General features: G+C 41.0%; 8 protein-coding genes across 20 annotated transcripts; 6 read left to right on the forward strand and 2 right to left on the reverse strand.

Moving 5' to 3' along the window:
- Positions 1–287: 287 nt before the first annotated feature.
- On the forward strand, positions 288–9,264 carry LOC122861455 (thrombospondin-1-like). The gene is made up of 22 exons (XM_044165892.1): positions 288–494; positions 598–681; positions 1,022–1,581; positions 1,706–1,784; positions 1,945–2,034; positions 2,142–2,251; positions 2,589–2,708; positions 3,149–3,245; positions 3,366–3,539; positions 3,634–3,810; positions 3,904–4,077; positions 4,168–4,448; positions 4,532–4,750; positions 4,856–4,963; positions 5,369–5,528; positions 5,640–5,758; positions 6,195–6,429; positions 6,602–6,829; positions 6,921–7,192; positions 7,285–7,382; positions 7,486–7,625; positions 7,722–9,264. The coding sequence occupies exons 2-22, from the start codon at positions 618–620 to the stop codon at positions 7,727–7,729; spliced, it is 3,513 nt and encodes a 1,170-aa protein (XP_044021827.1). The 5' UTR covers positions 288–494; positions 598–617; the 3' UTR covers positions 7,730–9,264.
- Positions 9,265–11,475: 2,211 nt separating this feature from the next.
- fsip1 (fibrous sheath interacting protein 1) lies at positions 11,476–41,642 on the reverse strand. Of its 6 annotated transcripts, none has more exons than XM_044165896.1 (10): positions 41,328–41,642; positions 41,170–41,227; positions 40,896–41,041; positions 40,691–40,772; positions 40,514–40,603; positions 39,591–39,730; positions 39,253–39,372; positions 36,201–36,362; positions 21,486–21,638; positions 11,476–12,097 (listed from the first exon to the last, which is right to left on the reverse strand). In XM_044165896.1, exons 1-10 carry the CDS (start codon positions 41,490–41,492, stop codon positions 11,996–11,998), a joined length of 1,218 nt encoding a protein of 405 aa, XP_044021831.1. In that variant the 5' UTR covers positions 41,493–41,642; the 3' UTR covers positions 11,476–11,995. The 6 variants fall into 6 exon arrangements, with proteins under 6 accessions (XP_044021831.1, XP_044021830.1, XP_044021829.1 ...); XM_044165895.1 differs by having other exon boundaries at positions 40,691–40,769; positions 40,896–41,065; XM_044165894.1 differs by having other exon boundaries at positions 40,896–41,065.
- Positions 41,643–41,719: 77 nt separating this feature from the next.
- Positions 41,720–49,894, forward strand: LOC122861456 (sushi domain-containing protein 4-like). Its single transcript, XM_044165893.1, has 11 exons — positions 41,720–41,920; positions 42,572–42,713; positions 44,200–44,391; positions 44,668–44,859; positions 45,265–45,456; positions 46,033–46,227; positions 46,534–46,725; positions 47,472–47,666; positions 47,781–47,913; positions 48,085–48,476; positions 48,558–49,894. Exons 2-11 carry the CDS (start codon positions 42,596–42,598, stop codon positions 48,581–48,583), a joined length of 1,827 nt encoding a protein of 608 aa, XP_044021828.1. The 5' UTR covers positions 41,720–41,920; positions 42,572–42,595; the 3' UTR covers positions 48,584–49,894.
- LOC122861459 (sodium/bile acid cotransporter-like) lies at positions 48,952–57,035 on the reverse strand. The gene is made up of 6 exons (XM_044165900.1): positions 56,800–57,035; positions 53,054–53,490; positions 52,665–52,869; positions 51,955–52,133; positions 50,590–50,789; positions 48,952–50,445 (listed from the first exon to the last, which is right to left on the reverse strand). The coding sequence occupies exons 2-6, from the start codon at positions 53,440–53,442 to the stop codon at positions 50,390–50,392; spliced, it is 1,029 nt and encodes a 342-aa protein (XP_044021835.1). The 5' UTR covers positions 53,443–53,490; positions 56,800–57,035; the 3' UTR covers positions 48,952–50,389.
- A 2,055-nt stretch (positions 57,036–59,090) lies between these two features.
- LOC122861882 (protein max-like) lies at positions 59,091–63,460 on the forward strand. Of its 4 annotated transcripts, none has more exons than XM_044166899.1 (4): positions 59,091–59,296; positions 60,647–60,754; positions 61,867–62,005; positions 62,137–63,460. In XM_044166899.1, the coding sequence occupies exons 1-4, from the start codon at positions 59,261–59,263 to the stop codon at positions 62,331–62,333; spliced, it is 480 nt and encodes a 159-aa protein (XP_044022834.1). In that variant the 5' UTR covers positions 59,091–59,260; the 3' UTR covers positions 62,334–63,460. The 4 variants fall into 4 exon arrangements, with proteins under 4 accessions (XP_044022834.1, XP_044022836.1, XP_044022835.1 ...); XM_044166901.1 differs by having other exon boundaries at positions 59,093–59,296; positions 61,882–62,005; XM_044166900.1 differs by having other exon boundaries at positions 59,103–59,296; positions 62,149–63,460.
- A 378-nt stretch (positions 63,461–63,838) lies between these two features.
- On the forward strand, positions 63,839–69,374 carry LOC122861881 (ras-related protein Rab-15-like). 2 transcript variants are annotated; one of them, XM_044166898.1, is made up of 8 exons: positions 63,839–64,650; positions 64,745–64,839; positions 66,964–67,024; positions 67,130–67,190; positions 67,291–67,368; positions 67,558–67,647; positions 68,138–68,203; positions 68,336–69,374. In XM_044166898.1, the coding sequence occupies exons 2-8, from the start codon at positions 64,752–64,754 to the stop codon at positions 68,492–68,494; spliced, it is 603 nt and encodes a 200-aa protein (XP_044022833.1). In that variant the 5' UTR covers positions 63,839–64,650; positions 64,745–64,751; the 3' UTR covers positions 68,495–69,374. The 2 variants fall into 2 exon arrangements, with proteins under 2 accessions (XP_044022833.1, XP_044022832.1); XM_044166897.1 differs by lacking the exon at positions 63,839–64,650 and having other exon boundaries at positions 64,657–64,839.
- A 384-nt stretch (positions 69,375–69,758) lies between these two features.
- On the forward strand, positions 69,759–71,499 carry gpx2 (glutathione peroxidase 2). The gene is made up of 2 exons (XM_044166452.1): positions 69,759–70,156; positions 70,748–71,499. The coding sequence occupies exons 1-2, from the start codon at positions 69,935–69,937 to the stop codon at positions 71,099–71,101; spliced, it is 576 nt and encodes a 191-aa protein (XP_044022387.1). The 5' UTR covers positions 69,759–69,934; the 3' UTR covers positions 71,102–71,499.
- Positions 71,500–73,141: 1,642 nt separating this feature from the next.
- On the forward strand, positions 73,142–108,726 carry LOC122861685 (signal-induced proliferation-associated 1-like protein 1). 4 transcript variants are annotated; one of them, XM_044166449.1, is made up of 23 exons: positions 73,142–73,301; positions 78,341–78,452; positions 88,843–90,561; positions 90,690–90,820; positions 92,011–92,199; positions 92,374–92,548; positions 93,460–93,563; positions 93,912–94,069; positions 97,557–98,136; positions 99,285–99,559; positions 99,678–99,935; positions 100,046–100,189; positions 100,285–100,442; positions 100,562–100,644; positions 100,937–101,355; positions 102,283–102,507; positions 103,097–103,259; positions 104,117–104,318; positions 104,628–104,777; positions 104,951–105,068; positions 105,396–105,474; positions 105,856–105,968; positions 108,618–108,726. In XM_044166449.1, exons 3-23 carry the CDS (start codon positions 89,070–89,072, stop codon positions 108,709–108,711), a joined length of 5,310 nt encoding a protein of 1,769 aa, XP_044022384.1. In that variant the 5' UTR covers positions 73,142–73,301; positions 78,341–78,452; positions 88,843–89,069; the 3' UTR covers positions 108,712–108,726. The 4 variants fall into 4 exon arrangements, with proteins under 4 accessions (XP_044022384.1, XP_044022382.1, XP_044022386.1 ...); XM_044166447.1 differs by lacking the exon at positions 78,341–78,452; XM_044166451.1 differs by lacking the exons at positions 78,341–78,452; positions 108,618–108,726 and adding an exon at positions 107,642–107,856.
- Positions 108,727–109,074: the final 348 nt, after the last annotated feature.

Below are 109,074 nucleotides of genomic sequence, written 5' to 3' on the forward strand. Positions count from 1 at the left end.
AAATCTATATATTCTTTAGAAAATGACAGTTTAATAAAATTAAGATTGTTTGACGAATAATTAAACTTTAAGTTGACCGGAAACGACCAAGTCTTGGCTCGGGTGCGTGTATGAAATATTTGTCCGGTGACAGAAATTCGGCTCAGGAATGCATTTTTTGCATGTGTGTGCGTCTCGGATATTACTCTGACTGGCTGTGAGGTAAGAAAGCAAGTCCGTCCCTCTCTCCTGCAGCCACCCCATTGGTCCAGACGAGACCTCAGGAATGTCCTTAAACGTTTAAATAGCACTTGTATCGGCAGGATAAATCAGTAGAATAAGTCTAAGCATCGGAATAAATCCCGGACAGGAGCTCATAGAGACTTTGCAGCTATCTACCCAAAACGAATGAGCTTCTACAAGAGCTAAAGGAAGAGAAACGGGATAAATAATCGGAGAAGCAAGGACTTTCTTCTTTTTTAAATCTATTTTTAGAGGGCATTTTCATTTTAAAGGTTTGTAGACTGTTTTTTTTATTATTTACCACTATTTATAAATGACTAAATGTAGCCTGGCTGTGTCCCGTAACGGCGTGTTTTTCATTCTTGGTTGCAATAGGGATCACTTGAGATTTCGAGATGATGCTGTGTGGCATTTTTTTGCTGTTTATGCTTTGGAGTTGTGAAGGCGCAATATTGGCAGGTAAGAATGGAAAATGTCTGTTAATAGTCTTTTTTTTACCTGTAAAAACGTTATTAGTCGTTCCATATTTAGAGTAGGACCTTTGACTGTAAATGTGGCACTCAAGTTATAGTGAGCTCATTGTGTATCCCTATAATATTTTAATAATATTATATAAAGACAGTTATATTCTTATAATGTTTTATGTTTGTATTTAAACTCTTACAGGCTTTTTGCGTAGTCCTAGTAAATATATTATATCTTATTACTTTTAGGGTTTCTTTGTTTTTATGCATTTTCATGCACACTGTCATTATGAGAGAAAAAAACTGAACAATGCTTTTCTTTTCTTTGACCGCAGAGAGTCGGGAAGATAACAGTGTGTATGACTTATTTGATCTCGCCCGGGTAAACAAGAGACACCACGGAGTGAGTTTGGTCAAAGGCGCAGATCCCTACAGCCCTGCATACAAGGTCCTGAATGCAGACCTGATCCCCCCAGTCCCCGACAGCTCCCTCAGGGACCTCCTCGACTCCATCCAGGCTGAAAGGGGCTTCCTCCTCCTGGTCAACCTGAAGCAGTTCAAGAAAACCAGGGGCAGCCTTTTGACCATTGAGAAGAATGACGGCTCTGGACCCGTTTTCGAGATCATTTCCAATGGGAAGGCAAACACTCTGGATGTGGTCTACTCCACCATGAACCAGCAGCAGGTCGTGAGCATCGAGGATGTAGATTTGGCCACTGGACACTGGAAGAACATCACGCTGTTCGTTCAGGATGACCGAGTGCAGCTTTACGTCGGCTGTGAGGAGATCAGTGCGTCAGAGATGGATTTTCCAATCCATAAAGTGCTGTCCCAGGAGGTGGCAGACATTGCCAGACTCAGGATTGGAAAGGGAGCTGTGAGGGACAGATTCATGGTAAGCTCTACAGTGTTTTAGCTCAGATGGAAACCCAATTACTGTCTAATGTTGAAAAATAATATTTAGTGCATTATATTTTGTGAAAATGATGGTTTAATAGATTTAATGTATTGTCCCTCAGGGAGTGCTTCAAAATGTGCGCTTTGTTTTTGGGACCACTCTTGATGCCATAATGAGAAATAAGGGATGCCAGAGTGGAGGTAAGTCTGAAAAATAGATCAAATATGTCAGTTTCCCTTAACTGAGTGGACCTCATACATCTGCAAAATATGGAAGTGTGTATAAGGATATAAATGAACTACCACTTTGTGCTCCAGTGAACTAAATGAATTTGTCTTCTCTCCTCTTTTCCCCTTGCAGCTACCTTAACCGATGTCATGACCTTGGACAACCCAGTCAATGGCTCCAGCCCTGCCATTAGGACTGATTACACCGGCCACAAAACCAAAGGTGAGACCTCTCTTCTCCAAAGAGACAAGTTTGTGTCTCTGTTCTACTAGTCAGTCAACTTTTAGAGAGGTGAAGTAATTAATTGGGCTCTTCTCTCCCATAATCAGATCTGCAGTCTGTCTGCGGCTTCTCTTGTGAGGACATCGCCAGCATGTTTAAGGAGCTCAAGGGACTCGGTGTGGTTGTTAAAAAGTTGTCGAATGAGCTCCACAAAGTGGTAAGCTCCAAGGGCCATAAGGGTCTGCTCTTTGTCATCAATCTCACTCTCACTCTTTTCCTCTCCTCTCCGTCTTTCCCTCTGCTTTCAGTTAACGCATTCCCAGTACGTAGCCACTTGTCGCTGTAATGGCAGTCACTGGCCAAGTCCTTAATGAGACCCATGTGAATACACAAATATGTTTGGCTGTCGGTTGCATTTGCACTGCTTCGCTAGAGTCAAGCAATGTTTGAATCACGGTGTCTGTCAGTGATTCATTTGTAGTGGAACTTTGGCAAAGTAAAAGTTTTCCATCCATCCTGAGCAACCCCCTTCTCTCTCTCTCTTTTCCCCCCAGTATGAGGAAACCATACAAATTAAAATGAACTTCCCCAAAGGAAAGTGCTTCCACAACGGTATTGCGTACAAGGACAAAGACGAGTGGACCGTGGATGGCTGCACCGAGTGCACCTGCCAGGTAAGTGTCATCACACTTGCTGGAATGCAACCTTTAAACAAGCCAGGAATCAGCTGAGGAAAGACAGCGCTATATCCTGTATCCCTGCTGTAATGAAGTGATAATAGTGTTTATGTTAGCGCCTCCCTTTATAATCACATTGCTTCTGTCTGAAAGCCTTCAACACTTCCTCTCAACTATCAACAAAACAGCATGGGGCCTTTTCCCCTTCCAGCAACATCTAGTGAAAGTTGTTCATATATTGTGTAATTAGTTAGGCATTAGTGGAAGAGTGTTAGTAAGGATTATGTTTTCTATCAACACAGCAGGAGTGTCATGTCCCTGATAAAGATAACTCCATTGTGAAATAGAGCAATTAGGCTTGGAACAGTACCAGTAACCAGTCAACCAGTCAGCTCATTCATTATTCTTGTACTAATTTAAACTGTTCCTCTATCCAGAACTCTGCTACTATGTGTCGCAAAATCTCCTGCCCTCTGATCCCATGTACAAATGCCACTGTGCTCGATGGAGAGTGCTGCCCTCGCTGTGGAACACGTAAGCTTCTTTTTAAATCTGCTGCACATTTCATAATTTTTCATTTGATTTTCTTTATTTCTTTCTTGATATCTTTTCCTCAAGGTAACGATCCCCATACTTTATGTCTTCCCCCTACAGCGAGCGACTATGCAGAGGACGGTTGGTCCCCCTGGTCCGAATGGACCCATTGTTCGGTGACATGCGGTCGGGGCATCCAGCAGCGCGGACGCTCCTGTGACCGCATCAACAACAACTGTGAGGGCACCTCTGTCCAGACCCGTGACTGCTATCCCCAGGAATGTGACAAACGCTGTAAGTCGCTTAGCATTCTTAACATAGCCATTGTGATGATAAATATTCTCAGTATGAGAGCATGATGAATTAATTGTGTATGTGTTGCTCACAGTCAAACAGGATGGTGGTTGGAGCCACTGGTCTCCCTGGTCTTCGTGCTCTGTGACCTGTGGTGAGGGGGTCATCACGCGGATACGCCTCTGCAACTCCCCCACACCCCAGATGGGTGGAAGGGACTGCCAGGGAGAAGGACGTCAAACCGAAATCTGCCAAAAGTCACCCTGTCCTAGTGAGTTGAATTTCAGTAGCAAGTATATACAGTATGTCGGAGTGTATGAATTCAGTGGAACATATTGAATGTTGTTTTTATGATACTTTTTAGTCAATGGAGGTTGGGGACCTTGGTCACCATGGGACACCTGCACTGTTACCTGTGGTGGAGGAATCCAGACCCGCAAACGTCTCTGCTCTGACCCTGTCCCCAAATATGGAGGAAAGGATTGCGTTGGTGATGCTACTATGTCTCAAGTGTGCAATAAACAGGACTGCCCTATTGGTAAGCATTTAAGATTTAACAGAATTTTAGAACTAAGTCATTATTCACAACAGATTACTCTTTTAAAGTAACAATTCTTTTTCTCTACAGATGGTTGTCTCTCTAACCCATGCTTTGCCGGCACAAAGTGCGCCAGCTTCCCTGATGGCTCTTTCAAGTGTGGCAAGTGTCCAATTGGCTACACAGGGAATGGCATCACCTGCAAAGACGTTGATGAGTGTAAAGAGGTCCCTGATGCTTGCCATTCACATAACGGTGTCCATCGCTGTGAGAACACTGAGCCTGGTTACAACTGTCTTCCCTGCCCCACACGTTTCTCTGGTCCTCAGCCCTTTGGAAGAGGAGTGGAACAGGCAACTGCTAAAAAACAGGTTTGAGTTATTACTTACTCGCTGTGATTGTGGCTAGTAAGCTAGCTGCTTGCATTTTTTTAATTCTCTGTAATTTTCTTTAGGTTTGCAAACCCCGTAACCCTTGCCAGGATGGTAGCCACGACTGTCATAAAAATGCAAACTGCATCTACTTGGGCGTCTTCTCTGAGTCCATGTTCCGCTGTGAGTGCAAGCCAGGGTATGCCGGGAATGGCCGTATTTGCGGAGAGGACAGTGACCTGGACGGATGGCCCAACACTGACCTGCTGTGTGTGGAGAATGCCACCTACCACTGCAAGAAGGTAGCCAGACCCCACATGAACAGAAATACAAAAGGCCATTATTACCCATCTGCACTCTATTATTGTGATGATTGCCTCCATAACCACTCCTTTGTTCCTTTATAGGATAACTGTCCCAACCTTCCCAACTCTGGCCAGGAGGATCATGATAAAGATGGCCTGGGTGATGAATGTGACCATGATGATGACAATGATGGGATCCCCGATGATAGGGTGAGTCATCACAGCAGTTTTTTTTAGCCCCAAACTGTTCTTTCCTCAGAGACCAGACATAGCAATCAGCAGTAGCCATCCTTCCTTTGGGCAACAGGAATGTAAAAGTCAAAGTGGAAAGCAAGTAGCATAGGAATAGTGTAATATAATTTCAGCATAAAGCCAGAACTGAGGACGAGGTGGCTTGTTGCCCATAATTCTTAGTGTGGATTTGGAAAGTTGGGCAAAAAAAAATGCTGTGGTAAAAATTACCAGCTCGCTTGCAGTGGAATGTCACATTCCAGCAAAAGTTAGAGGAGGAAAAAAAGCCTTGAAAAGCAAAGTTTTGTTCCTATAAATATAATTTCTTTGAGTAATGACCCATTTTAGTAATTTAATTGTGCTTTTATTTCTCTATAAATTTAGGACAACTGCCCAAGAGTGTACAACCCTGCCCAGTATGATGCAGACAGAGATGACATTGGCGACCGCTGTGATAACTGTGTGTTCGAGGCTAACACTGACCAAACCGACACTGACAACAATGGAGAGGGTGATGCCTGTGCTGTTGACATTGATGGTGATGGTAAGAGGATCTCTCCAAATTCCATTCAAGTTATCTTTAATGCCTTTCCTTAGCCTTAAAAAGCATTTTCACAGTTCTGAAGGCTAAGATAAGTATGTTTCCACTCAACAGGCATTCTGAATGAGAACGACAATTGCCCATATGTTTACAATGTGGACCAGAGAGACACTGACAGGGACGGGGTGGGAGACCATTGTGACAACTGCCCTCTGGAGCACAACCCTGATCAGGTAATGTCAGAACTTTCCATTACAAGCCATTCTCTGTAACATCGCTTGACCTGTCATGTAACTATGTAGAAGTTCCCTGTGGACACAGTATCAAGGCCACAAATTGCACCTGCTTTAATGAAAGACAGGAATGTGACAGCTTTGAAGAAAAAGAGTGCAATGCTCCCTCTTCTCCTCTCTATTCATCCATCTTTGGAACAAATAAAAATGGGTAATTTTGCTGAGGTGCAAGGACACTGAACACTTGTCTGAAGGGACATTGCTTGCATACCTGAAAACAAGGGGCTACATTTAAATCATGTCCCGAGTAACACCTCTCATAGTGAGGCTGGTGAAAAACAGTGAAGGGAGTTATTTGAAGTGAGGACAAGAGTCTTATAGTGTGAAAGTTGGCCTTTGGGAATTCTCATCATAAAGGAATTCTGTTCTCCTACAGATCGACTCTGACTCAGATCTCATAGGAGACAAGTGTGACAACAACCAGGACATTGATGAGGACGGTCACCAGAACAACTTGGACAACTGCCCCTACATACCCAACGCCAACCAGGCAGACCACGACAAGGATGGCAAGGGTGATGCCTGTGACCATGATGATGATAACGACGGAATTCCTGATGACAAAGACAACTGTAGGCTGGCCTTTAACCCTGATCAGGTGGATTCTGACGGTGAGTAAGTCTCTCAACCATGTGTCATATGCAGTCTTTTGAAACATTGGTGCCATTTACCAGACAAATACAGAGAGTGCCTCAGTTAATTGGATATCCTCCAGGTTTAGTTTTGTAGCTCTTTGTCCATAGTTTCCATCTTTGTGATTTCCATGTACATTTTTCCTCTCAGGTGATGGCCGTGGTGATGTGTGCAAAGACGATTTTGACCAAGACAATGTTCTGGACATCTATGATGTGTGCCCAGAGAACTTTGCCATCAGTGAAACAGACTTCCGCAGATTCCAAATGGTTCCTCTGGACCCCAAGGGCACCTCCCAGATTGACCCCAACTGGGTGGTCCGGCATCAGGGCAAGGAGTTGGTGCAGACTGTCAACTGCGATCCAGGCATTGCTGTTGGTACGTAATATACAGAGAGACATCTCATTGCAAGTTCATGGACACAAAGTGGTAGCGAAGTGATTCTAAACCATCTCTTATCTTAATTCAGGTTACGATGAGTTCAGCGCAGTGGACTTCAGTGGAACATTCTTCATCAACACAGACAGAGATGATGACTACGCTGGGTTTGTGTTTGGCTACCAGTCCAGCTCACGCTTCTACACAGTGATGTGGAAACAGATCACACAGACATACTGGTCCCACACACCCACAAGAGCTCAAGGCTACTCTGGCCTGTCAATCAAAGTAGTCAACTCCACCACCGGGCCTGGTGAGCATCTGAGGAACGCCCTGTGGCACACTGGAGACACCGCAGGACAGGTGAGAGTAGATTCATTGACTCAGGGTTTGAGACATAATTTAACACGGTTGACGCTTTTCTCATTTCAACCACTGCAATTCATCCTTTCCAGGTGCGCACTCTGTGGCATGACCCCAAGAACATTGGCTGGAAGGACTTCACTGCCTACAGATGGCATCTGACCCACAGACCCAAGACTGGACTTATTAGGTGAGTTCAAAACCTCAGAAGCATGCCCTTTCATTCAGTTACAGATCTGCATGATTTACTTTAAAATGGCAATGAGCTCATGTGATTACATTTTCTTTTTTAGAGTGGTCATGTATGAAGGCAAAAGAATCATGGCCGATTCTGGAAACATCTACGACAAAACGTATGCTGGTGGGCGACTAGGCTTGTACGTTTTCTCTCAGGAGATGGTTTACTTCTCTGACCTCAAATACGAATGCAGAGGTAAGCACATAAGTGATGGTTTGATATTTTAAAAATAATGGTTTCATCACCTTAGACTTTATTTGTAACGTGTTTTCTTTCTTCACTTTCTTTCAGATACATAATTTTGGACCACAATACCTACTAGACAGAATCAGTCTGTCAGTATGAATATATAATACAAGACCTGGATCAATATCTCTTTAACTTTTTCTTTTGAGAAATGCACATTGGAGGAATGACGAGCAAGTGAGCTAATGTGAGGTAAACTGACCTCAGGACTTTAAGCCAAATGAAAGTTCAATGATGATTCTGCACCACTGCACAAAACTCAAATTGTGAGCGCAGCTCTGCTCAGAAGAAATTGGCCCTCTCACTTTGTTGCTCTGATCTGCATGGGGGGGCGGGGGGGCATTTTATTGCTTTGCACACCTGAACTGTTGTCGTTATTCCTCTGTGGATGACGGACCATGTTTTCAATTTAAAAATATATATATTTTTGAGCATTAACATACATCTGCTGTGGACTCAAAGATATTTGTTTCAGTATGGAGAAAGCAGTGGGAGAACTTTCTTAGGCAGGGGTAAATATACCCCTTGAAGGAACTGTTGAGGGACCATGGGCAGTATGGACTGACTGTTACTATCAAAGAGAGTGAATGTTGTTTGTGTGTTTGTGCATGTGTGCCACCCAACTAGCATAGTTAGGAAGACAACCGCATCAATTTTTTATTTTTATTTCTTTAAATGACCCCTCACCCCATTTTCATGCAAGACCAAGGTCTTGTATTCAGCCGAGGCTTACGGCTGGCCCAAAACATTCGTCTTCTCAGGAAAGAGCAGTAGAAGAAACGAAGAGAGCGCAAAATTCAGGACAGCACAGGGCCTCAAAGCAGGCACACTGAACACTGCTTTGGAACAGTAATTATTAGCAAATATTATGTTATCTATATTTTTTTACAGTGAGGGCCAGTCTATTTCCTGTCATGAGTAAACCATTGTTAGTATGGCTGTTTGTATTTACTTATTCATCATAGAGGCTTTAATTCTCGCTCATCTCTGCATCTTGCCATCTTATAATGTTGTCAGCAACCTATTCCAATTAACTGAAATCAATATCAATAATATAATGGCAAGATATAGCATTGCATTTGACCAAAACAGTAAAAAAGTAAAAGATGGGCATCACTTACAGTATGTCTAAATATTCTGCTTCTGCACAGTGTGCATGACTGGTGTGCCTGAGCTTGTGTGTACATTTCTGACAAGGGAAAATCAAAGGAAACCCTTTATGTACAAATATTACCTCATTAATTATTTTTGTATTGAGGCCAGCGATACACAAGAATCACTTGTCTTAGCAACAGAGTATAAATTGGTTGGCTTCTTTTTTTTTAGCAAGACTTCAGTATCATTTATATGCTGTATATAAGATATTTTTGTAGCGAAAGAAGCCCAATCAGGAACGTAAAGGATTTAAGGAATGTTGTCTTGACTATGTTGTGCTATATGTATTTCTTGTGCATTTTGATAAATTATTATGTTTGTTTTATGTTGAGGTTATTTCATTTGTGTAGATATATGCTATTTAAATAATTTATCTAGAAGCGTAGCCTCATATGGAAGCGTTTCTGTCTGTATAAACTTATTTGCACACTGACATGAGGATGTCTTTGTTTGGATTTTATGTCTTTTTAATTATTAGTGAAGCTTTTCTATAAACTTTGTACTATAGTTTCTACCCAAAGTGCTGTTTATACTCCTACCTGGTATTTTGTAATGTCAAGTGAACAATAAACACGTCAGGAAAAAAAGTATCTTGGTCAGTTGGTGTCTTTTTGGGCAAACAAAATGGTACGTTGAATAGCTCAAGACCTGAACTTTTTTCTTTCAGTGATTTTTGGACTCTGTGTCTCCTTTGATTGAGGTCTTTTCCCTAGAAAAGCAAAGGGAGCCAAGCCATGCTGTGTCAAGCAACTGGAATCCATTAGTTGAGTCTAGTAAAGCCTTGGAGAAAGGGAGTATCCTTGAGAGTCAACAGCAGAAAAACTCAACATGAAGTATAACTCACTTAAACAGCACATCCATACAGATCTGATTACACATTATCTCCTTGCACCTTCAAACGACAACACTCCATGTGAGAGGTAGACATAAGGAATTTTGCACTCTAGAGTGATAAATTCACTTTCTTTGGGGAAGTGAACTTAACTTATGACTGTGGTCCACTCTTGCCAGTAAGAATGTGCACTGAAATTTCATAGTTAAAAAAAAAGTCTCAATAAAACTTGTCAAAGTAGTTGAGGTATCCATAGACTAGGTCTGCAGCTCGCTGACTGCTATGCTGTAAGACCCTGCACCCGTATATCATCAGCAAACACAATTCAGACTGCTAATAATTCAGATCTTTCACAAAGCCAGAAAGAGCTGTAATCTAAGGCACCAGTGAGGGTCGTGCCAGAAAACCCAGACTCAGTATGCTGCAGGTCTCTTTACATTAGAAATGACCTCATTCTTACCACACTGAGCTCACTGTGTTTCCATTACCCCTAATGAGCGGTATATCCTACCTACTTAAAATATATAGTGTCAATTACATAGTTGGAATTTCTCAAATGGACAAAAATGCTGCATATGTATCTATGAAATTATTACAAATGTATGGAATTAGTAAAATTAGTCTAATCAAGCACGGTCAGTCTGAAAAGTGTCTGCGTGAGCTGTTCTGGACCTGTGCTGAGCTGTTCACATTCCCTACAGATAGTGCTGTAGGTTTCACTGATAGCAGGGCTCTCGTTGGGGGTTGACCTTGGAGGCTCACCTGGCCAACGTGTTTTCAGTCGGGAGGAATGTGAGATAATTCCTGCCATTTAGACAGGGTCAGAATGTGTGGGTGAGGTGAAGAGTGAGACGAACAGGCCTGTAGGTGGCCAAAGCAAGAGCGAGGAAAGGCGGGACCTTAAGACTGAGGTCAGCCAGGTGCAGACTAGCTACTCACACTGTGCAAGCAGAAGCAATAGGAACCTTGTCAACAGCTCTACAAATCTCCCAAACAAACCAGAAGGCATAATTCTCAAAGCTGACCATCTTTTGTCAGTGGAATCCCGTTTTTTAAAATGAAAATAAGCTGGAAAGAGGTCATACAGGGTCCAATTTCAGAAGATCGTACTAAAGCCTGGATCCCACCAGGCACAGCTGCGTCGCGTTCCGGCTGTGACCCGGCCGCCGGAGCTGATCGCGGCCATTCTAGACCAGGCTCGTGAGCCACCAGACGCGGTTCTCCGCTCTGCTCCGCGGTGAATACGCTGCGAGTCTATTTTTGACGGAAGTCAGACACAGAAACGGCATAGAGAATCCGGTCAATTTTCTAAATAAAACACCCGGCGCTCACTCCCGGTCGTATATCAACAAAAATACTAAACTAAAACAGACACACATTTAACCATTTAACTATGCAACCTACTTACCCATGATAGAAGCACAAAAGTCTAGGAAAAAGGACCAAATCAACAAGTCAGTAACGTCAGGCAGGCAAACCGCTCTGCTTCTGAAACGCTCCCGGTGGGGTATGAAGCCGCTTGGAGGACGGAACAAAACCGGCTCGCAGACGCGAATCTGACCCACTCTGAAGCAGATCACCTATCGCCACCAGGAAAGAAAGGATTGCTGGGAGCTGAACTGGATCTGGCTATCACTCCTGTGGAGCACACATCATCCCTCTGTCCTCATTAACAGCCACTTTGGATACATGACCACACATTACTAACAGAGACATACTATATTTCATGGGAGAGGGCTTAAGGATAATACAGTATAGTGTGCTATCAGCTGAGTGTTTATGTGTGCAGTAGAACATTCTGCGGCCACCATACCCGGTTATTAGATTTAATGACAGCAATTTTCTGTTCTCATTTATGATACTTAGGTTAATACAAAGGGTGGCCCTGCTGCTCCGTTTCCTTATGCAGAACCATAAAAACAAAAACAATGGGAGGCAATCCAGCTACATGTTGAACACATGGAGACAAATTAGGATAAAAATAATAGTTCTCATCCTCAGTTTGCCATTTAACCAAAAGTAAACAATTTTTACAATACTGACACACTGTAATACACACATAATCAGTTTATGTTACTGTATATAAGACAGGTTAGTTATGTCTACATAAATCTAAAAGCCTTACAGTGAATTTTGTCACTCAGGAGTTGTGAGATCAAAATGTCTTTTGTGATAATGAAATATTCTGGTAATTAAATATGTTTAGATCCAGTAATTTTTCTCTTACAACCCCTAGTAGTGTGATAGTGATATCTAAGCAATGATGCATCTTTTGATAGGCGACAGCAGGGCTTCAGATGGATCGGGCCCATCTGAGTCTTTTTTCAGGGTCTCATGTGTCATTCGTCTCAAGATCCTGGATCCAGCTCTCTGTCAGCTCACATTCATCCAGCAGACTAAGTAACTGCTCCTCAGTAAGGTCTGGTGACTCATTCTGCAGGAAGACACAGACATAATGTATGTATGATTTTCGAAAATATATCTATGATTTCAGACTGTAGGGTTAAATGCATATAAAAACAAAGTCAAGAATATGTGCAGATGTGCATGCATGCGTGCACATAGAAACCCACCCTTTTACAACCAATCAGACCTGTACAGTAGACCTTAGGCAGTATCGAGGTCACGTGTATCTTCCTAACATCCTCCCTAAATTTGTTCCCATTATGAACATCCTTTACTGGACTTAAAACTCGGTTCTTGACAAATCCAGACAATGTGTTGTACTAATGCATGACCTATGATAACAGTGGCAGTTCATAATAATATACTTCACTGCTGCGGTCGTCCCCTGTGCCTATTTGGAAGCTGTCCAGGAAAAAAACACTTCTAGTTGGATAAAGCTGTTGTTTTTCTACTGATAAGTCAGACTCCTCACAGGCAGCCTTCCGGGAGTGCATGTGCATTCAAGGAGAAAAGCCAACCTTCTTAAACTAGGTTATGAGGAAAAGGTTTCAATAAATGCCAATATCTATTCATGGGAGTGGTGTGTGTTATCTGGCTACTGCAACTGTAATTTCTGATTTCAAATTATTTGGCTATGTAAACTTTTAATTCCTTTTTCACAACATTAAGGTAAGACATGACTAATTTACTGTACCTATATACGAGTGCTCATGGACAGTCTCTTGGTGTGAGAATGTTGTACTTTGTTTAGTCAGCTGCAACTCAACAGTCAATTTGTTCCAATAATATCAACTCATTACCTTTCATGACATGAGCATTATGCCAAAAATGTGGCCAGGAAAGCCAGACCTTAAATCTCTGGGTTGAATAGTAATCATTGTCATCATTCGCTCAGCATGTGCACTCATGTTTCTAGGTGTCATCCCACACTGAACAGAATATCCCTGGCCTTAAAGAATAAAGAAGGGATGTCCTGATCCAGCATTGACGTCGTATCACCTTATAAAGTTAATATGGCCAAAGTGTTAGCAAACAATTTTTATTTACGCATCCAGCAGACATGGAGCAACATTATCATTCATTTGAAGTCGTGTTTAAGTCCACCTCACGAATGTAAGTCCAATATTCACTCTTGTTTTAGCTCTGTTTTGGTCTTCACTAACTCCTGAGGGAAATATCTGGTTATTTAGCTACTAAATTCTCCACTATGTTCACTAACTAACAGCTAACTTTGTGGGTTGGCTGTTTGGGGCTGGGCAGTAGAGGAGTGTTTATCAGAGCCTTTTTGCTGAAAACAGCTACCTGCTGTGGCTGTGCTGTGCTAAGATAAGCTAACTGGCTTAGTTTAACATAAAGACAGGAAGCAGGGGGAAACAGCTAGCTAGCTTTATCTTGTTTTTAAAACAGACAAGATATGAAGTGTGATATGCTAATTAGTGAGCTTTAGAGGTGCTGTTTTTTTCATTACCTTTGAACAGAGCCAGGTTAGCTGGCTAAACTAAGCTAACTCGCTACTGTAGCTTCATATTTAGCATACAGACATGACAGTGGTACTGACCTAATTATTGGTAAGAAAGCGAACAAGCGTATTTCCCCAAATGTCGTATTATTTAATTTAAAAGTATTAATTTGTGCAATTTTGAGATCTGCAGATGCAAAATTCAATCCGGTATCAAATTAAATAATTTTTATTTTCCTATATATTACAACAGCCAAATGCAAACATATTAATAACCTGTATTAAAATTTGGGTGTATTAAAATACAGCTTGCACCACAGTGTGATCCCTCTCAGGCCTGAGACAGAGAGAATATTATGCCCATGCAGTTGTTTTCACCTCCTCCCCACATCCTGCTGAGTCACTCGAGACAAAATCACATTCCTGTGTCTCATTTATCCCCACTAGCTGAAGCTAATACTCTTCATCGATCATCTGTATTCCTCCTCTGACCAGACCACCCTCTGAAACTCTCCAGCCCCTCACCAGGACCCAGTTGCTGATGTACATCTCTCCCAAACAATCCTGTTCATGTTCAAAGTCCTCTCGATGTAATGACACCCCTTAGGTCATGGCGGGTAGGGCCATGTTACTCAATTACCAAGACGCTGCATATCATCTCTTACCAATGGACAGGAGACCACAGGCATCATGGACACATTCCAGTCTCCACGCCCCCTTCAGCACAGCATGTTTTTGTCCTTTGACATGCATGTAGCAAGACATGGCCCTTTGCCTGTGGACCTGACCTTCACCTCAAAATGGGAGAGAAATAAAGCCCATGTGTATGGTGTGTGTTTATTTTTGCATGTAATCGTATGGATAAACTAGTGACACACTTGGTAGGGATTATGGATACACTTATTTCCCTTCCATGTTTATTCTACAGTATGTTTTAATAGGTATACTTGACACCCCACTCACAGAAGAAGAAAAAAACATTTGCTTAGAATGGCAACTATAACATAAATTTGCACAAACATAAGTGAGCCATTACTGCAACTTGAGATGTATGGCACAAAAAAATCACTGGTCAATTACAGGCATGTCAGTGTTGAGTGTTTGTGAATGGGGCAATAAAAAAAGTGCCCCACTGGCTGGAGTACTAATAGCCAGAAATGCCTTTAACCAGTACCAGCCGGTTGGATGGGAACTACAAGTTAGACTTTCCTAAAGAGAGGAGAGAAAAGGAGATGGAAGAAAGAAAGAGGGTTTTTTACTGCTGTGGCAAAATGTTGTGACTCCGTAAAAGTGGTTGACCTCAGGTGCCCTTAATAGTAGGGAGGCCAAGGGTGTCTGTGGGTGACTGATATGTGTTTTCCTGTCTGACTGTCTGCCTACTCTCTACAGAGCCAGTTAAACAAAAGTGTTACAGCCACTTCAGCTCTTCACAGTCCAGGGCTTCAGCTTCGCAGCAGACACAACACTCATTTCAGTGAGCAGCAGATTAAAGAGCTGTGAATACAGGAAAGCTGCCCAAAGAGAAAACATAATGTGTTTGATTGAGGTGGTTCCAGAGAATATCCTTCTTCCATCGGGTTATCACTGAGACAGGGACAACAATGTCGAGCCTGGTTGGAAGTTTGTAAACACAGCATTACTATCAGACTGAATAGAGCAGGAGAAGATAAAACCATGAGTGGTTTTTGTGCAAGTATTCATTGAACATACTGCAAGAGAAGATGTAAATACATAAATTAGGAGTTTTGTAATGACCATTTCTCGGTCAAAGGAAGTGTGCAGCTGTACGGGCTGCTACACTAGAGGCAGGTTTTTGAGTTATTCCCAGACATACATCCTCTGGCATAAACGTGAAATTCAAGCTGGAGGTGGAGAATCTATAGACTCACTTAACACTGACAATTCCTATTGGGGAAAATCAGGGGCCTTTGACAGCTTCATGGAAAGACAGCAGACTATCACCAAAGTTATACTAACACTTACTTACTGAACACTGCTAAGGACAATGGAAGAATGAAATTAACAGAAAAACAAACATTCATAAATATCATTCAAACAATCATTCAAAAATATTCATTAGGATGACATGCTTTGCAAACACCGTGTTCCGTTGTATAATTTTTAGTTAAAGTGCATCCAAACACTGCTGCATATTCAAAGATTCTCCCTCACTGACTGCCTGCTTCCCTGCTGCTCAGAGAGTTGCTGTTAACATTTAGATTAATTTGTATCGAAACAACAACCCATCAACGAGGAAATGGCTTTGATGTGGCTGCTCATGGACCCAACACGTTATTAGATAATTATCTATTATTCCATGAATGGGCGATCCCACAAATGATAAGAACAGCTTTTTCCCCAGGCACATCGGTTCCCTTTCATTCTTACCAAAGTTCATGACTGACTCATAACTAAAGTCAGTGAGTCTTGGAAAACACAACGTTAGAGTCAAATAAATCCTCAAGCCCGATATGTCTGGTGGTTATTGTCAGAAAGCCGGCATTACTGCTCCAGACATCTCATACTGCTCCCTGTGCTCTTGCTCTCCCACCTGCTATCCAGACCCAGTGGGCTTATTGTATCTGTCTCAGTCTGGCCTGTAGCCACAAAAAGCCATGTGCAGAGAAAGCAAGTGTAAAGGAAAACCTCACTGTCCTGTCTAGCAACTCTTTACAGTGCATTCACTGTCATTTGTCACTTCACTCCTCTTCCTTCTCCCAACAAACAATGGCAAGGTGGGTGAACCCCCTTTTACCTTTGGTAAAAGATCAAGGTTCTCGGTCACTGTCCTGTATCAGTTTCCCACCTGGAGATAAATCTGTCAAAGCCAGAACTGTTCAGCCCTCCAGTTATCTGCCCTGCAATGGACCACCACCTCTGTACAGCTGTTGGCTCATGTACATACAGGGTGCAGAACCGTGGGCTGCTCAGCTTTCAAGGTCACTGACTTCACTCACATACCTCAGCTTTATCAGCCACAGACCCAGGGGCCAGTTCTCCACTAATATAGGGAGGCGTTCTATTCATTACATTCTATGTGCTCCCATTCAAATGTTGAGACCAACTCACGAGGCAAGGACACCGATGACATCATGTTGTGAATGCATCGAGGTTAGAAGAAAAAAACAAGTTTGTCAAACGTCAGACAATGTGGATAATATAGATAATAGTTTGCCAGAGGGATTTATTTTCTGAGGTATCTCATTAAAGTCAATCTATAGTGATTTCTGTCTGAATCCCAATATCCTCATTTTACCCCATCATTTTACACATGGCACCTTGCACATGTGCTGTATGAATGAAAATATTGTGCACTTGGACACACCCCGAGTGTCTTTGTGCATGTGAATTACACCTTGCTCTGGTTGTTGTGACTGAGCCATTAAATGAAGCCCGACAAGAAATAAAGTTGTTTTTTAGGTTATTTACAGCTTTAGCTCAGGTTATATAACATGACCGAAAGGTACTGTCTAGCTTGCTAACTTAAAGTGCAAAGAGAGTGTTTTACAACTACCAATGCACATATCACAAATGCCATCTTTATAACAAAAACCATCTACTGCATGGCCATGAGTGGCCGCACCACTTATTCTCATTGACACAGGAAAAGCAGACACTATTGTGGAGAACCTTTTTTTTGTTAAAATGCCTCTATTTTAGGAGACTGTGAAGTGGCAAACAAGAGCAGACAGCTTGATAAGCCAAAGGCTAACAGCCAGTAGCCATGGATGGAATGAAGTAGAGGGTGACAGAAGCCCTTTTCTCCATGGCTCCTCTTTTCTGGCAAACCAGACTGTGGAAAAGGAGCTGTGAAACTGCAGAGTTGGCACAACAATGAGGCTGAACAAAGCCTGCACAGTAAACCTAACAGATTCAAGCCAACCTAACAGATTGACGAGTGAGTACCCTCTTTGCGTTGAAAGGACTGTAGGTGTGTGTTCACTTAATACCCTGCTCTGTTCCTCTTACTCAGTTATATTTACAGGTTTTATTCTGATATTTTTTATGATTCCAGTTATAGTTACTTTTTGTGGTTTTAATATAACTTTTATCATCCAACCACACATTAAAGGTTCTCACATTGCAATGAGATTTTTGAATAAATCAGTTTAAGAATTAAAAACTAAACATATTCTAGTCCCCATGTGCTTACAGCTAATGTAAAGACATGAAGCTGGGGAGAATTAAATAGTGATGCTGTAACAAGTCCACCAGAGATGAAAAACTGCTGTTTTCAGACCAAATGTGGACATAAAGTGATGTGATCTCTGTGTGTGTATTAAAATCAGATCAAATAGTTTTGTCTGTTGTGACTGGTCCAAAACACATGGGAGTGGTGTTTGTCTGGCATGAAAATGAAAGCTTAATTGTACTTCTGTTGCTGGTTTTGCACATTTCCACTACCTTATATAATATATGTATATAAGTAACTGTATATATTGCTTTTATTTTATTTTATGCTAATTTTAAATATATGTATTTATGTTCTGTGTGTGTAGCATGAAGGAGAACTACAACTTTAATTTCATTGTGCAGCCCTGTGTTGTAGAATGACAAATAAATGTACCTTGAACCTTAACTGTCAGCCTGATTAGACCAAGATTGCCCTGCTGGAACCACCCTGCCTTATTGTAAATGATGGGATTGTCCTTCCTTTTGCACTTGATCTAGGAATGCAGCCAAAGGAAGTTGCAGGAAAACTAGCACTGGATCAGCTGTTGAGTATCACAGATTTAGCTTCAGTTGATAATAACCCAGCTGAACTCGTGTTATCTCTTCTTTCTGGAAATGTTTTTTCCCCCTACTGTAGATGTATGTTTCATTAACAGAGAACAATGACAGTCATACCAGCAATTTCTTCTTTGTAGACAAAAGGCAAATAATATTAACAGCGAAAAAAAGAAACTGGAAAATCAGAGGTGAGAGGAGGGATTCTTTGGCAAAGACATACATTTTACTGGAATGGGGAATGAGAGAAAGGAGAAGCAGAGATGAAGCACAAAATTACAGGTCTTAGATCTGAATCCAACACAAAACAGCTTTTGTTTGAATAAATCAAATCAGCAAAAAGGTAAATCAGGTAGATCTCTATACAAACACTTGAATTCTATTACACACTGGAATCAATCAAACTGAAGTAGAGCAAAGAATCTGTAGTCACTTCTACAATGTGTGAGACTAACCTTTTGATCATTTTCCACCTTTAAAATAGGTGCTACAGTCCAGCAGCAGGCCAGGCTAAACATCGAGTGGCACACATCCCATTTGGAGGGAAAACATCTAATATCCAATCCATCCTGGAAGTTTCTTTTTAGAGATATTGCTCTTCTGTAAAACATTGTATTTGAAATATATTTCTAAAACAAATTCATGAACTCTTACATTGGCTTACTTCTCTGGAATTCAGGATTCATTTTCTTACTCTTGTCATCGCTGACTATGAGTAGACACTACTTCTTTAAAAGGTTTGACAGACAAAGAAACAAATAATTTTATCTGGACCTCAGTATCACAGCTTATATAGTGACATTGGACTAGATTTTCAAAATCATTCCAAGTGAATGATATCACTTCATATACGGCAGTATTAGTGGTTTACTGTTAATGAACTGGAGCTATGCTAAAGGGGGAAAATGGGGTACTAAAGTTAAAAAATTATTGAAAATACTACAAATACTAGTACTTAGAGGAATAGTTTGATATTTTGGGAAATACACTTATTCGTTTTCTTGCTGAGTGTTAAATGAGAAGATTGATTCCACTTTCTAGATTGTGTGTTAAGTGTGGAGCAGGAGCCAAGAGGCCATTAGCCTAGCTTAGCTTAAAGACTGACAGCAGGGAGAAACAGCTAGCCTGCAGCTCTCTCCAAAGGTTCAACAATAAACCTACCAGTACCTCTAAAGCTCACTTAAACACAATGTATCTTGTATAATCCATATACAAATAAAAATATACAGGGAGTTACATGCTATAAATATTTCGAACAACAGCCGGGCGCATTTCTTTGCCGAAGTTTTGTTGTCACCGTTAGCTTGCCGACATTCAGCAGAGATGATGCACAGAAGTGCTATGCAGATGGATAAATGGTTGTTCTCTGAAGAATAGTTTCAGCACGTAACTCTCCCTAAAACCACATATTGTAATTTTTTACATTCCTGTGTGTGTACAGATTGAACAAATAAGATACAATGTGTTCATTAGGCAGAGGTGTTGGCAGGCAAATTTTTGAACTTTGGAGAGAGCCAGGCCAGCCGTTCTCTCCTTGCTTCCACTCTTAATGCTAAACTAAGCTAACCACCTCTTGGCTCTCACTTCATCAATCTTCTCATCTAACTCGAAAGAAAAAAGATAAGTACTTAATACTTTAATAGTACTAGTATTGCTAGCATTGGGAGGAATACTTTCTTTATCTAAAATGATGTTGGCCTTTCCTGAATTGCTCTGATTGTCACTTAATTACTCAATTCAATACAACAAAAAAATCATTCTATTTACAAACTGATCTTTTCTTAGTTAACATGCTCTTATACTAAAACTATGCACAAAGCCTGCAGAGTTGGTACACACTTCAGGTGCAAAAAGACTGTGAGAAGACATTTGAGTTACGAATGTTATACAAATCAACTTTATGAGCATACTGGAGCTGTGTGAAACTGTTTAAGAATGCCCTCCCAGACAAATTCCGTACAAATAAATAAACCATAAAACAAGCCTGGTGGCACTAAGAATATACACAGTGAGTGTGCTATTTACATTGCAGTCGCTCACTGCGTTCAATCATTTAGTGACAGTATATAAAATGCAGTGACACACAGCTAAATGTAAAGAGCGTCTAGCTGCACCAGTAGTTAAGAGACTGGTGGTTTTGATGTTTTGTGATCATAATGAAAGAACTGTTTCTTCAAACACGGCTTGGCTTAATTAGCACAAAAATGTCAAATTGTGTCTCCTTAATTAGGCCAAGAATAGGTTTGGGTTGCATGGCATGGTGCCTTGTTTGATGTAAGGGTGTGGCAGCAACTTAATGTTTTTATTACCTCACTGTTTGTGATCAAGAGGGGTATCTTTTATGTTTAAATTAGGCATGTATACCTCACGTTGTGGTTCATCAGTGTGACAGCCGATGTGTTGATAAAGTTTAGGATAACACATTTGAATTTGTATTCCATCGACAGCAGTGCTGTGAAGAATCAAACAGGTAGTTTCTTGCACATGACCAGGAGCAGCAACCATTTGAACAATGACAAAGTCAAACAACTACATTTAACTCAAATGTTTTCCTTTCACACAAAATTTAAAGTCATAAATGTCGGTGCAGAAATCAGCGCTATCCACCTTTGTTCTTGGAACATTCTTGTGTTGGGCCTTTAGCTACAGGGTTTGGGGAAAGAATGACAGTTCTGTGGTTGTAACTCTACAGAGTCTCCTAAAACAAGACAGAGTTCAATGGTTTCTAGGGAACACTGTGGAGTGTTGACATCGAATCTCAGCGAGGAACGCTAGAAAGCAATGAAACACCGTGGAGGACAAAAGGCTATCAGTGGAGTAAACGACCATCCTCGCCCTCAGAACAAACCCGTGTGCAAAGCAAAGCAGAGAAAGATATTTAACTCCTCACTGAAAACAAATGCAAATCAAAACATACATTTTACACAAAACTGTAAACTGTAAAGTGAGTGTTAGTGATACAAAGAGAGAGAAGGAAAATGGAGAAAAGGAGGAAAAAATATGGGCCTGCAGAGACACGAATATTGCATGTGATTTCATCGTCCCCTTGTGAGAATGACTGAGAATGAGCTGTGTGCTTGTAATAATTTGTCACACACGTGTCTATGGATAGAAGCACTGAAGGGTGTTATAATGCACAACACAGACAGTGTGTGGATGTAAGGACTTATGTGAATTTGAGCGTGTGTTTTGCTGTGTGTGTGAAAGAATATAGCTACTTTGAACTCACAGTCATCTCATGGCTCTGGCCCAGGATCTCCAGCTGCTGTTGGATCTCTTGGAGCCGCCCCTCCTGCCCTCTCCTCTCCTTTATATCCTGCAGGACCTTCTCTCCTGGCTGCGGGTCCCCATTGCACTTCCAGCCAACCTCTGAGCCATGGCCCTGATACACAACAGACATGACTGGTTCTCACGGGGAGCAAACAACTCCTCTCACATGTGGATGTGCTTGGGTACTCTCCTAGAGCTGCACTCACAGTTTTTGGCTGTCACTCGGAAACATTTAAATAGGGATCAAAACCAAATAACAGTTCATCACAATTAATTTGAGTGAACGTTTTCCATGCCTCTAACACTCTTGAGTTACAGTATGCTTATATCTGTTAAAATGTCATCATGGTATGTCCTAAAGATGTAGAGATGAACACCAATGGTTCTTTCCTGCTTTTTATAGAAAACTCAGAGCAAAATCAGGTACTCATTATAAGACCCGAGAAAGCCCAATACCTCAGCTACAGTCCACATGGGATCCAACATAAATCACACATTTATGGCATCCATGTGCACTGGGTTGACAACCTCAAGCTGCATCCAAAGCAAACTTTGAAAATGGGTCAGGAGGAAATGGGAGCGTCATGCCTGCAGGACCATCCACAGAGAGCTGATAAGTGAGAGGCTTGTCTTTCTGACCACAGGATGTATCTTTTTCATTCGGGATCAGTCACAGAGAGAGAATGATTCGAAGTAAAGTCATCAGATTCAAATGACACATTTAGATAGTCAGGTATTTAAACAGGTCATAAGTGTCACATACTGCGCTGATACTGAAATGCTATGCTAAGATGAAGGACTAGCTTCTGCAAATGTAGTATGATCACCAGTAAGTGCTGAAAAGCTAGCGTAGTTGTGGCAAATCTTAAAGGATATAGGTCAAATTGTTAAAGGTCCAGTGTGTAGGATTTAGTGGCATTTAGTGGTAAAATTGCAGTTTGCAACCATATGAATACTGCTCGCATCACCCTCCCCTTCCAAGTGTGTAGGAGAAACTATGGTGGTGAAAAACACAAAAGGCCCTATCTAGAGCCAGTGTTTGGTCTGTCTGTTCTGGGCTACTGTAGAAACATGGCAGTGCAACATGGTGGCCTCCTCCATGCAATATGGTGGCCTCCTCCATTCTAAGGTAATGAAAACACAACGATTCTTATTTTCAGGTGATTATACACTAAGTAAAACATACTTTAAATTTTATATTCCATTTCTGCCAATAGCTCCTCCTAAATGTTACACACTGGACCTTTAATATCCTTCCCCACCCCACCCACAATTTATTTCTTTATAAGTAAGGATGGAAAAAACATAGCAAAATGAACAATACTGTAGAGACTGACCAGTGAATGACCTGTGGTACGGTCATATCAGCGTGACCTTTTTAGTGCTCATGCTAAAAATACACAGCTACTCTATAAAAGCAGCAACAAGGTCGAAAAAATTGTTGGGTCTGAGAGGATGCTGCCAACCACAGGGCTGTTTTGGAGTGTCAGTCCAGCGCCATGTGGTTGAAATCTCCATCTCTCTTGGTTAGTCTGGATGCCAGGCAGGCGTATGTATGATCTAATAATGTTGAAATTGATGGATATTTCATAAAATGTCGACATCTCAGTAGGGACTTGCATACAGCGAAATGGTAGGTTACTGGAGACGGCTGGATCCAGCAAATTGTGAGCTTAAACTCTGAGTTACTAAATCTATTATGACACATTTATGATAGGATCTTAGTTAAACCCAGGGTAGGAGGGGATTTCAGTTAAGTTGAGCCAGTATGTTGAGAAGAAAAATAAATGCTTCTGCCCTTGTTAATAAGCAAAACAGACATGCCTACTCGACTAATATCACCTATTGCATTTAGACAGATTTTAGGCAACTGAATTATGAGTGCGGCTTAACTTTAAAATTTAAATCTTGGCAAAAACAAGAATCTCCTAAGAAGTGTGTGTGGCCTCACCTACCAGTGCCCTCTGTCTCCCTATAGGGAAATAATGACAGCTTCTATCTGAAGCCTCTTTTAAGTGGTCGTTACTAGAGCCCTTCAGTTAAGACTCCCTCATCCAGACTACAAAAGCCAGGACCATGATGGGATCAGACTGCTGTCATGCACCAGAGTGAGAAACACAGCATTCCAACCAGGAAAAATAAAAATTAAAGTCTAGCTTTACCACCATCCTCACACCACTAAATGCATGTTTCTAAAAAAGCCCAAATCTCTGGGAGAAACAGTTTATTTAATTTGGAAATGACAGCTGCCCTACTTTTCAAGAACTATAGACTGACCAAAGTTTGAATGAATTTGGCATGTATGTCACTTATTTTCTTACTAAACCAATTCTCTGCAGCTAAATTAACACCCTATGAACTCTGGTGAGTGTAAGGGGAAAGTCCACACTCTCTTTGTATAAACTGTACTGATTTGACCCTAATTACAGCAAAGATAGGTGGTCCACAAATTACACATCTTCTTTCCTGGCTTTCACCTCCTCGTCACTGTATCTCTGTCTTGTATTAGCTTAGTTACAACAAAGGAAAAAAAGCAAAGCTCGGAGGTTTACATAGTTTGTTACATACGCTACTAATATTAAGTCAAGTGACACCTAGGTCTCACTCACACCCCTCTTAAAGTCCCAATATTCCCATTACTGAAACCAGTAATGAGATCTGTTCTTAATGCAGATTGTTTATGGTTTGTGTAGACATGGTGTTACACTACAAGTGAGAATTAAGTCTCAATGGAAAGCTCTTCAGTATGTTAATTATAATATTCAGATTCAACAAACTAAATCAGTAAGATTATATTTTTTATTCCAATTGATGGAAACAAGACCTGCAAGCCTCTCTGTGAAGCTGTATTTACACCCAGCGGTGCTTTCAGCTAACTGCTAACATCAGCATGCTAACATGCTCACAATGACAATGCTAACATGCTGATGTTTAGCAGGTATAATGTTCACCATATTCTAGTTTAGCCTGTTAGCATGCTAACATTTGCACTAAAACCGAATCAGGTTTATTACCAAGTAGGTTTTCACAAATAAGTAATTTGCTTTGGTATTTTGATGCATAACAATAAACACAGTAAGACAAAATCAAATTTTTTTAAAAAAATAAGTACTACAAAAGTCAAGAAATATAAATCTAAAATCGAAAAATTTACAATAAAAATATGAAAAAAGTATGTACAATATATCAGTTTTTAAAATGAAAGAGCTGTACAGTTTGTGCAGGAATGTGCAAAATATTGACCAAGATGTGGAGACTGTATGTAACATGTAGTGTCTATGGGAGAGGATAAGAGTCCGTGCCCATTGTTGATGAGGCCAGCTGCGGGACGGGAAGAAACTGTTCTTGTGGCGTGAGGTTTTGATCCTGATGGACCGAAGCCTCCTGCCAGAGAGGAGTGTCTCAGGGTCCTGAAGGGATGGTAGCTGATGTTCAGCTCCCACTTGAGGTCCTGGGTGATGATGGTTCCCAGGAAGCAGAAGGACTCCACAGTGTCGACTGGGGAGTGACACAGGGTGATGGGGGAGGTGGGGCTGGGTTCTTCCTGAAATCCACAACCATCTCCACTGTTTTAGGAGCGTTGAGCTCCAAGTTTTTCTGACTGCACCAGGTCACCAGGTGGTCAATCTCCCATCTGTAGGCGGACTCATCAACACCAGAGATGAGCCCAGTGAGGGTGGTGTCATCTGCAAACTTCAGGAGCTTGACAGACTGATGACTGGAAATGCAGCTGTTGGTGTACAGGGAGAAGAGTAGAGGGGAAAGGACAGGGGAACCTGTGCTGATGGTCTGGGAGTCTGGGATGTGTTTCCCCAGCGTTGCGTGCTGCCTCCTGTCAGACAGGAAGTCTGTGATCCACCTGCAGGGCACACTCAGCTGGGAGAGCTTGTCCTGCAGCACAGCCGGGATGATGGTATTAATGACGGAGTTAAAATCCACAAACAGAATCCTGGCACAGGTTCCTGAGGAATCCAGGTGCTGAAGGATGAAGTGGAGGGCCATGTTTACTGCATCGTCTACAGACCTGTTGGCTCTGTAGGCAAACTGCAGGGGGTCAGGGTGACTGGTCTGTAGTCATTAAGTCCTGTGGTCCTTGTTTTGTTGGGGACGGGGATGATGGTGGAGATCATGAAGCAGGCTGGTACGTGGCATGTCTCCAGTGAGGTGTAAAAGATATCTGTGAACGCCGGAGACAGCTGATCGGCACAGTGCTTCAGGGTGGAGGGAGAGACAGTACAGGAAGTACAACTGAGGGAATGTCATCAGTTTTGCAGGTATTTGGTCATAAACCAAAGTATATTTTGACCTTGATGATGGCAGCAGATGAAAAGTTGCAGGATCACAAAAGTGACTACGATTCATCCTGAGAGGGATATGAATTGGTGCCAATCCATCCAGTAGATGTGGAGATATTTTGAAGGATAAGTGACTTTGACCTGCTAGTGGCGGAATAGGAAAAGTTAGGAGATCACCAAATCACCAAAGATCACCAAAAATTATTAGGATTTATTCTCTGGGCATCATGGATGTCTGTACAAAATTTCATGGGAAGCCATCTACTGCAGTAGTTTGGACCAAAGGGGTGGACCAACAGACTGACCAACATGGCCATCCCTACAGCATGGCTAAAAGAATCACACCAAAAGTAAACTGTATTATATCATTGTCACGCAAGGTTCATCTGCACACATAATAATGTTTGAATGCTTGAAATTAACTACCAAGACAAAACAGATAGGATATTGTTGACGAGTGACAATTTTTAAAGCTGTGTGAGATCAGAGTGATAACCTGACACAGGGTTCATATTCTGTTTCATAAAAGACTCAGTAGCCTATAATTTATTATTTATAGTTTAGATCCATTTCCAAGGCACTGGCAAGGATAAACAGTAGATTAGTCTATTGTGCGAGTCAAATTGTTGTAATGATTCACTTCTTGGAGACTAAGGGAATAATGTTTCTTGACCTTGACAGACTCCAGTGATTGTTCTAATACATTCCCATATTTGTGCTTCTTCAAAGGGAATGTGTGATAGCTTTAACTCAATATGAGGTTAGACTGAGTGACTTCCAAACAGAGCAGGGGAGAGAGACCTGGGTTCAGCTTATCTGAATATCAACAAAAAGCTGGTAATTGGCTCTCCTCGGAGTAGCCACTTGACATGCTGCTGAAGATCTCCAATAATCACATCACCTGTCTGGGTCACAAGACTGCTGGGAGGCCACAAAGATCTAGACTTTGTTTTCTTTAAGTATGAAAAACACGTCAAACATAATTATCAAATGAATGCCTTGGAATTTGATGTTGCGTTAGTGTCACGCGTTGATATAAAGTGCAGCATTGTAAATACAGAGGATTACGCTGATGGCCAAGTACAGCTTGACTACAGAATAAATGTTAATCAAAACAGAGAAAAAGCTCATTCGTGCATGATATGACAATTCCTGAGAAGCTGTCCTTGTTTTACCTTATGGTTCAGATTTTGCTTTCTCACAATACGAAGACAAATTATTTGCCAATTGCCATGAGCAAAACCATCATTAGTAGTTTATTTGTATGACATTCATATAACTTTAGTCAAGCATGCATTTCACATTCATTAAGTGGTTATTGATATCCTGTGATCAATTTTATGATTTCAAATAGAAGCAATACATTCCATCCTGAGGTTGTCATGGCGTTTGAGTGTGAAACAGCTGCAGAGGTTGATGGATGATCCGCTGTTGTCCAAAGTGACGAAATAGGAAAAATTGAGAGGATTATTTTATGTTGATAATTCAAAACAAATCTTGGATGCCTAACACTCAGCAATACTGAGTGTGTTATATCTTGACGTTCCCATTAAAAGGAACATATAATTCTATCATGCCAATCATATTAGTTTGTTAGACAGTGGAGGGAGCCATTGAGATTGGTAGCCTGGAGCTTCTTCTCTGCTCCAATATTGGTTACATCTGTGGTGCGATTTGCCAAATATAACAGCTGGATCCTCTCATACAGGCACATTCTCAGATACATCTCCTAAACAACAAGAAAACAAGACAAATGACTAGGTCACCCTTATGTATAAGTGTTCTCTTGTATCCTGCTGCAATAATTGTATCTTATACATGGCAAGGGGGTGTGCCAGTCCATTGTTTGCTTCAGGTTACTTCTTAGATTAGGTGTTTAGGAAGACTGCCTGAAACCAGACCAAGAACTGCTGAGACAGCTTGACGATCTTGTTCACACACTGAAGACAAGCTAAACAGGGACAACATACTCTGGGACAGCTAATCCAAGTAAGTGTCAACAGTAAAATCAAACATGCTACTGCATACTCCAAATAAACTAATTCGTACACCGTGTTGTCTTTTCAACCAAGTTCTTCATACATTTTTCGACCTAGCTAAAATCAAAAGTAGATGGAGAAGCTACATGTCATAAGAAAGACTTCTGGGCATTTTTTGCAAACATGATGCAAAGAGTTACACAAATCAAACAAAGGAAAGAAATACTCAATGGGTTTGTCTTTAAAAACACTTATGTGAGGTGGACGCTAGCCAACATTTCAAACAGCAGTTTGTTTTATTATGCAGTAGCCACAAAACGGCTCATTGGCCTGGATCCGGGGGCCTTTGTTATATTAAAAAAAATGTCTGTTGGTCACATTAAGCCTTTAAAAAAAAGGCTACACAAATAATGAAAACAGCATGTTTTTCTTATACACTGAGTTACCATTTTATGTGATAATCTAATGCAATCCAATACAATAGCCCTGTCATAATTCTATACTACTAAAGTAATTATTCAAATCTATAATAAACTGTAGTCATTTTGTAGTTAGTGGCAGTGTAGTCGTGTATTGGAGTACATTACTTTAAAAATCCACTCCATTTACATCAGAGAACAGAATGCAAGAACTTTTCAATATAATGCAATACAGTACAATATAGGTCTATTAAAAAAATGCCATAAATGTGACACTGTGGCAACAAAAACTGAACATTCACAACCATTGTTGTGGATTTAATTAGATTATAAAGATGTATCTGATTATTAGTAACTCAGTGTGACTCCTTATAATACATTAATAGTCTACTTGAAAGAAGAAGAAATTGATTCCTATTGACTGGAAAATATACTCCCCAGCGTTTGCGGACAATACGTCTTGTTAACGACCTTTGGCTATACATTGCAAAGAGACAGTGCTGTTATGATGAAAGGGGCCAGCCATGCTGACTCACCCAGAGATGGCTGGTGTTGTTCAGAACAGCACGCTCCTCTCTTTCTCTTTCTATGTCTCTCTGCAAATCTGAAGTATAGTAGGAGCTCTGGCTGTGCCACGTGGACCCAGGCTACCTGCCAAGGCCTGTCCACATGCCTTGCCACGAGCACTCCCTGTGAGAACTCGGGAGTAAGCATTTCGGAAGCTATGGCTGAGAGTCTCTTCACTCCTCTCTTTTTCTCATATTTCTTTCTGTCTCTTAGATTGACATTTTGCCCAGCTATGACCTGCAGTCATACTGACACTTATGTAAGCAAGGTAATGCAAACAAATATTTTTGATCCTGCACCACTCGTCTTGCACAAAGGCATAGTCTAACTCTTAACATTGTAATTCCTCCCCCTCCCTCCTCTGCAAACTTAGACCACAAATCGATCTAAGAGACAATGTGAGGGTTTTTATATCACCATCTTGAAAATGTCCCAGATATGAAATTTCCAAGTTGTCCCCTTCCAGAGGTCATGTTTTTACATCAGTATTTTGGATCTGTGGTAGATGACTTGGTGATTGCTGAACATTCCTGAAGTATTAGAAGATTCACTATTGGGTCATCTGGGCTTTATACTTGCTTTTTTTTTTCCAGAACTGAGGGTGGTCTGGAGCAATCACTGTTGCATAGATCAAAACCACAATCTACAATCAAAAAAGCATGTTGAATGTGATACTGGGTTAAAATATCCACGTCACCTGTGTGTTCTCAGAATCTTAACATAATGCAACGAGCAATCAAAGGTCAAAACATTTTTGATCTGCTTGAAGTTTTCCCTGTTTGGGTTGTGGAAGAAAATCTTGCATTTGTGATCCCTCCAAACCATTGTAAATATTTCACAGTCTATGGCTTTTACTGTGGTTAAGAGAGACTCATACGTTCATCTCCACCCAGCATCACTTCACTAATATAAGGTAATTTTAGTGTTTGCCAAGTAATGACACAGACAAAATAAATTTGAACAAAGAGACAGACCATGTTAAATATTTATTAAAAGAATCTGGAGGGAAAAAAAGCTCAAGCATCTTTTTGCACTTCTTGTCCCCCAGTGATACATGCTGTGTACTGTCAGGCACAATATCTGACCTAGATTCCAGCTGCTAAAAGTCTTGTTCAATAAGGTGGTACTTTTTCAATGATGAGAGATGAAATACAGGACTGTGAGCATTGTCAGTGCGATGTTTAAAAGAATGACTTGCCAGCTAACAGTTAGCCTGTTTGTGTGTGAAACACACAGTCAGGCTAGCTGTTGTTTTTTACACTTCAGTTTTTGTACAAATTAAACAAATGAGATACAACGTGGTAATGAGCTTAAAAGTGTAGTCAAACAGAAGGTGTAGCAAATTTTTGCCTTGCCACTTCACACAAATTTGACTGCTGGACCGTTTGTGCAGTCCTTGTTGATTCACCAATGAATACTGGCCAGACGTTAGCTGTAAGCTAGCTAAAAACGGACGCACCAACTGTGTCTGTGTTAGTCTGCCTGCCTGCCTGTGTTCAGGTCTGCCTCTGACTCATCATTTCAAAGTTAGAGGTGCTTTTAGGCAGATTTTGTAACCTTCGGACAAAGCCAGGCTAGCTGTTCCCCCCTATTTATAGTCTTTGTGCTAAACATAAGAGTGGTATTGATCGTCTCTCTCGTCAAGAAAACAAATAAGCGCATTTCCCAAAATTATTCCTTTAAAATATGTTGAGCTCTGCCATGCACTAAAATACCAGGAATAGTGGGTTTTGATAATGTTCTAAAATGTTTTAATGTTATCTAATTTGGATCAAAGAGACAGGAGATCAGTGAATATTTTAAGCATTGTTTATTGTTAGTAGATGATTTTGTGACTAATCCACTGTGGAGTGTCATAATGAGTGGAACAGTTAAAAGTTAGATCTCGACCATGGAAGGGAAAAAATCTCTCTAAACCACTTAACATAACTGCTGCTGTGGATAACACCAGTGGGAGAGGCGTTTATAAGAAGACAATAATCTGGGTCTCATAGGAATTTTAGGGTGGGAAGGGTGTGGAGTCTATTCTTTTTAGCCAAGTTAACCTTGTGAAAAACACCAAGCATGCCACATGTCAAACCTGACATCTCAGTTCTCACCATGCAGCTGTAAAGAGATACTCCTGCAGAATATGTAAGCCACAAAGGCCGCAAAGATGATATTAGGCTTTTTGTATTAGCATACACATTTTCATGCTAATACACTTTAAAAAAACACCTCCATTCACTGCTAAGTTGGTTACCAGTGTGTTAAGGGCTGACTGCAGGACTCAAACCCAAACTTCAGCCAGGGGTAAGGAACAAAACATAGTCACATCCTTTTCTGTTGTGAATTAGCATATTTTCAATATTTCAGTAGGGACATGAACATCGTATTCCAGAGAAGACAGTTTCTTCTTTAGCGCAGAGGATAAGATGTCTTTTGTCTTCCTGCTGTCATCACTATTAAAGAGAAATATATTGTTCTGTTAAAAATTACACTGCCGTTTTTTTGTTTTTTTTTATTTCTAGTTCTGGTTTTATTTTGACGCCAAGGCACATGTATATTACATGTATACTGTCTGTACCACATTTCTGAACATTATGACTATGATAAGGTCAGCTGGTATCCTGACTTTCTATCATGAATTCTAATGCAGCTGTTAGGGTTGAGCAAAAAGGACCCAAATGCAGAATTCCAGGCAGGCAGGTTTCAGAAAGAAAAGCGAGCTTTAATAAGAAAAGCTGATTTCCACAAAACAGGCAGGCAACAAAAACAGAGGGAGCAGGCTAAAGCAGAATCAAAAAACAAAGGAGACATACAAAAACTAAACTAAACTCAAACTGGAATGGCATGAGAGACACAGGAATACTGAGCAAACACAGAACTGGGGAACAGACGCAGACAACCTGACAGCTGGCACAAGCAAGACACATGGACTAAATACACAGGTGAGGGAAAGATAACTAGACACAGGTGAAACTAATCAGGGCAGGGCAAACAATCAAAACTGGTGGGAAAAGACACAAAGGCAGGAAGTAAAGTGCAAAACACAAGAGGAGAGGTGAGTATTACAAAATAAAACAGGAAATGACTAAACTCAAGACCCAAAATCATGACAGCCACTCACACTTGATGATATAAAATTATATAAGAACTAACCTACACTTTAGATGAATATAACATGACATAAGCTTTTCCACAGCTGTTTATTTATATGACCGGACCAAATAAGATGAATTTGCAAACTATCTGCTGACCACATTGTGTTGGTCAAAAGGGCGTTTTCTGCCCAAAACTCTGCTCTCTCACTTAACATTTGCTGTTGTTAATATCACGGGTGCTCATCAGCAACCACACAGTGGGACTAAGTGACCTCATAGTCTGACATCAAAATATAGCTGACCGACACACAACAAAGACACAGCTGGAGTTACTATGCAAACACAGCTGATGCCCTGCTGATTAGGAGAGGGATCGGATATAATCAAATACAGTGGGACAGTGACTGAAAACCATATTGTATAATACTATTCATTCATTTTCATTGTAACCACACCTAAAAAAAAACACATTTAAGAGAATAGCATATGTAATTCTGGTCTGTGAAACACACACAAACACTTACACGCCCATGTCACCAAACACCCAACACCAGCTTATTCTCATGACAGATTCCTCCTCTTCTGGCTTCAAACTGTGGGTGGTGCAGGCATTACCACACAGTGGTACAGTAGGAGGGGTGTACTGTACATTATTCCTACGTACCAACAGATGTTTTTAATGACAGAAAGACTATTTCAGCTGAAGCCTGAGAAAAGGGGAGAAAATGAAGAATGCAAAAGGAGCAATGCTGTCATAAGCACAATATTAACAACGTCCAAGCAAAACACTGTTCAAATAGTGTTTTTGATTCTATTCAATCCCAATCATTAAAGTAGGGTTTGTAGCTACCTGACCCTTTTCCTATCATCAAAAATCATCAAAAAGGAGCCAGAGGCAAAGAAAACAAGGCCTTTTCTAATCAACCCTTTCACCATGACTCACCGTGTGGCCATATGATGAGTGATACCGTGCTTCCACAAATACTGATCATGTGGTTTATGGCATTACGACATGGATTATCATTCAGTCAGTGCAGTATAATGTGTACCTGCTGCTGCATTGCCTTATAGACATGGAAAGAGAAAAAACTTTAAACATAAATAGCTGGTCCCAGGGCACTGATATGTGCTTTATCGCTGAACATGCAAGTCTGACACCTAGAATCCACAGATGACCACCTCCGTCCAAGACATTTTCACATGTACAAAAAAATGTACTGTAAGGAGTAGTAGTAGATTGGCTGCAATAAGTGGGCTATAGGTCCTCCGTGCCAGTATACAGTAGTCTTTATTGTATATGTAGTAAGTCTTTCTGCATGTGTTAATATCTCCAAATGAAAGGGAAAGCCTTGTTCCTTTTCTGGAGCTGGCACTGCTCTACCTCCCCCAGCTCTGTAATTAGGTTCTGATGGGGGGCTGACTCTCCTCTGTGGCAGTATCCCGGCTGGTGCCAGGCCTCACAGACTGTATCCACCCTCACGGGCTCAAGCGAAGGACCCGCTTAGCCAGAGAAGCTACTCCTAAGGTGACTGAACAAGAATGCAAGAGCTGCTTTTTCCTCAGAATATCAATCACAACTTACTGGGAAAGTATGCCGCCAATTTCTGAGGATTCCGATTCAAGCCCTGACCGATCCTTTATGAGCGAGTGTACACTGGGGAGAGGTGAATAACTCCCTCTTCCTTGTAAAATGTGACAGATGATCAATTTGACATAGCCAGAAAACAAGACACAACAGCAAACCTGGAAATCTAGGCCGTGATTTAATATCTTGGGGAAAAAGAGTTTCAGTGGTGTTGAAACAGAGATATGATGATCTTGTTTGTGTACATTAGAGACTGCCCTGGAATTAGCAGACAAACAAGCAGGTTCCTGCATTGCCGTCCAAATGGTTTCAGTTAAGAACTCGGACTGATGCAAGCTATTGCAGAGAAGAAAGCTAACCGCTAAACAAAAGCATATTTATTTTTATGACCACCTTTAAGATTTACGGGCACTGATGTGGACTGAATAACTGGCTCTAAAAGAGATTTATTATCAGTGCAGTCTATCTTTAATATATGCCACAACAGTGAGGGTAAGGAAACAGCTACTTTTCAAGCCATACAGGTGTGGTGTTCACCAACCTTTCACTTCTTATATAATAAACTGCATGAAAACACTAAAATATAGTGAATTTAATTTTTTTTGTCATGTTAGCAGTCTGAAGGTGAATCATCTGCAAGCAGATACACAGATACAAATAATTTGTGTCATTGTTTAATTCATATTTTATATCATTTGAAAAGGAATGCCTGCATTAGCTATTTCAGCACTAATGGAGATCAGATGATGGAGGGATGATGGAGAATTTTACTTTCCCAAATACTATTTTAACCAGGCAAGATGATTAAACGGTGGGAAGAGAGGGGAAGTAGGCTACATAAAGTAACACATCCAGCTGCCCAGTAATATCACAGTTTTCGTAATATTGGCTGAAAAACCACTCCACATCAAGTGGGAAGAGCACAAGGGAGGATGGTCTTATTTTGAAAAATAGTCAAACAGTCACAATTATTGAGGAATGACTGTGACTCACAGTCAGGAACCTGAGTTTCAAACACAATGACTGAGTGTTATACTCATTCACCCTAAACACCAGTTCAGCCATTACCACTGTTTTAAATACTAGTTCATGAAATATGGGAGTTTCAAGTCATGTCTTCATCTAAACACTCCCCAAGATAACCTATTGATCATGTACGCTGGTTGGGCTCAATCAATTCTCAGTGAAATTGATTGAAATTAAATTGTGTAGTGATCGAGTGCAGCACATCATGCCGCTAGAGCTGCAATTATTTACTAATTCGAGTAATCTACCAAATATTTTTTTGATTAACTGATCAATCATTTTGTCTATGAAATGTCAGAAAACAGTGAAAGATGTCCATCACGATTTCTCAGAACCCAAAGTGTCCGACCAACAGTCCAGAACCAAAAGATACTCAGTTTACTATCATAATAAACCAGCAACACATTTGAGAAGTTAGAACCAGTAAGTGTTTGCCATTTTGGTTTAAAAAATGACTTAAAGACTAATCAATCACCAAAATAGCTGCCAATTAATTTTCTGATTAATCGAATAATCGTTTCAGTTCTACACGTTGCACACATTTTACATATTATTGATCATATACTTATTTCAAAGCTACATCCCACTCAAGACAGTTGGAAAATTGAGAATCCTTATTATCTAAGCAGACACTTAAAGAGCACAACATAAATGACCTCAGTGCCTCAACTTCAAATGTTAAGCTTCGTTTTACTGCCATTTGCTCATAACATCAGATGAATGACTGAGTAAATTTACAGTGGAAATGTGAAATAATTAGCCCAGCAACATAAATATTCTGAACATTATGACAAAGATCATATGCTATTCCAGCACTGGGATTCAAGTACTGCAGTTTTTCCTTGTCTACATCCAGTAGTGATAGTAGAAAATGGCACCCTAGGTTCGCAAAACTGCGTTGTAAAGTTTTTACGACTTAAAAAACATCACTTTCAACTGACAGGCTACGCAAAATGATGAGCATGCCATCTGGCCTTTAAATTGTAGTGAGATAAGGTCCTGAGATAACTCACTGAGCTCACGTCTAGGAGCGGGCCCACACCCAGGACCAGGAAATTTTTTTACAGTTAAAAAAATATCTGTTAAGTTGGTTCTCCGCTGTCTGATGTGGTAGTGATGTACAGATCATACTCTAAACCCGGACGATGTACAGTGTTTAAAGGGTGAGCGCTATGAGTTGGTGCAAAGTTAATTCAAAATGTATTAAATATATGCATGCTCAGGAGATGGACAGAATCAGCAGTCTAAATGGACAAAAAATAATTTGCATAAACCAACCAATGAATCAACTGAACATGTTACACTAAAATATTATAAATGCTTAAATGTATCAAATTTAACATTGCTGAAGTGGAAATAACATAATCTTTATTTAAAGTTTAATAGCAGCAAATAATGCACAACAGGCTTTATAGTAAGGCCTTCATATGGAAATGTGGAAAAGTGGATGGAAAAGTGAGGCAACTCTCAGTTCCAAATTACACCAGCAGCTTACACAATACTATTTTTACCCACTTACGAATAGGGGTGTGACTCCCTGAGGGTCAATAACAAAAGATTTTACAAGATGTTGCCATTGATGCCCTACTGAGCTGACCTTGTAATAAGACTTAATGACCTCATCTCAGAGCAGTCCTGGATGGTGTCTGCAGGAGTTAATGGCATTCTATTTAAACCCATTGCTGTTATAATGTAGACATTAGTGCTGTTGGAAACATACCTGGGACATGCTAAGGTTTTTGTATGAGCTTTGCACTGAGAGAAATTCTTCGACAGGAAGGAGAAGGCGAATTTTGGAGTCGATGTCAATCAGCTGCTCCAGGTCAGAGGGCTCTGGGGTGTAACCCTGGTCTGTCAGGACTGACACAGCCCACATGTCCTCCTGGAAGAGAATCAGTGCTGAAATAAGTCAAGGCCCACAGGGTATAAGCCTACTTCATTTTGTGGCAACCTAAATAGGGGACTGATAAACATTATCTATCTATTGCTAATTTAGCAACTTTGTAACAGTGATGTCTGAAACAAGGAAGAGGTACAAGTCTGACTCTAGCACTTGGTATTCACTTCTGGATGGTGAACAGGGTGCTGATCACTTTTCTCCACGCTGCGAGCCAACTATATAGTCAAATGCCAACATTTTGACAATTGCCTCTTCCTCACAGTGACTGTCTATCCCAATGAGACTTCCCTTATATCCTACGGGAAACAGTGGGTGGGTGGTGAGCTCATCACAGCCCAGTGGTGAGATAAGATCTTGCAGTAAGGCTTTCATGCCAAAGAAGATCACAACTCTGCAAAGAACACAGCTGTGACCTCTGAACGCTGTGAAGGGGGAGCAGAAGAAAACTGGCAGAAAACAACAGCAAGCATTGGGGTCTATCAACTAGATAGAGCACCACACAAAGCCAAAATTTAACAAATGACATTCACAAAGTCTTATGACATTGATTTGTGTTTTGTATTTGTAGATCTATTCTGATCGAGCTAATGTTTTAACCTTTGCAGTGGTTTATTTGGATGTGACAGAATACCTCAATCCCAGACTTCAGACAGGCCTGGATTTGTCCTTTGTGTCCACATGCACATCTTTTGACCATTGCATGAAAATATGAGTTGTTAAACAGACATAACATGAAACTATCATGGACAGAATGACAGAATCCCACCATCACTTACAATGGGATACAGGAACTCATAGACAAGATGTAAGCTGTAGAGCAAAGTTATACTTTTATCCTTGACTCAGCACTACTCTCGTTTGTACAGTAAATATGAAGCTACAGCCAGCAGCTGGTTAGCTTAGCTTAGCATATAAACTAGAAACAGGGTGGAACAGTTTGTTTTTACACTTGTTTTTTGTACAGATTAAATAAATGGGACATAACGTGGTAATTAGCAAGCTTTAGAGGTGCTATCTTAGAAGGATTTTGTTACCTTTGGACAGAGCCAGGCTAGCTGTTTTCTTCTGTTTCCAGTCTTTATGCTAAGCTACAGTAAGCTAATTGTCTCCTGGCTCTAGTTTCATATTTTGCGTGAGAAATGGTATTGATCTTTTCATCTAACTCTCAAGTCTTTATGCTAAGCTAAGTTAACTGGCTGTTGGCTGCAGCTTTACAGGCCTTTGAATGCCCTTAATGGTTTTATGCATCACTTTTAGTCCTCTATATTTTAAAAATTTACCAATTTATTTTGTGTATGTGATAGGGTTTTTATGCTACCATGTTATGTGATTTTATTCTTTCTATATTAAATTATTGTACAGCACTTTGGTCAACTCTGGTTGTTTTTAAATGTGCTTTATAAATAAACTTGATTTGATTTGATTTGATCCATGTAATGTCAGTAAAAGAGATTACATCCACTACTGCAGCACCAAAATGTTCTATGATTACTGACTGCTACTGATTTACTGCCTCAGGTTACCAGAACTACACAAAACTGTGAAGCCTGTTAGGACAAGAGTCAGTAATATCAAAAAAGGTGTGTGAGGCAAACAGTGAGCAGCAGCTTGAGGTTGATGTGTCCCGCGATTTTACCGAGAACTGGGTGAAGTCCTCAGAACTAAAGACGCATCACTGCCAAAATCCTGGTGACATAAATAATGTGCTTGCCTTCCCGTTATGGCCACTCTAAAAGCATGCCTCACAATAACAGGAAGTCATCCTCCAGCCAATAAAAAACCCCAGAGCGTCTGCACTCCCCACAGTTTGGTATCTGCCACCACAATTACTGCAGTATTGTTCTAATAGAGCAGCAAGACATAAAAAAAAAACATTGGCAAGCTGTCCCATGGATGCAGAGCTGTCGGGGTCAAGCTAAATGGAACTGTATCTGAAAGGTAAGTATGTTCCTTCTTGCTTCCCAACAGGCTTCATCCCATCTGACTTCAAACTGGCCTTGCAGCTGCCAAAAAAGGCTATTAAAGCAAATTAAAACTGACAATAAAAACATTGGAAATTAGGATGGTGAAGGTGGGTTCACAGTGAAACAGCCTACTGCTCCAGGTGGCATGTGACTCAAATGAATCATCAAAGAAAAACGAGGCCTCAGTCTCTTTGCTTTAAGCTCTATCAGCACACACTCACTGTGAGTGCAACTGTGGCTTATAGTAGGCCTATATGAAAGATCCTGGCCTCTGAATTTCACAGAAACACCACAGAGGGTTTCAAAACGTGATTATAGAATGAATCCATAACGTGCGTACGCATTCCATGTGAACTGCTATGGCACTTGACATCTGGTTCATAATGTGAACTGTTTTGAGAAGACAAAATCTTCTGCCCAGAGTCCGTCTCAGCTGCCAAGCAGTCATCAAAACATGGATATCTGACCAGTGTTACTCTACGTGCTGTTCTGAGATTACTTAAAGAGATTTAGGTTACTTGAGCTTGAGGTTACTTTAAAAGAGTTTCCCCTCGCGGATCAATAAAGTATTTCTGATTCTGATTAATGTGTTTAACAGTGTCATTCAAAAGGCCAAATGTTAGATAATGACACAGATTCCAACAAATAAGATCACGAAGGAAACATTTTATAAATACAGAGATTGCATTAAAAAGCTGTGACACTGGAAATAATATTTGCTTTATATAAATAATTAACATACTATGTTTTTAAATGTAAATATAAGATCAAAATGTTGGTAGCAGAAGCAGTGGATGGGATCATCTGCTGTAAGACTTCTGGACATGAGGGGGAAGTATTAAGGAGCTTGAAGAAGAGAGACTCATCCTACGGCATATGTTGTCTGCTAGAGCTTCATGTCAGCCTACCTCGCCATCTGCGCCTCTGGCACTTTCCTCTTCCTCTTCGTCTATTTCTCGGAGGAGCTCAGCCAGACGCTCTTTCTCTGCCTGGGTCAAAAGCACTTGGTCCCCCTCACCACTTACTAGCTATTGCATTACACCACATTTGGGGAGAGACTGAAAATCATTATTTGCATAACATTTCTACTCTTTTCAGTGGTGCCCTAGTAGGCTTAAAATATGTCTTTCTGTTGAACTAGAGACACATATTTTCCTCACTGGAATAACAAACAGTCTAGAGACTTAAACAAAGTAATGCGATATACCCCAGCACTGTATTTGCCCCGACATAAACTTTGACATACCTCAATGTTTCTCTTGACAAAGTCCTTCTGTTTTTTCTTGCCTTTGGAAGCTCCACAGTGGCTGCCTTCAAATTGCTCTTCCCCAATCTCCTCGTGGCCTACTTCAAAAGATTCTATTGAGCTGTCTGGCCTCTTTCCACCTGTCAGGCAAGCCGCACTTCAGATTTTAGAAGGCAAATATAAAAAAAAATAAGCCATAGCTCTAATAATAATTACCATTATCTAAATCTGATAAGAATCACAGAATTTCTGTGGGAGCCATTTTCCCACCATATGTTGTTATTCTATCATCTGATCAGCATGATTAAAGAGTCTGCAGCTGCCCAAATAATCTTAAAACAGGGGAAAATTTAAACAATTTGTAAAAAAAAAACGAGCCTTCACTAATGTTAGCCCTGCAAGAGTTACGGGTTTCCCCTCGGGGATCAATAAAGTATTTCTGATTTCTGAGTCTGATTTCTGATGGTGGCATAGTAGGTGGGAAGACCATGCTTCAGCTAAATTGTAAGAGGTTCAAGCCCCCATGACAGCAAGCAGCCAACTTGCCTAAGTGTCTCTGAACAGAGCAAAACAATGAATTCCTCACAGTTCCTGGGCTGGGGGGAAAAAACGAGAATTTTTTCCTTAGGGGATCAATATCATAAAAAGCCAAAAGATCTTCATCAGGAAATTGTTCATGAGTCAAATAGTGGGCGAACTGTTATGTATTCATTTCTGGAAAACTGCTGTAATATCTGAGTTAGTGCAGTAGTGTCTGCAACAGCCTACCATGAAGGGGGGAAAAAAACAACAGCTATAAGTTCCCTGAGCTCATGGCGCCATCAAGTGCACAATCTAGACAGTACAACTGAGAACATAGATTTTAAGAAACTTGGAAATATGTGCGCTGCATTTTCTGTCATGTTTGATTTTCACTAACTCACTTTGCTCCAAGTATTGGCTGTCTTTGTTGTGCTCACAGTCAGGAACCTGAGTTTCAAACACAGGCACAAAGTCGTCCTCCTCTTCTGTCCCTTTAAGATAAAAAACGTATTTAAGATGTCTCATAGTGACTGTGCATACTAAACTTAACTGACCTGTATACTGTTGCCTATGCTTACCAGTGGGTGCGTCCAGAGCCAAAAACAACCTTGTGTTCAAAGCTTCATGGACACATTCACAGTGACCTTCAGGCTTATTCTGCTGCAGAAAAATACACATGACAACATAAGTGATAAGAGTGACCACCTTTTTTAGTCAAAACCAGTACTTACTGGTCTAGTGAAGTGCTAATGTAAGTCAAGTGAATACAAAGTCTGTGTCTACCAGGAGCTCTTGCCAGAGTTTTGCTTGAAGTTCTTTCCTTTGACGCTTGACTTCTTTTTCTTTGCAGATCTTTGCAGACAGTATTTCATCAAGTCGTCTCATTTCTTCAATGGCTCTCTGTAGTTTGGAATCTTCCCTCTCTTCATCTGTAACATCAACCTGACACTGACCTAAAAGATGCACAAATACTATACTGTATACATTGTAGGTGAGCTTAATTAAAACCGGACTATCCTAAAACTGAGTGTATTACTACATTGTACAGAACACTTACCTTTGTCGGGAGCTCTGGCTGAGGAGTTGATTATAGTTTCTTCAGAGCTGCTCTGGATCTACAGGGAATCGTTTTCTAAAGTTATAGGAAATTGTCCAATTTTGCAAGTCAATAATCATGAATGTTGTAATGTCAATGTATCGTCTTTACTTAATTACCTGCACATCAGCAGAATCGTTAGTCAAAACAACAAGGGCAAACGGAGTTGTAGGACAAATTCTCAAGTCACTATGAGGCAATGACACGCTCGACACACGGCTACCTGTTTGTTCACTCGATGCAGGTCGGGAAATGTCGTCTAAACTACCTCTGATAATTTCCATAGTGTGATTCTCTTCAGCTGTATTTCGAGAGAAAAAAACACAACAAAGTATTCAATTATTATTAAATAGCTGTTGTTAGTAAAACCACTTGTCAACAGAGACTTCCCGGAGTTTTTTGGTAACTATGGACGCAAACACTCCCGGATGTTGTAACTATGGAAATATGCATTTGTTACTATGGCTACCGGACGAAATCGAGGCAGCTCAGCTGATGCTTCAATCGATGCAGCTAGGTAGCGTAGCGGGTATCAAGCTAGCCATTAGGGAGCTAGCTAGCGGTTAGCTGTAGTAGTACCGCTCGGCTCGGTAAATCATATTTTTGTTGTTTCTACAGCAACCTTAAATGTCTTCGGTGTAGCTGAGATATTGGTGATAAATGTCTACAGTGTGAGAAAGCGAGGTTGGAGGTTTCGAGGCCGTGTTTTGTGGTATGTAACATTAACCAACAAAGCATTTTCATGTCTAGCTAGCGTAAGCAAGCTAAAAAGGCTAATATTGATCATCTCAGGTTACTTAGCGAACCTAACAATGAAAGTCAGCTTTGGTATGTGCTCTGTTGGATATTAATTTTCTATAGGTTGTAGCACAGTAGCTAGCTAGTTATCAGCGTTATGTTCTCGGTATGTTAATGTGATATCCTCTGTTTTGTCCTCGTTTTCTGTAACGTTAACGTTATCGAACATAGCTAAGCACTGAAAATGGGTGTGTAACGCTAACCAGCCGCTGAGACGGAACCATTCAGAACCAGTTATATTTTATATGTGGGGGATGTAATCAGCTAGTTATTGCATCGCTAACATTCATAATTAAAGTTATTAAAATGAGGAATTGGCGTTGGTTTCTTAATTTCCGCTAGCTTGCTAAATGCTTATACTATTATTGCTATTTTTTTCTCTCAGGCTTGTAATGTCATTGTACCACTGTCCCACAATCACACCCATTTCGCTGGCCGCTGTCCAAGCTCTGCAGAGTACCTGCGCCAGGCAGGTGTCAGCATATGGTCAAGGCTATGAGGGATTGCTTTTTTATCATGATATATTTATACCTTTTGTAATTACATGATTTTCTGATTATACCAGGTTGAGTTGACTCTGGAGGGGAAGATGTGCAATGGAATGATAGAGTCAATATCAAAAGCCTTTTGGGCCCACACCTCAGCCACTAAACGGTCCTTCTCGTTGCTGCTGGTACTGACTGTACTGTCCACTGGGCAAGGGTCAGGTAAGAAGCAGAATTTATGGTTGTACACAAAGCTTTATGGATTATGTCTGTATTGTATCAACCTTTCTTTTTTCTGGCTGAAGAAACATTATTAAATCAGCTTTGTCATCACATAGACCAAATGGGTAGAGCATGTATTGTTTGTTCTACTGCACAGGAGAGGCGTAATCAACTCCCTCTTAACATTGATTTCAACAAATGCCAGTTTCTCCCAGCAGATTTATCTTCAGTAATAGTACAGCCCTAACAAAACAGCCCTATAACTACCTGACATAATAATGTTGCCCAAATATCATATGCTGTCAGTGTCATTAATGTGTTTTGTTTTTTTGTATAGTGTACATATGAACTGTATCATTTAACTATATAACGAACAACATTTGCTGTAAAGGAAGAGCTCAACTGTTCAGGATTTATGTTTGCTTAGGCAATCTGAAGAGGTGTGGAATACATTAAAAGCTTTTGGACACTTGTTTTTGAATCAGTGAGGCTATTATACAGTCATGTTTAAAAAAGGGAAAAAAACATTATTCTGGCAAAAAGATCACAGTACAGTAGACTTCTGGTCTCTTGAAGATTAATCCTTCTGACTGTGGTGACCCACTGACTTTAACTCTCTCACCACTCTCAAACCAAATTTTCCACTTCCACACAATATTGCGATATTAGTATAATAGGAGGACTACCATGACATATTCATTCTCTCCAGATTCAATTTAAATTAGTTGATTTGTTGATATTACTAACCCAGCAGTAAGGCTGTAAGAATATTGTTATTGGTACTGTATTTTTTTGTTTGGTGCAATGAACATGCAGAATAATTGTGGATATGAAACACGATTTACCATGGGGACCAGAATTTTCTACTTAATGGCCTATTTGGAATGCAGATTACAAGTGAGGCTTGGAAGTATTATTTAAATAATTTGTTTTGTAATATTTAATTATGTTTAAACCAAAGCAAAATTGTATCTTTTGCTGAAGGAAAGCCACATAATTCTTGGTCGAGCAGACTCAGTAGATTTTTCCTCTTGCACAAGTTGTTTTTTGAGTTGTTGTCATAAGTTTGAGTATTACTGGCCAAAAACTGTTGTAAAATGTGGTCAAACAGCCACATACATTTGTTCATATGATTTTGCCCCCATATCTGGATATGGGGAGAAGGAACACACCAACATGAACACCTTACAATATAATGTGATGTAATGCAACATCACAAATTACAGAATCAAAAAATATTATTTTGTTTAATCAATACCTGTCTGGTTACCTTAACAAAAAAAAGAACATTATAAGCTTTGTGATTATAGTGTTTGTTGTTGAGCCAATAAATTAGAATACAGTATATAGTACAGATGGGTACCATAGGTCATTCGGTGTCTGTATTACTGGTGGCTTCACTGGGTAAAATATATCAAACTAGGCTGATAATATTTGTTGTGAGCAGTTTCACAAAATTTATTCTATTTTGGTTTTCTCTTCCTAGGATGTGTGAGGCCATATATGGTCCAGAACAGCTGGGTAAACCTCACAGAAACCAACAGGGGCTCGTTCCCCGTGGGCACAGTACTGCAGTACAGCTGTGACCCTGGTTACCTGCCAGACGGACCCAGCATCCTCACCTGCACCACACTGGGACGCTGGTCCTCTGAACCTCCTCACTGTATACGCAGTGGTGGTAAGATATTCTGTCAACCACTGTCTTTTCTGATCTGTGAAGTAATGAGGAGTCACTGTGTTGTGAGCAACTAGCCTAATTTAAAATCCTTCTCTCATAAGTAAAAACTGCTTTACTTTTAGTTATTTTCACATTTTAGTTATGTGGCATTTTAGTCTCTGTAATGATTTTTAGCAAATTTTGCTAAGGGTATAAACAAACAAACAACACAAGTCACTTTTAAAGTTCAGCTGGTACTTTACATGTTGTGTTTGGTGTCGTCCCCCCAAAAATCAGCATGTCTACCCCTCTCAAAACCTGGGAATGGGGGCTACACCTGCCATCCATCCCCCTGTCGAATGTTTTCCCATGGCACTGTGATTGAGTTCTTCTGTGATGAGGGCTTCTTTCTCAGTGGCGACTATAACTACCTGACCTGTCAGGATGGACAGTGGGATGGCCCAATGCAGATCAGTTGTGTGAGCCAAGGTCAGTCCTCAAACTAAGATCTATCAGTAGGTTCATGTATTGGTCGTAAACACCTATCTGTCAGCAAAATAATGCCAGGGGGAAAAAAGTTTTTTTTTGTGGATAAATCAGTCCATCAAAGAGATAGTCTTAATACATCAACAGTCTCAGCTGTGGAAGTTATTGTCTTCATTTTAACCTTCTTCAAAATAAATTTTTATGTTACACTCTTTTCTTAGTTATTTTAATTGTTATTAAATGTTTTGTTAGATTTTTAACTCTTTTATCTGTTAAACACTGTTCTACCTTTACCTGTAAAGCACTTTGTTACACTGTCTTAAAATGTGCTATATAAACAAAACCTACATTATTAAAGACTTAAGTACAGATATTAACTGTATTTCTGACTGTTGTCCCTGTTTGAAGGTTGTATAAGACCCTCTACGTTGCAGGATGGCTCAACTAATCTGACAGACACCAACAAGAGCTCGTTCCCTGTGGGCACAGTGCTGGAGTACAGCTGTGACCCTGGTTACCTGCCAGACGGACCCAGCATTCTTACCTGCACCACACTGGGACATTGGTCTTCTGAACCTCCTCGTTGTATACGCAGTGGTGGTAAAGACAAACCTTCTCATAGTACTGTCTGCCTCTAGGCAACATAAAATCTCTTTACACCTGGTATCATTGTAACCTGAATGAATAGAGAGTAATTGCATTAGGTGTATTGTAGATTTTTCATTATTTTTTATTTTGATCTAGTAATCAGAATTTATTTCAGTTTCATCTTGTATGTATTTTCTGTTTTTATTTCAATGTACACCTGTGGTTTTACCACCTTCAGTTTGTTTACATTAATAACATTGACTTGGATTGAGCAAAAACAAGCTTAACTGTTCCTGTAAATGCAGTCAGAGACCTATTGGGGCTCTGGTCATACAAACCTACGCAACAAGAGATTAGAGGCACATTTTTTTGTCTTAAATCAACATCCAGCAACTATGATAACGAAAATAGACATATTATGATTGACACGCTGCCCAGAATGTAACATACTCAGAATATCCATGGATAGAGACAAAGCAAGTTTTTATTAACAAACAGATACACCGAGATAAGACAAAGTGATACCTTCGTGAAACAACATACACTGGAGATGATGTATTTATTGTTTCTCTCTCTTTCCATGGACAGTATGCCAGCCTCCATATCAGCCAGAGAACGGGGGCTACACCTGCCACCCCTCCATATGCGGAAGACTTTCTCATGGCACTGTGATTGAATATTTCTGTGATGAAGGCTATATTCTGAAGGGAGACTATAAATTCCGTACCTGTCAATACGGGAAATGGGACAACCTAATGCCGATCAGCTGCCTCATGGAGAAAGGTAAAGGTAGATTAGCTGACACATTTGAACTATTAGATAAATAATTACAAAGTTCTATACAGATAACCGTGTCAGATGTTTACCTGTCTCACAGACTGCAACCCTTTTTATGTTAAGGTGTTTTCTTATTTATTTTAGTGATTCAGTAATTCTGTTCTATTTTTTTAACTTTTATCGGTTAAATTCTGTTCTACCTTTTGCCTTTGTAAAGCACTTTGTTTTAAGTGCTATATAAACAAAACCTATATTATTAAAGACTTAAGTACAGATATTAACTGTATTTCTGACTGTTGTCCCTGTTTGAAGGTTGTATAAGACCTTCTACGGTGCAGCATGGCTCAACTAATCTGACAGACACCAACAAGAGCTCGTTCCCTGTGGGCACAGTGCTGGAGTACAGCTGTGACCCTGGTTACCTGCCAGACGGACCCAGCATTCTTACCTGCACCACACTGGGACATTGGTCTTCTGAACCTCCTCGCTGTATACGCAGTGGTGGTAAAGACAAACCTTCTCATAGTACCGTCTGCCTCTAGGCAACATAAAATCTCTTTACACCTGGTATCACTGTAACCTGAATGAATAGATAGTATCTGCATTAGGTGTATTATAGTTTAAGATTTTTCACTATGTTTTATTTTGATTTAGTTATCAGTATTTATTTCAGTTTCATCTTGTATGTATTTTCTGTTTGTATTTCAATGTACACCTGTGGTTTTACCACCTTCAGTTTGTTTACATTAATAACATTGACTTGGATTGAGCAAAAACAAGCTTAACTGTTCCTATAAATGCAGTCAGAGACCTATTGGGGCTCTGGTCATACAAACCAACTCCACACAAGGTTAGAGGCACATTTTGTGTCTTAAATCAACATCAATGAAAATAGACATATTATGACTGACACGCTGCCCAGATTGTAGCATACTCAGAACATCCATGGATAGAGACAAAGTAAGTTTTTATTACAGAAACACCGGGATAAGTGACATAAGTCCTTTAATTTTTGATATACTATCAAGGTGATTTCGTTGTTTTCCGGAACGTGAGCTAGTGGGAGCATGTAGATGTTGAACAGAAGAGGCCCGAATTTTTGTATGCTAAGATGTGTAATAACCGATCGACACAAAGTAGTCCCTGTCCTTCAAATAGGATTCAAACCAGTTTAGCGCTGATAGCTTAGTGAAACAACATACACCACTGGAGATGATGTATTAATTGTTTTCCTCTCTTTCCATGGACAGTATGTCAGCCTCCATATCAGCCAGAGAACGGGGGCTACACCTGCCACCCCTCCACATGCGGAAGACTTTCTCATGGCACTGTGATTGAATATTTCTGTGATGAAGGCTATATTCTGAAGGGAGACTATAAATACCTTACCTGTCAGTATGGGGAATGGGACAGCCAAGTGAAGCTCAGCTGCCTCATGGAGCAAGGTAAAAAGATGAATGAATGAATGTGTCATTTAGATGACACATTTGGACCATTAAATAAATATTTACAGTAATTTCATTACACATAGCTGTGTCAACTGTTTATCTGCCTTGCAGACCGAAATCCAACTTTACCATTGGGGATGCCTGCCTTGTCCATAGTGGCATCCACAGCCAGTTCAGTGGCCCTAATCCTGCTCCTGGTGGTGCTGTTTGTACTTCTGCAGCCAAAAATCAAGTCCCTCCATCGGTGAGTCTGCCCTCAAAATCATGCTTTTCACTACTAACATCTTATTAGTAACACCTGTGCATCTTATACTTGAAACCAAAGGCTATGGCAGGCACTTTTCATCGAGGAAACTAGTAGAATAGAAGTAACAAGTTGACAGATTTTACCTTTCCTCTGGTCCCCCACACCTAGACGGGATCAGGGTGTGTCTGGCCAGCCTGTGTCAATCATGGTGGAAGGAGTCCAGGTGGCTCTGCCCTCATATGAGGAAGCTGTGAGTAGTAGTGGAGCCTCAGCCCTCAGCTCGGAGTCTCGAGTCCAGATAGTGCTGTCTGAGGGCCAGCATGCCACAGCGCCAGAGGCTGGCCCGTCGAGGCCTTCATCCCTCAAACAGCAGCAGTCGGAGATGGCTGTGGTCCACCTTGTACCACCGTCCACATCCTCCTCGTCACCCTCACCCTCATCCTCTACCTGGGTTCTGGAACATGCAGGTGCTGCAGCTCCTTCATCCTCACAAAGAAGGCCGTCTGCAGGCAGCGACCAACACAGCCTGTCTCTGGACTCTGAGATGGACTACTCTGATGGTAAAGCCCCCTTCAGACACACTCTTTCCTTATTTAATATCCCCATTTGTACTGATGCAAATGTTTGTCTGCTGACTACAGATATGCCACTGCTGAAGGAGGCCTGAAAAATGCTGCAGCCTTTGGACTTACCCGAGACAACCAGCGTTGTTACTGAGCTGTACTGGTGATGGGATGCCTCGAGAGTTTGTCAACACAGCTGTCAACACAGACGAGCCCAACTGAAGAGGCTTTGAGTGAAGCTGTGAGTCACTCAAAATAGTTCCTCTGACCATCCCAAAGGAGAGCAGAGAAGGGATTCACATGTACATACATGCTTACATTTTTTATAGGAATTCCTACACTATGTATGTACATCTAATGTCTGAAGCTCAGTTTGAAAATGTAGAACAAAAACAGTAAGGAACAGGCACCTCTGAAGGAGTGTGTCTTAAAGGCTGTTGAAAAAAAAGACTGAATGAATAGGCAGAGCTGCTCATTTTGGGAGCTGATAATCTCATCAGTGTCTTGTTTATTGTTATTTTTCTTTAACTGCATATCACTCCATTTAAGACACATACTGGCAAAGACTCATGAAGGCCAGGTAACCTAAGTCATGCACACATACAACATTGTCTTCAAAGATTTTTTTGATTAATAGATCATTATTTAAGGTGTTATTAATCATGACTCACTCCAGTCCACATGTCACTGTACAGTTTAAGGCTGCTTGTTGAGTTCACTCTGCTGTGTTTTTCATTGGATTAAGGGCAAACACTTTATGAGACTTCATTCAACACATTTCATTCTTGCAAAGAGTTCTGATGTATTCTCTTCATACTCATACCCTTGCTCCCAATGGCCTTAGCTTTCCACTTCTATGCACAGGTATGTTTAATATGTAAAATAAGGAATTTTAAAAATGAATGTACATTAAATGCCTCCACTGCTTAGTGATATTATGTGTGGCTTTGTCAGACACATCACTTGTACACCGGAAAATATTATTCTTTTTTTATGCAGGCTGCTTGGAAATTCCTGTTTAACTTAACAGGAAATTGAAATATGTATTTAAATTATTTGTGTCCAGAATGCTGTTGATCAGCCATGACTTCTTTTGATAAAGTTTAAAAAAAAAAAAAAAAACACACAAAGGTAGGTCTTTTCACTTTGCCGCTTCAGTTTTAATCCTACTGCAGGCACGTTATATGTGACACTGTAAACATGGTTGGAAAGATCCAACACAAAAATGAGTAGGTGTACAGATTAGTGTAATGTCAGTGTTTGCTTTCTTTCACTGTCCATTGAATTTACTTTTGGACTGAGGAATGGATTTTTTGGTTTGGGAAGATGGTATTTTAATATATGTAAAAAGTTAAGTTTACTCTGTATATATACCATACGATCATTTTGATTAAATATCATTTGAGGTGTTCAAATTGCCTGTATCCTTCTTCATCAGACTGCTTTTCACATCTGAGATTGACTTTTCTCTTAGGTCTGACATATTTTTATTAAAGTACTTGATAACACATAGCACAAAAGAGCAAATGACACGTCAGTAATTGTGGTTTTATAAACTCAATTATTCATATTCATCAAAATGTGCTGAAATGGCTTTAGTCATAACGTCTTATACCAGATATTTTGAATACAAAATGAAAAATAAATTTTTTTAAATTATTGACTTCCTACTTCAACATGCACTGCCCGTAGTTAACACTGTATAGGCTTGATCAAGTAAATGATAATTAAAGTATTAGTTGTTGCACATTCTCTAACAGTCTCTAAGTCTTTCTGTCAGTATCACAGGCCTGAGCGAAGAATATGCAGGTAATATTGAGACAGGGGGCTGAATAGCTGCATCCTCAGTAGGTAGGATTCAGCTCTCGTTCGTTTCCTTCTCCAGCACTGTGTTGTCATCTGTGAAGCTGTCATGGTTGCTTCACTTCCTCTTGTTTAACGTCAACAGTGTTGTATATTCTTGTATCTGTGTAAGAGAAGGGTGATATAGACTTCTGATTTCTTTGACTGATGGCTACAAATGTGCAGAGAGAGTGCATGTCCTTTTCTCACCCCTCCACCCTTCCTCCCAGCCTCACTACAAAAACACACAGGCAGCTGTGACATTTACCCTCAGCTGGTGGCTTGAATCTTTGATAACATCTGAAGCACAGGCTCAGGAGAAGGGCCTCAGCACACTGCAATTGGATGTATATCAGTGGGAAGAGAAACATGGGTCCTATGACCTGCGGGGAAAAGGTCACCTTTAGGATGGCAACACACAGCTGAATGTTTTGACAGCCCGTTTCCATGGAGATGGTCCTGCTGCATCTAAAAAGAGGTGAGTCATTTGTCATTAGCTTTGATATTACAGTAGTTGAATATGACACTCAAATGCACCAGTTTTATTGCAACTGGAAGAAATAGCTTGAAATGATTCCCAGGTTTCAATTATTTATTATTTATTATTTATGAAGCGTTTCACCACTTATTTTATATGCATATTGTTAACCAGTTAGAGAATTCATTAAAAATCTTGGTTGAAATCTTACTATAGAACAGTTGTGGATGGGACAGTTGTTTACTTAGAAAAAGTAGCTATACTACAATGTAAAATACAATGCATTGAAAATATCACATAAAAGTACATAAGTATCAAAAGTGAAAGTACTCAACAGAAAAATGGCTCCTGTGAGGGTTTTACTATTATATATTATATTATTGGATGAATAATATTGATGCATTAATGTGTAAGTAGCATTTTACTGTTATAGTTGGTCATGGTCGTGCTAATTTGAACAATTTTATTTACTTTTGTCTAGTTTAATGTATAACTGCATCATATTTTATAAACTTATGTAGTAGTAAGTACAGTATAGAGTAGTATAAAATAGTATGAAATGGAAATAGTAAACACCACTCGTTCCCAACTTGGGGGTCAGGTCCCCCAGGCGGTCCTAAGATTAAACTGAGGGGTCACAAGAGGATTATTTTTCTTAAATGTTTGTGTTTTTTTCATGAAATACTAGATACTTTCACTTCTTCATGCTGCCAAAAATCCTTAAATTAAACAAAACCAAGAGTGAAAAATCGTTCTTTGGTTGAATTGTTCACAACTCATGTTCTCAACTACACTTTAACCTGTGAAGAAGGGTCACTCGTACCATTGCTTAAATTTGAGGAGTCAAAAGCCAAAAGATGGAAACCAGTGATGTACACAATTCTCTCCAAAGCAAAATGGGGGAGCTACTCACAGCTGCAAAAAAATTAAATAATAGTCTTGGGTAAGAGAACAAAAAACATTTTCTTTTCTCTAAGTTTCATTGGTAGCCATACTACTAATACTAATACCATAATACTGCACAGTATACTATGAGAAATAGTATACAGTATATTGGCCCACTGTATACATTTAATATGTAGTAATTGGGACACAGTTATAGACTGGCTTGTTTACTAACTCAAAGATTGGTATATCTAGTGTATATTCACTTACTGTGGACTGAGTCTGCATAAGACAGACATGATATATCCCAGCATAAAGCCAATCAGTGGCATCAGTGCAGCCACAGCCAGAACATCAGCTGTGAGGACCATCCATATTTTGTCTCTGACGTAGATACCAGACAGGATGAATAGTATGATGCCGACGATTATCAGGATGCTGAGACCAGCCTGTCGAGAAAGTGGAAACATGTCTCCCCTGAATGTTACTTGAATCTCAGCATCAAAGCATGAAACTTCCCTATTTCCAAATGTGGCAAACATCATCTGGAAGCATCAAGGTCTGCTCTTAGTATTAACATTAAAAGACTATTTCTTACCGTTGTACATGCCTTCCTGTCTACTTGGACCACAAATTACACCCATGCCATGTGATGAATGGTTGTGGTAAACACAACTTTGTGTCCCGTAGGCCTTTTTTACAGAAGACATTTTGACATGTCGTGGTAGTATGAGCACAGGTGAAAATAGTCAAATTAATGATGGCTGAATTCCATTCAGCTGCTTCAGTTTGAAGGTCCTAGTATTGTGCATGCTGCCTCAATGTCATGACTTACTGAGACACTTGAATAAAGCAAGCCATCATGAATGTTATTAGTAACACCTATGGTTTTCCTTCTATGACAAAATGTCTGCTATGAAAAAGGCCTATCTATAACAGGTTATCTATTTTTTTGCTGAGGCACATTTTAGGAGTCTCACTTTTTTGACGACTGGTGTGTAGTTTGGTTTGTAGTGATTAATGAGAATGCCAATTATACAAGGCACCAGGGTGAGCACAAGAGTAGTGATGATGCCGACGAATGGTACAGCATTTTCCAGCCCTGGGAAGCCTCTGCAGTAGATATAGAGCAGTAAAGGCATCATACCCAAAGCCGCGAAACTGGAACAAGTGGTCATTACGATGCTAGGAAGGTATCAGAGAAAAAAGAAACATTAATAAACATGCCTGAAATGTAAATGTCTGTTTTGTTTATCGACAGTCTGTGGTATGACAGCCAATTGTGCTGACACAGCTTATGTAGTAAATTATTGTAGGCATTTGTAATCTTCCAACAAGACAGGAATCAATACATCAATGAGGTTTTCACCTGAGGTTCATGTCACCCTGTATGGCCAGGGAAAAAATGTTTGACAAGCTTCCCCCTGGACAGCAGCCGCAGATGAGCACAGTCACAGCCTTGATGGGATGCATCTCTAGGAGTTTGGCTAGACAGAAAGCGGCCAGGGGCATGATGCCAAACTGGGCCAGCAGTGCAATGGCTACTCCTTTTGGCTTCAGGAGATGGGTCTTAATTTTGGAAATCTCCATCATACAGCCAAGGGATATCATGGTGAAGAAGAGCACGACAATGGTGATGGTATTGATGGCTTTGGTTAGCTTAGGGGAGGCGTTCAGGACATCCATGCTTCCATTTCCAGAGAAATTACCCTCATTATAGATGTTAGCTATCCTGTTGTAGACTTCTGTCACATTCATTGTGGCACTCAGGCCAACACTGTGTGTTTACTGTGCTGTTGCTTTCGCCTGTTGGACAAAGCAAACTCAATACATTCGCAGCAAAATTTTTATACACATATACAGTATAAATGCAGCCATTTACATTCCATTTCCACTTACAATTGTCTTTGCTTCAGTATTTTTATGCAAAGCATCTCATATAACCGCTTATAACTCACTCACAAACTTGTAAACCTTCTCATTCACATTTAGCAGGTTGCACATGAGGATTTTTTTGGTCATTCTCACAGAGCACTACAATCCTAAACAGACAATATATATATAAAAACAGCAGTTTAGACCATTTAAACTGCAGATGTACACATGTCAATATCACCTTCTACAGGCAAAGAGAGTAACAGCTGCTGCAATTTTAGTGCCTGCATGCAATGATTGTTTCAGCTGCAGTTGTTTCTAATAGCTGCCCTTTGTGTGTGCCCTAAAATAAAATGACTCAGAAAATGTAACATTGCTGTTCTTCCAGTGAACACTGACAGATAAAGCTGGCGATATTCTATATTTTTCTTACTGTTAACAAATCCCATGAAAAAAAACCCATCAATTTGTGAGTCCATCTCTTTATACTTTCCATCTTCCCCAGGCTTTGTGGCATTTAGCCCCAAGCCAATTCATTCCTACTACAGACAGAAAAAAACAGGTCACAAATATATATTTTTTATTAATTTTTAATTTATTAATAATTTCCATAAACACCTGGGCACCATGGTTATTCACAAATGTTACTCAAACAGAAGTTAATAGTGCATTTGTTGGGGACTATTTTTAGTGGCGGATTTGGTGCGCTTGTGAGTTTGACACAAAATAAACTACAGTGCCCATGTTCTTCGTAATGAAGGAACATGTGTTGTATGTTGTATAGGAACATGTATAGTTTTTGAACTACATGGGGGGCCTATGGCACAGAGGAATAAGCTATATCAGGGTTTGGATACACAGACAATAGTTAATAGGATCAGCTGATTGCTGTTTTTGGTATTTTCAATGGAATTGTTGAAAGTAAGAAAATATAGAATATCACCAGACTTATGCTTTAAATATACAAAAATATTGGCCAGTGCCCTTTTGCCAGTTGCGCCTCTGGTTAGCCCAAATGCCACAAGTTTGCTTAAAGAACCACTCTGTCGTGTCCTTAGGGCAAAATGAACCCTTGGCCTAAATATAACCCTGTAAGCAGCAGTTCTTTTTCTCATTCTTTCCCTTAAAGTATCTGTGCCTGCTGCCCGATAGCAGCTGTTACTGTGTAGAAAGTTAAGTTGCATGATCAGAATCCATCCAAAAAAAGGAACTAGGAGGCATGTTGCCAAGAAACACTTAATATTCCTGCCATGTCTTCCCTCCAAAGCAGATGCAGAATCTGCAGAAAGCCTATTATGTGGACAGTAGGCTAAAGAGAAGTTGTGATGATCTTGAATGCAAGAGTCAAATAAGATATCATTTAAGGTACTGAAGATATTTACCTCATATAATTAAATATTTGTTCAAATGTGACAGCGGGTGAGAAATAAAATTCATTTAACTCAATGTCAAATATAATGTTTGGTTAATAATATAAATGCTGTTTCTCAAGGACATGCCTTCTTTAAAGTATTGGAATTTTATCTTATACTTATACCCACCTGGTACTTAATTTATTTTCTGACCTGTTTTTATAGTGTTTTATAGTGTATTATATTTTTTGCTAGTACTTTCTCCTGTGTGCACTGACGTAAAGGCGAGCTACTGTAACAAAGAGTTTCCCTTTGGGGATCAGTAAAGTATTTCTGATTCTGATTTAAAATTTGTTGTACTGGCAAAAACCAATATGGATTAGATCTACACATGAAGAACTGTCACGTTACTCATTAGCTTATTGCCTCTAAGTAATGGAAAACTACCTTGTGCTGCTTCCTTTACTGTTTCTTAGAATGTTACTTAATAACCTGCTATTTATTTATTTAATTCAATTTTACTGGTTACCTGGTTTTAACTATATCTGTCTGGAGGATTTTGTTATGCTGTCAAGTTTTACAGCCAGATACAAGTGTTGATTGGTAAATACAAGAATGCACAATATCATTGGTGTGAAGCCTAGCCAGCCGCAATGCCAGAATTTTTTAAGCCTTGCTTTCTAAGTGACTAAAGCGGTACTACAAAAGGAAAAAAACACATTTTCCCCATCGACCACCAACCCCAAAACTGCATAGAGCAGCTACAAAAAAAAAGCTGGTTTACAACTGAGGTTATTATTACTTTATTTGCCTTTAGAAGGCAACGTCAACATGTCTACATCTGCAGGTGTAAACAACAATCTGGCATTATGTAACCCTCAGTCTGCTACAATAAATGTCCCATGGATGCTTTACTTCTAATAGAAACTTCAAAGTTTCAGAGTTTTCTGTGCTCCTTATGTAATACTGAGTGAGTTGAGTGCTGTGTAACCACTCAGCCATTTTCCTATGTATATTTGTTCATAATTCTACTGTTAAAGGCACACCTCACACACACAATGCATATGAGACTATACAGTCATTTCTCCTATCTAAAGCTGTCAGTTTTGTTCAAAAAGTATTATTAATATAATGTAATAACAATTTATATATCTATACAGTAAAATAGTTATATATTTTAGTGCCACTGTCCACTGTTCCAGCTCAATGACACATTTTTATGTAGAAAGAGAAAACTTACTGCATTTGTGCTTTAGTGTCTGACTTTCCTCTTTCATGCTAAATCATTAGAAATGTTTAATGAATATCATTTGCCGCAACATTAGATTGAGGCCTTTAAAACCTCTACATATCCTTTATGGATTAAAAACGTACTATCTATGTTAACTAATGAACGAACAATCAAGAGGGCCATATTTAGGGAAAGTGGTTTCTCTTGAAAAGAGAGTCAGTTCTTCTTAAATGATAATGAATACAATTAAAGCAACAATGGCTTTATTTTATCATTTTATTACAATTTCCTGAAGAGACCAAACCCAAAAATTAAGTTGTCCAATTATTATCTTTGTAGTCTGATACAGCATATGCTTTCATGCCTAAACTAATAAATGCACATAAAGAGCCATACTGTTGCACTGGGTGACATATTCTTTTATTACAACACACACGAAAAGTGTTCAGTTTAAAACTACTCTACAACTGCATTTTAATATTTGACTATGCTCTGTGTTAAGACTGGTTAGAGGGATGAGCAGGCTGTAGCTATACAGTACACAGTACTGTAATAATAAGTAATAATAATAATAATAATGATGATAATAAGAAGAATAAATAGTGCCAGAAAAGAAGATATCATAATGATAGACTAGTAATAAAGGCACTTTCTTACCTTAATTTCACGCTGACAACTTCTGTGACTTCACTGTGCTCACTCACACACTCATTTCCATCTCCTATCACATTCTTGTGTCTAACTCCTTTTTTCTGTGTTTGGGTCCCTGCCCTCCCCTCTCTGTCACATGGGCTCATGAAAACATGGTAGGGGCAAACCACTGAAACCATGTTCTGTGTAACTCCTTGCACAACTGTAATCATTTCATTTAACACAGAATTCTAGTAAATCCACCTTTTAGGCCAGTTACTGGAAGTCAGCCCCTATCCATAGTCTGTTTCCTAGTTCCTATTTTTCAGGACACCGTGGGAAGGTTTGACATCGGTTGGCTTGATAATGTGGAAAGAATGTAATTGCCTCTGTTTATTCATTTGGCCTCGCTTGCATGAGTAAACAGACCTGCAATTAATATTATGCAACCAGGCAGAGGATTCAGTTTGCCTGCCAGAGTTATCAGTCTTTTTAAAAGGGGCCCTCTTTTATTGTGAGACTGGGGAGCTTTGTACACCCAGACCTTTTATTTAAGAGTCACACAACAGATCAGATATGTTAGACAAGTCTCAAATGTTGTTGCCCTAATCTCTATGCCACGGTAGAGATTACATCCAAGTAAAAGGGGCCATATCTTAAAATCTCAATGCACCTCACGTGCTGACATTCAGTGGAATCTCTTACAGGAATGAGCTGTGTTAACTTGCTTCTTCTACATACATAGAAGTCTTGGTTAAACAAACTTATACAACAAAGCATGATGCAACAAAACAGCTGTGCAGGAGAGGATAAACATCCAGCTGAGTTTAAAAGCCTTTCCCAAAGAGCACTAAACATGTAGTAAAAGCAAGAGATGAAATAAGATGAAAAAACTAAGATGGGCCACAGGCACCTGAGAGAAAGAGGAGGGCAATGATGTGATGGCTTAATTTGGGCTGATGAAAATCATCTGCAGATCTGTTGCCATATGAATGAATGAATCAGAAAATGAACCCAAAACAAATGGTGTCGTTTAAGGATTGGGGAGGCACTGAGGACAATCAAAGATATAATTCTATGTATTTATAAAAATATTCCCATTAATAAATGACACCATCTAAAACTGAGCTGAATTGAAAACTGGCAGCAAGAGAAGGAAAAATGTGGATGAAGATCATTTACAGACCTGTTGCCATATGAATGAACCTTAACAAAAAACAGGTGCAGCTGAGGACAATTTAAGCACTTAATGAGCAAATTACAATTCTCTGTTTTTACAAGAATATTATCATTTAATGAATATCATCTAAAAATGTATTCATCCCTGGGTGAATCAATTAAACACAACACAAGCAAAGTACCCTGACTTATATCACACACCAAGCAATATTTATGTGTTAATAACACATTGGCATTAGTGGTACACTAACTTGTTGACACTGTTTTACCATTAGGAAACTTTTTAATATTGTATGACTTTTTATTATTTATACAGATTTCCATGCTCTTATATACACAACATGGGGGAACATCTTTTTTTTTCTTTTTTCCTGCACCCTCTGTTGTCTAAATATTGAATGAAATATGGAATGATAAAAAGCACACACATAAAGATCATACAGGAGGTGTTCATCATGTTGTTTTTAAGAATGAAAAACAGCCAATGTTCTGCTGTCTTATTTAAATTAGGCAAAACAAATTCCTGATAACAATGCACATCTTTGTAATACTGCAGTAGGTTTATAAGCAATGATGGCTTGCTGCAGAAGCTATTTAAAGGTCTTATGGAGGCAAGTGTGCAGCCATGGATGGTGAGTGGGGGAGGGCAACCAAAGTGAGCTAGGCAACCATCTGGCCTCATAATACTATGCTGGGAGAAGAGCCTAGTTATTGTAGCACACTACCCTGCTGACAATGACCACTGAAACAGCAGACTAGCACAATGCATTTTGGTCCTTAACACAGAATCATGTTTGCATGAAAGGCATATTTAAGGAGAATATGTTACATGAAATATGATTGTATATGTGTAAGGCATCACTGATTTATTCATGCCAATTTAATGAAATGCTGTTTCTAATATATTTGTATAACTATATAACAAAGAACATTATGATCCACTTGAGTAATTACACTGAAGGTCTGCTGTGTTTGCAACTTGTAGGAGATAACGGTATATGTTGGTGGGCGCGTCTAAATACGTGGGCTTATGGGAAATGTAGTTCAAATCCGAGAAACAGCAGCGATGCAAACGCGTAAACCTGGCTGTCTGTTGGCGAATGACTTCATTACCCAGAGGTCCAATTTTGTTGCGCATGCGCTGTTTGTTTTCCCGTCCATGTGTAGGCGAATCACGTGTAGTGAACCGTTGGTCGTCATGTATCTGCTGTAGCAAAGCTCCGTGCAAGATTTTGTTATTTGCCTCCAGTTGTCGCTGCACTGTTTTGACAGCTGCTTGTTTTCTTTTCCCATACATTTTTACCGAAGAATGAGCGAAAACGATGACATCGAAGTCGACAGCGATGTATGTGGTTTAGTTTCCTCTAGAAGTAGCTAGCCAAATTGTTAGACGGACAGCAACTTTCACATTTCTGTCAACCTACGCTATCTGCTTGAGCTAGCTAGCTAGCTAGCTGGGTTTCTTGGCTAACACTAGATTGACAAATAGGAACTGAGCTGTGAGAGAAAAAAAAGATGTTCTTTGGAGTGTTTGCGGGCTGGCTTGTACATAAAAGTCGAGCACATTAGTCTGGTGAATAAATTACGTCGTATAACTACGGCCAAGTGAACCGTCATTCGCGAAAACCCTGTTAAGCCAGTCGCTGTTTAGAATTTGTCGCGCATCTATATATGCAATTACGGTACGGGTGCTGGGAGGGGCCAAAAAAGGACGTATACAATCAGGTTAAGAATGGCCCCGACTACGAATAAACGGAAATTATTTTACTGAGAAAATTTAAGAGACAGTCATCTTCAAAGTCCAGGGTTCCCACGGGTACTTGAAATCCTTGAAAGTTTGTGTTGAGAAGTGTTAATACATTCAAGCCTCTCACTTTTTAATTGTTGTCTGTGAGCTTCTGTGAAGCCTGCTAGTTCTCATTATAAAAAGTCTCAGTGTTGTAACAGTAATTAACCTTGATCCCTGTCTCAAACTCTGCCTTGAATTTGAGGTAATTGGGCCTGGAAAAGGACTTGATTTTGATGTTCAAGAATGCGTGGGAACTATGAAAGTCAAACTACAGTGTTAAACATAAAAAAAAAAATTCTTCATATTTAAACTATAAAAATTTTCAATGAACTCTTGTTCAGTAAGACACTGACTATCTGAAGTCATTCTACTGTACAGTTTTGGAGAAAATTAAAGGGTAAGTCAAATTTTATAGTTAGGGTCATTCTGGACAGGATTCCATTGGGTTTCTCAGCAAACCTATTATGGAAATTATTTTATAATAATTAAAAAATGAGGGCAATTTCTATGCATTACAGTTAGGGTAATTCTGAACAAGGTACAAGGTAATTTATTTATCATTTTAGAACACAAGGTTGACTATTGGCAAACCTCTCAAGGAAAAGTTTTTACGAGAAACATGAACACAGCCGTCTCTAGTGTCCTATTTGCACTTGTTGTGCAGCAGAAAGAAGGTAGACATTGGTGTCGATATTGAGTTCCTCTCAAGGACCATTGTTGGGCAAAGTGTTAAGACAGTCAGGATATGCTGGTACAACCCTTTAAGCAGCTAAAAGCAAACAGCACATCTTCAGTTGAGATTGTGTAAACAGATGACATGCTTGTAAACATTATATCTAGGCCACAGGTTCCTGCTGTATGATGTTAGGAAAATGAGATTTACACACTTTACCTGTCCCTTTGCAGGCAGACAAGCGAGCACATCACAACGCGCTTGAGCGCAAACGCAGGGACCATATTAAAGACAGCTTTCACGGTTTACGAGATTCTGTGCCAGCATTACAAGGGGAGAAGGTGAGAGGAAAATATATTCGTTTTCTACATTCCATAACTCTAGCCACAACTCATGTCAGCTGCCTGTGCCACATCAACATATTCCAAATTATATTAATAAACAAACTTAGGTAAACAAAGGTAAAATGACCCTCAATTCATCTACCTTAATGCCTGCTGACTATTGGCATAAGTCAAACCTGCATGTCCGTAGAGGCAGGAAAACTGAACTTTGTTGTGCATATATGCAAAGCACCTTTGTAATGTGTGAGAACTTTATGTTGACCTGAAGACTGCGAGCACAAGCCATGTAAAGTTCAGGAGACAGCTGCATTTCTCTGGTACCGCAGGTGCAGCAAGTCTCCAGCTCATCAGCTGCATTTCCAGCTCCATAATATACCAGTCGGTAATATACCAGTGCTATTCTGTGGTGTTCTGTTTGGACAGTTCTCTTAGAGCTCTAAACTAGGGGAAGGAGAACAGTGTGCTGTAATTTTAAAAGATGGATAGCTTGCCAAGCAAAGCTATCCATCCATGTCCAAAACAGCCTAACATTCATGTTGCAATCTGAGATTTAAGATTGTTTATTTGTCCCACAATATCTGGGAATCATTGTCACAAACCAATTTATATCCTCTCTTATATCCTCTCTAATTTATATCCTCTGTAAACTTTGACACAACTGGAATGACCACTGAAGCAGTTGGAAAACAGCTCCATAACCGTTTAACAGCTTAGTCACCTAACTGCTGGGTAGAGAGAGATATGTATGTATCTACAGTCTATTTTATAAGTCAGTAAATCATTCAAATTAAATATGAAAAGTGCAACAAGCTGTGGCATAATTCAGTATGCAGGCGTGATGGTGCTTTAACATGGAGAAAATATTGCAGTTTTTCTTTTCCCTCTTTTGTGCTAGGAACTATTCTGCAATATGTCAGTGTTAGCACATGTACCAAAGTTGCTGACCCCTGGAATAGTTCTGTGTTTTACCCTTACTTTATAATCCAGACTGAAAATGAATTGCAACATTCATGTACTGTATAACACTGTGATCTCTGCATAACATGTTCTACCTGTACAAATAGACACTGCAGCATTGTCCCATGGCTCTCTGAAATTTTTGCTGACAGAACTCTGTCAAACAGGCTTCCCGAGCACAGATTCTAGACAAAGCCACTGAGTACATCCAGTACATGAGGCGAAAAAACCATACCCACCAGCAAGACATTGATGACTTAAAGAAGCAGAACGCACTGTTGGAGCAGCAGGGTAAGTGGAGGAACTGTTGTTGATGGGGTTTTTTTTTTTTCAACAAAGTGTGATGTAGTCTCTCAGTTACAGTATGTAATATTTGATGAGAGTGGTATTTACAGCAGTATTTTTTGTCTTTCTGTCTGTGGGTACCACTGCAGTACGTGCACTAGAGAAGGCCAAGGGGAACACCCAGCTCCAGACAAACTACTCTTCTGATAGCAGCTTGTACACAAACCGTAAAGGGAGCGCGGTGTCCGCCTTCGACGGAGGGTCTGACTCCAGCTCTGAATCAGAGCCAGACGAGCCGCCCAACAGAAAGAAGCTGCGCGTGGAGCCCAGCTAGACTCGGGTCCCCCCGGGTTCTCCAAACAGACTCTTTTTGCCCACCAGCCCCGACTCCTCTTACCTGTCCGCACTCAATCCCGCCTACTTACACCAGTCCCAGAGACAAGGTGGAGACTGTGTGAGAGAGGTGTTATTATGTATAAAATGCTTCTACTTTCCTTTTTCCTCCTGGCAAGCATCCTGTCACTCCTTTTGTGGCCCAGCAACAACTTTCAAGACCCCCAAAGTGAGGCAGCTCTGCAGTTTTGAAGGACTTTATGCTTTTCAAACCTCATGATAACTATTCCTAATCAAATGTGGAGATGACAAGGTATGAGGCTTTAGTAAAGCTACATAAAAGTAAAAAAAAAAGAAAGTTTTTCTCTGTTGGAATTGTGAGACTTTACAAGCTTTGACAAAATTGTAATTAGGGATAGTTTACTTTTTAATATTCATACTTTTCCAGAAAAGAATGTGAAGTTGGTTTTGAAAAACAAACAAACAAACAAACAAGTATGTTATGCAAGATGCAACCCTCTGTATTCAGTGTAGGTGGCTGAAGTTTTTGTCTCTGAAAATGTTTGTGTATCAAATGAATCCCTCTATTTATAGTGATGCATCAAAATTGAGTTCTTACCCTTACGTCTGATCTCCTTTATGTTTGGCTTGAGATTTTCCAGAGAACACAGGAGGATGAACAAGTTGACCTGCTGATTTAGTGGATTTTCCATAGGTTCAACTGTTTATTTTCCTCTATTTTTTATTATTATCAGATAAACTGTGGGTATAAAAAAATCCCCTAATACTGAATGTTACACAATGCAGTTAAAGGGCAGTGACCTTTTATTTTTGTTAATGGAAGTCCATTTCAGTGTGTAGTATATAACACTGTATACTCTTAAATGGTGTCAGCTCTGCAAAGAAAAGCCTTCCCTTGAAATATTTGCCTGTGCAGGGAACGTTTATCTTTCTTTTTTTTTTTCCTTTTTGCAGAGGTAAATTAGTGTGTATGTAATCAATATTTGTTTGTTCCATTCCATGGAAATTACAGGTATGTTGTACATACTGCCAACGGTTGTCTTGCAAGTTAAGGCATACCTTTATTATGAGACTATAAATAAAACTATTTTATCCATTTGGGATGTATTTGTGACTCAACATGTTTTTAATAACATTTTATAGCTTTTGTACACTAAGTTTCCTAAATTACTATTATTTTTCTTAGGTATTAAACTACTTTTTTTATGTGTTGAGTGATGGAATTAACTCATTTGCAATCCTAGTTAATGAAATAATCGGATGTGTTTAATCAGATTTAACAAACTGCTAATAGAATCAGAACAATCAAGACAGGTCATTTACTGAGGATATTAACCTTTTAAATGTTTTGAGATAATCATATTTGAATTGTGTCAGTGGTACAAATAGAGGATTCAGATTTCTTTGTTTTTCTACTCTCTTTCAGATATTAAGTAGACAATAGGAGCATCAGGAGACACAGAGGTCATATCATCAGTAATAGTTCAGGAAATCAAAAAGAGATTGCATTGAGGGATTTCACACATTTTACACATGTTGGATTTTTTAAAGCCTGATTCTGATAGTTTTAAGATCTGATTGTTTTTATGCAAAAAATAAAAGAAACAGATTAGGGATTTAGTATTTCTCCACCAAAATTACATACCGGCAGTGTAGATGAACAACATGAATGAAAAGTTAAATGAGAAAAGAAAATGTGACATTTTTGGCACTTTTAAAATATTCTATTGGAGAAACAAAGCTGGCAAGTCAAAATGTTCCTATGTGGGTGGGGTTATGTTGGGGAGTATTTCTAATACCAGGCTACAGCTCTGCCTGTATTGTTTGTTTATTTAAATATTGAATTTGGGCTCAGGTCAGTGTGATGTGTCCCAGCTCACACTCTCACTGCAAGGATGCAGGTCGTATGCTGCCTTCTGGAGCCGTGGGAAAGTCTTTGAACACGTAGGAACGTAAAATACAAATGAAATAATCTACTGTATTTGAGTCTGTGTAAAGACTGTAGAGGAGAAAGTAAGGAGGCCATGACAAAACAAAACGCAAAGGTGATGCATGTCTTACAATGTGTGGATTAAATACAAGTAAACTGATCAGCATTATTAATGTGTCCACTGTGTTTTTAACTCGCTAAATTCTGCCACCGAACCATAAAATAACCCGCTATATTTCTAGAAAAGGCAACTTAAGCACCCGCTTCTGTAAAAGCGTGGGAGCTCTTGTGGGTATTTGTATTTACAATTACCGAGTTCAAGAAAGAAGAGTTTCCCAGTGGCCCTGAAGGCAGCACACAGCAGTGAGTGAGTACATCAGCTAGAGGTTACATAGTGGAGTCATGCTGTTTTCTGTATGTTAGTTTTTGGTCATGGCTAAACACTACGACGTTTTGTTCAGGTTGCTGATGCTCGGAGACTCGGGGGTTGGGAAGACTTGCATGTTGCGCAGGTTCACAGAAAGTGAATTTGATCCTTCACATATTTCCACCATCGGTAAGTCATCCAACAAGTTTTCAGTGACGTTTCCACAACTCATCATATAGGCCTGTGTTAACAGCCACAGGCTGAATCGGATTAACATCAGTTTACACTCGAGGCTGCAGCTATTGGAGTTTCAGAACAATTTACTGTAATTTTCCATTTTGTTCAAAGTGTATAAGCAGGCCTACTTAGCTAGGAGGATTAGAACAAACAACCTGAAACTGACTGAAAGGCATGTCAGTACTAAGAAAGCTATACTGAGCATGGCTATGCTAAAATAATAACATTTACTAATAGAGATATGCCCCTAAAAAATAACAACTAAAGGATGTAGAAGAGGTCTGAGAAAGCAGGTAAGTGAACTGTGTCAGAATAACAATGGAAAGGAAGGCCTACAGGAAACAACATCATTGTCTCTGCCCTCAAAGTGTTTGATATTTTATCCTTTTCAAAAATGAAACTTGTGGATTGACACGCACATTAGTGCTTCACAGCACTGCTGCCTCTTTTCCTGACTGTGTGATAGACTAATGACTTGTTGGGAAATGGTGGGGCTGTTTTACACAAAAGAGTAAATTATTTCAGCAAAGAAATAGTCAACACATGCTTCCATGGAGGTTTGTTGTGACTGTAAAAGAAAATGCTGTAGTGTACAGAGGAGCCTAATTCAGTGGAAAAGGTTTGTGAAGTGCAAACTGGATCTCAGGAGCGCGTGCAGGGTTGGGAAGGCTTTAAATGGGATTAAACCCAGTTATTTGAAAAAGTGCATGGTACATAAAATCTCCTTGCTTTTAGATCCCCGATGTTGTGAGTATTGGTAAACATCATACAGCTTCAGTCATCCCTTTCAGATCTGCATCCACGTTTCTCACAAGTACAGTGTCTTTCAGAGACCTGTGTATTGTAAAAACAAACAAACAAACATTTAAAGTATCTCCTTAAGCCAAATATCAGACCCAGACTACAGTGATGATGTTATTGATGGAGAGATCCAGGAGCAGCTCCATTGACCGTGAATATAGGAACACTGTGAGAACATGATTTTACTGGGGTATACAGGAGGCACATTTTCTCATTTACTAGAAGCCCTGCATTCAAATCAAACTCATTTGGATGCAAACCAAAACATCTGCTAGCCAATGGGGTATAGTGTAGTGTAGTGTAGTATAGAGGAGCTGAAATCATTAGTGAACTAACTGATTGGTCGATTGACAGGTAATTGATCTGCCCATAAATGAACCATGTAAGTTTATTTTTCAAGCAAAAATGCCACAAATGATCTTGTTACATCCTCTCTATTCTGAGGATTTGCTGCTTTTCTTTGTCTTATGTGACAGTGAAGTGAAAATCTCTGGGTTTTGGACTGTTAGTAAGCAATTTGAACATGTTGCCTTGGGCTTTACAAAAGTGTGATGGGGATTTTTTACCTTTTTCTGACATTTTTTGACCAATCGATTAACTAAATAGTAGGGGATAATAATCAGTAGATAATCATTATTGAAAATAATATACCACATATAGTATAGTATATTCGGGATAACTAACGTTAAAAAAATTGAATACTACAGCATATACATTTTAAGCACCCATACAGGATGTAGCATGAAGAATTAAAATGCGTGTCTTTTTTTTTTTAAATGGACTTTTGGTGGCAGCATAAAAACTAAACAAGAACTGATTATAGAAGATATACAATAAATTGTCTTTACATTAATATAAACCAATTAAGTGATTTTTAAGTGACACATTCCTGTTGTTGGCAGCCAGTGCTATTTTGTCACATTTCTTAGCTCTCCTGTCCTGTTACCTGGCGGGAAAAAATCACCACTGTAGATCAGTTGCAACCCCCATGTGGAGACACAATGATTTAAAAGGTGACACTATGTAGTGCCTGAGATACTATTCATTAGGGATAATAGTGTCTCTGAGCAACACTCATTAAGTGCTCACAAACACACAATAGCCCTTGTAAAATACCGCAAAGCTGGATTTCTCAATGGTTTGTCACAGTTGCTTAAGTGATTCCAGTTGGACTGTTTGTGAAGGTGTTTGCAGTTGCATCACAAATTGCATATGTTATGTTTTGTTGACCCTGCTTTCTGTGAAATATAATGTAATTTTCTTCTTTTTTGGTAGGAGTCGATTTTAAAATGAAAACACTAGAAATAGATGGAGTCAAGGTGCGAGTACAAATATGGTAATTTAAGTTACTTATGTATCATTTTATTACATTTACAGTTTGTCATTGTGCATACTGTGTAATTGTCTTCTGCTGCTGACGCGTGTTCTGTCTTCTGTGCAGGGACACTGCCGGTCAGGAACGTTATCAGACCATTACCAAGCAGTACTACAGACGGGCACAGGTGATCCCTCCATATGAACAATCACAGGAGTCAAGCTACCGTCATAGGTTACTGTAGCATTCATTCTTTAATTGTTCTTTTTTTGTGGATTCTTGTCCAGGGTATCATCTTTGTATATGACATCACAAGCAAGCCATCATTTCAGCACCTGGCGAAGTGGGCCAGTGATGTGGATGAAGTAAGGCAATAAGCACTCTCATTTCACTGCCTTGCACTTGTTACTCTCCACAGTGACCCAGTGTTTGTGTTCCGTGTCGGTGCACTGTTGATGCTTGCTGCACACCCAGTGGCTTAGTGTGAGTGACAAGATGATGAAGTCTTTTATCTCGGTGCTGTCTGTTTTGTTTTTTTTGTTGTTGTTTTGCAGTGCGCCCCAGGCACGGTGCAGAGGATTTTGGTAGGAAACAAGTCTGATGAGGAGCACAGGAGGCAGGTGACAAAAGACCAAGGAAGCAAGGTTTGATTGAACCTTATTTTGTGTTTTTTATGCTCTTTTTTTTGCATTTAACATACTTGTTAAGTGATAATGTACTATGTAGGATTTTGTAGATATACAAAAGCATCCAAAAGTTTTCAGTAGATTGTTGTTTCCAGTCTTCCGCTATACATTCAGTGATATAAGGTGACCAGGATTACCTCAAAATAGCTCTACGGCTAAATGGTAAGCAGATATTTCTAAAGGATACACAGACGAATCTGCCAGTTTTTGGTTGATCCAAGACTGTACAAATCTATACTTAGTGGGCGAATACATAGTTAGTTCAAATTCTTGGATCCAGAACATCAGCTAATTTATATGAATATTTCATTAAAAACAAATTGATAGGCCAGTTAATAACTACCAACAACCTCTGTGTTCATTTACTTGTGGAGAAAACTGACATATAAAGCTATAAAATACCTTTTTGTTGTACTTATTTCTAACCATATCCAACTGGATTTTGCAGCTAGCAGAAACTTATGGGATGGAGTTCTTTGAGACCAGTGCCTCCACCAGCAGTAACATCAGTGAGGTAAGACACAGGCTGCATCTCCACAGAAACTTGTCTGTCACATTAGAAGTGTGCACAAACATTGCGGGGAACTCCCACACTACATTCTTATATATTACCTATGTGTTTATTTTTCACTTCCTCCTTCTTCAGTCCTTCACTCGTGCGGCAGAACTGGTGCTGCAGGCTCACAAGAGAGACGTGGACAGCTTGTTGGGATCTCTAGATGATTATCTGGAGAAGGCCGCTTTGGAAGAAGAGAAGGGCAGTCAAGATAAAGACGACAACACTCAGAGGACCTGTGCCTGTTAGAGAGAGGGCCCTCATGGCTCATACTGTAGCTAAAGACATTTGTTCCCCTCTGTAACTTGACGCTGCCCTCCTCCGCCTTCTTCAGAGATATTGTGACATGTTGGCCAGGAGGGTGCTCGATTGTTTTCATTTTTTGCAAGTCGGTGACGTTACATGGTGGTAAATGCAGTTAGCCTCAGCAACCAGCCGAGGGCCAATCTTGTCGCATCATCACTGAACTCTGTAGCCAGTGAAGAGTATATCTGCAGTGCATGAAGGCAGCTCTGCAACCATGTGCTCCAGCAAAACTATCAATATACACACTTTCTTCATTTTCTGTGGTGAAATGCACTATACATCTACTTCATCAGTTTACTGTATTCCATCACCTTTGCTTGTTAGTTTTTAAAATTTTATTATCAGACTACACATCTACAAATTGATTGGTAATGTGTGGATCCATATCAAAGAAATCTGTTTATTAAGTTGCACTGAGTCTATATGCGGTATGCAACAAGGTAGCCAGAGGACAGAGTTGAATTATTTACACCTCGAAACTCAAACCAAGCAGGGGTGGATTTGTTTACACAATGGACTTATTTCCTCATGGGAGACAGTGTTGTGCCATGTTCAGTTACCTTTCTGAATACAATCTTTACATACCATCTTAAATGTATATGTACAGTTTGTTTTATGAATTTGACCGGTGTTTGCCTACTGTATGTTATGCATTTAAGCAGTGTCACTGCTGCTTAAATGCATAATTCAGGGTCTGTTGAGATGCCACAGATATGTAATTTTAATATAATGTTTGAAACTCAAGGATGTTGAAAGAAATCAAGCTATGTATGTGTAAGTTAATAAATTGAAATTGTCATATTAAAAACGAATTAATTGGGTATCTGAGCCTTGCTGAGTCACTAAATTTGGATTGAGAGCGGTTAGGTCCACAGAGAGTTCAGACAGTAGGTTCATTCATTTTTCATCACCTGCTGTGAAAGACAGGTGATCGCACGTTACATTTTTTTATGAGATATCAGAAAACTGAATACACGGCAATAATACATGTTATTTCCCCCAGTCAACACTTTGAGATGAGCATGTCAACATACATACTCAGGATAATAATACAATTTTAAAAGAATTCCAATGATTAACAGCATGTGGCATTTGGGTTAAAAGAAATTATCATAAAATTTGAACACTTAGAAGTCCGAAATATCATTTTAAATCATGCAAAAACTTCTTCATGTAGGCTACTTGTGTGGTTCCACAGTCAGTTACATCAATCTATCTGAAACTTGTGAAGAGTATTGCATTTCAGGTGTATCAGTTTCTTGCAGAGCCATTTGATACCCATGAAATGCAGCTTTCTGCCCTAAGTGAGTCAGGTGACCAAACAGTGGGATAGTCACACACTGAGATCCCGTCTGCCTCCAGCGTGGAAGCACAGGACTCAAGATGACGTTCATCGCCAAGACCTTCTACGACCTGAAGGCCACCAAGCTGGAGGGAGACTCTGTGGATTTCAATGTGTTTAGGGGGCGAGTGGTCCTGATAGAGAATGTGGCCTCACTCTGAGGCACCACCACCCGGGACTTCAGTGAGCTCAACCAGCTTCAGAGCAAGTACCCCCATCGGCTGGTGGTCCTGGGTTTTCCTTGTAACCAGTTTGGATACCAGGTCAGTTGAGCTGCACTGTTGCCTGAGGCAATTCAGTACGACCCTGCAATATCTGGTCTTGAAATAGGACTTATGTCATTAGGTTACCTAATTTAATGCATCCTCTGGATATAAAATACACTTGTACAAATTGGAAACTACACCTGAATTCCAACAGATGTTCAAAGCCAGTTTCATTCATCATTTTTATATTTCTTTTTACGTTTCATTATAACCATCATTTGATCAATTTAAACAGAATCTTTAGCTTTCTCCCTATATCCTTCTAAAAATAACATTCTCCCATGTTTGCTTTACCCAATGAAAATTATTCCCATTGTGTTCACCTATACAGTAATTCAAAACAACTGCATGGTTGCATGGTGTGCAAATTATAGCTGGTACTTTAGCTTTGATGCTGCAATTAGATTTTAAGTATCTGCCTGACGCTCTTATAGAGCGACTTTGTTTGCTACGGTGTAATCAGCTTAATTCCTGTTATCACCAAAATTAGAAGCCAACTATGAGCCTTAAAGCCTTAAAGCCATAACAATATTGCTGTGGAGTATAAGACAGCTGGACAATATGGAAATAAACGCTTGTGTTTTGCAGGAGAACTGCTCCAATGGTGAGATCCTGAATTCGCTGCAGAATGTGCGTCCAGGCAGCGGCTTTCAGCCCAACTTTACCATCTTTGAGAAGTGTGATGTCAACGGAACAAACACCCATCCAGTCTTTGCCTATCTTAAAGACAAGCTCCCCTATCCCGATGACGACCCCAAGTCTCTCATGCAGGACCCCAAATTTCTGGTTTGGAGTCCCATCACCAGGACGGACATCTCTTGGAACTTTGAGAAATTCCTCATCGGGCCAGAGGGAGAGCCCTTTAAAAGATACAGCAAAAAATTCCCCACCATTGACATCGAGCCTGACATCCAAAGACTGTTAAGATTAACCAAGACCTAAGAATAGCCTCCACCTCTTTATGACTTCTCATCCATCACAGTCAAAGCTGATATGCTGTCCTCCACACTTTTAAGCCTTATTAAATGAGGGTGATATTCTGAAAAGCTGAGGGAATATTATCTGAGGCCTTATAAGTGCTTAAGAGTAGTGGAGATTCAATATATGTTAAAGGAATTTTACAGTGCAGTAACAAGTTAAAACAAATGTGGGTACACTAAAATAGCAGGGTATTTCCTTTTGCAAGTCCTTTGTTTCTTGTCCTATGCTAACCTGGCCAGCAGATGGTGCTGCTGATTTGATCATACAAACAGATGACTTCTGTCATGCTTTTATGAATTAACATTCACCACACACACACTCACAAAAGGTTTGCACTGGAATAAAACCCTAAAAACCAACGTTCTCTCTCACTGATGTATCTTTTTTTTTAATTGGACCATATATGCACTGAGGCACCTGCTATAAAGATGTGTGCCTCTGATGCAAGGTTTACAAAAATGGATGGTGTGATGTCTGAAACAGCTCTGTGTGGTCATAGTAATGAGGCTTGAAACACAATAAGAAGGATGTGGAATTATAATACATGTTATTGCACTCTAAAACGCTCACTAAAATAACTCACAGGCCATTACTCTGCATTATGCATCCTCTAGCCTGCTGATTCATTCCTTATTTGTTGAGATCTTCTTTCTCCACCAATTCATTAGATCTACATTTCCAAGTAAGATCTGATGCTACCAGTAGCCTAATACAGCTGCATGAATGCTTTACTACCACAGTGACACCTGAAGACAAGTCCTAAATCATGCATTTAGGAAAGCATCGACCTTGCCCCTGTGTAATGAGCTCTTATCCAGCTTTACGTTTCTATGCACAGTATGCATTGTTGGCAAGTTCTGCAGATTAGCAGTGGATTGTCTGCACATCCGCTCACATCAACATCAGCTGATGATGTCAGAGCCACAGGCTACACAGGTCAGGCAGTGCCCTAATGTCTTTGGCAGGATGCTGCTGGGACAACAGTGAAACACTCATTCACCTGACACTGCTTTATTTTCGTTTGTCGTTAGCCTGACTCACTGTCTTTGCATATCACATTTAAATATTTGTGTTGTCATGATACATGAGGACATTTGATTAATACATTTCCCACAGGCTTACTGGTCTGCGGCTGACAGTCAGGTTAGTAATGTTGCCTATTAGAAGCAGCCAGTAATTGGAGGAGGAATGCCTGGGGCCTCTCCACTCTCTGCGCAGCTCCCCTACACACAGCTTGCAGAATAATGCCCCCAAAGATCGTTTATGTTTGAGAGATGAATCACTCAATTTAAATTAAAAAAATAATGTAGGGCTATAATCAATTAAAATAATATAATACAACAATGAACGATCTTATCACATCTGAACTCATGTAAAACGTTACACACATTCTAACTTCATTTCTGGACAATACTTGATTTGCATGTATTTTGGTCCAAATAACTCATGCATGTAGGCTAACTACTGCAATATTAGCTAAAAAAAAAAGTTAAAATAAGTACAATATTTTTTTTACAAGAGGCATGTAGGACTGACAGGACTCTTTAACTTTAACTTTAATTACAGGACATTTGCAACAGTAGGTCAAAGGTTGCTAGTTTAAAAAAAAAAAAATAGGTAAATGGCTCCTGAACTGGAGCTCCTGTGTGTGTGGCTAAATGTCATTATTGTGATTGAGATCAAATTTAAGCCAAATAAAGCAGAAACACCCAATAAACTTTATTCAAATTTGACCAAACTTAAACACAAAAAGGTATGTAACTGGACCTACAGAGGAAAGGATGTAGCCCAAGTAAAAGAAAAGATTTTAGCTGCTTCGCATTAGCCTGCATAGTTTTACAACCTATGTTTTCAACGCAGAGTGAGAGCTCTTCGTGTCCCCCTCCTCTCCGTCTGCCCGCTACAGGTGAGCACTGTTGCCACGGAAACGTTTGCTTTCCCCACGTAGCCTTCTCGCGAGACTCCGTGGCAGAGAGAGAGAGAGAGAGAGAGAGAGAGAGAGAGAGAGAGAGGAGGCAGCCTGAATGATCTCATCCCTCCAGCAGCTGCATAGCGCAGCGAGGCAAACCCGTAACTTTCTATCAAACTTCCAAGTTGCCTTTCGGAGGGAGACACCGGGGCATTTTCGGTTTGAACCGGAGCGAACACGTTTCCCGCGAAGGTAAGGAAGAGAGCTGCGCAATTTGTGTTTCGGACTTATATGATCTTGTTACGAGTTGAAACAAAAGGGGGACAACCCGCTTCGTATTGTGTGACATCCAAAAGCTTGAGGCAGAAAGGAGATAAAGGTGAGTTGGGAACGTAGTGCTATGTTCGTGGTACAAGGTGCCTGCACAAAACATCTGTCGGCTGTGTGTGGACAAAGCACATCTTTGTGCTGTGTGAAGGTGCAGTGTGGAGCCAGTGCGCAATCAGTGGCACTGTTTTTAAAAAACAGTAGAAGTGGAGTGCAAGAAACGTTGCGATCACTGGGACTGTCAACACATATGTAGCCTATCCGCTGCATCGTTGTAGCCTATATGTCAAGGGCATTGTTCCCAGCACTGCTTTGGGGAGACGATTCACAGGTGGCATCGTGCACCCTACACCACTACATATAGGATGTGTGGATGTCTCCTTTTCTAACTGTCACCACCCGAAAATCAGTATTTTTCAGCCTGGTATACCCCGGGTTGTTGCCACACGAGGAGGGATTTCAGGCAGGTGATTTCCTTGTGCCACAGGCCCGAGAGCTCTGATTTGTTTACAGCCTTGCCTGGTTCATCATCTTGTTGCCAAGATGATTGCATGGTTCAGCCTAATCAATGAGCCATGTTAAATGTTACATTCCTTACATGGCATTTTGATCAGATAATACCCAATCAGACCCTCTTTCTACTGACGTATTTATGCTTCATTTGCAGGATATACACAAAAACAGCCTTTTTTGGCCACTGTGGGCACATAGAGAGTGTTTAGGAATAGAGAGAGAATACAGATCATTACAGTGGTGGCAACATGATAGAATAGGAAAGATATGTCAATGCAGGGCAACAAGGCAAACAGAGGTTTGTTTAGATAGTAACAAACAGGAAACAGTGCCAACCTTTCAGAGTTCAAGCATACTGTATGCAGCATTGTGTTAAAATGAGCATATTTACAAAATAGAATCTGTAACAAACCAGTTACAACTATGCAGGTAGGAGATTGAAAATCACTGCGCTTCCCTGTAACTGAATCATATTGCCTGCTCCAGTATCAGTGCTTGTTGGAGTTGGATAACTTGGCATGAGTCAGGTGAAAAAGGAAGCTTTGGAGTTTAGCTTTGGGCAAGGATCAAGGATTGTTAGCATTCTTGATAGGCTTAGCTGACCTGCGGTGGGCATGACTGATCATACAGCTGCACTGCCATTTTTACTAGTGAGTCTAATCTCCGCTTTGTCCTGTTTGCTTGTTCTAAATTGTAGCTGTCATTCACACCGGACTGCGTCTTTCTTTCTCTGATGAGATTTCTTATAGAAAATTAATCGAATGCAAATGCAGCAGCTTTATATCACTATTGGGGAAAGCAAAACAAATCTGTGTTTTATGCTGCTGACAAAAATACCAGAAAATAAAGACATTACTGCGTGGGCCTTAAATCATCTCATTTAGGGAGACTAGTCTGCAGCCAGAGCAGCGTGAAGCCCATATGAGTAACTGCTACTCCAAAGATGAGTTTTTTTGTGCCGCTCTCATCAAAATGCTTCTACATGCAAACTCTAAACATGATCCTTTAGAAACACGCCATTGCTTCTCATGTTTCTTATCAGCATAAATAATCCTCTCCCTGGTTTATTACCGAAGGACAGTGTTTCTATTTTTACTTTTCGCATCATACTTCTCACATAATTACAATGGTTATTGTGCTTCATTTGTGGTGGAGTCTTTCTAACGTGCCCACACATTCACACAGAGATGCTTCCTGTTGCTAACTTGAGCTTATGTTTCCATTGTCTCTTGTGCATTTGCTCGAAGGGAATAGCGCGAGCAAAGATAAAAGACAACAACAAGAGGAGCATTGTACTGCTTTATAATTTGCCACTCTGGAATGTGTGGGCTGCAATTATTCTAAGTGGCCATCATGAAATGCTGAATTGAACTGTTTTCTGATGAATAATGAGATTATTGTTATGATCAGTTCTCAAGTTCAAAGTGCATTATTCTTAATTGGTTTAATTATCTTAATGTCTAAAGTAGGTTTTGACCATGCTCTGTGCTGCTTCTTGGTTACCCTCACAAAGTTTTAAGGTTCTATCATTTCTTGACCTCACCTTTTGGAAATGTGCAGTATCACCTGTTAAGCCTGTGCCCCTGCCACCTCTAACCGCCTGCTGCTGATGACAGACCAGACGACAAACTAAACAGACCTTGAGATGTGGCCCTGGATGATCTGGTGCACCAACATGGCCAATGTCAGCTGCAAGGCCAATTTCTTCATGCTTGTTTATTCTATGGTAGACCCCAGAATGAGTCATGTATTCATGTGGTTTGACACAACCTTCAACAATAGCTTGAAATATATCAGTTTTGTAGAAAATAAAAAGGGAAGCTCCGTCAGTTTTAACACGAGTGATATGTCTGACCAATATTAGTCAGCCCATAGTCAGAAGTCAAATGACTTGATGATAACGTGGCCTCCAGCGGTTTTTCTGTGTGAGTGTCTTTTTGCTGGCGACTGAGGGGGGTTGATGAGTTTGATTGTAATGAGGTGTGACTACGGATCTGCGTTTCCTGCTTGCTAAACTGTTGGAATGCTCTGTCTTTGTCTGGATCTGACGGTCCACTGTATAGCAGCCAATGGAGGAAAGCAGAGGGCTCGGAAGCTACAATAGTGATGATGTAATCTCTTTTCAGTGCACTGTCACAGAGTAAATGTGTGCTGACAAAGGAAAATTCCCCTCCTTTCCACCCCACCTGCCACAAAGTTTGGGGAATTTTGACCTCGCAAAAATGCACAGCACTTCAGACACTGTAATTATCTTTGCGGGAGCTTTTGTAGGGCTCACTGACATTGAGGGAGTTTAGTAGTGGGACAGGTGCAAAGTTTTGCTATTGACTAATCTGGACCTTATCTGATTTATACTGTAACTTATATGCTCATGAACTAAAGCAACATCTCTGTGACTGGTTTCTGTCATCCTGCCTCCGACTCTCAACCCTAAACCAAAAGCCACAGTCATGCAGAGATCAGACACTGTGTAATTCCCCTTTTTTGCTCCCATCAAACCTCATACATGCTGAAAATAGTATGACATGGCGCAGAGATCGGAAGATGGAGGAGAAAAAATGAAAACAGTTTGACAAAAAAAAAACTTAAAGCAAGAGAAGGAAAAAAACTTTCCATAATGAAATCTGTGATTCTGATGATGGTGTGTTGCTGCAGGCCATCTCCGCTGCCACACAGTGATGACATGCTCGGTATTGTCCTGACATGTCTGTCAGTTGCTACACTGTCTCTCTGTTTGGCCTGCACACACTCTCTGGAGTGGATTACTGAACTCTGCTCAGAGAAGAATCAAAACATCAAGCAGAGTTACAGGCCCGTGCCCCATGCAGAGCCTATGTGGGCAGTGGTGGAAAATAATTCCACATACAAAAACCACAGAGGTTTTGCTGTTGTCCCTCCTGTGGACAGAAATCTGAGAAGCAGGCAGGAATGCGTGAGGGCTTGGTCATGGCTGAGCTCAAAACAAATCTCAATGCGTAGACAGGTCTGTTCAGCTTGTCCTCATTCCTGTTCATGCTTACAACTGTTTTCATTACTTTCAGGAGCCGCTTTTACCATGTGATGTGAAGTAAAACAGAAATGCTGGCACAACAAAACACTGCGTGTGGTTTTCTCCTGAACATTCTTGCTTTTAAGTTCTCTAAAATAGCGAAGCATTCTTGCTGTAGTGCTGTGTTGTGCTTTGTTTCCTGTACTGAAACTCAAAAAAATCCCTTGTCAGATTGCTCCAAAATTCCACATCCTTTGCTTTGGAACCAGGGAATCCATTTCCACCCTGTGAGTTCCTGCTCTGCTCTTAGTAAAGCTGAGAGGGAAGAATGAGACCACTATGAGCCAAAGGCTTCCTTTGCTAGATTCAGATGACTTTTTAAACAAACAGAAGTTTCAGGTGAACTGAATGAAGTAAGTGTGCAGGAAAATGTCCCACTATCACTACTATTCATTCTGTATTCTGTATTGTTACCTCAGCCGTTAACAAAAAGCATAGAAATAACTCAATATTGATGTCAAAATAACTACAGTGTATAACAGAAGAACACTTGTCTGATAAATTAGGCTGTAGTCTTTTTGTTCCATGTTGCTCCAGGTGCAAAGGGCAGATAGGGCCGGCTAATAACAAACATGGCTGCTTTCCCAGTTTTTCCTCTCTCGCTGCTTGTTTCCTGTGTGTTTCATTGATGTATTCCTGGATACCCTGCCTACAGCCTTGCTGCACGAGAAACACATTTGAAACTGAAAGCTGTCTTGTAAATATGAAGATGGGCATGTGCTTGCATGTATAATACATGCATGTAGAAGCTCTTTAAGTTGAATGTTAATATGACACTCCACATTTTGACCATATACTAACTGCTTCTTCCAGTGTTAAAGTGTATCTTATAATGTTTCTGTGTATCTCTCTACAGAACTAGTGCTTAGTTCAGCGGTTAACATTACTGTTAGTGCTAGGGAGCTGTGTTTGTGTTTACATGGTACTCAGACTTGCCTTGAACGCTGATGGGGAGGTAGTCACCAGTGGCTGTTTGCTACTAGAAAGAGAAAACCTGCACCTGTACACATCCTGGTTTGCTGTTGTGCCCTGGATGTTCACCTTTTGCCTCATTTTTAACAGACCCTAGAAACCTAAATCAGGTGTTCAAATAAATACCCAACACTTTTTAGGCAAACACTCTGCAAGATGCAAATGAGGGGCTCACAGAGAACTCCAGTCAAAACGTGCATGTTTTCCTCCTCTGTGACTTGTGGGGATGCAATGTCCTGATTACTGCCAGCCGGAGGGGGTGTTGTGTTAATTGCATTCTGCCTCACTGTGTATCCATGACTAAAACAAAAGAATTACTGGGACAACTATCTGATGTTGTCTTATTAATAAAGCAGATGCTTATTTGCATGCCTTTTGCTGTCATGTATTTTAAAATCAGTGTTTTTTTTTTGGTGTTTAATTGAAACAGAAGTATTGAAAACACTGCACCCTGGGCTGCTGCTGAAAATGAGATGTGGCTTGCATGGAACTGGCTCGGGAGCATGCTAAACCACAGTTGCAGAGCAGGCTGGAGTGTGCTAGTAAGTGCAGTGCAGTGCAGGCCAACAGCAGCACGCTGTGCAGGTTTGCACTGTAATTTTCTGGCACAGACTGTGATTTAGCAGGGCACCACTGTTATGCAACACTAGCTGACTTATCGCAGTCCAAATGACTGTATGAATTGATTAACTCTGTGGCCTGCCTGTTTATTGAGCTGAAAGTGCACTGGGCTACGCATAACTTTGCTACCCTGTTGTTGTCCATTTTGTGTCCTCAAGTCTCTCCACATGCAGAACTGTACATATATAAACTACTTGCCATTTCTGACAAATAATGCTGGTTGCAGAGACACACCTGAGCTTTCCACTCTTTCCTCAGTTGGGGAATTAGGCTGTCCTCCATGCTGTAGGGGACAACACAGTCAACCAGGCTTCTCCAGAGACATGGCAGAGAGTCCCCCCGAGGTTTTCTGCGAGGATAATAAGCCCTTCCTCTGTTGACCCCCTCACCCCCTTTACTGCGCAGATCCTCATGTCAACTCATACTGAAGCTTTCCCCCTCTCCCCAGCACTGCACGCTGGCAAGATCCTATTATTACTTATTTTTCTGCCTCCATCCTTGCAAACTTAAAAGAGTTAGGCTAATTTAAAAATTGTACAGTACATCTTGTGCACTAGGCACACAATTAATGTCTGGTGGCAGCACAGGAGCTATTTGGCCAATGATATTAATCAAGCTTTCACCTTGACTCTGGCCTTGCAAGATGGCTGGCTGTGTTTTCCTTTGTCCTCTCTCAGCTAAGGATCCTATTGTTTCCTCTGTCACTGATATTAGTCTGTGGGGAATCCTTGTACACTTGCATTCCATTATGGCTGTCCCTATTCATCTGTGCAATCAAATTACTTGATGTGCTTTACCCTGATTGCTGCAGAGGTGTATAGTTATGTGTTGTGTATATACAACTTGTCCAGACAGCCCCGTCAAAATTAAGAACAAACCAACATGTCATTCCCAAAGTATTCCATTCTTAAAATTTCAGCAACACAATGAGTTCCTATTGTAGGTTTCAAGTTCCCTGAGAGCTATCTATTTTTTTGTTGCTGACAATATTTTAATTCTTTTTTCCTGTCAGGATGTTATCTGATCTGAGCGTTCAGTTAATGTGTCTGTGTTTTATCAACAGATACAATGTTGTTGTTGCATGGACACATAGCCTATGATTTTCTCTCTAAACACTTAATGCTTACATTATTTCTGAGTTTGTGATTAAAATGTGCTTTACCTTATCGTGGTAAGGGTGGTCTAATCATGAAGTCCTCTGTGATTTGGTTTGTTTGCAACCTGTGTAATCAGGCAGAGGATGTGAGGGGACAGGGCAGTGGATGACTTCCAAACATCACAGGCATCTGTCATATTGACACCTCTGCTGTGAGAATCTGTCGGGCAACTGTCGACTGACCTTACTGCTCATACACAGTAGTACACAAAGACTTAACTGCTCTCAGCCTGGCCCTGTCCTCAGCCCAAACCCACACTTCCGTACTACTCACTTTTTGCAGTTTGAAATACAGTAACTAGACTTGCAAGCAAGTATAACAGGGCCCAAGCACCCAGACACAATATAGACAAGGAGGCTCACCGGCCCAAGACATTTGGGAAACCAAGAAGCTAGCGGCCAATATTATCATTCCCTAAACCCTAGGCTCTCACTAGCAGGGCTGAAATTTTAAATTTGTTTCCAGTAGGAATAATCAGGCCTTGTGATTGGTATTCTAATAAATATTAGTATGTGTCATACATGCTTGTTATCTCTAAGCATGATGATTTTCAGGAATATTATTGACTGCCTCCATTTTATTTCCACTGTTAGTAGCCATGGGCCACAGGAGTAAATGGCTGTATTGGCCTGGGCCCAGCTAGGACTAGCACCGGGCAAGTGACCAATACTCACTGATGGGCACACACACATGCACACAGCATGGTTCTCTGGCATGCAATGTGTGTGACCACTGGATGCCCCCAGCCTCGAGCAGGCACGCTACACACTGAAACATCTCATCTCCGGCACCAGCCTTCACACAATCGAAATACCATATTCTGGGCGCTCCGGTAGCTCACCTGGTAGAGCGTGCACCAAGCGCACCATGTCCTAAGGCTGAATCCTTACCGCAGCAGCCTGGGGCCCTTTGCTGCATGTCAACCCCCTCTCCCTCTCCTCCCCCTTTCCTGTCTCTCTTCAGCTGTCCCTATCTAATAAAAAAAAAAAAAAACTAAATAATAATCTAATTGACATTGTGATTTATGTCTGATGACCCACTCTTGTTTATCCTTGTTCAAACTTTCCTACAGTTCCACAACTCTGCTGCTACCGGCACTGCTGTGACATTGATCCAGTGGAGCAAAATTAATCTGAACATGCTAGATTCATAAGATGTGTGAGCAGCACTGCGGGCTTACTCTGATTTGTTTCGCTTGTGTGTCCCTGTGATCCGAGAATGAAGTAATAGCAGGCTTGGAAGCTTTTGGCGGGCCCCCCTGTCTCAGCCCCAACCCCCCCTCTTCTGGCACGTGGAGAGGCTGAATTATAGACGGCAAACACACAAACTATTCACTGAACCCTCCCTCTTGCATCAACACTGTTAATTATACTGCTGCTACTCTCGCATCCTTTTTTAATCTTCAGCTGATGGAAACTGCTGCATCCCAACACACACACTTGAGCACACACAGAGGCGTGTGCCAGCCCCATGCTGAGCTGGGAGTATTTATTTTGTAACAGATAGGTTCACTGCTTTTCAGATATTAAGAGGGGCATATTTACCTTTCGTTGGGTGAGTAGAGGAAACTGCGTGCCCCCTATAAACACCTCTCTGCCGCAGTCCACACTACCCTGTTTAACAAGGCACACTGCTGGGAAATGCTCCCATTGCATTGGGGTTAATCTACAGTTAGTGGCCTGGTTGCTCAGTTCAGAAAGACAAAATTTTGTCAAACACAAATAATAGCTGCATTTTTTACTACAATGTAACAAGTGGAAATATTTCAATATAATAGCAATAAAACCTACAGTTGTTAAATTCAAATGCGTGACTGCCAAGGTGGGATTCACCTTACAGCCTCTTAAAGGAGCTGTCAGTGGAAGCAGCAGGTGAAAGAGACTTTGCAAGCTAGGGGTTAGTTTTGAAATCCAAAGCTTTTTCACCTGGAGGAAACGGTCCAGTAGGTTGCTGGTAAAAGGTTCACTGTTTGGCAGTGTGCCTGTGTGGAAATGGTTGTCAGTATGTTTTCTGTGTGGGGCAGGATGGAGGTGGAATTGTCATATTAAATTTCTTTTAAAGGTGTTTTTTGAAGCTCCTGTGTTAGTTATGCCATCTGATATCAAAGTATGTTTGCCTTTTCAGTGAACCTCAGCAGGCTGATTTTCCTGATGTGTCGAAATTCTGGGCAGCCAAGGACACTTATTCTGTATTCAGTAACAAAGTAGCAAGCCAAATTCAGATACCAGATACCAGAGAACAAAAGCTAAAAAAAATGCTTGTTTATTTGTATTTAATCTACACAGCTCTGCCCCTTCCTCATAGTATGTGTACCTGGGCTGCAGTTGTCCAGGAAATTTGTTGTTTCAAGTGTTTTTAATGAAGTAGCAAATAATGCTAAAATACCATTTCTGGCAAATAATTATTCAGTGTATGATCTGGGGGGTGGGGGCTGCTCAGATTTTGGATGGTTGTACACAGTCACAATAGCCCAAATGCCAATGATTACAATGTGAGTGTGCTTATCAAGCACCTGCATGTGAAAGTCTTGTCTTAGTGGCAGTTGATAGGGTGGACTTTGGGCTTTATTGTCAGTTTTTGGCACTCTACAATTCACTTTATACACACACAAAACCCATGGTTGTTGTTGACCAATGAACCTGCTAATAATCAACAGCTGTTTGACCCATTTATACCAGACTGCTGTAACAGGTAAATCCCTGATCACAAGCGATCACACAAGACCTGTCTGTAACTACATTTCGCCACACACACACCAATACTGCTACTACTACACATTATTGCTATACTACTACTAAACTCATGAAGTGTACCAGAACTGAAATGCAGTATTTCTTAAACAGAGTTGTCAACTTTCAGTTCATTACTGCAAAGTTTACAATAGAGATAAGATATGGCAGACAGTGCAGATATAGGGATGTAACATTCTAGGATATAATTTCTTTCTTCATCGCCTTATTAAAAGATTGAGAAAAACAACATTTATGGTTGGGAGGACTACAAATCACAGCCACTATCTATGTTTGGCAACAAGAATACAATCCCTCACTGACTTCACACCTGTGAACACTGCCTGCTGGGTAAAAAGTGGGAAACACTGCAGCAGAGTTAAACCCAAGGCTCAGCAGTGGTGGTATTTGGAGTTTGTTTTTGAAAATTTAATTTAAACACGACCACCATGTTTATTGGCATGTGCTGAACAATAAAATAAATGAATTTTATTGTTCATTTATATTAAGAGTCGTTAGGGAGACAAATTGGGCAGACCCCTTTGTTCTGGGCAGTCCTGATTGGACTCTACCCAGAGACCATAACTTGCATTTCAAACATGGGATTTCCAAGAAAAGGTAATCTTAGTTTGAGACAGGTGTTGCAGAAATAGCATTTCTATGAGCTGGCGGGGGACAGAAAAGTATTGTCTTTGATGTTTGCAGAAACAAAAAGCAGTTTGGTTTGTTTTATTCAAAAATAACTATTGTCCCATGAGTTCCCAGAGTTTATTCTTATGAGCCAAATCGACTGCTTTGTGTTCTTGTAGTTTCTGTAGAATTTGGTGTTTTATGTTCAGGGTTTGGCCTGGTCATGTATGTGTGTGTGTGTGGGAGCCTTTGTCTCTGCATGTACCAGTCCATGTGCATCAGGAGTTCACTCACTATCTCTCTAATGGAGTCCTAGGGTTGGAGGCGGGCAGAGAGGGCAGGGAGAGGGAAAGTGCAGCCTAGAGGAGACTTCCACTTTTAAACCTCATCTCGCAACTGCTGCAGTCCAGCAGCCAGGCAGCCACCTCATTAGAATTTTTTACATTCCTCTTCAGGCAGCAGCACACTGCTTCCTCTCCATTGCTCTTTATAACGCACAATTTTTAAAGGCTGACGAGCTTAAATCTCAGCCTTCTCAATAAAGACTAGTCATCTATAACCCTACATCAAATATGCGGCACTAAACCAACTCTGGCTCAGCCTCTGTAGATTAATGTATTTATGGACCATAAAGTTGTAAAACTTCTGTGCAGACTGTTGGTGATGGCTTTACATACTTTAAATCAATTGAATACAAGCCTATTTAAGACTGTGGACATTTTTTCATCTTTTTGTTTTGACGGGGCAGCTTATAGATTAGAGTATAAGAAGTAGTAACCCTTCTTCACTCTGGACAAGCAGAACAGCTAAGCTGTTAGCGGTGCAATTAGATTTTTTTGAGAGGTAAATGGCCCTCTAGGAGTTGGACAAAGGCTTTCATTGTCAAACTCCTGGCCCACCCAGATAATGACATTGAAAATAGGAATGGGTTTACCATTGCTAACTATAAACTATGTCAAGTGTTTCAAGTGTCTATTTATCCTGCTGTCTCTCCCACGTAAAATGTGAAACCCTGGTGGAGTACTTTCTGGATAAGAAGAGAGGAAGGTTCGAGGACACCCTGCTGGAGATAATGGCAATGAATATATTCTGGCGCTCCTCCAGATCTGTCTTCTTGTGTAAGGCTGTGAGTGAAATTCACTTTGCCAGTGGTTAGCTATGCCCATTACTCACTGAACTGTGCTGCAGTGATAGCGAGGGGCCCAGAGTTAGGGCAGAGCAGCAGCACAGAACAATGGTGATTATGAATGTTGATACACTGCCACCGGTTTTTGGAGTGCTCCAACTACACGTGGTGTTTGCATTGCATGTGTGGTCAGTAGAACAATTTGTCGTTGTCATGTCATGGCAGACTTTACAGTGTTTTATCGCTTGGACAGTCAGTGATGATCTTTTCTCAAAGAGTTTGCCTGAACATGCCCCCCCACACACACACACACACACACACAGGCGTTCATCACTTCCTCCGCTGAAATTGGTGGAATTCCAGGATCTCGGCTCGCGGTTGGATGACGCTAGTATTGCTTGTCTGCCAGCAGGCCTGTCTGTTTTTCTCTGAAGGTGTCAGGTTCTCAGGTTTGCTCAATCAGACGGGCAGGTTTGTGCTTGGTTCTCAGCCAGATGTACATACAGGAGGAGGGAGCAGATAGAAGTAAATAAGAGCAACGCAGATGGAGACGGGAGTGGTGGAGATGCTTCGTTGCTTCCTGTGCATCTGTTGTGACTATGGGAAGCCGTGGTTAGGCTACACCTCAGTGGATGTGTTGAGACCCCAGTTTACCCCTCACTCCTCAAAACTCCCTCCTTGAAAGGAAATTATGTTGTGTAGGAGTCAGTTTTTACTGCAGAATTTTTCTCTTCTGAAGCTTAAATTCTCTGTCTGACCGGTGCACAACTTTGTGGGAAAGCGTTCTCACTGTGGAAGTTTGAGGTTTAACTGCAGTTTGGCTCCAGTCTTTAGTCGCTCTCATTGTCATTTATACAAACTGGTTTTTCCTATGTTACTTCCCCAAATCTCAGTCATCTGTCAGTTAATATGTGTTGTGGCAGTGAGTCAGTGGATTATAGAACAGCTAAATGATCCTGATATGATTGTCATACAAACACGGTCAACACAGATAATTTTCTGCTTTTTGTTGAAAGCCTTCTCGCTATTTTTCTATCAAGGTGAGCCATTCTTTTGCCTTCCTGTGCTCATCACAAATGTATCCTTCTAGTTCTTTGATGCTTCTGTTTCCCTTGTTTCCAAATTCTGAATCAGTGTTTGCTTCATCTCTATCTGTCCAGTTTCCCTTGCATCCAATTAATTTGGTTTTCCTGGCAGGCCTCATATACACAGCCATAGTGAGGTTCCTGTGCCAGGCAATTTTCAAAGACTTCACTATGTTGGAATGGGGCCCCAGTTTTGCCCAAGCCAGGACAGAGGGACCTTTGTGCCTGCTGCCTAACAGCCCAGTCAGCCCTTAAAGCACGGAAAGATTAGAAGACAGGGAGAACCAATGGGCTAAATGGTAGGGTGCCTGTTTGAAAGCCAATGGTGTCAGCCAAACAGCCCCTTAGCTCCATTGAAGCACGCAGTAATTACAAGCTTGTAGGGCAATCCTTCGTCTCCTTTGTCGCGGCTTTGGAAACACTTGCCCAGTCTACTGGGAAACGTCATTCCCCCTCTGTTTGGAGACCCAGGACGAAGAGTCTTTCAACCCCAGCATGTTGTCCTATCTCTCTGGGACACCGGCTAGTCAAGCCAGCTCAGCAACAGGGATGCCCCTCCAGGAGGCCCTGGCTTTGAGAATGTCTAGCACCCCATGCTGTGTACTGATGATGACTCAGGTCTTGTTCTTTTAGTTGCTCTGATTTTTGTGAGTCAGATTTGACAAGACTCAGACCCTAGGTTTATGTTTCTGATTCATCCCACTACAGTATTCATCTGTTCTGCTGTCTGTCTTCCACCTTTTAATTCCAGGTAGTATGTGTGTGTGTTTTGTCACAAGATCCTGGAAGGCCTGCTGTCTGAGTCACCTGTAACACATGCAGGCTTGGTCTTTTTCTCTATCAGAGCGCAGTCCTCTATGTCTAGACTCGTCCCTACAACCAAAACAACAAATTTTAGCATGTCAGAGGTGTGCCATCATATCACCAGCCTTTCGTCTCTATCTGTACCACTGCTTTGCTCATCTCTCGACGGGCCTGACGGACCAGCTGGGAGGTCAGAGCCCCAATTACAGGAAGTTAACCTCATTTAATCAACAGGCTCAAACTGTCTGGACATGTCCCACAGTCCTGTGAAAAGTCTGTTTAATTCTGCAGGGGATGGATAGAGGATGGCAGGGTGTTATGTTGTGGTTCTTTTGTTTTTTCTTGTTCCCTCCTAGCTTCTCTCTGACTGTCTCTCGTGCTTTCAACCTGTCTCTGTCAAACAAATGTACACAAGACACACTGTGTCAGTCTCTGTGCCACACTATGCATTTTAATCTGAAAAGACCCTGAAGCCGTCGCCTGTCTGCGTGTCCGTCAGCGGGGAGATTAAAGGCCTGTTTTCTGGGACGTGTGTGTGTGTGTGCGTGCTCGTGTGTGTTGCTTCTATTCTTTTGTCTGTCCCTGTGGACACTCTGCAACATAAGGGAATGAGGCCCAACACTCTGGGACTGGACCTGCAGTTTAACTTACATTCCTTGACTATTTTCACTCTTATTCATGTCAGAGAAATTCGGGTGTTAGTAGGACATGAATGAGTTTTTTAAATTACTTAATGAGTTTTCATTAATCTGCTTAACTACCATGTCCAAAGAATAGGTGCCCGTTCATTAGCGGAGTGTATAGTTGGGAACCTTCCTTATATGACAGATGAAAGATCACAGTGGTGATATTTTCTTTCATCTTATTTATAATTTCTTCTGGCTGAAGATTTCATATCATGAAACCATGAAACTGTTATATCCTGGGTTTGAATCTGAAAATTGCCTTGTCCATTTCATTTGAAGTTATGCAAATAAAATTGCTCTTATCAGCTTATTATCAGACTGTTTTTAGGATATTAGGCTTCATATGAAACCCTCTATAACACTACTCATTTATGTTTGTGGTTCAAAAAAGTTGAAATATGGAGGAGCATAATTTTACTGCAAACCAAATAACAGTTCGACACACTGTTGGACTAGAACAGGAATTATGCCTGTTATTCTTACTTTAGGATCTTATGCTGCTTGCTTTTGCTTGATATTGGACTAACAAAAGTGGTCTTTACTGTATAATATGCACAGGTTTAGAGGTTTATTCTCAGACAACACTATGTTTTGAAGATGCTTTGTCTCAGGCAAACTGAATCATCTCCAGAGCCTTGAGATTTTACGCTTGCCCTCTTTTCCTGACTGATGTTATCAAACAAACTGCATTGTCTAGAGAACATCTGACCCATCTCTCAGTTGACTGTGCCACTGTGGTAATGTTGTTGGTCACATGGTATTATACACTTTCCATTTATTTGACTTAGAATCATCTATGTCTTTTATTACTTTATTGTTTAAAGCAAGCGTGAGTGTCTTCTCTCCTATAAGTAAGTGTATGTGTTTTTGTTAGCATAAAGTTGGCTCTGATGTTGGGATGCAGTGTGAAGGTGGCTGTGCTGTAGGCCCGTCACAGTGTACTGATTGCTTGTGGCTAATGTGATCATGGCCACAGCCAGGCAGGGCTGACTGAGAGTGGAGCCTTTATCTCCCCCATGTGTCTCACTGCCAAATTGGCCCGATTTGTCAGGCAGGGGATCATCACCCACTTCTCAGATGACTTTCAAAGGCCCCCTTTGCTTTTTGATGTGCAGCTTGGGATATTTGAAAAAGGAAACTGCAACTTGGCATTACAATTCACTAATGTTGGCTACTAAAGGGGCACACCAAGAGACGTCAGACAAGTCACAAGCCAAGTGTCAGTGACACAAGGAGGTTTTGAGGTATGACAGGTGAGGAAAATTAAGTGTTTTGATAGATCCAGATGATTTTTCTCACATATATGTAATCTTGGTTATGACATAAGTCCTGAACAGGTTTATTGAATTGCCAACTGAGTCATCTTTACCATTCTCTTGGGATAAATTAACTGATTAGGGCAAAGGCATAATTTTGCTCAGACTTTCAAGAAATATCACACACATTATTGAACTAATTTTGAATTTGGCTGAGCTTTCATGTTTCTCCCTCGATGTTTATTCTGAAATTGGTTTGAAAAGTAGGCCCCCTTATCTGAAATTGAACATGCCAGTGACTTTTCACTGGCTTGTAAAAAGCCGTCAAAGGAAAATAAAATCATCCACGTTCTGTTCTGCAGGCAGGTTTGTTGATTTATATCTCACTTTCTACGGAGAAGAAACGACAGATACTAAAGTTCTTTTACTAGATGCCCTAAAACCACACTGAATCGAAACCTGTTTTGATTTTAGGTCAGATGTGGCGTTGATGAGTAATAAATATTTAGAATTTTCAGAGTTGTAAAAAAGTGGAGATATTTGCTTGCTTAGCTTAAGAAGTGAGATTGTAATTACCATTGAGCTTTCTCCCATGTCAAGGAGAGTGTAACAGGGCACTAATCAGAGCCAATCAAGTGTAAAGTCAAATGGTTTTCCAATATTAAGGATAATATTTCAACAGCTTATTAATTTAAGACCTGTTACCCAGCTTGGTTTCTCTTATTTCCAGTCTTATATATGTAAGGGAATGTTGTGTGAGTCAGGAAACAGATGTATTTGTGTATCTGCTCTCCAGACGCTTACTATATGTACTAACTGATTTTTCTTTTCTTTTCAGGATTGTATGTTTGGAGTAAGAAAAATGCCAAGTGGCAGTGTCGACACAGTTGAGGAAGCAGTATGCAGGCTTGAGTGCTGAAGAGGTGGTCTTCCCCCTTCCCTTTTTCTGCCTCTTCACTTGTTGATCCAGACAATCAACCTGCTCATGAAGTCAGGGAGCAGCATCCCATCTCAGAGGCAGCGATGTCTCCCTACTAAGTGCCTTTAGCCTTTGGCACTGGTGTCATGACCAGCCTGAAGTGCCCACCCATGGAGCGCACTGTTGGGGGTTCCATCCCCGCCACTGATGAGTTTTACACCCGCCACCTCCGTATGGTCAATGGAGGGGCTGTGCCAACTCGCACAGATAATGTCCATGCCACTGTGAGCACAGGAGTGCCTAAAATGGGTGTACGGGCTCGGGTGGCTGACTGGCCCCCAAGGAAAGACATTACAGGGGTTGTGTGGCACTCAACTACAGAGCCTGAGAACTCTGGTGTGCCCTCTGCTGGAAAAAGTCACATTAAGTTAGGCTCTATAATGAGCCCTCAGGACTCCTCAATGCTACGTAACATTCACAATACTCTGAAGAATCGAACCCAGGCCCAGGCTAACAACTACAGCCCTGACACCCATTACCTAGCCCCGGGAGACTATCGAGGTCCTGCACATAGAAACCCACGACAGAGACGCATCCGTCAGCGCAGCAACAGTGACATGACTATCAGTGAGATGGAAGGCAGTGGAGACAGTGGAGAAGATTGGGGTCCAACATCGGGAGTCAAATGGTCCCCTCTTCATCGTGAATATGGTAGCACCTCTTCAATAGATCAGCATGGAGCATCTGGAGAAAGCTTCTTTGAAATGCTTAAGGGCTATCAAGGGGACAAATTTGACCAGCGTAGCCCTGCTCCAGAGAAACTGGAGGACATGCTGAATGTCGGGACCAAGCAGGCCAACACTGATCTCCAGGAGGATGCCATAGAGAGCCAGCCTCCTAAAGCCAAGGACAGAGATAAGCCCCCAAAGAGACGAACTAAATCTGAGACAGGGAGTGAGTCTATATTCCGTATACTTCGGAACGTGCGGGGTGAGTCAGACTCCCCCAGAGTGGGGTCTGACGTAGAGGACAGCCGGACAGAAGACATGGGCCCCCCTCTCAAACCCTGGGTGTGTCAGAAAGGCTTTTCCCACTATGATGTTCAAAGCATGCTGTTTGACCTCAACGAAGTTACTCAGTTGCGGCAGATTGCAGGCAAGAGGAAAAACACCACCACAGGGGCATCTGCTGCTGCTGTAGCCTCGGCTACCTCCACCCTCTCATCCACACACAGCTTGCCTTACAGCTCCCCAAGTGGCAGCCAGGAAGAGCTCAATTCGAGGGACAGTCCTGGTCTGGATGCAGGGGATGAACAGAGCAATGAAATGCTGCTAAGTTGCCCCTGCTTCCGCAATGAGATAGATGCTGATGGCTATGGGAGGCGCAGATTGGGAGCAGGTGGGGCAGGGTATCATGGGCTTGTGGGTGGTGGAGTAGGTAACAGTGGTTCAGGGACCCTGAGTGGGGAAGGAATCTTGTATGAAACATCTGTGAGCACGCACTGCACAAATGCTGGTGTAGCAGTGCTAGAGGGTCCAAAGGAAGGCCCCAGCACAATCAGCGAAAAGGGCAAACAATACATTGTGGAGCACGTGGACCTGGGAGCCTACTACTATAGGAAGTTCTTCTACCTTAGGGGTAAGATTCATTTAACTGCTTTCATTACATATACTCATTAGCATATGAATGTGTGTTGTTTAAAGCAGTTTGATATTACCTAGCAGATGTTTTTAAATTTTGCTTCTCTGCCACTTCCTCCACCTCAGAGCACTGGAACTACTTTGGGATAGACGAGGCGCTGGGTCCAGTGGCAGTGAGTTTGCGCAGGGAGAAGCTGGAGGAGGACAAGGAGCACGGCCAGCAGTATAACTACCGCCTCATCTTCAGAACCAGCGAGGTCAGCCATAGTGTCCTATTCTTCCTACACCCCAACCTCAACCTCAGCACCACATCCCATCAATCCTTCCTCCTCTGGAGTGAATCTGCCCACAGCATTTAATGATGCAGTCCGTTATTATTTTTGCACTCACAAATTTGGGAAAGTTAAGGAAATTATTTTGGTTGACATCATTCATTTTGTTGGCATTTTTGTGTTAATAGACAGTTAAGACATGCTTGCTTGGATCTTATATCCTGTTTATCTGTATAGAAGGTGTGTGTAGTTCAATTACAACTATGCCTGCTACATACTAGGAAGACCAGCTCGAGGTAAAACCAGTCTCAGTCCTTGTTTCTTATTATGCAACCAGCCCTCGGGCTAATCAGCTGTCACCCAGTATCAGCAATGTGTGAAGAAACTTCAGGAAGTGCACTCATCTTCCAGCCTCCAAGGCCTGTCAGTGCCCAACAACCTCAAACCACTGTGTGGAGAGCTTAACTTCTGTGTTTAGGTAAAAATAGACTTATTTAGTATAATAGACTTAGAGTAAAATAGACTTAGTCATATTTAGTTGCAATGTTGGCTCCCAGTCTTCCGTGTTTGGTTTGGGGTTTTGGATTATGGGATTTATTATATGGATGTACATTCTCAGACAAAGAGTAAAGGCACCTGCCTGAGGCTGTTTGTTGTGGACTGAAGTAGGACAGGTGCATGTGATTAAACCCCCGCACTTTAGACTGTAGTACAACAGGACCCCGCCCCCTATCCTACCTTCCAAACATGGGGAACACAGATCCATTGTAAACACAGGCCCTGCACAGCCTCAAGCTTGTAGGAGAGAACGTCTCGGTCCGTTCCAGCTGCTTATGATAGCCGAGTGATTGAGTTCACTCCCAGAGCCCAGCACAATGCAGACTTTGTGCACACAGAATGCTTGGACAAGCCCTCCCACCTCCTCTTCCTCAGTTCCACTTTTTATTTACCCAGGGCCTTGATTCATAATTGTCTTGTTGTTTTAGCTTCTTTAACAGTACAATAAGAGGATGGTGCTACTTTAAAAACCTCAACGAGGTTTTTCCTGTGTTTGGTCTGGCATGTTTTACTATCAGTATGTTCCATCTCCAAGAGAAAGTTCAAAGCACACCATGGATTCCTGAGATGCATTCTTTCTCTTCTCACACTCCTTTCTATAATCTCTGTCCATTCAGCTGACAACTCTTCGAGGTTCCATCCTGGAGGATGCAGTACCTTCCACCTCTAAGCACGGCACCACCCGTGGGCTGCCCATCAAAGAAGTACTTGAGTACCTTCTCCCTGAGCTGGATCTGCCCTGCCTCAGACTGGCCCTCAACACACCCAAAGTCACTGAGCAGCTGATGAAACTGGATGAACAAGGGGTAGGAGGATAAAGCATGATAAAGTGGTATTTTACAGAATTTTTGCGGCTCTGTACAATTGCTTGCCTGAATTTGTACAGAAAGGGAATTTGTATTTTGTGAGTTCCTGTGTAGTACTCTGTCCTGACATGAACTGTTAAAGAAATATATATCTGTTTCTGTGCTGTTCACCAGCTGAGTTTTCAGGTGAAGGTGGGGGTGATGTACTGCCGAGCCGGCCAGAGCACTGAGGAGGAGATGTACAACAATGAGACGGCTGGTCCCGCCCTGGAAGAGTTCCTTCAGCTGTTGGGGGAGAAGGTTCGCCTCAAGGGCTTCACCAAGTACAGAGCCCAGCTGGACACCAAAAGTAACAACTCCCAAATACACTTACTCACACATACTCACACAAAGAATTAGTGCTTTTATTCATTAGTGGCCCAGATTGTGATGCACCTTTAAAGCAACCAATTATTGTAGTTGACTTGATGTTTGATCACATATAAAACTGTAGATGTAATGTGTCTTTTGCTGCCTATCTCATGGCCTCAACTTTTTATTACTAGCTGTGCTGATGTAAGCTAGTTTCACTTTAATTTTAGCAATCAAAGAAAGGGCTTGACTCTTAAATTCAGGTCCAGGTAAGCTCCTTCATATTGCACTATACTTCATAGTGCTTGTATTTTGCTCCTTTATCTTGCTTTTGTTCAAATATTTCCTTTCACTAGACCTAATTTTCTCTCACCAGCTTTGTCCTTGTGACACTTTCACTTTACTTATCCTTTCTTTTCATCTCTCTTCTCTAAGTATCATTTTCTCTCTGGCGTGTCCACTACAGTAATCCCTCAGTGGTACTAATGAGCACATAGATGCACTGTGATTGCATCTGGCTTGACTAAAACATACAAAGATTTGGTGATTGAATGAAAAAGTATATAATTTCTGGTTTATGGCCTTGCTGTCTACAAAGAAAAACTGAATTAAAGTCTGATTAGTTAAACATTTAGACACTGGAAACTGTAAAGTCACACAAAAATGCAAAGGGCTCCACTTACAGGATGACACTTGAGTAAAACAGCTGATTGAGCATTGCTTTTGGCAGTCATCTTATCCAGGCTGACATTGATCCACAGTTCACTATTGTCTAGTTGTTATGGCTATAGTGAAACTGCATCCTGTCTTGCACAGAAAACACTGAGCACACAGAATACACATGTAAGAGAGATGGATGGCAGTAATTGTACAATGGTTCTCAACACTGTATTGCTGTTTTTCCTGCAGCGGATTCCACGGGCACTCACTCCCTATACACGACTTACAAGGACTATGAGATCATGTTCCATGTGTCAACTCTCCTGCCTTACACACCCAACAACAAACAACAGGTAAAGATGGAGAGCCCAGCCTTTGTGGTATACTACATTTAGTTGTGTATCAGGAAATAGAAAACTCCTTTGTTTGGAAACAGATGTACGGAAGAAAACCTTAAAGGAAGGTTAGATGAATTGCATCTATTCATCATTTAAATGAATGCATGATATAACTTGTATCAGGTATCAGATTTGATTTCCATCCAACTTTCATTCTGAAGAAACTTGTTATGTTTCGAGTGCCATGTGTTGTGTAATGACTTTATCATTACATGGAATGTACCATATGTTTGGTGTGACTTTGCTGTCAGATTCAAGTCCCAAACTTCTCTAATTAAGACTTTGTTGTTTTCCAATGACTAGTTGCTGAGGAAGCGCCACATAGGGAACGACATAGTGACCATCGTGTTCCAGGAGCCCGGTGCTCACCCCTTCACCCCCAAGGCTGTTCGCTCTCACTTTCAACATGTCTTCATCATCGTACGGGTACACAATCCCTGCTCTGACAACACATGCTACAGGTGGGTCTTTGTAATTGACCAGCAGAGATAACACAGCACAAAAATAGCTAAACTTGAAGTAATGAACAACCTATGGAGCTTAGACCTGTACGGTAAATGTGTGAGGATCACAATAGAAACAAGTGTCCAAGTCTTTTTTTTTATCTTCTACACATGTACACATGCTATGTGGTTAGTGTTTGTCAAAGAAAGGAAGGAAGGAAGAAAGAAAAAACAGTGTTGGTGTATGTGGCATGTGTGCTGAAGAAAACCTCTTCCTGGATAAGTACAGGTTTTGAAAAATCTGACAACCTATCAAAAGCCTTGGAAAGGTTTCCAGTTTACTCTTTCAGAGAATTATGAGTATGAAACTGCGATTGACACTGAGGTTAAGGTTAGCCCACCAGCTATGAATATATATAACCGTCTCTGGAGACTAAGGAGACTCATTACAATTTTAAGTAGGCCAGACTGACCAAACCCTGTAGCAATGTTGACTAAAAATCTGGTTTTATCTTCCCATCTCAGTGCAGAACTGGACCCTTTTTTATGGGACCCTTAAAAGCTCCACACCACTTTCAGTGCTACCAGCGGTGTTGTTTTTATGCAGGTAGCTACAGTAGCATTAAGACAAAAGCATTGACTGGAAGGCATGGGTCAAACATAAAAGCCTGTTGCGTGACCGTCCCGTCTTTCTGGATTGTGTATGTTCATGTCTTCTGTATGTCTGCATAAGTATACATTTGTTTGATTATAGTCAAATAGAATAGGTTAGCCCTGCAGTGGCTGTCGAACTGATGAGAGTTCTCCTCATCTTCTCCCCTGCTGACTGATTCTTGGCCTCGTGATGATCAGACTGCAACTCTGTGGCGGTCACACTTATGCATCGCTACCCCACCGCACACACACACACACTTTCTGTGCTCTGCATACACAGATATTATACACACATAGTTGCTCCCTATCCTGTTTCTCCTTTTTGCCTCTTTCTCATGCTCACTTGCACAGTTACACACATATGCACACACTTTTTCCCATGCACACTAATTCACTCAAAGGCTCTTTCTTCACACATACTCATATAATACAAGCCTCCTCCTTTCTCCTCTTCCTCTCCCTGCCTGCCACTTTGCCTTTGGGTAGCGTGAGCTGGAATGGTCTGAAGGAGTTAGTGCCATGCACATGAAGTGCTCTCTTCACCCGGGCATGCATGTGAGCGGGGAGGATTGTTGAGAGCAGAGTCCCCTCAGAGCTCACAGAGTCCGTGTCAGGAACGGACGGGTCAGGCCAGCCTTCTGTCTCTCAGCTAACACCAGCCTCAAAATTGGGCTAATTTATTTGGGGCCCTTCTTTTCATCTCTCTGGCAAGTTCCTTTTTTTCTGACCAGGTACGCCATCCCATCGACTAGTTGACACCTTCATTCAGCTTGCTTTTTGGCTTAAAGGCACATGTTTTCGTTTTTACTCTGGGAAAAAGAAAGGAGAAAGGGTGAATTGCTTGTTTGCCTTATGGATGAAATGGAGAGGCGCAGGACACAGAATCCTTGAGGACAATCTAGCTACCCCACCCAGAGACACTCACACACTCCCAGCCTTTGGCTTCTACTCACATTCTCTGGATCGAGGCACCGTATGTTAAGACTTCACTCCTGACTGTCTTTCCATCGATGCTTTTCCCTGATGGTTTGGAAAAAATTTTTGGGTCCAGACAAGAGAAGGATTAAGGAATAGCATAACTGAAGTGTCTGATTGTAGCTGCAGAACAGAATCGAGTTACCATCGACCGAGGATGCATTGATTATAACAAAGATTCAGGATATTGTTATAATTAATGGTCACTTTTTGGTGAAACTAGGAGGTAAGTTATAGGTGTTTGTGTAGATGTTTGTAGGTTGTGGTGTGTTTGTTTTGTTAAAACCATGCAGAGTAGTTGATGCAGTGATTTGACTTTGTCACTAGCTGGGTACCAAGCTCTGTGGATTTCAGCTGATTGCTAGTCACACATTTGCTAACATAAACACACACACACAGATTCCTACACGCACACATACTAGCTTGATTTCCCACAAAGAGATTATTGTTTGTTTTGATTTTTTGTCATCATTTCATATGACTGTGTCTTTATATGTTGCGTAAGGCCCTGTCAGTAATGGGGTGTCTTTACTTCTCTAATCTCTATTAATAAAGAGTATGTAATGATTTGTTGAGTCATCCAGTTATTAATAGCCTGTTGTTGCCTGCTGCTGAGATGTGGATAATGCTCAGGTCATATTGAGCCAGACCGGAGCATTAGAGGAGTAAGTGGCCCGGGGCCAGCGGGGTGCTAATCTGCTGCTTTCAACCGCTGCCTCAAAGTCACACGGGGCCAGCAAGGGAGATTGCATAACTAGACCTTTGTTTAGGAAACGTAGTTCATTTGTGCTTGCTAGCTCTAGCCGCAATACTGCTTCTCCATACCATGATGTAGCAGAGAGTGGCAGGGTATCAGCATTGGGAGCTGGCTTGTCAACTGTTATTGGATGTATAGTATTTATATGCTGGGGTGTAGTCAGGCATGGTTTGCAACATTTCTGCTACAGGCAATGGCTGTGTTATCTGTTTAATGGGCTGGATGGAGACTTGTCAGGACTGTCACATCAGCTTATGCAAGACCAAGTCTTGGATTTCTCGTTCTCATGGGCTTTTAATGTATTTGCTACTCGCTGGATGTATATATGCACTTATAGCCTCCATATAACCTTCACACTTTATAGTAGAAATGACACCGCCAGAGTGGGTACATACATGCTACCAACTGATTTGACAATCCAAACACGTCTTCCCAAATGGTAAATTAACCCCAATATGTTTGAAAGCACATTTTGCTGAATTTGTTCTACATTGAGCCTGTTTTCCTATGACAGGTATGAGACAGCATGACCTGCACCTGCACACTAATTTATAGTAATGCAACTCAGCCATTGTGTGCAAATCGAATAGGAGCAGTAGAGGGTAACAAGAGGAGAGCCTTGCCTGTAGGAATTCGAACGCCCTCCTTTATACTCACAAGTGAAACAGGTCAAAGCCAACAGTACCTTAGGGAAAACTATGTAAAGATGTCTCCACTAGACTTTTTTTTACAAGCCCATGTGCTGTTTGTCCTTGCAACTTTTAACTTTTTAACTTTTTTTCCCCCGCTTATAGGACATGGAAATAAGTTATGTTAGCTTTTAGTGTTTTTTATCCTGTGTCATGCTTCAGTTTTATGCACAACATCTTGTTGTGTTCATGCTATTTATATTTTATGTTATTTTATTTTCATGTATTTGTCTTCATATATCCACATCCAACACTCTATACAGTTTTTGTATAGATTGGTTTTGTATAGAATCAAACCAAACCATACTTTTAAAGTGCATTGCTGCAAAGGTCTATAAAAAGTGGTTTACAGGTATGGATTGTAATGTTTGTTTATTTACATACTATAGCAGTGACCTCAAACCCTTCCCCTCTTTTTTTCTCTCTGCAGCGTGGCTGTCACCCGTTCCCAGGACGTTCCCTTGTTTGGCCCACCAATCCCCAAGGGCGTGACCTTCCCCAAGTCCACTGTCTTCAGGGACTTCCTGTTGGGCAAAGTCATCAACGCTGAGAACGCAGCCCACAAGTCAGATAAGTTTGGTGCAATGGCAACACGCACACGGCAGGAGTATCTGCGAGACTTGGCAGAGCGTCATGTGACCAATACTCCAGTAGAACCCACTGGGAAGTTCCCCTTCATCTCTCTGGCACACAAGCGAAGGGAGAAGGTGCGTCCATACAGTGGGGCGGAGCTTCGGAGCCTGGGGGCCGTGACCTGGCAGGTTCATGCTGAAGATCAGGTAGCCGGTGCCGAACGCGAATGCCTGTTGGCAATTTCAAATGACTTCATCATCCTGTTGGATCAGGAGGCCAAAGCGGTCGTGTTTAACTGCGCCACACGTGATGTGATTGGTTGGTCAACGGGGAGCCCCGCCTCCATGAAGATCTACTATGAGCGTGGTGAGAGTGTATCACTGCGCTCCATCAATAACAACACAGAAGACTTTGGAGAGGTTGTCAAAAGACTGGAGGTCAGTGGGGCACCACTACTGTCTCTGACAGTACATCTCATTAGCACACACCATCTGCGTTTGCTATCAGAGGCTACACTGAGCCAAACACTCTGACAAACAGCTTGTAATGAACACCACAGTCCTTGTACCTCTGACTATCTAAATGCATGCTACTGTTATCATTATATTTACATTGTAGCTAGTTATCTCGAAATCCAATCCAATCCAGATAATAATGATTAAAACAGTAGAATAAACATACATTTCATCAATCAAGCAACCAGAACAGGTATGTAAGCAAAAAGAGATTAGGGAAGTTTTTCAGTGGTATCAGTGACTTCCAGTCTCATGATGTGTGAGTTCATAATAATTCCCTTAATTCCACTCCCTTGACAACAGTAGTACGAAAAAATAAGAACTAAGTATTGTTGATGTTAATATAGCAACATAAGGGCGTAGCCTCAAATCATACAGTGACCAAAAAACCTCAGCTGTTGTGTTGACTCTATGATTATGAATCATGCTAAGCATAATACATAGTAATTTGGTGATATGATATCATTACTGAGGTTTTCAATGTGGTGTAGGTAAGGTAGTGCTTTTCGGTGGTGCATTTGGATCATTTTTTTGACACTGCAGTTCTACTTGGTGGTAAACAAAGTAAAGATTTACTGTTGCCTGCTACCAGTGCTGGCGTGTGCCCTTCTATGTAAAGCAGGAATGTGTTATTTTTCTTTTTTTCATGGCCTTTGTTGTGGGCATCATGACATGCATCAGAACTGTAGCTAACTGGAATGGTGCTCAGTGATTTGCTCCCGGGCTGTACTAACTACTATTTACTTCTCATTTAACTTCCCACAGGTAGATGAAGAGCTAGACAGGGTGTCTAATAGTAGTCACTTATAATGGGACTGTACTGAATAATTTAAATTAAAGTGTTTAGTATTTATAGTATGTGATTGAAATATGTGCCACAGCTTGGGTGGGATTAGAGCTAGTGTCAGATGCATCTTAAAAGATGTGGTTGCGTGAAAGACGGCATATTAGTTTACCTGCAAAAGACTTTTAAGAAATAGTTTAAAAGTTTTATACATTATGCATTTCTTCTACTCTTTCTCTGATTCACCCTTCTGTGCCTCCACTCCCTCACTTTATCTGTTCTGTAGCTGTTGACCAAGGGCAGTCAGACCACAGAGATGACCCTGCGCCGTAACGCCCTGGGCCAGCTGGGCTTTCATGTCAACTTTGAGGGCATTGTTGCTGAGGTGGAGCCCTATGGTTATGCTTGGCAGGCTGGGCTCAGGCAGGGCAGCCGATTGGTGGAGATTTGCAAGGTGTCGGTGGCTTCACTGTCTCACGAGCAGATGATCGACCTGCTCAGAACCTCTGTTACTGTCAAGGTGGTCATCATTCCCCCACATGAGGACTCCACACCACGCAGGTAGAGTGGATATAGATGATGTAGAGATGCAAGAGAAACTTCACATAATGCAGCTGTCTGTGGCTTTTTGAGGCTGTCTCTAAACTATTCTGACTGTGACCACTTCATGTGCCAACAGAGGCTGCTCAGAAATCTACCACATGCCGCTAGTGGATTACAAGAACCACAAGGAGGGCATGCCCTACGAGTTAAAGTTCCCCTTCCGCCCCACCAACAACAACACCAAGTGGCCACGCACCTCATCCAGCCCTCAAACACGCGCTGCTGGCACAGGGGGAACGCTGATCAAGGCTCCACCTTCAGACTTCAGTGACCGCAACTCTGCTGCTATTCCACGAAGTGTGTCCAGCGACGGGCGACCCCTCAACCCCAAAAGGTCACAAAATAAATATAATGCTGTTATGAAACTTGCAGACACACTAAACACAAAGCTCTCTGGCTGCAGTATACACTTCGTCTTTAATGACATACTTTGCAACGCCACAGATATTCGCCAGGGAACGACAACTACGCTCTTGCCTGCTCCATTGTGATGGGTCGCACAATGCACAACACAAACTCCCCTTCCAGCCTCTCCTACACAGACACCATGAGCTCCAACCACTGGAGGCAGAAGTCTATGCCTGATGGGTAAGTTCTTCTGCCCCTCACTATGGGTTACATATGCTAAATTGGCCTGCTGCACTATCTGGCAACATAGGTGACCTTCCTCGTCTCCCCTCTAGGTTTAATAACAACAACTGCCAGTCCCCTGTAACATCTGTGCGACATGTGGCAGGTGAGGGGGTCAATGGGATCAAAGCGGGCTCTGGCACTGGTGTTGGATGGTACCGAACTGGGGAGGGGGAAGCGGCCAGCAAACTGGGGGACAAAACCAGTGCAGGTAAGAGGAACTCTGAACTCTGGTCTCAGTATTAGCGATAGCATTGAATAAAACATGACTTTTACTGTGCTATCACTTGTCTGCAGACTTCACTACTCATATGTCTTTGCTTCCCACAGACACTGTGGTTTCCAAGGCAGTGATTCCTCGACTCCAGCCGTCAGAGCCGAGCAGCCACATGTCTCCCAACAAAAGCACTAAGGTGAACCGGAATAAAAAATCACTATACTGAATGTAATTTCCTCGCTCCTATTTGATGGAAGGCTACAAGTTTATAAAGGAGTCCCTGTGGTAACCAAAGAGCTGCAACATGTGTATACCAACATGCACTAATGACCGTCATTAAAATCTTTCTAATATCCGCTTAAATAATGACAGTGGATTGAGCTTACAATATCATTATGGGTTCTCCAAGTCATTCAAGTTAAACATGTAGCCTACTATAAAAACTTAGTGTTTTGAAAATGCTAATTTGATTTCTCATCTCTGAATAGACGGAAGCTCCGTATTCATCCAGCCAGTCGAGCAGCAACACACTCTCGAGCAACGCCTCCAGCTCCGCCCACAGCGATGAGAAGTGGTATGAAGTGGGCTCACGTTCAGGAGTCCGGAGTGATCTTGAGCTCAACGGCTATCTTCAGGGCACATCCACTGACAGCGGCATTGACGCCACTTCCTTCACTCTCACACAAAGCAGCACAGCTTCCTCCACTGGTGCCGTCAGGGCCAAAGACAAAATCCCATGGCAGGATGACACAGCAGGCAACCAGAGGGCCACAGACACTCCACCTCCGACACCAGACTCTCTTGTCACCATCGGAGGCAGTGAGATCCCAGCGAAGAGTCCATCAGCCTTTCCCCTGGTTCCTGATAGTGGCTCCTACAACCTGAGTGATGCCGCCTCCCACACCAGGTGTGCTGCTGTTGTGTTAGAGTCAGCTGTAGGCAGCTGAGGAATTTGTGCCCTTGCATCAATGTTTCATTAAACAGACAGTGATTCATTGTAGTCCAGATATATCCTGTACCATCCCAGATGTAGAAGTCCAAAGCTCTGCAAAGGGAGAGGGGAAGACTGAAATGACTGTGTGTGTGTGTGGTTTTGCATTTGTATGTATCTCCGTCTCCCGTTATCCATGATAGAAAGGAAGTGCTTGAAATTGCTAGAAATGCAGACTGTGAGCTCAGCACTGTTCCCCCTCTTCTAAATCCCACTTCCTTTGAATCAACTAAAGCTTTCCTCACTCTCTTCTTCACTCAGCTAGAAATAACTCCACCAGACCTGTACATTGGCAGCTTTGTTTTATAGTATGTGCACGCACATGTGCGCTTGCACACAGACACAAAACTTGATGTTTGAAAACTCAAGCTTTCATGTCAAACTACGGAGAAATGTTATTCGAAGGTGCTGGAAATTAAGTGCAAGGACACTGTGTCCTATTTTTTAACTATAAATTCATCAGTTGATCCCATCTGCAGAGATGGTAAGAGATGTAGTGATCGAACAGGTTAACTAATGTTTTTTAAGAGAATCTGTTTATGTTCTGTTTATACATGCAAACAGTCTTAATGCAACTAAAATGTTTTTAAATGTTTGAACTAGAAGAAAAGTGGCCATCTGAGGTAATTCATTTTCATTGAAATTAAAGATATTGATGCTTCATCAATCATACTATTAGAACCAAGGCCAAATTAAACAACAAAAACCCTACAAATGAATAGTACTGTACTACCACTTTATCTGCTCTTGGTACTTGTATATTTTATAATTACATGAACATCAAAGTCTGTGACGTCTTCCTTTCCCCATACATATGTCTCACCTCACTCCCCCTTTCTCTAGCACACTCAGTTCTGGCCACTCAGGGAGTCCGATGGGCCAGGGCTGCAGCCCCATGTCGCCACAAGACGAGGCAGTCGCTACAGCCACCTCACCCACGTCCCCGAACTGCCAGTCCCCAGGGACCAAGAGTTTCTACCCTCGTCAAGGAGCGACCTCAAAGTACCTGATTGGCTGGAGGAAACCTGGGGGAACCGTCAACTCTGTGGACTTTGGCAGCACTCGCAAGTAAGATAGGAATAGTTTTTACTAAACATCTGTGAATGTTTAAAACTGTGTTTCCTGCAGTGCTGCATGTTGTGAAAATTATCATTCAGTGTAGAAATGCATCCTGCTGTAGGTGGTGTTGATGTTTGAGAGACTGCGGAAAGGAGTGAATATTTTGTCATATTTTGTCCCACTGACTGCTCACCTAATATTAATGCCTTTTTAATTTGGCCAATACTACCACTATGTGGTGTAGCTGGGCTGTTGCTCTTATGGTTCCCAGAGAAGGGTGACTAAACATACTGTAATTGCCCTTTGTCATTCATTCAAGGCAGCATATGTATCATTGTTTGGCCCAAAGGGTGATTGCATCATTTGTGGTCGATGACAACTGCTGTTTTCACACTGTACAGCTGCTCAACAAACCAACTTTTCCTGGTGAAGCAATTAAGTGGTGAAGTGTCTTGCCAATGGCATGTCAACATCACATTTTGAGATTTGAGATTCCCATCCAATCTCAGAATTTGAATTGCTGACCTTTAATCCCAGGCATGCTTTGTTACATTCTTCCACTCTATTACCTTTTCGTTTAATCTTTCTTATTTTCCAGACGGCACCAGAGTGATGGTCTGCTGGGTGGTCAGCCACAGCTCAGGGCCAATCTCCGGGGTTGCCAGTCGCCCCAGCGGCACACTGCCAAGTCCAGCCTGGAAGAAGACTTGAAGAAACTCATCACACTTGACAGCCCTCCACCCACTACAAGTGAAGAGAAGGTACTGAGAAAGGCTGTGGCCTAATTGATGATACTAATACTTGTAACATGGTAATGTAGTATAGTGATTCCCAACCAGGGGTATCTTTATCCCAGTGGGTAATTCTGCAGTTTCCAACTCAACTAAACTGAACTAAAAAAAAAAAAAAGATTACAAAATGGTGTGATGCTGATCTCTATTATATTTACAATAAGCTGCCCATCAACTTGAGTCAGTTGTAACACATTAACGCTAGTTAGCAAGTAAGCAGAGAAGTTGAAATGGCTGTCTAAAAGTAATGGATAAATAGTTGAAATAGTTAGCTAAAAGTAATTGATAAACAATTGAAATTGTTAGCTAAAAGTAATGGATTAGCAGTTAAAATAGCTAAAAGTAATTGATAAAACAATTGAAATAGTTAGCTAAAAGTAATAGTTAGCTAAAAGTAATGGATAAACAGTTGAAACAGTTAGCTTAAAGTAATATATAAATGGCTGAAACATCCAGCTTCTGCCACTCCAAGTGGTTGTAGCACAAAAAACTTGAGCAAAGCAAACTATACATTGACAGTTCAATTGTATGAAAAAAAAATACTTTAAGATTATCCATTTTTATATAGTTAATAGTGTTAAATAACATCCAGTTTATAATCCATTAATAAGAACTTATTTGGAACATGACGGGTACGGTCGATAAAGCTCAACTAGGGCTGTGTGGGTATGTCTGACAAAAAAGGTTGGGAACCACTGACATAATAACATCCTTTTTTACTTTGTGTTTATTTTAAAGTGATTCTTTCAGTTAAATACCATTTGCAGTATTTCTTACTTTGTCTTACCTGAGTCCTGTCAATTGTCTGTTTCCATCCCTATCCGAAGCCACTGTTTCCGGGTCCGCCGCCCACTCGTCGCTCCCTCCAGAGAACCCTGTCAGATGAGAGTATTTACAGCGGGCAGAGGGAGCCATCCTCCAGTGGACAGCGTGACACGCCTACTGACCTTCTGTTCAGCTGCTCCACCGTGCCACGCTCACCCACCACTCGCCATGGACCACACCGGCGAGCGTCACACAAATCCCTGGGTGAATCTTAGCAGTATTTATCATAGAAGAGGTGGAGGTGTGATACATATTGTGCTGTGGACCTTTTTTTGGAATAATGAAGTAGGATAATGTGATTTTCAATACATGGTAAGTCTTCAGATAATGAGGTTTGCAATCTTAATCTCAAAAAACAAAACATAGACACTTCCAACGGCTTGACATATTACCTACAATCTCAAATTAAATTTAGCATTGCTGTTGGATGCAAAATGTCTCTATTTTTTTGTCATGTGAGAACAGATACAAATGCTGTACTGTGTGATTTACTTTGCTGTTTCTCCTTCCCAGGAGACCTGTCAGCCCCAGAGAGCTCAGAGCTAGAACAGGAGAGGAAGAGGCAGCAGCTGCAGGACGCTGTCCTCATGCCCCTGCCTGACACTGGGGCAGATGGCCCGCTGGACTGGGCCCACCTGGTAGATGCTGCCAAGGCCTTTGAGGGTAGGCACACACTGTGTTTTCATTTCCTCCTCGAAATCTTTGGAAGTGAAGATTAAGAAAAGAAAAATCCATCTGCCATCTTCATTCTCACCAGAAGAGGGCACTGTTAGTCTGTATTTGTTCTCTCTCTAGATCTACAGTAATAATAATCTTCGAACTGTTTTTTTATTCAGAGCAGAGGCTGGTCTTCCTAGCAGCCCAAGAGGAGAGCTCCATGGCTGAGAGCGTAGCAGCCACCAGCCCCCAGCAGGCTGAGCCTCAGGCAGCCCCGCTGAGACAGCCCTCGCCTGGGTAAGAGGCCTCAGGTCATGGCCTGGGACCAGTGTTTGCTTTAATTCACTGGTGTCCAGCGCTGTGCCATGGAAGACACTGCAGATTTCACTCCAATCAAACACTACTGCAGCTGATATCACTAATTAGTCCTCCACTCTGGTTGACCGCACGCTAAACAGTAAAATCAGTAACTATAGTGTTTGGCTGAAATGAAACTGTTTGTAAACCTACATTTCACAGGACTTGGAAAAGGGAACTTTTGACTGTGGTGCAGCTTTAACCACTGCTTTACTCTGAAGCTTCGGTGTTTGTTCCAGCTAATGTCCTGGTTGTCCTTTTTTACAGAGAAACTCCAGTCTGCCTGATGGGGAAGGTCAGCCAGCTGGAGTCAATGGTGAAGGTGCTACAGGAGGACTTGAAGAAGGTGAGTTACCGTTCGATAAGAGCGAGAGGTCCTCCTTATACTGAGGTATACAGCATGTAAAGCAATTACAGCCATTGGAGAAGCTATGAGCATTGAATGGAACATGTAATTACATGTAACATAAATAACAAACATACAGATTAATCAGAATCAGAATCCGAAATACTTTATTGATCCCCGAGGGGAAACTCTTTTGCTACAGCAGCTCACTATCACGTCAGTGCACAGAGGAATAGAAGTACTAAGCAAAAAATATATAATACACTATAATACAGGTACATATTACATAAGACTGACAATATGTAGTATATCTAATTTGTTAAATGTTTTGATGTCAAGATCTAAGATCAGATTGCTCAGGCATGTCTTTGTCACCGCCAGGAGAAAGATGCCAAGGCATCACTGCAGGCTCAGATCCAGGGCCTGCGAGAGGACAACCAGCGTCTCCTGGAGGAGTCCTACAGCGCCTCAGCCAAGCTCAAGAAGTTCACAGAGTGGGTCTTTAACACCATCGACATGAACTGATGCACATAGCCGCCGGCTGCTCTACATTAGGAGTTTGACCACTACTCAACCTAATCTGAAAATTGGTTGTTCAGCACTGCACTTACAACAGAAGTACTCATAAAACTCACAACATAAACTGTTTCTCTTGGGCTTTTACAAACCAGTGCCAACCTGGACTTACATGTCATCCTTCCTCAGCCTTGTGGCTCTGTAGAATGATCACCATGAAAGACTACATTGTTTTGGGAAAGAACAGGGGAATAGAAGAAAAAGTGGTGCAACTGTGTGTCAGTTTTGATCAGCATGCACTCCCTTCCTTAGAATTTCACAAATATGATGCTTTATGTCCCATTTAATGGATTGTTGGTATCCCTGCATGTCAGAGACAGCAAGATGTTGAAACTAACCTAAAGGGATTTAAAGTTACTGTCCCCATTTAGCTCCCCAGCTAACCTAATTACAAGTGAACAGATTTCCAATTAAAAAGCTCTGACACAATTTAAAATGTGTTCATCCCATGCGAGACTTGGTGAAAACAGTCCCATATTCCTCTGATAGTGGCTGACACTTTCTAAGAATTAAGTGAGTGTGTGGTAAATGAATTGCTGTTTACACATTCTTCAGTTTTCCCAATTCGTGATAACAACACTGATTATTTTTTATTACTAACCAAAAGAAAAGAAGCTGTAAGAGATGATGGGAGATGTCATCCCCCGTAAGACACTCTGCTTTTTCAGTAGCAGCGTGGGTAGGTAGACACAGACAGGCAGACCCTTTGCATAGCACAGAACTGTAAACACGGTAAGGTCAAGTCTGTGCTGCCTATGTAACAAGATTGTACAAGTGTATCAAATGTTTGATTTCTAGAGGGTTAAAAGCAAGTAAAACGTATATATAGGACTACTGGTCACAAGCTGATGAAAAGAATATATATTGTAAAAACACAGAACAATATGGGCACCATAAAGATAGAGGTTGACCGTTCAGTGTCACTTATTCAGATTATTGTAAATATATGATGTTAACATTTATTTTCTCACATCTGCCCTTGATATGATACATAAAGAGCATTTATGACGATAAATAAGATGATGTCCAAGATAAGAAAACAGCCATATGCAGTTAGAGATCTGCATGTTCTTATAATGATTACTATCCAATATGAATATCCTTTAAATCCAAATTAAGTTTTCAACAGGAAAAAGCTAACTTTTGATCCAAAATACTAAATCTTTTTTTTTAAGTCCTTAGTTTATTTCCAGCCTTGCCTGCTGCAGTGGATTGATTGACAGTGCCACCTAGTGTTGATAAAATGTAAAATGCTACATGGACCCCCTCCTCCATCCATAGCATGCTAAAAGGCCTCAATCTGATCCTAGATTAAATCGGTACTGTTCACTATATGATTACATAGTAAAATATTGTGTAAATCCTTAAATTCCAGCTACAGAGTTTTCTGTAGTGTGTAAATCTGCTTGTAAGCCTGACCTGAATTTGGTCTGTAGATGACCAGACAAAGTATTTAAGCCTCATAACTGTTTCCTTTTGTACTCAGATACTGTGCAACTGTATATAAGGACAATTTGATATTCATCAGAATTTGCACCTTCATTCTTATTTTTTAAGATTATTTTTGATGTATTTCTGCTTTATTGGCTAGGATATAGTGGAGAGTGAAAGTACCAATATGAAAGATAAACAGGGGATAAGACAGGACAAAGACCATGAGCCGGAGTCAGACGAATGAGTCCCGGGCCCTTCAGATCGCCCCTGCACCTTCATTCTTAACATGTGTGACAGCATGTGATTCTGTTTCCATTGAGCTGTGATGTGTAAAAATGTTTATATCTATTAAAGATATTTTGTTGAATTACACTTTGCCTCACAGAGTGGTCTTTGGCGTGGAGTTTTGTTGCAGATATGATGTGATTTAGACACACCATTAATATCATCAACAGCACAGAAAGACAGAGGTTTCCCAAAAGGCGTGCTGATTATGTTTTAACCAGACAAAAACAGGAAAAGTAATTTAACAGCTGGGGCCATCTGAGGTGGCTGTAAGAGTAAATGAATACTTGTCAGTGGCCTGGCAGGAGGGGGCTGCCTGCTGTTGTATTGTGATTAACAGAGAGCTGCTGTCTTTACACTTAGGCGTGATTACACAAAGGCTGTCGACATGACAGAGACAAGTCTAGATCAGACAGATTGATGGATGAGGATAACCTGAGACGCCAGTGTGAAGACATGGACGATTATGGATCCAAGCAATGACTGGAGTGTGATGTCTTGCAGAGTTATGGCGACTTAAAAGCTGTTTTGGGATATTTAGTCAATTAGATTAAAGGATAGGCTCCCATTTAAATTTTTTTTTAAATAATACTCACGTAGCCACATGTACATTGATAGAGGTATTGGTAGCTAGAATTGTTCCTCCTGACCATACTGGCCATGAAGAGATCCCTTTCTAATGTGATTCCAATGGAAGAGATGGGGGACAAATCCAGTCCTACTTCTGTGCAAAATTGCATTTGTTAATTTAGAGCTGAGGCTTCAGCAGTCTGAGTTAAATAAATCAAGTGGGCATCTTCTAAAATTTTAGTCTTTTTAGTACAAAATCCTCTCTTCTGTTTCCACAGTGTTTCCTTGATGAGCTGCAGTGGAGGAATAGTAACAAGGAGGAAACATCAGAGGATCACTTCAGTCATTAGAACTGATTCTCTAGGGGCCTGAACATCTGTAGCAAATTTCATCCAATAGTTATTGAGATATTTCAGCTGCCTGCCGACAGACCAACATACCACCCTTCTAGCATGGCTAAAAAGAGGGAATTTCATATTAAAAAGACTGTATCTTTGGAAGATACAAACTTAATTTGTCTAACTCAGACTGCTGAAGCCTCATATTAGCTTTGGCTGAACTTCAGAACACATTTTGCACAAGACGAGGACTGTGAACTGTCCCCCATCTCCTATATTGAAAATGCACCAGGAGGGGATCTCTGCACGGCCAATATGAAGAGGAGTCATCAGAGCGACTGATATCTCTATCAACGTACCAATGATATGAATATCATGACTCGAAAAATTGTGATCC

The sequence above is a fragment of the Siniperca chuatsi genome, linkage group LG15 (assembly GCF_020085105.1).
Source record: "Siniperca chuatsi isolate FFG_IHB_CAS linkage group LG15, ASM2008510v1, whole genome shotgun sequence".
NCBI classification, from domain to species: Eukaryota; Metazoa; Chordata; class Actinopteri; order Centrarchiformes; family Sinipercidae; genus Siniperca; species Siniperca chuatsi.

Bases quoted from the DNA above. Each gene is read 5' to 3' on its own strand.
- LOC122861456 (XM_044165893.1), top strand. From the start codon at position 42,596: ATGTGCAATGGAATGATAGAGTCAATATCAAAAGCCTTTTGGGCCCAC. The intron at 42,714-44,199 runs GTAAGAAGCAGA...TTCTCTTCCTAG, and splicing joins GTCCACTGGGCAAGGGTCAG to GATGTGTGAGGCCATATATG. The intron at 47,914-48,084 runs GTGAGTCTGCCC...CCCCACACCTAG, and splicing joins AAAATCAAGTCCCTCCATCG to ACGGGATCAGGGTGTGTCTG.
- LOC122861459 (XM_044165900.1), bottom strand. From the start codon at position 53,442: ATGAATGTGACAGAAGTCTACAACAGGATAGCTAACATCTATAATGAG. The intron at 52,134-52,664 runs GTGAGACTCCTA...CTTTCTCGACAG, and splicing joins ACACACCAGTCGTCAAAAAA to GCTGGTCTCAGCATCCTGAT. The intron at 50,446-50,589 runs GTAAATGTCACA...TCTCTTACACAG, and splicing joins ATTCAAGCCACCAGCTGAGG to ATACAAGAATATACAACACT.
- LOC122861882 (XM_044166899.1), top strand. From the start codon at position 59,261: ATGAGCGAAAACGATGACATCGAAGTCGACAGCGAT. The intron at 59,297-60,646 runs GTATGTGGTTTA...GTCCCTTTGCAG, and splicing joins ACATCGAAGTCGACAGCGAT to GCAGACAAGCGAGCACATCA. The intron at 62,006-62,136 runs GTAAGTGGAGGA...TTCTGTCTGTGG, and splicing joins CGCACTGTTGGAGCAGCAGG to GTACCACTGCAGTACGTGCA.
- LOC122861455 (XM_044165892.1), top strand. From the start codon at position 618: ATGATGCTGTGTGGCATTTTTTTGCTGTTTATGCTTTGGAGTTGTGAA. The intron at 2,252-2,588 runs GTAAGCTCCAAG...TTTTCCCCCCAG, and splicing joins CGAATGAGCTCCACAAAGTG to TATGAGGAAACCATACAAAT. The intron at 7,193-7,284 runs GTGAGAGTAGAT...CATCCTTTCCAG, and splicing joins CTGGAGACACCGCAGGACAG to GTGCGCACTCTGTGGCATGA.
- LOC122861881 (XM_044166897.1), top strand. From the start codon at position 64,716: ATGGCTAAACACTACGACGTTTTGTTCAGGTTGCTGATGCTCGGAGAC. The intron at 67,191-67,290 runs GTGATCCCTCCA...ATTCTTGTCCAG, and splicing joins AGTACTACAGACGGGCACAG to GGTATCATCTTTGTATATGA. The intron at 68,204-68,335 runs GTAAGACACAGG...CTCCTTCTTCAG, and splicing joins CCAGCAGTAACATCAGTGAG to TCCTTCACTCGTGCGGCAGA.
- fsip1 (XM_044165894.1), bottom strand. From the start codon at position 41,492: ATGGAAATTATCAGAGGTAGTTTAGACGACATTTCCCGACCTGCATCG. The intron at 41,228-41,327 runs GTAATTAAGTAA...GATTCCCTGTAG, and splicing joins ACGATTCTGCTGATGTGCAG to ATCCAGAGCAGCTCTGAAGA. The intron at 39,373-39,590 runs GTATGTCAAAGT...GTAATGCAATAG, and splicing joins TTGTCAAGAGAAACATTGAG to CTAGTAAGTGGTGAGGGGGA.
- LOC122861685 (XM_044166449.1), top strand. From the start codon at position 89,070: ATGACCAGCCTGAAGTGCCCACCCATGGAGCGCACTGTTGGGGGTTCC. The intron at 104,778-104,950 runs GTAGGCACACAC...TTTTTTATTCAG, and splicing joins TGCTGCCAAGGCCTTTGAGG to AGCAGAGGCTGGTCTTCCTA. The intron at 105,969-108,617 runs GTGGGTCTTTAA...CTGTTTCCACAG, and splicing joins AAGCTCAAGAAGTTCACAGA to TGTTTCCTTGATGAGCTGCA.